This window comes from Eulemur rufifrons, chromosome 4, assembly GCF_041146395.1.
Source record: "Eulemur rufifrons isolate Redbay chromosome 4, OSU_ERuf_1, whole genome shotgun sequence".
In the NCBI taxonomy this organism is placed as follows: domain Eukaryota; kingdom Metazoa; phylum Chordata; class Mammalia; order Primates; family Lemuridae; genus Eulemur; species Eulemur rufifrons.
Genome location: NC_090986.1, coordinates 67841154 through 67985332, shown reverse-complemented (window position 1 = coordinate 67985332; position 144179 = coordinate 67841154). Strand labels below are relative to the sequence as shown.

At 42.5% G+C, this 144179-nt stretch overlaps 1 protein-coding gene across 1 annotated transcript; it reads right to left on the bottom strand.

Annotated features, from left to right (window-relative positions):
• Nucleotides 1–31961: 31961 nt before the first annotated feature.
• On the bottom strand, nt 31962–128087 carry FOXO1 (forkhead box O1). Its single transcript, XM_069467721.1, has 3 exons — nt 127002–128087; nt 34339–35690; nt 31962–33865 (listed from the first exon to the last, which is right to left on the bottom strand). The coding sequence occupies exons 1-2, from the start codon at nt 127644–127646 to the stop codon at nt 34353–34355; spliced, it is 1983 nt and encodes a 660-aa protein (XP_069323822.1). The 5' UTR covers nt 127647–128087; the 3' UTR covers nt 31962–33865; nt 34339–34352.
• Between the last annotated feature and the right edge of the window lie 16092 nt (nt 128088–144179).

The following is a 144179-nucleotide window of genomic DNA, read 5'->3' as shown; positions in this document are numbered from 1 at the left end:
GACTCTTATAGTGAGCAACCCTAGAGTCAAGGAGCCCTGGCAAAATCATAGCAACTTATTTGTGGAAATTACAAATGAGTAGACTAAAAAAATATCCAAAAAGAGGAGCTGCACTTGAAAACTGAAAACGGTGGCAACAATGTTTTGAAGAGTGTAGTGTGGTGGTTAAAAGTCAAAGACTCTGGGTTCAAATCCTGTCTCTGCCACTTACTGGTTGGGCTGTGATTTAAACTCTCTGCATCTTGGTTTATCCATCTGTATGTGGACATAAGAGTAGCACACACCCCTCATATGGCTATCGTAGGGATGAAATGAATTAGTAATATGCTCAGAATAGTGGCTGACACATAGTTAGCCGCTGTTGTTATTTCCAGCAGGAGCCAAAAATTGTTAATACCAGTGCTGGAGTCAGCTGGGCCTGGATTCAAAGTCCAGACCACTGGTTATTAGCAGTTAACCTTTGTGCAAGCTTCTTAACCTCTCTAAGTATCAGTTTCTTCATCCCCCATAAGATGGGAATAATCATAGTCTACCATATAGAGTTGCAAGGATTGAGTGAGATAATACTTGCATATACACAGCACAATATCATGCATCATTACTGTCCAGGATTCATCAAGAAATCTCTCTGCAATTTCTTTAGTTTCTCATTGCTTTTTCCATGCCATAAAAAATAACAATGAATGGTTAAAATGGTAATTCTTATGTTATTTATGTGTATTTTATCACAATAAAAAATGGGAACAAAAATAATATTGGCTGCCAAGACTTTTCAATGAGGAAAGAATAGTTCTTTCAACAAATGTTTCTGGGAAAACCGGATATCCACATGCGAAAGAATGAAATTTCCTCATACCATATACAAAGATCACCTCAAAATGGGTCAAAGACCTAAATGAAAGAGCTAAACAATTCAACTCTTAGAAGAAACATAGGCATAAGTCTTTGTGGCCGCAGATTAGGCAATGGTTTCTTAGCTATGATACCAAAAGCGCAACAACCCCCCAAAAATAGATAAATTGGACACCATCAAAATTAACAACTTTTGTACCGTAAAGAACACTATCAATAAGGTGAGAAAACAACCCACAAAAATAGGATAAAATATTTGCAATCATATATCTGATAAGGGACTTGTATCTAGCATATATAAAGAACTTTTACAAGTCAATAATAAAAACACAATTTACCCAATTAATAAATGGGCAAAGGACCTGGGTAGACATTTCTCCAAAGAAGATTTGCAAGTGGTCAATAAGCACATGAAATATTCTGAACATCATTAGCCATCAGGGAAGGGCAAATCAGAACCACACTGAATCACTTCATACCCACCAGGATGAACGTAATAACAAAGACAGAAATAACAAATGTTGGTGAGGACATGGAGAAACTGGAATCCTCATTTCCACCACTAGTGCAGACATAAAATGGTGCAGCCATCTGTTTGGAAAACAGCCTGACAGTTCCTCAAAAGGTATAACATAGAGTTACCATTTGATCTGGCAATTCAACCCCTAGGCACATACCCAAGAGAAATAAAAACAAATCCACATAGAAACTCGCACACAAATGCTCACAGCAGCATTATTCATAATAGTCAAAAAGTGGAAACAACTAAGATGTCCATCAACTGATGTATAGATAAATGTGTTATATACATAAAATGGAACAGTATCCAATAATAAAAAGGAATGAAGTACTTGATAAATGCTACAGTATGGATGAAACTTGAAAACCTTGAAAAAAGCCAGTCACAAAAGAACACGTATTGTATGGTTCCATGAAATCATACGCTACCGTATGAAAAAGCAAATCCAGAATAGGCAATTCCATCAGCAATAGAAAGTAGGCCAGTGGTTTCCTAGAGGTGAAGGTGTAGGGGAGAGTGGCTGAGGGAAATGGGGAGTGTCTGCTGACGGGTACAGGGTTTCCTTCTGGAATGATCTAAATGTTCTAAAATTGATCGGAGCGATGGATGCACAACTGTGAATATACCAAAAGCCACTGACTAGTACACTTTAAATGAATGAATTGGGGCAGGGTGCAATAGCTCACATCTCTAATCCTAGCACTTTGAGAGCTGAGGCGGGAGGACTGGTTGAGGTCAGGAGTTTGAGACTAGCCTGAGCAAGTGCGAAATCCCGGCTCTACAAAAAATAGAAAAATTAGCCAGGCATGGTGGCACGTGCCTGTAGTCCCAGCTACTCGGGAGGCTGAGGCAGGAGGATCCCTTCAGTCCAGGAGTTTGAGGGAGTCTGAAGTATAGTGAGCTATGATCACGCCCCTGCACTGTAGCTGGGGTGACAGAGCAAGACCCTGTCTCAAATAAATAAATAAATAAGTGAATTGTATGGAATGTGAATTATATCCCAATAAGTAACATTAGATATTATATTATTTAAAAAAATGGATATATCAGAAGCCTCCTCAGCTCAGGGGACCAATTCTGCAGACCTTCAGATGGGCGCCAGACTGACCTTCCAGCAGAAGCAGTAGGGGCTGGCGGTGGAACTGCCTGGAAGGCCCCTGAGCTAGAGAGAGAGAGCTGGATGCACATGAGCTCCCAGCACCCCTTCCCTTCTTCAGTTTCACAGCTGAAAGTTCTGTGGAGCTGCAGATAAACTGAGCATCCAGCCTCTCCCCCATGACACAGGACGAGGCCATCTTCCGGGCAGGAGTCACCTTCCTTGCTCGAGCCCCACCACGGGAGTCCCGTCTGTCTGTGAGAACCCACAGGAGAGGCCACAGCTAGGCTGGGTGCTGGAGGTTGGCGTCCCAAGGGGTTGAACACGAGGAAATGAAACAATGAGCCACTGGTCCACAGTGTGCAAACTGTGAAGCTCTCTAGTAGGGATCTGAAGCTTACCTCCAAAAGGAGTCTTGAAGTTTGAGTGTTTAGATAAAAAAAAAAAAAAAAAAAAAAAAAAAACAAACCATTGTCTACACAGAGGATTATTGCAAATTTCTCCTAAGAACCTCCTAAGTTAAAAGTTTGTGTGTGAGGTTGTGGGGAAAGAGCTCAAAAATTATATTAGAGCAGAAAAGTTAGAGACTCAGACAGAAATGGGAAAAATTTTTTTAAACCTTCTTTCCATCTTTTTCATTCTCCCTTCTTTCTTCGGGCTTATTTCTTTTTCCTTCCTTTGCCTCTCTGTCCCTTTTCTTGTCTCCCATCACCTTGCTCTCCCACGACTGGTCACAATTGTCGGTAAGCAGCTTGTGAGCATCTCAGGACATGCATGTCATGCTGTCTTTGTACTCCGATAGCTACCGCGTGAAAGGGGAGCTCAAAACTCATGTTGTTGTTTGAATTTAACACTGCTGCCCAGTGGTTGTCAGTTGCACAAGTCAAGCCCAGTTTCTGTGGGCTGATGCCATTTCCTTGGTTTCTGAAGCAGAAGTCCTACGAGGGAGGCATCTTAGACCCCAGACCCCTGATGTCTGACTGCTTACTGTCTAGGCCGTTACTCCTGCAAATGCATATTCCTGTGAAATCACATCCAGGCCTTTCATTCCTCCAAGTCAGAGTCTGTGACAGACAATTTTCCAAGGACAGCAATATATGTCCCATCCTTAGAGAGTGATAGTGACACTTCTCCATCAAGAGGTGGGTCTATGTTCCCTCCCCTTGAACCTGTGTGCACCTTTGCAACTCTTCTACCAATAAAGTATGGCTATGTGACCTCTGAGGCCAGGACATAAAAGGCAATACAGCTTCCATCTGGATCTCCTCCTCTTAGGACATATACATTGGTATCCATAAGCCACCAGCTAAGAACGCCGGCCCTCAGAGCTGCTAGGATGGAGAGACGATGTACAAAGACCATGGGGAGAAGGAGCTGCCTAGGGAGCCCCAGCCGTCCCAGCCCTCAGCTGTCTGAGTCTTCCCAGCCCAGGCCCTGGACGAGTGAAACAAGTGACCCTCAGATGATCCCAGCCCCAGCCCTCAAGCCACCCCATTCAACGCTAAGTGGAACAGGCACAAGTTATCCTTGCCCGGACTGAGTATTTGTGAGCAAAATAAATGATGTTTTTAAGCCACCAAGTTTTGGGGTGAATATTACAGAGTCATAGGACTGGAAGAGTGTTCTCCGCCCGTGACCAGGAGGAAGTGAGCTATTCTCTGAAGTATACACCTTCAGCTCCTCCTTCGTCACTCCTTAACAAGTGTCTAATCTGCGAGCTGCCCTCCTCTTGACAGAGCCTCCTGGCACAGAATGTGTTGCTATGGTGCCTGACCCTCTGTCACCGTTAGGCAGGAGCTGCTCTTCAGGGCAGAGCTGGAACAGAGAGAAGGTTAAGTTAGCTCCTCTGAAGTGCCTCCCAGGTGCCACCCACCAGGCGAGATGTCTCCCTCCCTAGCTGCCTCCAGCCCAAGGTGCCACCCACTCCTGAAGCAGCAGAAAGGTCCAAGATGGCACTTGTCATCTCTCCCATCTCTCTTAAAGGCAAAACCACCCACCATGGATGCATTTTAGAAACACAGTGTTGGATAAAAAATACATGGAGAGAGGAAAAGTATTATATACAGTGTGATACCATTTTTATAAAGCTCAAAACCAACAAAACACAATAACATCTTAGGGATACAGACATACATGGTAAAATTATGAGAAAAAAGCTAGAAAATAATCAATACAAAATTCAGTTTAGGACAGCGGATGAGGCCAGGCACCCAGGCGATAATTGCTAAGTTTAAGGGTGCCTGTTTGACTCTATGCTTCGTAACTTACATATACATTACCTATATTCCTTTGTGTGTATAAAATATTGCATAACAGAAAACATGACTAAAAATAAATCTTAGGTTCATAAACATTTCCAATTTAAAAACAAAAATCAAAGCCACTTGGCCTCATCCAGCGATTTGCCCAGTGCTGCCCTGATGCGTCCTCTGTCGTGTGCTTATTTATCCATTCTCACCCCATTCACAGGGTTCTGTCCAGTTTCCAGTATCTGGTCCCCTCTTGCGGTGACCTAACTGGCTCCCTGTCCATTTCTTCCTGCCCTCATACCCTCTGCAGTCCAGTTAGCTTTCTTAAAGCACCACTCTAATCCTGCCTTTCATAGCTCAGTACCTTCCTGTGACGCCTCATGGCCCCAGCATTAAAATCTAGAGCCCGACTTGGTTGGCCCGGCAGCCGGGGCCCCCCACGGTCAGACACTTAAGGCTCACGCTGCTCCAGCCAACCCACGCCATGTCCCATTCCAGCCACATCGTCTCCCACCTTGGTGTCTTTGTTCTGCAGTCCCCCTGCCCCTCTTCTCCCTTCTCTACATTTCTATCACATCCATCCTTGAAAACCTAGTACCAATATCTCCACTTGCAAGAGGGCTTTCCTCTTTCCTGACCCATCTCTGGGGTAGATGTAAGCTCAGGGTTCCTACCGCTCAACGCCGGGAGTGGGGACATTCATCCCTTTCTGCCCCACATACGGGTATGCTGTGCCGGTTCATTTCCCCTGTGAGACCACAGGTTCCTTTAGGGCAGGGGCCTTATCTGATTCTTTTTTTTTTTTTTTTTTTTTTTTTGCCCTCTCCATTCCTTGCACATATCAAGCATTCAATATTATTAGGATGAATGAATGAATCCCACATCAAGGTTTATACTAGGAAAGCTATAAGAGGAAGAAAGATTTCTCTCCGGTGTCTCCAGCAGACCTAGTCGGTTGCCCTCCCCTGCTGGGAGTATGTCTCCTCCTCACCCAGCTCCCCAGGAACCTCACACCTACTTTCTCAAACAGAACCTGCCTTTGGAAAAAGACCTGATAAGCTCATTCACACTACTACAAAAACTACTGAGAAGGCATTGGATGTTACTGCTCTTTCTCCTAAGAAGCACTTACTTTGTTAGCAGAAGACAAGGTCGAAGACTGTGTCAGTACTGGGTTGAAGAGTATCCTCCCAAAATTCATGTACCCCAGAACCTCAGAGTGTGACCTTATTTGGAAATAGGGTCTTTGTAGATGTAATTAGTTAAGGTCAGACTGTCTTGGGGGGGGCCTAAATCCAATGACTTGTGTCCTTATAAGAAGGCCATGAGCGACACAGAGACAGAGGAAAGCCAGCTGCATGAGGAGGCAGAAGTAAGTGATACAGCGAAGGAATGCCAAGGGTTGTCAGCTAGCAAGGGGCGAGGATGGATTCTTCCCTAGAGCCTTTGGACACCTGGATTTCAGACTTCTGGCCCCAGAATTGTGAGAGGACACATTTCTGCTGTTTTAAGCCACCCAGTTTGTGGCACTTTGTTACAGCAGCCCAGGAAACTGATGCAATGTCTGTCAATCTGAAATGCCAGCTTATCAGGCCCCGCTGAATACACGCGAGAGGTGTATTAGGACAAGGTTCTTGGTGTCCCAGAAGGACACCTGTTCTGCATACCCAATCATGGGGCTTTGCCGGGAAGGGGGAGGGACAAGACTGACACATGGAGGGACCCTCAACCATCACCACTGACAACGTGCAAAAATGTGGGACCAATGAACACCCCCCTCTTTTTGCACTGGGATTGTTCGGCTGCCTGCTGAGTGGGCTGAGAACAAAGTCGAGTGCAGGGCTATGAACACACGGGCCAATGTGGTGGTTATTAACCTTTCGGTGTCATTGGTCCCCAAAGAACATGGTGTGATCTAGGGACTTTCACCCCAGAAATACATGCACATACCCACTAAAATTTGCATACAGTTTCAAAAATTTCACAGCTCCCTGAAACCTCTCCATAGAAGTAAGAACTTTGATTTTCTCATGCAACAATGCATCCAAATTTAGATTTACAGAAGACGTACACTTCCAACAATGGTGAGCAGCTTTGTTTCTGCATATGAGCATTAAGTAGCACTAAGTGAGAGTAGACACTCACCGAGGCCAATCCCAGCTCTCCCCTTCACTAAGAAATTTACTTAAATTCTCTCAGCCTCAGTTGTCTTGTCTGAAAAATAAGGGAGAGTGATACCTACTTCCCAGAGCTTACTGCCAGGACAGAATCAAGTAATGTCAGCTATAGACTCCCAAAGCACCCCGGGCTTCTCTTCCCAGTGCTTTGTCCCTCTTAATTGCTCAACTAAGCTCTTGTTCCGTGGCTGTCACCTCCGTGAATTATAAGCGTCAGGAAAGCTTTATTCACACTGTATTCCCAGGGGCTCTATTATTGTTGGCAGACTGACTGCCTTGCTCAGCACGGTGCCTGGCACACGGTGTATGCTCGTAAGTGGTAGCTCCCGTCTACATCCAGCTGCAACCCCAGAGACAAGGAAGCACTGCCAGTTGATGGAAGGCTCTCTGCTGAAAGCTTTGACTTCGGAACCTATGGAGAGAACCTATTGGCTGCACGGAAGAGGAACGAGTGTGCTCTCTGTTGCTCTCCCCAAGCAAAGGAGTAGGGGACTCCTCGAAACTCCAAGTCCGTCACTCCCACGGAGCAGCAGGGATCTGTGAGTCTGAATGGACAAGACTGCAGCTGCTGAGTGGGAGGCAGTATCATCTATGGCGAGAGGCCCGAGCCCTTTCCCAAGAAGGTGTTACTTTTGATTTCCTTCAAGTGTGATCAAGGTGGGTGAAGGGTGGCTGTTGGAAGGCTGGGCGAGGTGTGGGCTGTCTGAGTCAGTGCTGGCCGGGTTCCCCTTGGGAAATTCCCATGGCGAGGGAGCAGGTGGCAGTTGTCAGCTGGGAAATTAACCAGGCGTGACTTAAAGACCAATGGGTGGATTATAATCTGCCCACGGAAAAGCCTGGGTCTAATTAATGGATGGAACCCAAGGTGGAAGTGAGATCCTGTGTTTGGAATGAAGTCCTTCGCCTTGGCCTTCTCTGTCGCCAAGTGATACCCTTCCCACCTGTCCAGCTGACAGGCATGTTGTCAGGATACACCAGGGAAATGATGAGTCTATGCATTTTAAAACTGAAAAAGTACTTATGGAGCAAACTAATGAAATAGTATATAAAAGAATTGGGTAGATTTTCATGTTGTGTTACTTTTACAAGGAAGAAGAGTTATTAAAAATACTATTACTATTTAAAAATATTAATGCATGAAATTATTATTATTGTTATTATTATTTGTCTCCACTTTGCACCTAGGAGGAGATTCCCTCATTTTAGGGGATGGAGCCCTGGCGGAGAGATCAGGATCCTCAGTGATGCCTATTTGGTTAGCCCTGTGGCCTCCGGGCAGCAACTCCCAAAGGAAGAAAAAAACACCATCTCGCCATCCAACAAAAAAAGATATCTTAGAGACATTTTAAGCTTCTTCCCAAATCTTCACGTTTAATTTTCATGTTTAAACAAACATGTATTTCAAATTCTTAACCCAAGTCCTAAAGACAGAGTAATAAATAAACTTGCATAAAAGGATTAAAAGGCAGAAGTTGTTCAGGGTGACATGGGACCCCATGGATGAAATCCAGAGACAGGGACTCATTCCTCCCAGACCAAGATGGCCTCCCAGGAAAAACTTCCCCCATCACATGGAGACAAAGCAGGAATATTTCCCAGGACAGAAGAACAAACAGCTCTTTATCAATAATGATTAGCATTGTATTGGACATCAACTATACACTAATTACTTTCTATGCATTATTCTTAGCCCTCAAACCAGTCCCAGCTGATAAATGAGACTGAGAGAGCATGAGCAACAGGTAAGATCACAAAAGCTAATGAAAGGTGTGCCCCAGGTGTGCACCCAGGCCTGCCTGTTCTGTCAGCTCACCCTTCCTCAGCCATGGCTCAGCCTGAGCCCCACAGCGGGTGGCACTGCCCAGCTGGGAGGCAGAGCACAGTTGCACATGGGCCAGCCGAGGAGTTGTACAGGCTGGGCTAGGCCTCGTCCCCAGACTGGGACAGTTACACTGCCAGAAGTTCAGCAGTGAGCTACACAACCCATTCTTCTAGCTTCTATCCAGCAAAATGAAACATTTTAAACCAGACATGGAAAAAAATATGTTTTTTAAACTTTTTATTATGGAAATTTTCAAATACACACCAAAGTCAAGAAAACGGTAAAAATTAACACCCCTGTACCCACGACCCAGCTTCAACATTTTGCCATTCTTGTTTTATCTATTCCCCCTATTTTCTGGAATATTTTAAGGCATCACAGACCTCAAATCATTTCACCTGTAAATATTTCATATTGATCCTAATATATAATGACTGAGATTTAACATGACCACAAGTCCATTATCATTCCTAAGAAAAGTAACACATTACGTTAATGTATTTGATTTTTTCCCCAATTGTCTCTAAAATGTCTTCTCATAATTGGTTTGAATCTGGTCCACACATTACAAAATCTGGTTGTTTCAGTTCCAAGCAATTTCATTTCTGGAAAAAATATTTTATAAATAAGGGAACATTACTGCTGGGTGGTCAAAGACGCTTCTTTCACAATGAACTCAGGAAGACAGAACCACCCAAGCAAAGCAAACTACATTATCTCAGCAGTGTACTTCATTCTGGTTGAAATTATTTCAGTGTTATGAATTCAGTCCTCTCATTGCCATAGGCACAGAGCAGATTTTCATGGTAATGAATAATGTGTGAACCAATGAGGGAAACAGAATGTGCACGGAATGGGTGAGAAGTGAATTTGGTCATTGCCTTAACAGTCCATGCAGTTATCGGGAAGTAAAACAACTATTTCAAAGCAATAAAAATAGGCCAGGTACAGTGGCTCATGCCTATAATTCTACTAATAACACTTTGGGAGGCTGAGGCAGGAGGATTGCTTTGAGGCCAGGAGTTTGAGACCAGCCTGAGCAAGAGCGAGGACACCCTCCCTACCCATCTCTACAAAAATACAAAAATTAGCCAGGTGTGGTGCCGAGCAACTGTAGTCCCAGCTACTCGGGAGGCTGAGGCAGGAGGATCGCTTGAGCCCAGGAGTTTGAGGTTGCTGTGAGCTAGGCTGACGCCATGGCACTCTAGCCTGGGCAACAGAGTGAGACTCTGTCTCAAAAAAAAAAAAAATCACACACATACACAATGTGCAGCACAAACAATAATGGTGAATTATTGTTGAAATATGCAAAGACTTTTTAAAATTAAGAAAAGGTTTTACACTCTCCCTCTCTTAGAAAATAAGGCATAAGTGTTAAAGTCATTTTTGCGTTTTGTAATTAACAGGTGAGAAGGCGAGTAACAGAGAATATCGTATACTCTCTGGGCCTCGGTTTCGTTAGCTTCAAAATGGTGGTGTCTGGTGTTCCGCGAGGTGTTGGTGAAGACCTTTAAAGGGCTCTTCTAGACAATCGTCTGTGTGGATCCTGTGGTGTGCCCCCCGGACACTCCCTTCAAGACAGAGACATGCATCTCCAGATTGCCTGGAGTCTTGGCAGCTGAGGGCTCACAGCTAGGTCCCTATGTCCCAGGAACGACTCTTGGCCCAAGCACATCTCTTTCCCAGGGGCCACCGCAACCGGTTGATGCGGAAGGCACTGAGGCCTGGGCCGCACACTGCAATTGAGAAAACTCTAAAGGGATACTCTCCTTTAGGACGGTCAAGGCTGTGCTGCAACGGCCTTGGAGTCCAGCATCCCCCTCTGCCCACTCCCACTTCTTTTGCTCCTTACACGTAATGTTCGAAAGAACGCTTCCCAATAAGCCTCCCACACACAGATCGGAGATGCAGTTTGCTTCCTCGGAACTGACCTGCGACAGCTTCTGTCTTTCCTTCCGTGATCTGCCTCTGCAGGTCGTCAGCTGGGCCCTGCCTCATTACCTGACTCCCAAACCCCTGCGTTTATGGCTCAAGTGCAGCGGGCAGGCAGCCAGGAAGGAGGTGGCTCCCTTTCAAATACAAGAGTTCTGAGGCCTATAAAGCAGAGAGAACCACACCCAGGCCAAACTGGCAGCCCCAAATTCCTCAAGGGTCGGATTATGTTCATAATCCTGCACAGCTAAAACTGCCATCCACAGCTGTGAACCCAGAAAAAGCGTTAGCAAAATTCCCCAAAAATGATAAATGCAAGAATATTTCCACGTGATAATTAACACAGCTGCCGGAGTGAACCTTTCAAAATAGAAGTCAGGTCATGTCACCCCCAAACTCAGAATCCTCCAACGGAAAGTCACCTTTCTCATCTCGCAACACAACCCCAAATTTCCACCTCGGACTATGAGACCTAATATGCCACTCATTGCCTCTCCAACCTCTTACCCTACCACGCTCTCCCTTATTCACTCTGCTGCAACTAACATGGGCCTCCTTGCAATGCTAGAACATTCTAAGCTCTCTCCGGCCTCAGGGCCTTTGCCCTTGGGGTTCCTTCGGCCTGGAGTGCTCTTCCCCCAGATAGCTACCGTCCTTCAGGTTTCTTATCAAATGTCATTAACACATTGACTTCCACACTAGAAAAAAAATGTTTTCCTTAGGGCCACAGTGTTTTATTACGAAATAGAATAAAAACTTTGAAAACAAAACAAGCCTTTCTAATTTAATGAAAAATTTGTTATTCTTTATTGTTTTCTGTGCGGGAGTTATATGCAACTTGAAAAATAGTTCTCACACCTCCCAAGGCGAAGAGACATGTGAGTTACATATGCTTCATGAGGCCCTGGGCTCAAAACTAGCATGAGTTAAATACAACTCACACAGCAGTTAATGTTTAAGGATGCCTTCCTGCCTTTTCCATAGCGGGTCTTCAAAATAGGGTACCTACTCCTAGGTACACAAAATGCTTCCAAGGAATGCCTAGATAGTTAAAAGGAAATAATTTTCAGAGCATCAGGCTATAGCTGCACTCAGTCCTAAACTCAGCATAACTGGGGCCAAGTATCATACAAGTTCCCATATCTCACCTCCCCTTTCAGAATAGACCCTTTCCCCATTTTATAAAATAAATTTACCTCTCCCTCATCTGAAATCTTATAATGATGCATTGTCCATGCAAAACTTGCAGGGTGCCGGGCAAAGGTTTATTTGAAATGTTGAGGTTAATTTTGAGAAAGAGCAATGACTCTACTGATTAATAAAATATCTTCTCACAGTTCAAGTAGTTTCTAATTCATTGCTTTCAACAAAATGGATGAAGTCTCTAATAGAGTTATTCACTACAGATATCTAAAAATAATTTTTGATGAAAGATCACCCAGTGATTTCTGGCATTTAACTCAGAAGGAATTCGGAGAATTGAGTGACATTTCTCTAACAGAAACTTTCCACTCCTATCTCCTTAGGTATGCAGACAAGATTTCTTAGCACTTACATCTATGAAAGTCAAAATAGTAACAGAATTGATGTTGAACCTTGTGCCATTCAAGCAATAAGTCATATTCAGCCATGGGTATTTGAACTAGTTGTGATTTTAAAAGGGAGACCTAATCTATTCATAACAAGATGCATTTCCAATAAAATGTTGCTTTTTATGTTGTAAGAAAGTGTTAAGGTTTTAGAGCATAAAAATAAGTTATATTAAGATAAAATTCTGGGGGAGGAACGAAATGGAACTACAAGTTCAAGGAGAAAATGGAATAATGTTAAGTGTTTTCACCACTAAAAATGATAAGTACATGTCTTAGTCCATTTGCGTTGCTATAAGGAATAGCTGAAGCTGGGCAATTTATAAAGAAAAGAGGTTTATTTGGCTCGTGGTTCTGCAGGCTGCACAAGAAGCATGGCACCAGCATCTGCTTCTGGTGAGGGACTTGGGAAGCTTCCACCATGGTGGAAGGTGAAGGGGAGCTGGGCATGTGCAGATCGCATGTGAGGGAGGAGGAGGAGAGAGAGAAAGAGAGAAAGAGAGAGAGAGAGAGAGAGAGACAGAGGAGGAGATGCCAGACTCTTTTCAACAACCAGTTCTCACTCACTCCCACAAGAATGACATAAAGCAATTCATGAAGGATCCACTCCCTAGACCCAAACACCTCCCACCAGACCCTACCTCCAACACTGGGGAAGAAATTTCAACATGAGACTTGGTGAGGCCAAACTAACCATATCCAAACCATAGCAGTAGGTGGAGTAATGCATATGTTAATTAGCTCAATCGAGCCATTCCATACTGTATATAGATGATGATAAATATCAAATTAATATGGCATTTAGATTTCATAAGAAACATTTTTAAAAGTAATATAATCATTTAATTTTCCAAAAAAAGCAATACATTTTACAATATGCAAGAAGTTATAGTCTTTTTTTTCTTTTCCTTTGGAGACAGGGTCTCAGTTTGTCACCCAGGGTAGAGTGCAGTGGCATTATCATAGCTCACTGCAACCTCAAACTCCAGGGCTAAAGCCATCCTCCTGCCTAAACCTTCCAAAGTGCTGGGATTACAGGCATGAGCCACCACACCTGGTAGGAAATTACAGTCTTTAGAACTGCTTATGATAAAATTTAGAAGTCCATTTTAAAATGTCATGAACTGCCACCACTGACCCCACTGACATTAAAAGGATAATAAAGGAATATTATGAAATATTCTATATCCATAAATTTGATACTTAGATATTATGAACCAATTGCTTGAAAGACACAAACTACTATAACTCAGAAAGGAGAAATAGATCATCTGAATTGGCTTATATCTATCAAAGAAATTGAATAAATAATAAATAACCTTTTTAAAAAGAAAGCCCTAGGCCCATATAGTTTCACTGGTGAATTCTACGAAACATTTAAGGAAGAGACAATATCAATTCTCCACAATCTCTTCCAGAAAATAGAAGCAGAAGGAACACTTCCTAATTCATTCTATGAGGTCAGCATCGCCTTAATACCAAAATGAGATAAACGCATTACAAGAAAGGAAAACTATAGACCAATACCTCTAATGAACATAGATGCAAAAATCTTCAAAAAAAAAACCTAGCAAATTGAAAGCAACAACATATAAAAAGAATTATAAATGATGACCAAGCCCACTTCTTCCAGATATGCAAGGATGGTTCAACACTGAAAAATAATCCAATGTAACCCCCAACATCACAGGCTAAAGAAGAAAAATCACATAATTTTATTAAACGTTGGCAAAAAAGCATTTGACAAGATCCAGCACTCACTCGTGACAAACTCTTGGCAAACCAAGAATAGAGAGAAACTTCCTCAACTTGATAAAGAACATCTACAAAAATCCTGCAGCTATTATATTTAATAGTGAGAAACTAGACACTTTCCCCTAGTGCCTCAGGAGAAAGGTAAGTGTGTTCTTTTTCACCAGTCATAACCAGCATTGTACTAGAAGTCTTAACTAATGCAGTAAGACAGGAAAAGCAAATAAAATGCATAAAGATTGTGATGGAAGAAATAAAACTGTCTTTGCAGATGACATACATGATTGTCTGGGTAGAAAATCTCCAAGAATCACCAAAAATCTCTTAGAACCAATAAACAAATACAGTAAATGTGCACACTGACTATAGAAAAGTCAATTGCTTTCCTTTACTAGCAATTAGCAATTGGAATTTGAAGTTTAAAACAACAGACCAGGCACAGTGGCTGACACTTGTAATCCCAGCACTTTGAGAGGCCAAGGCAGGAGGATCACTTGAGTTTAGGAGCTCAAGACCAGCCCAGGCAACACAGCAAAAAAAAAAAAAAAAACAAAAAACAAATTTAAATTAGTCAGGCATTGTGGCTAGTGCCTGTAGTCCTAGCTACTAGGGAGGCTGAGGAGTCAAGGCTATAGTACTTAGGAATAAAATTAACCAAAAACAATTTCAAGATGTGTACACTTAAAAACTATGAGATATTGCTGAGAGAAATTAAAGAAGGTCTAAAAAAATGGAGAGGCATTATATGTTCATGGATTGAAAGACTCAATATTGTTAAGATGACAACACTACCCAAATTCATCTTAGATTCAATGCAAACCCTGGCATAAATTCCAGCAGGCATTTTTTGCAGAAATCATCAAGCTGATTCTAAAATTTATATGGAAATGCAAAGGATCTAGAGTAGCCAAAACAATATTGAAAAAGGAACAAAGTTGAAGATTTACATCTCCTGATTTCAAAACCTACTATAAAACTATCGTAACCAAGACAGGTACACAGATGGATGAAGGAGAATTAAGAATCAAGAAATCCTTATGCTTATGGTCAATTGATTTTCAATAAAAATGCCAAGGCAATTCAAGGAGGAAAAGATAATCTTTTCAACAAATGGTGCTGGATGCTTTTTGGGGTGATGGAAATTGTTCAAAATTAGATTCTGGTGAAAGTTGTACAACTCTATGAAGTTACTAAAGAATTTAATTGTACACTTAAAATGAGTGAATTTATGATATGTAAATTATTTCTCAATAAAGCTATTGAACAAAAAAGGCACTTCAAAAAAAGTGAAAGTGAAATGAAGCAAACAAACTCAAACTTTTATCCTTTACTGGAATAACCACCCAGAGAGATTATCTCCAAGTGACTTTAAAACTCAGTAATGTTGTCTGCCTGATGTGGTGGCAGACGCCTATAGTCCCAGCTATTTGGGAGGCTGAGGTGGGTAGATCATTTGAGCCCAGGAGTTCAAGTCCAGCCTGGGCAACATAGTGATACTCTCATCTCTAAATTTTAAAAACAAACAAACTCAGTGATGTTATTGTATTAATATATTCCTTAGTGGAAGATCCTAGAAAAGGGGGGAAAAACAACTTTTAAGAGTTTAGCCGGGTGCGGTGGCTCACGCCTGTAATCCTAGCACTCTGGGAGGCTGAGGCAGGTGGATTGCTCGAGGTCAGGAGTTCGAGACCAGCCTGAGCAAAAGCGAGACCCCGTCTCTACTAAAAAATAGAAAGAAATTATCTGGCCAACTAAAATATATATAGAAAAATAAATTAGCCGGGCACGGTGGCGCATGCCTGTGGATCCAGCTACTCGGGAGGCTGAGTCAGGGGAATTGCTTGAGTCCAGGAGTTTGAGGTTGCTGTGAGCTAGGCTGACGCCACGGCACTCACTCTAGCCCAGGCAACAAAGTGAGACTCTGTCTCAAAAAAAAAAAAGAGTTTAAACTGTTTTCAGTAAGCATATTGTTTGTAGCAGTGCTGGTATAGTTATTCTAAGGCTGCTATGCGTGCTGATAAAGGAAGTAAGTGATTTATGCCGGTGTGGTTGAAAATGAGAATGTTCAGAGTGGAGGAAGGAGATACAAACGTAAGGCCATTGGACTACATAAAATCCTATGGTACTGAATTTGAATTGGAAAGAACAGTATGAACTAATGATGTATTTTATCTTAAACATTCTAGCTTTATCCACTAGAAATCCTATTGAAAAATGACCTATCCTGTCCTAATGAGCCCCTAGCACCCAAACTGGGATTTCTAACACAATTTTCCACTGAAAGGAACCAGTGCTTCTTGAGAAAGTCACTGATTCTGGATCTCTGGTACAAAATGTACCAGATAATCCTGCAAATTTTTGTCATACCACAAAGAAAAGAAGCTACCAAAAACTACTAGGGTCACGTCCAAAAGAACTGATGTGCCGCCAACTTGACTAGATTCTTACTGGCCAAAGATGGAACAATTGAGCATCAGAGAGGATAATAACCACAACAGATTGAAATACTTCAGAATGTTTCAACCTCACACTTTATAATGACACTAAAAAACAAAGCAAAACTCACCAGTGGCCTTTGGAGGATACTGGGAATAAACTCATTATTTTGAAAAATGGTAAATAAAGCAAAAGAATTAAGCATTTATCTTGCCTTGTATATTTGAATTAAACTTTAGAATTACCAAATAGTTTAAGAGGAGAAGTTTATCTTTAGGGAAATATTCCAGGTAATAAAGGAAGAACGAAAGCTGAAATTAGAAAAAGCATCATTTTGCAATCCTGATGGAATAATGGATTTAGGCAACACCACCAAAGGTTGCTAACATCACAAAGAGAGAAATAATCACCCACCCCGGCATCCTATGGAAATACACTACACCTTCTGTGATGTGTGTAACTGCGCTAAAAACAAAACAAAACAAATTTAACCTGAATCTGATATTAACCAGAATCTGATGGAGCTTCTAAACTCAATTTGCAGGAAATACAGGGGAAGAGGGACATGTTAAATAACACTACAGTGATGCGGTTGACAAAATCTAGACTTAGAAATTCTAAAGACAAAGACTCATTTCTTCACTAAAAAGAAAAAAGAAGGCAAGGAAGAAAGAGAGGGCAAACCCATAGATTAAAAGAAACTCAAAAGACAGCCAGTCACAGCATATGGGCCTTAATAAAACCCCAATGCAAACCAACCATTTAAAATATAGATGTGTTCTAAAACTGGATTGTGGTGATGTTTGCACAACTGTACAAATTTACTAAAAATCAAACTGTACATCTACAACGGGCGAAGTTTATAGTTTATAAATTATGCCTCAATAAAACTAAAAAAAGTGTCAGACTATCAGAGAAATATGAACACTAAGGAACAATAAGGAATTATTGCTGATTTTTAAGGCATGGTTATCATACTGTGGTTTTTTTTAAAAAAAATAGTTCTTATCTTTCAAGATAAATCCTGAAGTATTTACAAATATTTACAGATAATTCAAAGCATTTTGCTTCAAAATACTCTGGTGTAGGGAGATTGGGGACAACAGGTAATGAGCACATAGGGATCATTATGTTATTCTAGATTTGTGCATGTTAGAAATTCTGTATAATAAAGAGTAGAGGAATAAAAAGATGACTTGAAAAAACGAAAAAAGAAACAGTAGTGAAGAGAAAGTCTTTTAATGAATCACTTTGCTCTCCCTTAATTATTTAGTTGTTAACTTTTCACCTTTGATATTAATGCAAATGATTTATGAGAATAGAATACACATAGATAACACCACCATAACTCATGTCCCACAGGTTGGAAACTACACAGAGTGTGGAACTGCTGTCTCCCATCTCTGGGATGTTGCAATGAAAATGAAAACTAACCACCAATACATGAACATGGCCCCACAAATGGGAGCTGAATTGCTAAGCCGCGATCTGGGTGTGCTTCAGTCACCGTGCATGTCGTGGTACCGCACGCAGGCTGTGCCTCGGCGTTCTGTCATTATTAATACTATAGTCGAGCCGGTGAAGTTACAGCCCCAGACCATTAAATGGCTTCTTTTGTTGCACAATTTAAAGTCGTTAAAGCTCTGCACAAAAGTCAGAGCTTACACATTTATGAGTAACGTTGGAACAGGAAGATTCTGAGAAGTGAGCTTTCCCTGCAAAAGTTGGTGTAACAGCCCCGCAAAGTCTTAAAGGTTACACCACAGTTCTGGGTCACAGTTGCTTATTGGTTTATACAGTGGGTTTCCTTCCAACACCCCTTTTTTTTCTTGAACCCTGGATTATTTGCTCCAGAATCATCAGTTCCAAAAAAAGAGTTTGGGAGATGCCTTTCAATCCATAATGGTATGGACAGATAGGCTCCGTTCAACAAGATAGGGTAAATTCTCAACCTTTCCAATCCCAGACTCCGCTTCAGAATAATAGGAATAAAATCGCCTTCCTTCCGGGGTCCAGACAGGCATTAAATGAGGTATCGCAGGTAAAGCTTTTACTTCCACGCCTGGCACCTAAGACATTCTAACCAAAACCAGTTGCAAGGATTACTCCTAACACCAAGGCTTGCAGGAAATTGAACCAGAGCTGGACCTTGTGGCCTGTTTTATTGGCAAAAAAAAAAAAAAAAAAATAGAGCATTGGGCTGCCGGATGACCTGGCAGGGCGCATGTCTAATGAACAGAATTTTCCAGTGATGATTCTGAAATGGTGAAGAAGTTTAAAAGAGCTTCAAAAGGCTGCGGCCGTCTCTCGGAGCCCACACAGGCTGGCGGGCCCTGTCACCTCCGGAGCAGGCCTGGCGTCATGGAAAGAGCAGCTGGGCAGGCCTCGCGCCCGTGCCCGCGCCACCACTGACCGCCCGCGCCCTGGGCCAGCTGCTTGGCCTCCACCTCCTCTCTTGAAAATGAAGATTTTAAGATCTCATTTGGAGGAAACCAAGAGAGCCCCGGCAGCAGAGTGGCAGGTGCTAACACTGAGGGACAAGGGGCCTCCATGCCCAGCACCGAGCTGGAGGCTGACAGTCACTGCGCCGGGTCTTCCTCCCAGCTAGCCGGAAAGCAAGGTCTTCTCATCCTATTTCAGCAACGAGAAAAGCAAGGCTCAGCTCGGGGAAGGCATTTGCCCAAGGTTACATAACTGGTAGGTGGACAAGCCAGGCTTTGACCTTGAGTCTGCGTCCAGATTCCAGCCTTGTTAACCACTCCTTCCTCCTGCCTCCCACTCAGCTCCCGCCTGGGACACAGAGAGGCCCAGAGCCTGCATTTGTGGCAGGACACGATTCTCCAGGTACTAATAATCCCTTTCATCAATCCCTGTCACAGCTGCAAAGAGGAAGGGGTAGCTAAGGCCAGGCTAAGCGCCCTCCCTAGCGTGACTTGCAACTTTCCAGGAAGGACTTAGCTCAATTGTATCCAATGCGACCAAGTAAAAACACTGGGCTCCCAGAAGATCAAGGAGATATTTATTGGGCATCTAGGGGTCAACTCCTGGAAGAAGAAATATGGCAATACATCTAAAGTCCACTTCCTCAGAAAGCTAGTGTGATTGGAAAGGCTTCTCTTAGCAGCGTCTCCAGAGTGAATAAGAACTGAATACGCAGAGAGCTTGAGGGCTCCCGTTTCTAAGTGTTTCATTGCTTACATTCTTTAAAGCTGAAGTTCCAGTCTCAAGACCCCAGGGTTAACCTAAGTCCAAAAGTCCTCCAGTACCTGATACACCTCACAGCTGCGAGGCTTGAGAGCTGTTGTCAGACTGCTGAAACACAAACAGAGCCAAACATCCTCCCGGCCAGCGCTGACCTGCTCCCAAGAATCATGTGCTGTGGTTTCCATCACACTCAGCCATAAAGTCCTGTCTGAGCTTGTCATCCCTGCGAGCCATGTGACTGCTGGCACCTACCTGGGTCACATTTGCCTCTTCCCTTGGGACACAGTTTTTTGCAAAAAGGCCACAGTCACTCACTGAGATGAGTCAGAAGTTCCTCAAATCTCCCAACACAACTTGGGAGCGAAGAGCAAGGGAGAGCAAACAGGCCCGGCGGGCGCTGTCTAGCCACGACGTGAGAAGCCGGCACATGCGTCCCCAAACCCAAACCTGCCTCACGAACACCTGCGGCAGCCCCAGAGACAGCATTTCCACGGGAGCGACCAAGGGCCGCTTAGTGACTTAGTGGGCCAAACACCACACACCCCCAGGGCGCTCCAGACCACCCACAGAAGCTTCCTTGACCACCCGTGGGCCCAGTGATGCTGTTGGGCCAATAAGCTGGTTCCCAGAAAGTGAGAGTCCGACAAGGAGATTATTTTCCCTCTGAGCAGGTGTGGTTCCTTGCCGAGACAGGAATCTTCCTCGCACCACAGTGAGACATGGAGCAGGTAGCAGCCAAGGCCGGGGAACCAAGGCCGGACCTGCTTCCCAGGTGACCCCAGTGTCCACAAAACAAACGCCCCTGGGGGATGGGGGCCTTCTACCTGCCTTTCTGCACACACACGTCTCCTCACCCTCCACAGGCCCTTGCAAATAAGCCCGTTGTTCCATACACCGTCAGCTGCTCCTGAGCCAGTGGGAACAGGCTCAGCCTCTGTGTCCCTGACTCTGGCACTTGCTGAGGCCTGGCCTTCCAGCTCCCCACAGTCCTGCCACACAGAGGAGCCTGGCCCCCTCCAGCCCTGCCACAGGCCACTGACCTCCAACCAGACTGACCCACCCACCCTTTTCCTGTACTTTCCGGCCCTCGCGCTTTGGTCCATCCACCGTAAGAGCCCCACTCCCCCAGCCTAAACCTGCACATCGAAATCCTCCCTGGCTTTGTGGCCCAGCCAAACCCTCCGTTACCGCAGAAGGTGTCCCTGTTTCCCGAGCCTGTTCCAGACCCACGCAGCATATCCCGGGGACAGTGCATTCCAGCTCACCAGCCCAGGGAGAATGAACCGCGAATTAACTTCACTTTCAAACCTCTTGTGGCACTTACTTTTCACTTTTATCTATTGGGCATATATATATATATATATATAGACACACACAATGAGGGACTACATATACGGCGGTGGGCCTGTAAGATTGCAATGGAGCTGAAAGTCCCTGTCACCTAGCGAGCAATGCCATAGAGCAACGCATGACTCCCATGTCAGTGGTAATGCCAGTGTGAACAAACCCGCTGCGCTGCCAGGCGTATAAAAGTCTCGCACGATTATGTGCAGTGCGTAATACTTGATAATAAACGACTATGTTACTGGTTTATGTGTTTACTGTGCTATACTTTTTATCATTATTTTAGAGTGTTTTCCTCCTACTTGTATAAAAAGCTACCTGTAAAATAGCCTCAGGCAGGTCCTTCAGGAGTACCCAGAAGGCACTGTGATCACAGATGACAGCTCCAGGCCTGTTACAGCCCCTGACAACCTTCCAGTGGGCCACGGTGTGCAGGTGGGAGACAACAATGCTGATAATACTAACTAGGCTAACGTGTGTTTGTGCCTTAGTTTTTAACAAAAACGTTTAAAACATTAAAAAATAAATAAAAAATAAAAAGCTTTAAAACTAGAAAAAGCTTATAGAATTATAAGCTGTACAATGTGCTTGTGTTTTAACCTAAATCATTACAAAAGAGTCAAAAAAATTTTTTTTAAGTTTCTAAAGTAAAAAAGTTACAGTAAGCTAAGGTTAATTTATTCTTGAAGAAAGAAAAATATATTTTAATCGATTTACGGTAGCCTAAGTGCACACTGTTTATAAAGTCTACAGAGTGTTCTGGAATGTCCTAGGCCTTCACATTCACTCACCACTCACTCACTGACTCACCCAGAGCAACTTCCAGTCCTGCAAACTCCACTCATGGTAAGTGTCCTGTACACGCCTGCCATTTTTAGCCTTTTATACCGTATTTTTACTGGACCTTTTTATGCTTATACACATCTAGCTACACAAATACTCACCATTGCGTTACAATTGCCTGCAGGATTCAGTGCGGTAGCATGCTGTGCAGGTGTGTGGCCTAGGTGTGCAGGATGCCGTACCGTCTAGATCTGCGTAAGTAACTCTGTGATGTTCACACAATGACAAAATCTCCTAACCACGATTTCTCAGAACATGTCCCCGTCATTAAGTCATGCATAACTGTGTATGAAGCAAGTTTGGCCATGAGTTGATAATTATTCAACCTGAGTAATGAGTACACATGGAGGTTCATTATACTTTTAATTCTCTCTACCTTTTTGTTTGAAAATTTTCATAATAAGAAAGAGTGAGAGGCAGAGAGAGAAGGAAGAGAGCAAGGAAGGGAGGGAGGGAAAGAGAGAGGAAGACAAGGGAGCGGGGAGGAAGGACAGAGTCCAGCATCAGGATCTGCCTCAAGAGTGCTGAGAACATCTCTGGACACCAACTCTGCCCAAATCACACATGTTCCTAATGATGACCCTGAGTCACCGGAAAAGGTTAGGTTGTATTGGCTATGATGCTTTTTGCAACAGAGATTGATTTATGTCCTACTTTTGGGGACACTTTTCAAAAAAAAAAAATTCAGGCAGCCACACGGGCAGTGACTTCAAGTGATCCTTGGAACAGAGCTCACCCTGAGGACCCCACCCAAATGAAGTGCCGATGTGTTATCATCATGGAGTGTCTGGCCCTGGCCCAGGGCGGCTCCTATCTGACTGCTGCTCCTTCCTCACCAGCTTGGAAGCGAGGCCTTCCTCCCTGGAGCTGCCGCAGGCCGGCCCAGGGCGAGGCGTGTCCGCCCAGCCCAGGCCACAGTGCTCCGGGTGGCAAGCTCATCTCGGCGCCAACAGCTGGGCCAGTCCAAGTTCCCTCAAAGATCTTGCCCCTACTAAATAAGAAGAAAAGGAAAGAAAATGAAAGAAAGGCCTCCTTTCCAATGGGAAACAGACCTTTCTGAGACCGGGCCTGGAGGCAGTTAGCTCAGGCACAAGGTTCCCCTGGATCAAATCCGCCGTGTCTCCAACTCTGCCTCTTGTCTCCAACTGCCTTCACGCCGTTCCACGGTGCTCTCCAGGGGTGGGTCCCCATGCTGGGTGCTCTCCAGGGGTGGGTCCCCATGCTGGGTGCTCTCCAGGGGTGGGTCCCCAGGCTGGGTGCTCTCCAGGGGTGGGTCCCCATGCTGGGAAGACCAGATGAGAAGCCAAACAAGGCCCAGATCTGTAAGCACCTAGGGAGGAGGCGGCCAGGCCGTCCACCTCGTTTATGCAGCACCCACAGCCAGCCGGGCAGGGAAAGTCCTCTGATGAATGACGGAAATTTTAGAGTTTCAAGGCCTGGTATCAGCCCAGTATTTATTTGCTCCAAGTCGCCTATTTTTAAAGGATACTTCATGACTCCTTTCTGCTAACCCTCACGGCACAGCTGGAGGGAAGCGAAGGCTGCCAGCCTCCCGAGGAAGGGGGACGGGTCTGTCCTGTTCACCACATACGCAGTCCCTAGACCTGCACAGGGTCTGCTACCCAGCAGGTGCTCAGCGAAGAAATGGAACTGCTGAATGAATGGATGAACGAACAGCAGAGCACGTGACAGCATTTCCACAGACTAGGGGCAGGTCTCAAACTTCAGCGTTCATAAAAATCACCCGGGACAGTTAAAACGCAGATTTCTCCACCATCACACCCCCATCCAGACTCTATGATACCACGGGTCTAGGAGACCCCAGAGTTTGCATTTTTGCAAATCTTCCCAAGTAATCCTGTTGCTCACAGCTAGTAGCTCACACTTTGAGAAAGACCATGTCTCCTTTCTGAAGCTCCTTCACAACAGGCTCCCTCAGGGTCTTTGGTAACTAAGCTCCCCTCCCTCTCCCAGGACACTTTTCATTAGTCTGTGGCCCGTGGGTTTGCCCTACTCTTTTTAATTCGAAGGGAGGCTGAGGAATTCGCATTGGCAGAAGTGGTTGGTATCCTCTCATGGAAGGTATTACAAATGCAAAGTGCTATTAAAATCACAAAACTTTTTAAATAAAAAGTCTTTCCCAATAATCCATCCACTTTTCTTAATTGTAGTTTTTCTTCCACAAGTCTTAAAACTGCCCTGGAAAAAAAAAAAAAATCAGCTTATTTTGCAGAGAAACACCCAATCCCAACACTTGCTTTGTTCTGGTCAATGCCCAGCCTTGCTGCTCTCACACATTTCCTATTAGGGGCCTTTATTCTCCGGAATCCACAAGTGGCAGGAGCCTCCCTGCAGGGGTAAGCCTGCAGCTCTCTTCCTGGATGGGACACTTGAGGCAAAGGCAGCTTGATTTTGGAACAGCACCTTTGGGATGCAAAGCTGATTCAAACTTCTTGCTGCCAATTAAGAAATTCTAATCCCAGAGGGGGCATTATTGTCCATAAAAAAGATTGAATTTTCATTCATTCAATTCCTATCAGTTTCCCCAACACTCAGATCCAGCAGGGGGAAAAACGGCTGGGTTTGGAGCCAACTCTCTGAGCAATGTAAGGTAACTCCAACTCCAAAAGTATTACATAACAGAATGCCCAAGCCTGGAAACATTCCGACGCCTTTTTTAGTTACCCAGAAATGACAAAGGAAATTATTTACTCCAGAAAGGTTTGCAGATTGGTGTGGCTGAGGCATCCAAGAAAGCATTTTTCGTATGTCTTCCTCCCTCTCTTCCTACTCCTGCCAGTAACCAAGGGACAACAGAATTATTGCTAGTCATCTATTTTTTTTTAAGCATGTGATTTTTCTTACAAAAGACAAGGACAATTGCTCAGATTGTTGTTTCCAAAAAAAGGCACATGATGGTTACATGAGATTCCATACAGCTGTTAAATGCTTCCAGCCAGCCCCATCCAGGGTTTTGAAAATTATATCCATGCTTTTAATGGAATACCAATTACTGAAGACTGAAAAAAGTAGTCAGAAGGGAACTAGAAACTTAAAGATAAATGTATAAAATATAGCTAATAGGGCTCTAAGAACTTCTGAAGTCTCGGAGGATGTGTTTACAAGAATAAATGAAATTTACTAATCAGGGTCTGTTTTTATCACAACGTCACAAATTATTTCTAAACACAACTGCCTGACTTCAGGTCGTGCCTCCTTTTTACCAAGCCATTGTTTGGGTAGGAAGAAGTTTTATCTTGTAAAGGACGACAATCAATTACCTTCCTTTCAAAATAATATTTCATTTCAAAATATTTCAAAAAAAATTTGAATATTTCAAATGTTTCAAAATAATATTTTAAAAAATCAGAACATGAACTCCATGTATTTCATCCAATCCCATTGGGCTGGGGAGAAGTGGAAAGAGCCCAATGACACAACACTAAGGCAAATCCACAAATGACAGTGCTTATGTCCTTCTCAGGTGAGGGGATGTGAAAACAAATCAACTATCTGTTTAATTAAGGGCGGCCAGCTGTTTTTTTTGTTGTTTTGTTTTTTTTAACTCAGAGGCTATAATTGTCCCAGGATTAGCACAACACACAACATAGCTGTTTCTATAGACATGCAACCCTTTCAGGGGGAAGGCAGACAAACTGGCATTTAGTGTTATCAATGGCAATTCTGGAGGTGAGAGTTAAGTGAAAGGCTGGCTCCGTCCCTGGAGTCCAAAGAAAAGCTGTATGGAAACGGAGGACTCTGCAGCCGTGGAGAGGGCTGGCTGGAAGGCAGGCCAGTGATCCTTTTTAGATATTTTATCATTGTTCATCCCATCCCTCATCTTTGTACTTGCCTCGGTTGAAGAAAGTGAATAGCAGCTCCAGACTTGTTAAAATACTTGGGGCTTCTTGGTCTGCTTTTAATTTGTTGGAATGTTGGCAGCCGTGGACTGGCTCACCAAAGAGGAATGCCTTTGGCTGTGTCCGGTGGTCAAGTGCACTAGCCAGTTGCTTTAGACTCACTGGGAGCTCGGCGATGGCCCACAGGCAGGCAGGCCCAGCTCTGAACTTCTTGGTGGGATGGCTGTAGGGCTGCCTCAGCAGGATTATTGAGGATTACTGTTATTTAGCCACAGCTAAACACAATCACATGCGTGTATTTGGAAAAGGAGTCCTGAATTCATCGGGTTCACCTGTGTCATAACTCTGATACGGGGGCTTGGGGTGGGCTTGAAGGGTAGGGCAAGGCTTTGAGCTGGACCTTGAATGACAAGGAAGGGAGGTGAGAGGCATTCTGGATAAACAGACCTTCCAACCTGCAAAAAGGGAATGAAGTGTGACTGGTCCACAGGGTAGAGACGAAAATGCAAAGGAAGGTTGGGAAGGACCTTGTGTGCTGTCTTAGTCCATTCAGGCTGCTACAACAAAACACCATCCGCAGGCTGGCTTATACAAAACAGGATTATTTCTCAGGTTTGGAAGCTGCGAAGTTCAAGATCCAGGCCCATTTCCTGGTTCACAGATGGTGCTTTCTCACTTGTGTCCTCACCTGGGGCCAGGTAGCTCTTTTTGGTCTCTTCTGTGAGGGCACTAATGCCATTCATAAGGGCTCCACCCACATGGCCTGATCACCTCCCAACACCCTCCACAACTGATTTCAACATCTGAATTGGGGGGAGGGAACCATAGCATGCCATAGATTAAATTTTAATCTATGCTACTCAGACACGAGGCTAGCATTCTTTCAGAAGGCTAACCCTCCAGCCCACAACAGATCCTTCCCCGGGGCTCCCCGGGTCCTCTCACCCACTGGGGGCTCTTGGTATATCCACTGTGAGGTGAGGGTTCTGGAAATTAATTAGAGAGCAGCTATTTGATGACAGGGTGAATGTACAATCACCCAAACCTGAACATGTTGAGAGTGATGAGAGATGCTTTTAATAATCATTCTGGGACGACAGCCTGTTCTAAGGAAACCAGAATCTTTGGTCACCCCTATTTTGTGAGCCCTGTTTATGTGCTGGGCACTCGGACAGGGGGTTAGCTCAGGTCATTTAGTTTCCACAGTAACTTCAGTAAGCAGGTGTAATTCCTCCCATGACACACGATGAGTCTCCAAAGCAGAGCTGGCATCCTGTTGCATTCCTTTTCCAACTCCAGAACCTTCCACTTCCACCCTCATGTTAAAGGTCCTGTGTCAATGCTCACAGCATCCAGCTACCCCACTGTGTACCCTTCCCGGTCACTGATGTCCACCTGCTACTGCCTCCTGTCTTCTTCCCCAGATCAAGAGCTTTGGCACCTGCATGTGACTCTCTCTCCACCCCAAGTCCCACTGTCCCCCTGGTTAGCTCTGAGGTGTATCACGTGCCCCACCCAACCTTGAGGACTCATCAGCCCCTACGGGGGGGGGGGGGGGGGGGGGGGGAACATGCAGCCTCAAGGTCACACGAGGCACTCCCGATCCCCAAGGGCAGCCCCTAGAGTGAATGCAAACATCCCTTTCCCATCACCTGCCACCATGACCACACCCTGGGCCCTTCCTCAGCCTCCTTCTTTTTCCTTATTCCTAGTCTGCCTGTTCCTCGAGGTCGTCAAAATCACTGGTCCTTTAAAGCCTTCATACAAAAGTCAGTGATGTGCCAGGAAACGTTTTAACCACTTGCTCTGCGGGAAACAATTATAACAATGTCTGCATATACATACATAAATTTATTAGGAATTTGCTGATATGAGTAGCAATTTACAAATAATAAAATATACAATACTCTTTACTGTACATTCTACCGGTCAATTGATTCTTACAGAAGGCTTTCATTGATTTGCTGAACTCTTTTAGTCAAAATATGGGGTAGCCAACATACGGTGGCATGTATCTGTTGCCAACATATGGTGGCAATTTGACCAGGAGTTGACAAAGGGACTTGCACCCCAATCTACTTTTTTCCCCAATAGATTTCTCAATACACTTAGCTGATGTGATTTAACTGTGAAACTATTTTTCACCCTCATGCAAATTGTATTCTTGAAGCTGAAACTCTGTTCAGCGTCAGCGGGGCAGTAGCGCACCATTAGAGAGTGTCCCCATCATACTGACACAGCCGCCCTCGTAACCTCAGCAGCAGATGAGTGTAATATAGTAATTAGACAGTGATGATTTTGAGGATTTACTTTGTTTTAAATGTAACAGTAAGTTTATCTAATTTAATTAATAATCGAGGTATTTAAAATCGGCTCATAGAATTCCTGTAAGTTTAACCATCTGTTCTTGTGAACTAGGTGACCAGCCTCATTCTGTCCCCTCTCCTCCCTCCCTGTCTTCCAGATGGATGGGCAAGAATGGGCACATGGAGGTGGAGTCCTATAGAGTCTACTCTGTAGACTGGGTGAGGTCAAGATCCAGTAAGGTAACACGTCTCTGTATTTCCTTAGTACAGGTCCACAGTAGGGAACTTCTTGGGAAACAATAGCTCGACTAGTTTGCACCGGGCAAGCCCTTTTTTAAGCAGCTGTCTCATCCAAGATCATTGACTTGGGCGGCAGTTTTAGTAATGTTACAACCCAGGTAATGTTTGCAGTAACTCCAGTAACTCCAAGAACCCAGCATGGTCCCTATGCTGCCATCTGCAATGTTTAACTTTGGTAGAAATTCTGTAAAAATTGCTTGTCTGGGGATTGGAGCTCATGGAAGTAATACATACAGAATGATGTAAATCCCTACTTTCCACGAACGGCTGCCAAGCAAACAAGACTTTCACTCTGGGGAAATGTGAACGTGAAAAAGGTACTAATGGCAAGAACTTCCTTCAGCCTAGGAGTTTATGGAAAATACCGCGGGATGAGGTGGGGTGGGAAGTGTCCCGCTCCCAGTTAAGCTAAGAAAATTTGGCCTCAGTCTTTTCCCCCGTCTTCCTGTAACAGGTGGGTATCTTCTCAGAATACAGCTTCCCCCTGTAACAGTTATATTACCAAAGCTACACACTTGCACAAAAACCCTCCTCTCCCAGTTGACCTCAAAAACTAAAGCTCTCTCTTAACTTCTACATGCCCAAAACCACTGTGTAGCTTCTTCCAAGGCCTACGGCTCCACTTCACGTCTGGGTTCCTGACATATCGTCCACCGCCTCCCAGGACTACCTGCTTGTCTCTTTCCTCCATCCCAACACACAGCTACCTCCCTTCCCCTGTCATCAGAAATTCCATTTTATTTCCAGTTACTTAAACTCAAAAAATCCCATAGTCCATGTATGTAAGTTATCAAGAGAGCAATTTTTACACCCAAATAATAAATTACAATAAAGAAACCTACCATGAATATACTTCAATTTTAGAGGCCACAGCCCAACTGCAGGCTCAGTGAACACTATCAAATGGTACCAGGTCCAATGCGCATGCGAGGGTGTCTACTTCAGAGACTGCCACTTAGCATGACACATCCCCTGGAACAGCACTCCACCTTCCTAACTTCACCACGCCAACAGTGTAAGTTTAACTAGTACCATCTTTGTTATAGGCCACCTCAAACATGGAGAAACAATAGCCAAGGCAAAGTCCTCCAGTGTGGCTGGTTCACAGGTCAAGAAACAATCCTAAGTACACATCCGGATTCTACTGTCATCTCTGGTCACAGCAGGGGCCTAGATACTGTCCTAGGAAGTTGAGTCTCTCCAGGCTTAACCAGTGAAGCACTGAGCTCCTCCCAGGGAAACCTTCCTGCTGTGTTGCTCCCTCTTAGGAATTAAAATTTGGACACTGCTCTCAAGCAATGGCATTAGATGCATGATTTTGTGTACATGCAAAGAGGGCTATGGAAGGCCAGCTGATGTGTGTGCTGGTGGTATGTATGATCAAGGCGGTTTTCTGCACTTGGACTAGATGAGCAGTTTTCAAACTGATTTCTGCATGAGCTCCAGGATCTGGGAGTAGATGCTTTTATCTCTTCTACACACTGGTCTTCCAACTACCGTGTATTTTAAAGCAAAGGGTTCCACGGCTGGAAGGGCGTTAAAAACAAACAAAAAAAAAACTCAAAATGATACAACTGTGAAAGGTGAAGTGACCTTCTGGTGTCTAAACCAGTAAACATTAGAATAACCTACTTCCTTGCTACTCCAATTCATTCATTCACTTGCCTGGTCAGAAGTAAGAAGACTGGACTTCATACTGATTTATTAGTAAAAATGCACTTTAACCACATTCATCTTATCCCAGCGTATTCCTCAGGCATTTTTAAATGCAAACATAAAAATTTCCGATCTGCAGCCACTTAAAGGAGGGTTGGTCCTCCTCCTTCAGCAAACGGGCAGTAGGGGCTGGAGCACATGTGCTCCTGGAAAGCCACACCATCCAGTGTCTGCCCTGTGACCTGCTAGTCAGACCCTAACTTGCCCTCAAGTGTTTTCACCTTTAGCACGGTCTGTTCTGACATGCAATTTCACATGCCTAGTAATTACTGGCCCAGATGCAGTTTCACACATTCCAAAGATGAAATACTTCAGGGTTGTTTGTTACCAGGGATTGTGCTTGTTCTTTATCTTGGGGGGCTACAGATTGGTCCCAGAGGGACTGTTCCCCCTTCCTCCAAAGGAAATACCAGCTTTGAATAAACCATGACACTGTGGCTGACGAGATTTAACTCAAGTACTTGATAGCTACACACACACACAATTCCTAATAAAGAGCTTGTTCTACACAATTAGAAAAGAAAGACACCAAACCATTTAAACATAATTTATGTACATTTATGGCTTTATACAATTATAGCAAAGATTGTTCTTGTGTCTGTAAGTACATCAGCATCATCAGGCACTTCTCAGAGAGTATCGGGACAGGAACATGGAATCTGCACTGTGATTAAACTCGGGTAGTGAAACGTGGGCGGGTGCGCGACTGCGTCCTGACGGGACTTACGTGGCCATCCCTGGCCACACTGCCAGCTGTGCCCTACACCTCAAGGAGGGGCCACGTACAATGCCAGGCTGTTTTGTTTGTATAAACCACCTCGAATTTTTTACTGATTACTCCCAAACTAAAAAAAACTTCTCATTTAAAATCACTTATAAATTAAAAACTCTTAGGAGCTGGATGTGAGAATATTAAGGTGGAGGAGGGGGTTATTGGCAGTATATATCTAGCAGTTGAACAAGTCCAAATAGTTTATCTTCGGAGAACTGTTTCCATTCTAAGTGTCCTTATCCTCTTCTTGGGATGTTCCACTGATTTACTGCTCACTGGGATACAACAACTGTTCATTAATTTAGACTTTGTCAGTTTGTCAAAGCAGAACTTTCCAAGTAATGCATCTATTACCTAAATATATTCCATACATCTATATTACGGAAACAATACATCTTTATATTTAAAATATCTGAATAGCTCTATAATACAATATGCTTTTAATAACAGTACAAACCAGAAGGAAAAAAATCAAACAAGGCTGCATAGGTGATATCATTTGCACATTTCACAAAGCAATCATGTACAATAACTGATATACTCATTACTCCAGAAAGTCAGTATTCTTACAGAAAAAGAACCACCAGAGGCCAAATAATGTTTGCTTTCCAGACAGACAAGATGTTTTTCTCTGGAATTCAGTGTACCAGGAGAGCTACCTAGGATTCCTGTTGAGATTTCAAAACAAAAAAAAAAAATGGCAGTGGGGGCCAGGGATATTTACACAGGCTCAGGAGGAAGAAACATCTCTCTAAACAGCACTCTATGAGGTGGTAAGACTTTAACGGTGACTTTAGCTGTAGTTGCCTCTTTAATGACCGAACGGGGGGCTCTGAGGCTCCTGTGTAACGGTGCAGTAACCTTATGGGAGGAAAGTGACAGTCCACAGTGACAGAAGTGAGAACATGAGTACTTTGGCAACAAAAAGTTCAATTACACGCACAGGGAACACTGCTTAGAGGGACTAAGGTTTCTAAACCCAGCCGTATCTTGGAGTGCCCAACAATGAAGATGGTTAGAATGGTAGCTGCACAATGAATTTTCAAAAAAATAAAAGTCACACTGGGAAGTTTACAATAGCGCTTGCCTCCTGTAGGAAATCTATCAGGAGCACTTGTGTTCTTGTTAAACATGTAGGGAAAACCAAGCCAATGGAGATGCAATCAACACACAAGACAAAAGCAAGTGTGATTTGGGCTATGTACACAGAAATCAGAGCCTTCTCAAGAAGGCACGAAGAACATTGTTGTGCACCTGTTCCCTTTATTGTGATGACTTTGGGCTTCCACATGACTTGAAAATACTGATGGATTGAATAGGACACAAAGCCAATTAACTTGGTCTGTCAGTTACAGGTAATTGCAAAGTATTAAAACATAATGATTGGAATTACATTCTAGGTTGCTAAAGGCTGAAGAAAATTTCAAATTCTTAACTTAAGCCAAGGCTTTTAAAATAAATTCAAATGCACAACTCACAGTTGGTTTGCTGGTTTTCAAATTAATTGCCCCAATTTTTAAACAAGCTTTATTCCATTTGGTAGCCATCTGTACTTAGGAACACAAAGCATTCTACAAATCACTCAAGTCCCAATTGTAAATTCCCTGCTTCAACTTAAACGTCCACAGTATGCTGAGTAACCCACAGGGCAGAGGGGAGACGGGGATGAAGAGAGTGCTGACATCATTCCTCAGGGCGCAGCTACAAAACCTACGTCCCCCTGGCCCAAAACAAGAGCACATGATTGGGAGGGGAAACTTGCGCTGAAGCTAAACTCAAACAGGTGAGGTTGATCAGAACCCACAGTTTGAAAAGAAGCATCGTTTTAGCTGTGGCTCTCCCTTTCTGATCTGCAAACATGATGAGGCCCCCCAGGAATCACTGTGACAATGCAACACACGGGCACCTATCAGAACACCTGACACGGTGTGGTGCGCACAGTTCAATAGAAGCGGATGAAATTTGTTTAAAATACACACATAAAAACACATTAAGTTCTCCTAAATATGAAACGCAAAGTGTCCATAACTATACATCACTTTTCTGCCCAAATAGGGCCCGAAACGTTGAAAATGCAAGTACTAATTACAATGATTTAAGATTAGTCAGAAACATCACCAATTAGCATCCCAAAGTGTACAAACCAGTTAAGCACGTATAAAATTAGTACTAATCCAGTTAGAAATACAAAATGAAAATTATGAATGCTGCCCCAAATACCTGTGATTCCACAAATTTACAAGTGGACTATGTAACAAAGTAGACTCTAGTTTTAAGAAAAAAACATTACAGTTCAATATCTATTCCAAAAATGATCTCAAGTCCCAACAATAACATCAAAAATCATTTATCTGGAAATTAGAACCATTCAAATGTTTGTACAAATTTGCAAATAACAAAATAAACAAACAAACAAAAAAAAAATAGAAAAGACCTGTACAAGGCTGGCATTAATCTCTTTTGTTTTTCAAAAGTTTGACAAGTCCATTAATTCAGCAGATTGATAACAGGCTACTTGGTTCTCACGTGAGTTCTGTGGCAACGTGAACAGGTCGAAGCTGTTCGGTGGAGGTGCAGAACGGAGACCTCCGTTCTTGGTGATCTGTCAGTTCAGCAGAACACAGGTAGTACAAACAGAAACTTAACTTATCAAGACATGAGACCATCACAGTATTACAAAAGGAGTATAAACTTTCCTTGGACCAAATGGATATTTTAAAAAAAACAAAAACACACACAAATACAATTCTGTATCTACTGCTTATATATACAAAACTTGAAAGCACACCAGGATCCGAAAGTCTTTTCTGCAATTATATGGTGTAGTGAGTTTGGCACTTCATTGTAACGAAATTTCCAATGGCACAGTCCTTATCTACAGCAGCACATAACCTGCAAACATTGGGCAAACATCCTGTACAGGAAAAATGTCTTCGCTGCCAAGTCTGACGAAAGGAAAAAAAGGAAGGTTTTTTTCTTGCCTTTTTTTTTTTTTTTTTAAATGAAGAAAACTAAAAGGGGGAGGTGAAGGACATCTTTGGACTGCTTCTCTCAGTTCCTGCTGTCAGACAATCTGAAGTACTTTTAGGTGTAGCCTAGGGGAAAAAAACACACACACACAACACACAGACACAATGAAAATATAGCCAAATTAAAATCAATTCAACTTAACATACTAGAGTAACAGACATACTTAGTGGCAAAAAGCCAGAGCTTTCTCAAAACAGCTCTAAAATCATTCAATGGGGAAAAGTTCCACTTTACAAAAACCCTTCAGCATTTGATTTGTTTCAAATATATTCATTTATTGAAAAGCCACTAAAAAGACACAGCCATCTAACTGTCAAAAGAAAGTCTTTAAACCAGTTAAAGGAAGCTTTCTTTTAAGCTCAAAAGGCAAAGTGATGAGCTGCAAAAAGGCTAGAGAATGCATAAAAGCTGCCTCTCTGCAAGGGGCAGTTAGTTGGTATCAAAGAAGTCCTAACCATGCAAGATACATGGCAAGTTACTGTGTTCCTCTTTTAAGCTCTATTTTTCAAAAGGTCTTTTGACATTGGGGTGAACTTACCTGCTCACTAACTCTTAGCCTGACACCCAGCTATGTGTCGTCGTCTTGACGCTATGTGGGAAGCTTTGGTTGGGCAACACATTGTCAAAGTTAAAATCCAATGTATCTCCATCCATGAGGTCATTCCGAATGATGGACTCCATGTCACAGTCCAAGCGCTCGATGAACATGCCGTCCAAGTCACTTGGGAGCTTCTCCTGGTGGAGAAGGCCCATCCTGCCGTAGCCGTTGCAGCTGCTCACTGCAGAGTAGCCCCCCAGGGCGTTCATCTGCATGGGATGGGGCAGAGGCACTTGTAAAGATGTCTTCACTGGGGTCAGGCGGTTCAGGCCCGAGGTGTGAGGCATGGTGCTCACCGCATGAGGCAGGGCACGCCCGTTAACCGCAGACGGTTGCTGAGCGTGTCCGGGGTGGGTATGCGAGCTGGGAGTCATCATTTTGTTATGAGATGCCTGGCTGCCATAGGTTGACATGACAGAATTAGTGCCCATCATCACATTCTGGCCCAGAACCCGGCTGCTGGGTTGGGCTACCCCAGCATCGACTGAAGTCATAATGTCATTATGGGGAGGAGAATCAGAAGTAAGCAACTCCTTCAAGAGTCCTGGTGCACAGTTATACTGATTCATACCTCCATAACTTGATTTGTTGTCCTGAAGTGTTTGCATAGGCATCTGGGGCATAGGGCTCATGCTGGACTGGCCGTATGTATATTTTTGGTAGTTGGGGCTGGGCGAATTCAGACTGGTGTTTGGCGGTGCAAACGAGTAGCATGGCGTCTGCTGCATCATGGTGCCAGGTGAAGACTGGGTCGAAACAGTTAATGATGTTGGTGATGAGAGAAGGTTGAGATTATCCAAAAGGTTCTCCATGTTTTCAGGGTTGCTTATCTCAGACAGACTGGGTAGAGTAGAGGCCATCTTTGAGGCAGAGGGTGGGTACACCATAGAATGCACATCCCCATCGCCAAGATCGTCCTGTTCGGTCATGATGGGGGAAAGTCTCCCGCTAATAGTACTAGCATTTGAGCTAGTTCGAGGGCGAAACGTACTCCAGTTATCAAAGTCATCATTGCTGTGAGAGCCGGGGCTCGCAGGCCACTTGGAAAACTGAGATCCAGGGCTGTCCCCAGCACCCTCCTGGCCAGACTGGAGAGATGCTTTTTTCTTGGCAGCCCGGCTTCGGCTCTTGGCAAATTTGCTGTTGTTGTCCATAGATGCAGCTCTTCTCCTGGGGGACTTCCCACTCTTGCCACCCTCTGGATTGAGCATCCACCAAGAACTTTTTCCAGTTCCTTCATTCTGCACGCGAATGAACTTGCTGTGCAGGGACAGATTATGACGAATTGAATTCTGTAAAGCAAAACATCATGTTAGAAGTACAATACTCCACTTGGAAAACTTACTATTCAACATGTATTACATGAAAGACGCATAAAATTTTAAGAGTTTACAGTACAGATTTCAATCTGAACAGTCATAATGGCTCTTAACCCATTAAAAGAGACCTCAAACGGCACAGAAAAAAAACAGTATCTTATCTTAAAGAGTATCTGTATCTTAATTTAATGAGGGGACAAAATTAAATAAGCATTACTATAAACACTTTTTTTAATACAACTGTAGTATTTTATGGGGGAAATTACAGGAACTGGCTTTAAAACCACTTAGATTCTGCTTAGCTACAATGCTACACAGATAGTACTCCATATCAAAGTGCTATCAAAAACTCTTTCCATTCTCCTGCCCCTAAAACTATAGCCCATTCTCTTCAGATTGAACATGCCGTTTATACAAAGTGAGAGGTTTTATATTACTGGGCCCACATGATTATAGAAAAGAAAAAGATGAAGCAGGATATATTCCTAGTCAAGAATTAAAAGCTGCAAAACGAGTTAAGACCTAGATTCATTTTCACTTTTTAAAGCCCATTAAGCAAACATAAGCAAATATAAGAAAAACAGAATCACTGGTTTTATCTGAGAAAGCTGACCTCCCCGCCTCAAAACTTAAATTCAGGTAGTGTCCCCCACTTCCACCCTCCCCCCAACGGCCAGCCCCATGGCATCGCATCAGGGGGCACACTCTGTCGGAGAAGACAACGTGGGAGGGAGGAAACGGTAGAGAATGCAAAGAGCTCCAGAATTCAAGTACGTACAACTTCACGGCTCATTGTGCCAGGTATATCCCTAGGCCAATTAGTAAAGAAAACCAACCCCTGGCCTTTTTTTTTTGAGCACTTTAAGTGGCTCTGCTACTTACTACCTACGTGGCCTTGGGAAGCTGCTTACCCCATGCGCCCCTATGTCCCTCATTTGTAAAACAGGGATAAATAACAGCACCTTACAGTGTTGTTACATGGATTAAATGAGATACACAAACATGCTCAGCAGTGCCTGGCGTATCACAAGCAGTCACCAGGAAAAAGTTACTAGACCCCAACTTTGGGGACACAGGATGCCACCATTCTAAGTCCTGTGTCCCTATTCACTGTGGTGTGGGTAAGCGCTCAGAGGTACTCACACCCAAACCCGCAACGGCAAATGTAAGGTAAGGAGACAGAGACGGTCGTACCAGCTTCGGCACAAACACCAGAGCCAGGATGCAGATGCAACAGCCCGAGTTTGACTCACCGACTCGCTCAGGAGGGCCTGCGGGACACATGTGGGCAAGGAAAAGGGGGGCGCTGCGAGCTCCTCAGAAGGAGGGGCCTTGTTGTGGAGCTCTGTGCCCCCCGCACGGTACAGGCACACAGTGACCGCACTCTGTTCATTCGGCAGCCTATCCTCAGAGGCCTGGTCCCAGGAGTGGGACTGTGGGTGCCCTGGACCCCTGGAAGCAGGGCTGGTGCACAGCATCCCCCACCCCACTTCCTTGGCCTCCTCTGCTAACTGGGTGCCAGGCTCCGCTGACCGAGCACCCTGCCTCCCCGCGGCCCCTCTCCTCAACCACAAAAAGGCTCTGGCTGGATTTGTGGTCACCCAGAGATGCAGCCACAGTGCCCACATCCTCATGCCATCGACATGGGACACAGAGGCCCGAGTGCCAATCCCTGCGCCAGAGCAGAGCCTCTGCACGGCAGGATGAGGCCTGGCTCTAACACGAAGCAGAGCAAAGTCTCTTCTCACTAAAAGGAGGGAGAAAACACAACGGGGGGTGGGAGGGGAATCCCACTTTCTAAAAGCAGACAAAAAAGTCAGAGTAAGGCCCAACAGTCAGAGACTCAGAAATCCACATTTCAAATGGCCCTCTGACCCTCTGTGCTACATTCCGCCCAAGGATTGCAACACAGCAGCTGCGTGACAAGCCCTTCTTCCAGGGCACACAGCGAATGTGGGTCAGACACGGTGAACCCCAGCTGGACACTGGGCAGGTGTGTGGGCTTGTGGCAGTGACCACCTCCTGGTCCCAAGACTCTCCCTCCCTCTCCTCCTCTCCATCTGTGATCAATCCCCAACTCAAGACATGCTGTGAGGAAGACTCGGGGGCTTGAACTCCATACAGGAATCACTAAAGAGCCTGAGGACCACATTTCTCTCCCACGTTTTCACTCCTCAAGATTCCCAAGATCTCATGGGAAGGCCCTAAGCGCGCGCACGCACGCACACACACACACACACACACACGCGCGCGCGCGCTCGCACGCGAGCTCACGGAGCCACAGCCTCGTCCCCTGTGCCCACAAACACCAGCACACGGAGCACCCGATTCCTCCTGAAAAGCAGCAGTCCTGCCCCGGGGGTAGGGCTAGACCGCGGCCCAGCACTCTGACCTGCACCGTTGTCCCCATGCTGGAAGTCTGGGCATTTGCACAATATTCCATCATGACAGTTTTGTTCCTTGAACACAATAGACACACAGATAAGCACTGACGAAATCTCTGGAGGAGAGGAAGCTTGACTCCTGTCCCTGTCACATTTAGTTAATGATAAAGGGGGAAGAAAGATCTTCCCGGCTGTCTGCATTGACTTGGGGGGAGAGGGGTGCGGTTCTACAACATCCATGATGACTCTGTTGGATCCCTGGCAGGTATAGCTGGGGGACATTCTTAATAAGACTGAAGAAGACATAATCATCAAATCTTTAAAAAGCTAAAGAAGCAAGCACTTACTAAGTCGGGTGGGACGTACACTCATTCACTACTTAGACTTAAAAAAAAAAAAGCCACAGCAATCCCTTACTTATCAAAACATCGTATCACATATTTTTCTAAGGGGACATTTCAGGTCGCTCTTTGAGTAACAGAGCTGTCTCCTAACGTTGCCAACAATTAAAAAAATTTTTTCCGAACAGGAAAAGGTTTGCTGTGCAGGGCTTGTTACATAAATTCCTGTTTTTCACACGGCCAGCAGGACATTAAGGAAGCTACGATCTCTCAGGGGCAGGACTTGAAGAGGAAAATCTTGTAAAAGTGTGTGCTGCTGTGGATGATGTTGTGTCTGCACTCCCCGGCTGGATGCCGCGGGGCTGGGTGGACGAGCAGCTTGCCCGGGGGACTCCGCAGCAGAGCCACACACCACTGTGGGGGCTCCGAGATGTGACCTTCTTGAACTCTCAGGGTGTGGGGACAGAGGCTCATGCACTAGCACTTGCCCAAATCCTGCATTTCTGCGTGACGCCATTACAGAAAAAGACAAGTCAGCCAATCTGGAGCCAATCTCTCCACTAGCTGTATTTCTCCGCAGCCCAGGCTTCCTGCTGCCGTGGAGATTCTCTGCAGCCCCACTCGAAAGCCTCTGTACACACCCCCTCTGCCATCTGCACGCCTGGCCGCCCCAGACAGTGCTGCTCGTTCTTCCTGGGGAGCCTGCCCGATGAGCTCAGACTGGGGAGGCAGGCAGCCCCACACGGTGTACTTGCTTGTTCAGCCTGCTCTGCTGGCTGTTCTTAGGCGTTCTATGTGCTCTATGGACCAGATTATGACTTAAAGGGCAAGGGAGCCAAGCTTGTTTTTAATTTCTAATCTCACAGCCACTAAGGGATGCTCTACACACAAGATATAGTCAACAAACATTTGTTGATTGACATCCAAAAACGTTACAGGGAAAATGTGAGGCCTTACACACTACATACCTTTTATCCATCCATTCATGTACCAATTCATGCCAACTAACATTTACTGAAGCCTATTTTGTGCAAAGGACGCAAGAAGGAATTAGACACAGAGCCTGCCCTCTGGAAGTTTGTGATCTACCTGGGGACAGAACAAGTCCACAAAAAGAGCTACTGAACATTCAGGACAGAAAATGACCCACACAGGACTGTCCAGGAGCACGGACCTTTTCCGTCCAAAGGTCACCACCATCCCCACAGCCTCAGTCTCAGTGCAACTGTCCACTCCAGGAGCATTTCTTGATAATCCCATCCCATCCCGTCCTGCAGCTCTAACGTGACCTGTTTACTCACTCCAGTTTATGATTCTGCTGTGTCAGGTCCCTGCGGGTGTGCCGGGCTCCTCACTACACAGCAAGCTGCCCGTGTGAGCGCAGGGACCTTGTCTGTCTTCTTGTACATTTTCCTCACAGCACCAACACCAGGAGGACACAAGTATCTGCTGAATGGATTAACACTTCCTACACTTACGGGGCTGCTGCGCAGATTAAATGAGATAATACATGTAAAATGCTCACCTCAATTATTATTAGTTGATGTACTGTTGTCACTACCGGGATAACACCATCTACACAACAGCCTGTGTTTTATAGACTTTTCCATATCATAAACATTTATCTCACTTCTTTATAATCACATCTTGTGCTATTCCTGCTAACATGAAGCTTTACACGTTAGTTACTGGGGAAACTGACTGGTTTGGGGGAAGGAGTCACGGCATTTTCTCTACACACTAGATTTGGCCTCAGAACTAGACTCAAATACTAAGGCCAGTCTGTCGGTGCACTTGCCAGTCAGCGTCACTAGAATCCTTGAGTATTGGCTGAGCTGTGTGTGGGTATCACACATGTGCTGCGAGGGGTGAGGGGTCTCAGGGCTCTGGGCACGGACAGTATAGAGAGACAGTGGCGCTTGCTTCTACGATATAGGTATTCGGGGAAAGAAAAAAAAAAAAAAAAAGCAGTGGCAGGGTCAGAGCAGGGCTACTTCAATGGGCCATGGTCTGGAGTCTCCGTGGCAATCGAGCACCCCTGTTCTGCCACCTTCCCTGTTCCACTCTGTGGCTGGAAGAAGTCAGGCGCTAAGGCTGGCCCTGAGAGACCCCCTAGGGCAAGAGACAGGGTTCATTTGCTATGTCCCCTCCCCTTGGATGCACCTAGTTCCACTGTCTAAAGCAATCATCAGCCATTGAAGTGCAGGAGGAAATCTTTACAACTTTCATTTAAATTTTTTATCTCATTCTTTGAAAATTCACATTTGTGAATGTGTTATATAATGTACACAATAAATTTGAATTGTATAAACGAATACATGCACTATCAAAAAGGGTATTTGATTTTTAAAAATCCCATTTAGAGACCACTAGTCTATTGCAGACTTCCAAGAGCCTGGAGGCCCCAATAAAGACAATCTAGGGAACGGGAACTAGCCCTGAGTCAAGTCTAGAAAACTCTTTGTGCCTGGTCCTGGCCTCTGCCCTGCAGCTCCCTGCCTCCCAAGAGCCGAACCTCACTTCGTTCCTGGCCACTTCTCTTTGCCCTGGGCTTCCCTGGACACTCTCCTAAGTCCTGCCTTCTGACATGGGCTGCCGGTTCAGATGCCTCCGGCCCTCAGCCTGCGTGGAGACCACCAGCTGTCAGCAGGTTGTCCCAGCACTGTAGCAGTCCACGTTTCCTCCTGCTTGCCACTTCCAAGATTACCCAGCTCTTTGTGTTTAACCAGCAACTTAAGCGAATACGTGCTGCTCATGAAACCCTGGCCTCGGTACATTCCATGTGTGTTTCGTTTTATAGTTGACTGCTGTCAATACATCTCATTCCATCCTATAAAATAAATATTATCGACATCATTTTAGAAATGGGGAAACTGAGACTCAGAAAATGACGTGTCCAGTTGGAGCTCAAAGCAAGGCTTTGTGACGCTAGCTCAACACCACTGGCTGGCTGGAAAACCACCTCTGTGGCTTATCCACTGTTGGGAAGAATCAGAGGAAGACACTGAAGACTGAGGTCACATATGTACACCTTGAAGGAGCAGAGACAATTCTGTGTACTAGTTTACAAGACTCATTTTCTGCCTTAACAGGTGATAAACTTACATACCATGATTTGCTTTTATTCCAGTGGGTTCCTCTTTGTGGCAGGAAACCCTGGCAGCTGAGGTGCAAATTTCAGATGTGAGCATCGTCTGAGGAAAGCCTGTGGAAGAGGCTGTGGGGACTCGTAGGGAAAACGGAAAGGTCCCCAGAGACCCCCAACCCCCAGCTGCCTAGAACGGTCCACCGCCCTGTGTGCGGGTGTGAGCAAAAGCCACCAAATCCAACAAAAAGAGCTTCACACTAAGAAACTGGAACACATGACAAAATGAACTCGTTGTTCCAGAAATTCTAGAAATTCTTTCAAAATGCAAGACAAACTAGATTTTTCCAAAGCACTGTATCTAATTTCTGTGAACTTTCTCAAGGCGTGCAACAGTTGCACAGACTCCCAGTGTGGCCTTTGTTCCCTCCTCCTCCCTCCCTTTCACACCATCTCTTCCTGCACGTCCACAAGTGAAAACAAACTCAACAGAAAATAGGAAAATCTCTATTCAACACACAGTTCCCAGTAGAGTTGCTAATAAAACAACAACTTTTAAAAATAATCCATTTTGCTAGCAAACACAAGGAAAACATGTGACCTTTTGCCAGTCGTTCTTTTCGCAAGAGATGTCAATAGACACACGTTATCAAGAGACAGCACGGAAATCAACTTGAAAAGGTGTTGCAACACAAGGTCTGCTAAGAATAGCTCATCTATGTACCTAAGGCCCTTCCATAAGGCCGATTTCACTTCCCAGAACTGGCAGAACTGTTTCCTTCTCGCCTGAACATCCCAAAGAATACTCCACACACCCCCACCCCTGTCCTCAGTGTGCACTGGGGTCCCACTGCTTTTCCACGACCCCAGGACTGTGGACAGAGACTTGAAGCCTCCCAAAACTGGAAAGTACTGCAAGGGTCTTCTAGCCTAAAACCCCTGCTTTATGTTAGGGAAAACAGAGTTCAGAGAGATTAAAATGCAGATGTAAAGCTTATGGGTGTTCACTTATAGAAAGGAGAGCCACAGGGGGCTTTAGTCCGAAAGGAAATGTAAAACAAGTACCAAGAACATGCAAGGTTCTCCCCTCTCCCCACCCACCCTGGCCGATCCTTCGCTATAGTGTCTCAAACCACTGTACACACATATTTAGCCCCACACAACTTTATCTCTGAGGCAAACCATTCCAAAGTTAGGAAAATATGACCACATTAAAGCAGGCTCCACTGAGAAAAGAACATGGGAGATTATGCTCTCATGCAAAACTGTACCCGAAAAACAAATGTAAGAACTCAAAGGTGTCCTGAGACGCTTCGTGGATTTGGGAAGTGTGTAGTAAGGCAGAACCCAAGGTGCCCGCTCTGGAGGCAGAGTTACTGCCCGGCCAGTCTGAGCAAGTCCCTCTCACAAAGCCTCAGCTTTTTCTTCTGCAAACCAGGCGTGAGCATCACGGAGGACTGTGAGGGACTGGATGGTATAAGATGCAGGCAGGGTGCTTAGCGCATCCCCCAACACAAAGTTAAAGTAATGAACACTGGCCATTTTGTTATAGGAAGTAAATGAAAATATAAACAGGAATGCTGAAGCCATCATGAATGGTTACAGCTTGGTTAAAAGTCATTCATCACAATCCTCCTGTTTCATAGGCAGCCAGCCTTCCTCAGGCTTGTTTCCCTGCCCTCACAACTGAGCTGCAATCCTCCATTTACAGAAAATCTGCATTTTGTACCCCTTAAGATGATTAATTAGTGTATTCTGTCGACTTTTTTGGTGACGTGTGTCAGAGCATGTGTGGGTCCATGAGGCTGCTGAAGCTGGGGGGACGCAGCAGTGACTCAGGGCGGATTATATCCAGGATGGCGATTATCAGAATGATGCTCTCTCTCCTCTTCTCAAACACCAGGCACCCACAAGCACTGGCTTTATGGCGAGCAAATTCTGGAAGAGCCCCCAAGAGCTGAGGAGTTCAAGAACACACTGCAGACCAATGTTCAGTGAAGAGGGAGGTGCAGGTGAAGGGAACCCTGGTCCTGAGCAACGAAGAAGCCAGGCAGAGGCACCACGGGCCTACACGGCCAGGAGCAGGAAGCTCTGTGATGCAGAAATGGAGGACGCCGTGGTTTGCCTGCTCTTTATGAGCCAAAAGCCTAAATATTTCAGAGTAACGTTTCAGCCAATAACCTCGTAATGTGAGGATTTAAGAAAAAACCTTCATGGATAGAACAGAAAATGTACTTAAAGTACACCAAGCCTTTGCTTCTCAGAAGGTAGTGATTAAAAAAAGAAGATGCACAGCACTTCCCCACTTTACCATAAAATTTAACTGTGTCCCACCAGAAAACCCTGTTTCAAAGGAAGCTACAGTTTTGTGACAGGAAGGGCAAAGCCCTTAACTTTCAGAAAACGAAGATGGAAGTCCCCTATACCACTCAATGCCCTGTGTTTCCTGCACTATCAGAAACGAAGTCCTCTTGTATTTTCCTGGATAGAGTTGGAACCCATTCTACTAAGTGAAGTATCCCAAGAATGGAAAAATAAGCACCACATATACTCACCATCAAATTGGTTTCACTGATCATCCCCTAAGAGTACATTCAGCCATAACATTAATCGGGTGTCGGGCAGATGTGCGGGGGGAGGAGATGGGTGTATACATACATAATGAGTGCGATGCCCACCGTCTAGGGGATGGACACACTTGAAGCTCTGATTGGGGACAGTGGGGGGGGGGGACAAGGGCAATATATGTAACCTAAACTTTTGTACCCCCATAATATGCTAAAATTAAAAAAAAAAAAAAGAAAGAAAAAAAAAAAGAAAGAAAGAAACGAAGTATCCCGAAAGACAAAGCTATAAATGATGCAGGTGAGGCTGAAACAAGTCGTCCCCTTAGATGCAGGCATCTTCCCTTCTGCTCAGTATCGTGAGGCATGTACCTTAATCACTTTCCTTCTACAGCCTCCGTGTAAGGTGCTAAATGTAGACAGACCCATTTAAGCAAAGCCCGGAAAACAGAAACTACCTCCCCCTGTCATACACTTGGGCCTAACACTGCCACATAAGCAACAGGCCAACTCTCAAATGAATGTCATCAACCCTGGCTAATAAGGTCCCCGTGGTAGATATTCAGAGACTAAATTTCATTTAGCTAAAATTCTTTTAAATGCCTTTTTTTAAAGGGATCTGTGGGCTACCGAGTATTTCAAAGTGGAGCTCGCTTCCCCTGGGATCAATTATTTTCAGTGCAGCATGCAGGCATCCCTGGTGACCCTTTAACCCACTCACCGCCTCCTCCCCAGTGAGGCACGGAGACCAGGTACTGCCACATCCACAAGGGACATGTCGCCACAGCTCCTCTACCCTGCCTGCTCATGACCTCAAGGAACCTTTCTGAAACTTCAATTTAATTAACTTCCCAGAATACGAGCTCTTTTTGCTGTTCTTGCCTGATGACTGCCTGCGACACACAGGGCCCCACCACGGGAGAATATTAAGAGGAAACTCATTTGTTGCTAAAGTGATTCTGTTTCCTAATGAAAATCTGGGTCTATTTTATAGGCCACACAATTTTTCTAACCTGCAACGGTTCTATAAACACACAGCATTGCAATGCAATTAACTTACCTTATCTATTTGGCTACCAGAAGAATTAGGCAAAACAAAATAAAAACCAAAAACGAGGAATATATTAGGATCTTTTCTCCTCTGATGAAGAAATTAAATTAGGCACAAAATGAAGCATAACCATATCAATACTTGGATCAATTTTCAAGTTTTCTAAAATGTTAAAGGACTAAAGTGAATCTTAGATTATTCTGTCAGTTATAGTGATGATCTCATTAATCCTATTCGTGTTAGGTAAACGTATATGCAAGGTGTATGCCCAAATTGTTTATAAACCCAATGAAAAACTTTATGAATATAAATTCAGAGGCAAAAATGCTGAAACTTTGACAGATTAAAATCTCTAGAACAACTTTCTACCCATGTACTGTCCAAAATTGCTTTTATCCTAAATGTTTATTGTACAGAAAAAGCTAGAGAAGAATTAATCCACTGGATGTCTATTTACTAAGAACTGCTAACTCTTAGTAAACAGAATTAAAGTATTAATACAAAGTCTAGGTTTACGTGGGTTTCCCCCCCTATTTTGGGACCCAGATATGATAACCTTGATTATAAAAAGAGCAGCAAATTGCAATAAAGTATAACACTCTGAATTACACCTGATTTGCAATGTAGGGTTTTCCTGTAGGGTTTTATATAGAATCTTGAAGCTAACTTGCTCATTATTCTGGCCAGGAAGCCTAAAGCAACAATGACTTCTCACTGCTGAATATATATATTGTTTAGGGGCCACATCTCCAAACTTCTTAAGAGCTTGTCCCAAATCAAATAGCTATCAAAAGTGACTGGCTGACCCAATACTACCAAAACTATGTGGGCCCAGAATTATTTCCCCCAAAGTAAAATTTCCCCTACCATGGGAGACTGAGCCCAAGTCAAGGCTGTTCCTGAGCTTCCCACAGACAGATATCAGGAACCCGCATCAGCAAGGAGACCACAATTCCACTCAGACACAGCAGGTGTGCTGTTAATAGCCCTGCTCTCTACACCGTCCTTCAGAACAACACTGAACAAAGATGTACGGACACCTCACGAGTTGCTGCTCCCTCGGCACCACCAGAAGCCCAGGTGTGTTCAGATAAGCCAAAAGAACTCCAAATACATGTTTCAGTAATGCTGCTTTCATTACATTACCCAAAAGCCCAGATTCCATGACCCCTCAAGGCCCTCAATTTGTCCACCCTAAAGCCACGCTTCCCCATCAGCACAGACCTAACACGAGTGACGCTGCTTATTTGTAAGACCAAGGGAAGCACCCGAGGCTGTGAGCAGCATTTTCACCTCCTTTGAGAACCTGGCATCCACCAAACAGAAAAGCAGCCAGAGAAGTGGCCTCCGTCCCCCATGTAGTCACTGGCGCTCTGCCAGAAGGCAGCACATCTGTGTCAGTGATGCCCACAGGACTTGCAGCTGAGATCTGGTCTCAGGTCTAGGCAGGCCAGCCCAGGAAGAATTGCTTTCCCAAGATCATTCCGGGCCAAGGGGATTCTGCGAGTATGTCCTGGAACCACAAGTAGAAGACCCGGGGACATCCCACTATGAATTCTTGGGGTTCCAGAAAGAGAGAATGTCAGGTAGGACAAAAAGGAACCCTGAACCACCACCTGGATGGAGGTCCTCACTTGAATGACTAAGCAAACCTTACCATCTGGAGAGTTTTTCCTTATATTAAACTTTCCTTTGTACTTTAATGCTGCAGTTTGAACCCATGTCTTTTGGAAACATGGACAATATTATAGTCACAAATTAAGAATACAAGACTATCTTTATAAACCTTCAAAGACAAAAATCTCACAGCGGCCTTTGGAAGTTACAAATACCATTTTCAGGGAGGTGGTGATCTTTTAAAATGCACTGGCTCCACACAATACATATTTGTTGTTTGGGGTTGAAAAACACAGAGAATTCTGTTTGCTCTATCTTAAATACTAAGAGAGAAACTAGCAAAGGAAAAATGAATGGAGATCAAATGAACCATTTCTTAGGATAATTCAAACCAATGGTAAATTAGAACTTCTCTCATGAGCCAATAATTAGGGATAGTACACCTTATATTCCTCTTTGGAATTTTAGTTCCCATTGTTTTCAGTGTTAATTACTTTGAATTTCCTCCAAAAGGGAACTGAATAGCAATTATTGTGTCTGGAATCTTGCACACAAGTACAAATGGTTTTTATCTCTTCCAAGCTTTTATATCCAAGGATGCTCTGAACTGTGGCTATAGTTTTCCACCACAGCATATGCATTAGTGTACTCAGGGGTGCCTTTTCTCCATGTTTCTTAAATTTATATATTTGCCAACATGGTCAGTAGAAAGAATATCAGAGGGCAGGGTGTGTAGGTCCGTGTCCAACTTAGGCTATGAAATCCACATGAGAATCTGAGTTGCATGATGCCCTGGTGCCTCAGAACCACATAACCCAAAGGTGTGCTGTGAAGACTAAGTAAGAACATGTCTGGAAAACACAGATGTTTTATAAATATAAAGAATGCTGATGATTTCAAGCATACTAGAAAATTCTTCCAGAAATCTACGATATTCTAGAACAAAATGCAAAGTTTTCCTTAAGAGACTGTCAGCTCTACTGTCAGGCATACTTTACTATGAGACGAGCAGTAGGATCAGTCTAGCACATCACTTTGGCTCCTCTCAAAGATCGTTTCTGCCTGAACCAACACGTAGTCTTTGCAGTATTTCAATTTATTTTATTTTTATTACTGAAAAAAGTAATTTAGTCAAATTCTGACAACCCAATCATGATTCTAATGAATGATTTAGAACTGTTAGTGACTGAACAAAGTTTAAAAAAAATCGTTCTTCAGTGAGACTGACCACCCCCAAAAGAAGTTTCACATTTTAACTATTTTTAAAGTCTATCATACATTTCTATAAAATATAATAATTTATGAAGACAGACACCAATATATTGGATAACCATTTTAGTCTTCCAAGTAGCTATAAATTAACCTAGAAGTATGAAGCCAATTTTAGAATAAAATGTATTTTCCTTAAGAGAGTTTCCTAGGTTGGGTTATTTAGTTGTTATACATATACCTGACTATTCCAAAAGGACCAAAGAATCAGGAACGGAACAGAACACGTCTTGTTCTGCCCACGCCAGTGCCAGAACGCAGCTTTTGCAGTGGGGGGCACCAACGAGGAGGGACCTCATAGGACTCTGAGTCGGGTGTTTGTACTGGAATACAAACCAAAGATAAACTTTTACCTTCATTTTTATCACCAAAAATCCATCCAAAATTCATCAAGAAGCTGAGCAAAGCCTCGCTGAAGTGAGTCTAACGTAAACTATTTCAATCCACTGACAGTTTCAGACATTAATTTATCTCCATTCACATTTCAGGAACGTAAATCAGGATCTTTTAATTCAGCCAAATCCATACCGATCAATGTAATTTTCATTCAACAAGTATTTATGGAGCCCCTACTGTATACTAGGTACTCTGGAAACAACAAAGCAGCATGAAGTTCTTCCTGCCTCCAACAGGCCTGCAACGCACGTGCGGAAGGCTGGGACCAGAATCCCCGAGGGCGGCATGCTCAGAGTAAGACAGACCCGACCTGGAATGGGCGCGGGGAAAGGGCAGGACTTGGTTTGCTGGATAAAAGGGGAAGCAAATTCTTGATGTAAGGGCAGAACATGAACCAAAGGCGATGGGCGTGCCATGTGGTGGTGAGGAGCATGCGTTGTAGAACCAGGCAGGCCTGGATTCAAACTCGGTGACCACCTGAGTGGTCTTGGATAAGTGGTCTGCAATCTTTGGGCTTTGGTCCCCTTGTTTGTAAAAAGGAAATACTAACTATTAATATTTACTGAATTGCTGAGTATTAAATATTCCATCTATATTGTGCCCAAGAAAGGTTAGCTTTTAGTGTTTGTGAGGAAGATTTTTTAGGAAAACACTAGGCAAGGAGTGTCAGAGGAAGGGAGAAGGTCAGTGTGTCTGTATTTGAGTCTAGACACAGACACAGGGAGACAGAAAGAGATGGGGGGGGGCTGGGGGTTAAAACAGAAGCTAGGAGCATGGACTTTATCCTGCATGCAACACACAGGACAGCAAGCGCAAGATCAGAAGACAACAGAATAAAGTTACAACTGGGAACCCAGCGGAAAGCACCAAACCGATCTTCCCACCCAGATGGTAGGAGAGAAGGAGAGTTAGGACCCTGCTTGGAGAGCAGGAAGGTATTTCTGAATATTCAAAAATTTAAGTATGTGTGGGTGTCTGTATTTTTACGTGCATATAAATTTCTCTTGAGTAAAAGCATCTCAGGGAGCTGCTGTCTTTGGGTATGGTTCTTCTCCAGCCTGAAAGGCACCCGAGGTTCCCTCCCCACCTAACAGGATGCTGCTGCAGCTTGTGTGGAGAGGACGGCCTCCAGAAACAAGTGTCACCTTCAGTGCCACGTCTCTCCCTCTCTGTAAGTAGTGAGTTTTACATTCAAGCAGCTGTTGGGCTTTTTGTCTCATGACTTGAAGGATACTTGGTTGTTTTGAAACTCATGGTATAATCTCTCATTTTTTCATAGCTAGAGGAGGCCAGGATGCTGGGGCAGGGACCATTTGCTTTCAAAACAAGTTTTAAAGTCCCCCCCCCTCATGAAATCGACTGTGTTTTGATACAATATATCCATCGTTCACAACATTTGGCATACAAATTCAGCTCCTACATTTTGAAGGCTTATTTTTGTTTCTTGAGGTCATTGTCTAGGCTCTGACCACAACATCTTTCAGGTTGTTTTGAACAGCTAAAAGAAAATTAAAGGAAATAATGCCCTACAAGGTAACCATGGATTAGTCAACATAAACATGGATAAAGCTACAACAAATTATCCAAGAGTTAGTCAACACCCTAGTGGGTACCTAAGAGATCCAGGGCCGAGACCTTGGTTGGATCGAAGGGGTGTGAGGATAAACTGAGATGGTCCCTGACTTCTACCATAATTAATCCCCACCACCACCCACCATCATTGTGGAAGGCACCAAACTCCCCTGCTCTCCCACATACACACTAGAAAGCAAGAGATCTAAATCCTCTTTAATTTTTAAAGGGTTGATGACCACCTCCCCCATCAGAAGTAGGTTATAAAAGCACATGATTGTGATGTAAACCTTACCCTCTGCAGATCCTATCTCATTTTTCCACCGGCCAGATGCCCTGGCCTCTAACTGCTTCCTTGCTGTTGCAAAGCAAGCTGGTGCCATGCAACTTACAACTGTGTCTAAAAGTCACAAAGTTACTAGCAAACAAACAAACATCAGCATGTGCAAATATTTTGAGTATTTTCTTGAAGGATGGTCAGAGTCTAATACTATGTCTAATCATTTTATGGAAGACAGCTAAGGAATACTTGCTTAGAGAAATGCCACACCTCCGGTTGTTAACTTGGCCCATCTATTTCACAGCACTCCTTTTAGCCATTCCTCCTACTAGGATCCCTTTATTCTCTCCACGAAACCAAACTAGCAAACTAATCACCTCCATTAATTCAGAGTTTCTATCTTCTGGATTTTAAAATACCATAAGTGAACCCTTTTTGTGTGTGTGTGTGTGTGTGTGTGTGTGTGTGAGATAGAGTCTCACTGTTGCCCAGGCTAGAGTGCTGTAGCGTTAGCCTTGCTCACAGCAACCTCAAACTCCTGGGCTCAAGCGATCCTCCTGCCTCAGCCTCCTGAGTAGCTGGGACTACAGGCATGTGCCACCATGCCTGGCTAAGTTTTTCTATACATATTTTTAGTTGTCTATATAATTTCTTTCTATTTTTAGTAGAGACGGGGTCTCGCTCTTGCTCAGGCTGGTCTCGAACTCCTGAGCTCAAATGATCCACCCGCCTTGGCCTCCCATAGTGCTAGGATTACAGGCGTGAGCCACTGCGCCCGGCCTGTAAGTGAACTTTTGATCAACTCAATGCCTGGAACAAAACAGAACAAAGAAAAAAGATCCATCAGTTCTAAGAAGTTGGACTTGCTTCCTTGGCTTGAGATGTCAATGCAAAATAATCTATCATTGCTACCTGGTTGGCACAAAGCTGCTTCAAAATACAAGTTTTATCAAGAAGTTCTACTTCCACTAAAAGGAAGCAGCAGAGCTGATTAAGGAGATAGTGCAGAATCTGCCCTGGCACCTTTACCACCATCCCCTCCTCCCAACAACTGCCAATCTAACAAGAGCAACAATGCAAGCAAAGTTGATTAGTAAGTACTGAAGAAAAGGCAGTGGAGGGGGTTGGTGCAGATGGCCTCAGTATGAGTATGTGCCTCATCAAATGCCATGCCAAGATGCAGTGACATGCTGTTCTGAGTCCAAATTTCTTAAGTCCATCCTTGAGCTGCCGAACGCTCAGGATGGCACTCAGGCCGCAGTTCATGGATCCTTAGCTAACAAAGTTGACAACTGGTCTTAGAATGCTGATCCTGTAGATTGAGAACTTTTGTGTATTCTGGTTAAAATCCTAGTCAATATGAAATAAGTGCTGACAGCGACATAATGACATGGTTTTCCTGCAGCCAGCTTCCCATCCCTCGCCACCTCCAGGACAGTGTTTATTCCCAAAGCATCTCCAGCCACTGCCCGTGTAACAGCATCCCCTGGACTCTCCCCTGGCAGGTTCCCCAAAGAACAGATTTTCCTCTAACCACTGAGGTCTCCTGCAGCACCCCCAAAGTAATTCCAGGACAAAGCAGCACACTGTGGCCTAGAAAAGCATCCTTCAACATGTGCTCCATAAAACAGTGGTTCCTTTTTGGGTGAAAAGAATTCATTGAGAAATACCTTTGGACACTCTGGCCACAAAGAAGCAGGTTTCCTAACTGCAGGGTTTTTAGAACCTTTACTACACTAGCTTCACATTAAATACATGAAACAAAGCAAAACAAAGCAAAAACCTCCAGTAACTTAGACTTCTAGTTTTGTGAGTGGAATAACATGCACACACAAATACCCGCCCATCATGTTTCTTGGACCACACTTCTTGACTATACTATGAAATCCATGTTCAGGGGCACACACTTTGGAAAATGCTGATCTAATATAATAAGAAGGTGGTCACACGTATTACTGGACAGATTTTATATCTTGTATGTCTCAGCTTTCTTGTCTATAAAGTGGGAAAATAATGCATGTCCTAACTGCCTCAAACAGGAGTTGTAATGGATAAAACTGCTTCAAAAAGCATAAAGTACATAAAGCATTTGTGAGATTTTATAATTATGCCCAGGGTAGAAGAAGTAGCTCTAACTGAAAGTCCCAGAGCTGCCCACGCTTCCTACCAAAGAACGCACCTGTCCTAAAGGTATCTCACAAATTCCAGGTGTTCTGTGGGACTTGCTGCTGGAAATAACTGAACCATGCCTCTTACTCTTTGAAAATGAAGGAGACGCAGACTGTCCAACCCAGGTCAAGTTACTCAGTATGAAGCAGGCCCCACAGTAGACTTTTCTCTCCCAAACCTCCTATGCTAATAGTCAACATCTTTAAAAATGCACAAGGTAGAGTTACCAGGGGAGATGAGAGGACTAAATCTTTTCTACTTCCCTAAATGCTTCTGTATGAGGAAGGAAAGCAAACAGGGTAGAGGAAGGAACAAGAAGAGAAAGGGAGAGAAGACAGGACCAAAATGTTTTAGGATGATTTGTTGAGAAGACAAAAGAGTGAAAAAAATAACAGAATCTTGAAACTTCTCCCAGGCCAGGAAAGCTCTCCAGCTTTGGGTGCGATGCCACAACTCACACTGGAAAAACCATGATGTAAACAGGGTGACGGCTTCTAGGGTCACCAGAATAGAGTCTGGAGGATGAGGAACCTGTACCCAGGTTTTTCCCATCAGTGTAATAAGTAGAGGAACCAGCGTGGAACCCAAATGGGCAAAAACAGCATCTAGGATTGGAAAGTTTGTATATAACATCTGACAATGGACTGCAATCATGGCATCCTTGAAACCTCTAAGCACACTATTTGTAATAAAATAAAGGTGCTATTTATTGCCAAATATACAAGCTCTATGTGGTCAATTATTTCTTTTACAAGACAATCTTGATGAATGTAATGATGTTACCTCTGGCTGATTAATGTAATAGGGAATTTCACTTTCTAGTTTATCTTTGTATATTGTCTTTTCTGCTGTTGTTGTTAAAGAGCATGTATATCTTTAAAATCAGAATAAAGGTATATTGTGGCAAAAAAACAAAAAACCTATGCATTTTCCTATTTAACACATTCATTGAAAAAAATTAAAGAGTTCCTACCAAGTAGACTATATCCAAGTGAAACACGGATACACAGATATATATGGATGTGTATACACACACAGAGGTGTGTGTATGTATATTTATTTGCAAAACCAAACAATAAGTTGCACTTTGCAAACTATATCCTAAGACTTTTGTTTTTCTGGGAACCAGAAGATCTTTCCTTAAGCAAGAGGGCATGAATAGGACAACAGAAACTGGTAGAGTACAGTGCCAAGGAACATGGGCTTCTTGTCAGACAAACCCAGATCATAGACCCAGTCCTGGCACTTAGCAAATGCGTGACCACGACTGAGCCAATTTTACCTCTCCAGGTTTCCATCTCTTCACCTGCAAAATGGGGATAAGAACTGCCACCTCAAAGGATTTTTGTAAGGACTAAAAATGAGATAATCCTATAAAGCACTTATAAATATTAAACTCCAGGCAAGGCACACCTCATCTGACCTCATGTCACCTCCATGCAAAAATTCGAAGTGAACCAAGTGCTGGTGTGTTCTTTAGGCAAAACACACACAGGGCACTTGTTTTTAATGTTTGCGCAACCACTATTAGCAGTAGCAACAAAAGATGCTGTCATATGAAGGTGAAAGTCATCGAGGGCACAATCAAGCAAAATAAGTTCCAAAGTCCCTGACACTTCACGGCCAGAAGCTCAAAGACACTTCAGAACAAGGTGAGTCTCCAAGAAAGTTCCCACAGCACCTCTTGGCACTCATCTAACACACATGCATATACACCCAGCGCTTCCATTAGGTAGACACGGGCCTTTCTGGATTATGGCCAGGGCACCATTTTAAAACCCACCAGGAGAAGGGGTTGGGATAAGTAACAAAAAATATACAATAAAATAAAATGCTTGGGCACCTTCTTGGAGAATACAGAAAGGGCTTTTTGGGCTTCTCCAAAACAGGTACAGAGTAGCTGACGCACCACAGAAAATATTAGTTTTGTGATCCCTTTCCCCTTTCTCTTGGATAAACTCCCAAAGGACACTGCTTCAGGGCAAAAAAAAAGAGTGAACACAAATAGCACTGCAACAGCCTTCACACTTGTTGCTGAAACACATGCCTTCACCTTTGAAAGACACTCATGAGAACTTGCAGGGCTGTCCTCATACAACAGTACAAATTGTGTTTAAATTGGGAAACCAGCTGCTCCTTGATCAGTCATCCTTTTATCGTCAACAGAACTTTAATTAGCCCCCATCTGCTTCCTGTTTTATGCTACAAATCTTAACTTTCACCTGTTTGGACCAAACTGCAGTAACTACACCCACAGTAAATTAAAACAATTAACTTTTCATACGACGTGCAATTAATTCTCATTAAGCTGATATTAGGCTATTCAAAATAATGCTGAATTCAAATCAACTAGTTTCCCATAAATGACAATGTTCTATACAAAAATTCAACAGAAACTCTATCCCACCACCCACTTCTTCTTGCATTTTTTCCATTAAGAAGGTTTTCAAGCTGTCTGGCTTCAATTTCCTGATTTTACTGTTAAGTATGGGGCCATGTCAGGTCATGTAACAACAATGAATAAATACCAAAAACATAATGCTGATTTTTAAAAGAAAGCCAACTTACAGAATGATATTTACATTGAATGATAACATTTATGTAAAGCTTTTTAAAAAGGCAATTCTACACAGAGGTTTCTGGATCCCATCTATCAGATCAGCCAGGGGACAGGCTTCTGGTGGGAAGGATGCCCACCAACTCTGGGATTAGTGGCTACCCCTGGGGAGGTTAGAAAGCTATTTATAGCTAGATGGGTGCTGTTCATTAAAAGTGGGAGGTGGAACGTGAGTACTAATTACATTGGCCTCTGTGCCTTTCCGGATGTTTGGAATGCATGCAGGCAAACCTCGGAGATGCTGCAGGCTCCCTTCCAGACCACCGCAGTAAAGCAAACATTGCAATAAACCAAGTCACGTGATTATTTTTGTTTTCTAGTATGCATAAAACTGATATTTGTACTATACTGTAGTTTATTAAATGTATAATAGCATTAGGTGTAAAAAAACAATGTATGTACCTTGATTTAAAAATACTTTATTGGCCGGGCGCGGTGGCTCATGCCTGTAATCCTAGCACTCTGGGAGGCCGAGGTGGGAGGATTGTTTGAGCTCAGGAGTTCGAGACTAGCCTGAGTAAGCTCGAGACCCCCGTCTCTACTAAAAATAGAAATTATATGGATGGCTAAAAATATATATAGAAAAAATTATCTGGGCATGGTGGCGTAGGCCTGTAGTCCCAGCTACTCGGGAGGCTGAGGCAGGAAGATTGCTTGGGCCCAGGAGTTTGAGGTTGCTGTGAGTTAGACTGACATCACGGCACTCTACTCAGGGCAACAGAGTGAAACTCTGTCTCAAAAAAAAAAAAAAAAAAAAAAAATACTGCTAAAAAATGCTAACAATTATCTGTAACTTCAGTGAGTCATAATCTTCGCAGGCGGAGGGTCCTGCCTCAATGTTGATGACTGATCAGGCGGTGGCTTGCTGAAGGCTGGGTGGCTGTGCTAATTTCCTAAAGCAAGACAATAACGAACTTTGCCACATCGATTTGACTCTTTCTTTCACGAAAGATTTGTCTCTAACATATGACGCTGCTTGATAGCATTTTACCCACAGAATTTCTTTCAAAATTTCGGTCAATTCCCTCACACCCTGCTGCTGCTTTATCAACTAAGTTTATGTACTATTCTAAGTTCTTTGTTGTCATTTCAACAAAGTTCACAGCATCTTCACCAGGAATAGATTCCATCTCAAGAAACCACTTTCTTTCCTCATCCATAAGAAGCAACTCCTCATTCAAGTTGGATCATGAGATTGCAGCAATTCAGTCACATCTTCAGGTACCACTTCTAGTTCTCTTGCTATTTCCACCACATTTGGTGGCTTCCTCCGCTGAGTTCTTGAACACTGAGCAAAGTCATCCATGAGGGTCGGAATCACCTTCTTCCAAACTGCTGTTAATATTGATATTCTGATTTCCTCTCATGAATCACGAATTTTTTTTTTTTTTTTTTTTTTTTGTTGAGACAGAGTCTCACTTTGTTGCCCAGGCTAGAGTGAGTGCCGTGGCGTCAGCTTAGCTCACAGCAACCTCAAACTCCTGGGCTTAAGCGATCCTACTGCCTCAGCCTCCCGAGTAGCTGGGACTACAGGTATGTGCCACTATGCCCGGCTAATTTTTTCTGTATAGATTTTTAGTTGTCCATATAATGTCTTTCTATTTTTAGTAGAGACGGGGGTCTCGCTCTTGCTCAGGCTGGTCTCGAACTCCTGACCTCGAGCGATCCACCCGCCTCGGCCTCCCAGAGTGCTAGGATTACAGGCGTGAGCCACCGCGCCCGGCCACGAATGTTCTTAATGGCACTTAAAATGGGGAATCGTTTCCAGAAGGTTTTCAATTTACTTTGCCCAGATCCATCAGAGGAATCCCCACCTATGGCAGCTGTAGCCTTACAAAATGTATTTCTTAAGTAAGACTTAAAATTCAAAATTACTCCTTGATCCATGGGCTGCAGAATGGATGTCATGTTAGCAGGCATGAAAACAACATCATCAATCTCCTTGTACATCTCCACCAGAGCTCTTAGGTGACCGGGAACATGGACAATAAGCAGTAATATTTTGAAAGGAATCTTTTTTTTCTGAGCTTTAAGTCTCAACAGTAGGCTTAAAATAGTTAGTAAACCATGTGTTGTCTATAAACGGATGTGCTATCATCCAGGCTTTGTTTTTCCATTTAGAGAGCACAGACAGTGTAGATTTAGCATAATTCTTAAGGGCACTAGGATTTTCAGAATGGTCAATGGGCACTGGTTTTAACTTATAAGTCTCAGCTGCATTAGCCCCTAACAAGAGAGTCAGCTTGTCCTTTAAAGACAGGCATTGATTTTTCCTCTCTAGCTATGAAAGTCCTAGATGGCATCTTCTTCCAATAGAAGGTTATTTTGTCTACAGTGAAAATGTGTTGTTTAGTGTAGCTACCTTCATCAATTATCTTAGCTAGATCTTCTGGATAACTCACTGTAGCTTCTCCATCAGCATTTGCTGCTTCACCTTGCACTTTCATGTTACAGAAATGGTTTCTTTCCTTAAACCTCATGAAGCAACCTCTGCTACCTTTAAACTTTTCTTCTGCAGCTTCCTCACACCTCTCTCTGTCTTCATAGAGCTGAAGAATTAGGGCATTGCTCTGAATTAGGCTTTGGCTTAAGGGAATGTTGAGGCTGGTTTGATCTTCTACCCAGACCAATCAAACTTTCTCTGTATCAGCAGTAAGACTGTTTTGCTTTTGCGTTCTTGCGTTCACTGGAGTAGCACTTTTAGTTCCTTCAAAAAATGATCTTTTCCATTCACAACTTGGCTGTTTGGTTTAAGAAGTACAACTCCTGGCCTATCTCAGCTCTTGACATGCCTTTTCTCAATAAGCTGAATCATTTCTAGCTTTTGAGGAGAGAAGAGAAGGGAAGAGGGAGAGAGAAGGAGAGAGATGGGAACGGCTGGTTGTTGGAGGAGTCAGAAAATATAATATTGACTGATTAAGTTCTCTGTCTTACATGGTACAGTTCAGGGACCCCCAAAACAATTATTATAGTAACATAAACAATCACTTATTATAATAATAATAAAGTTTGATATACAGTGAGAATTGCCAAAATGTGACAGAGACATATGAAGTAAGCACATGCTGTTGGAAAAACGGTGCTGACAGGCTTGCTCAACATAGCAGTCACAAATCTTCAATTTATAAAAAGTGTAATATCTGTTTTATTGCACAAAACAAAGGGCAAAACGAGGTATACCTGTATTGCATACAGTTGTAAGAGAAGAACAAATGGCCAGCAACCAACAAGGGAAGAACTCAAGCTGGCTCCCTAAACTTTTTGATGCCACGATACAGGTACATGCCTATCTGATAGCTGGGGCAGAACTGTATATGGCTTGGAAAAAAGCTCCTCAAATAATTCCAGTGCCACCTCCAAAACTTGTCCTTTGCAAGAGGCTGAACAACAATCCACGCACCTGCGGGACATGGACCTGCTCACTCATCTCAAAACTGCTCCTGTTTGCTTACTTCATCAGTACCTGAGATGTAAATATTATTTGGACCCATCAATAGAAATCACAAGGGGATTTCTGGTTCTATTATTAATAACTAGCCCAATAACCAAGCATGTAAAGTCAATTTCCCTTTGCTGAACATAACTGAATAAATGAGTGGTTACCACTCCAGGCTACTGGTCAGAATCTTCTAGGAAGCTTCAGATATCAGGACTGAATCGGTATGGAGTAGGGCTGAGGAATCTGTAGGACAACAGTCATGATACTGCTGGCCACCAGGCTTGGGAACACCTGAACTAGTTATTCCATACAGATGCAGATTCAACAGGGAGGGCAAAGTCCCAGAATATTCCTAACAAATATCTCATATGATAGGCAAGTTTGAGAAACACTATGTTAGTGGGACTTCTAGTCATTAACACCAAGTAATACAACGTAATTCATTAGATAGATATTTAAGAAAATATGTCTAAAAAATATAAGGTTGTGGATAAAAGCCAGTTAGTTCTGGTATCAATTTTTGAGTCATCATTGTTTTTCAGAAGGAAAAACAAGCTGCAGTTAGTGAATGAGGAATTTCAACTTCACCTTTTAATTTCCTGGAATTTTCCTCCCCCGCTTTCCCTTTTAATACAGAGTATTTCTTTTGAACACATACACAGCCAACTTGACAATGGAGATTTGATAAGATTAGTGCTCCACACACCAACATGCAAGTCAGGAACTCAGCAGGAGGCACTAAGCCAGGGGACAGCCCTCTCCCAGCCAGAGCACACCAGCTTCCACCACTCCAGCTTTGCAGAGTAAATAGTTTCTTATCAAACACTGATAATGATGTAGAAATTCCTTTACATTTCTGACAATGCATCTGACTTCAGGGTGCAAGTGGAACTCATATTTACCCTGAAGAGATGAAAAGTAGAATGTATTTTCATGGGATCAAAGCTTCTGTAGACAGCTGAGTCAGGTGGCGCTGAGTCGGGTTCATCTTGAGGGAAAGGAGCATGAAACCTCATCCAGGACAGTGAGCCCAGCGGCTGTCCGTCTTCAAGGGCTGAATGAACACTCTAAATGGTGAGATGGCCAGATACAGGCAAAACCCTGTCCTGGCTCATCAATCACACCAGGACTAGAGAAAAACAAACTGTCTTTTGAGGCTGTTTAATTCAGTATATAATTTTAACTACTTCCACATGAGACTAACCCAGAGAGGAGCTACTTACCTACTTGTTCAGCCCAAATCATTCAGTGTGTGTTTGGGTGACCTGTGAACTCCCTCCTCCTCATTTCTGCCCTGTCGGCCACTCTTCCATATATGGATGCATCTCTCTCTCCCCCCTAACTTCAAGGCCGTTGCCATGACGTGAAGGTTTTGAAAGAATCTGGGTAAGCCCGCAGGCTAAAACTCTGGGTCGTGATCCATAAAGTAGCAAAATCAATTTAGAGGGTTGAGGCCAGCATATTTTTTTGATTAATAAAATAAAGCAAGCACATCTCACATAAATGGCTAAGTACAGTACTATTTTGTAAAGCTCATATCATGTGTGTGCACACGTGTGCTGAGTCATACTGTAAAATGGATTTCTCACTACGTATCAGGATGAGAAGAAAATGAGAAAGCACAGAAACAGAAGAAAACGTACTACTTCCTACAGGACATGCTCTCTCTCTCTAAGAAACACTTAGTCATGAAGGCCCAACAAAATGGTAGCACAGCCCCACCCCAGGGTTGCTGGAGAGACCCCAATACCTTCAGTGAGCACCTACTCTGCACAGGCAGCAGAGGCGCCCTCTGTGAAGCTGTTCAGCAACCTGCATAGAAGATGCGACTCTCACCGTCTGGGACAGGGAACGATACTGAATGGGAAACAGTTGTGTAGAATCATGTTTGATAATTTTTGTCAACCAGGTAACTTCGAGCAAGTGATTCATTTTCTTATCAACAGAATGAACATGGGATGCTAAACCTCCACAGGGTACAGTTTCAAAGAAATACTATTACTTAAACCTTTTACCTGGACAAAGGGTTCCCTCCATCTTTCCTTTCACCGGGTGCAGAAGTTACTGACATGCAGAATCAGCACAAGGGAACCATGGCTCAGGAAGTGAGGAAAAATGAATTTAGATTATGTTTACAGCCGAGGAAAGGAGACACGTTGAACAATCCACTACTGGAAACATTGCTAAAGTGTTTTTAAACTGAAGATTATACCACCACTTAAGATATTTTTTCTCTGCTATTTTGCCCAGCACATTACAAAACTGCATCTAGGACTGAAATAGCAGATTGCCTCAAGAGCAAATGACAATATTTGTACCAGAAATGTTGGCAACCAGTGGCACAGATGGGTTTCTGCACAGCAATCTTCAAACTGGGGCTCCAAGAATAACTCCACCTACTGCACCAATGCTAAATTGCTGAATCCAAAATCAGAAGGGCTCATTATTCCATATTTTTTCCACCACCTTCTTCCCGAAGGCACATGTACCTGCCTGACCTCCTCTGCCTGGGAAGGGCTCAGAACAAAGTAAAAAGGGGGAACAGAGGAGACCACAGTGAGAAGTAGGCGCTGACAGGTAGGGAAGGAACACAAAAATGCCTCCAAAGCCCAGATAAGCCAAACAGTTATCCACATGATCAGTTTTAAACTTCTCCTTCAAATACAAATAAAAATATGTATTTATTTGAATTTCATCTCTTCTCCAAGGCTGGGTACCCTTAGTTGAGGAGTCAAAGATATTTTTGCTAAAAGAAATAGCAATGGAGAATAGAGAGAGAAGCTGGTGTTGTATTAACTGTAATGATTACTAGGGTGGCCCCAAAGGCAGCCCTTAGAGCATGGCTCTCTAGACAAAAGCCAAATCTCCTTCAAGTGCCTGGGGAAAATCTCTACCTTTCAAGGAAGGAGTTAGCTGTGTACCTTGTGTGGTGCATCCCCATCTGCTCACAGCGTCTGCCAAGCGAGATGTGCTGTTCTCCCTCCAGTCCTTTGCAATTTCTACCAAATGGTCGGGAAAGGCGAATGCAACAGAAGTCTTCACTTAAGGAACCATTAATTATGAAACCCATCCAATTAAAGTGCTGTCTCTGGTGTTCACAGCATCCTTTCCTTACCTTTTAAAAGGGCCGGAGGGTTGGTGGTGGAAATGGGTTTCTGCCTCTGTGCCACCCTAGGTTGACTCCTTGGGGCAAACCATGGAGTCTTCCATGTGAAAGAGAATCAATGTACCAACTTGTTCAGGCTAGAATGGTGCTTTTCAAGTTATATTCAAACTACATAGAGTGCAAAAAGCTGTATTATTCTCCATATCCTCACATCTCCTATGGAGCAGGAGGAAGCCTGGGATATGAAGGATTGAATTTGATTAACAAAAGGTTAGGGGGTTCAGGCAAACAGAATCCTACATTTAAATCAATGCCCATTTAACCATACAAAAACTGAGTGGAGGAGGGTGTTAGGGGAGTTCTCGTCTCCCATCTTGCCTTTCCAAATGATCAGGGTGTTCCTCAGACAGGCTCTGGTTATAATTGCCTGAACCGTACGCTCAGGGATGTGGGGTGTATCTGCAGAACAGATCTCTCCACCTTCATTACCAGCCTCGATTCATCTGCATCTGGACAGGCCAAGTGACGTCACAAGTGGAACAAAATTCCCTGCCTACCTTCCTTTTCTTCTTCCACTGAGTGGGCTAAAAACCTTGTGAAAATGAGGGTGTCAAACCCTCCACAATCAGCACTAACAGAAGCAAACAAACGCTCACAGAATCCCAAAGTCCAGGAAAAAATATTTTTTAAGTTTTGGAACAAATATTCATCCTTATGTTGAGTGTATAAGATTTTGGGGGGGGGGGCTACTTCAAGACAAAAAGTTACCCTGGCAGGAAGCAATCTCATTATTTCCTTATTGTCCATCTAATCTCCTCAACTCTCACTGGCCAAGGCCCCACCTAATCAGAGAAATCCTCAACCAAATCTTCGCTAAGGAATTCGGAATGAGCAAATACGGAGCTAGCCTTCCTTGGCAGAATGAACAGCAGGGTCCGCCAACACAAAGTCACCATGAGTCAACAACACAAGAGATTTAAAAGTGCGGCTGATGCCAACTGTCTGTAAGACAGTCAAGGTAGATCATCAAGAAATGGCTGCAAGAATGTTTCATATCAAAAGAAATCTCAAAAATTCATATCTAGTCTCACAAACAGTTCAACACCTCAATCCAATTCTTGCCAATTTGAAACAAGAAGATATTGGCATAAAATTTACATTTTCTCCTCAATCAAGGCCTTCCTTATCAGCAATGATATGTAGTTAACAAAAAAAAAAAAACCCTCACCTAAGTATAATCTGTATTATTTTTAGAAACAACTTTCCATTTTAATTTACTTAAAATTCAAAACTTGCCAATAATAGCAACAGTATTTAAGTGTCACTAAAACCGGAAGTTGCTGCAAAATAGAATAGAATATTTCAAACTCAAAGATCTGTGTTGTAAAATATTTGGTCTTTGTTACTCTCTCAGCATTCAATTTGTAAAAAGGAACATGTTCTAGTTTGGTTAATTAACCACTAACATAAGTCAAGTAATGAATGCTGCTGCCTCCTAAATAAATCAGAATAGATTAGCAGAATCCTTTGAGTGTATTCTGTTTCAGAACAAATTTCAAAGCCACGACAGCAACTCTTTCTGGAAGTTAAGAAAGAGGAAATGTGCTTCTGCGCGTCAACAGTGGGACAGTTTTCAGGAGTCCCCCTGTTCCCGTGGGGGCTGCTCAGCTGTTCTGGACTGGCGCAAGTCGAGACAGGAAGAGCTGTCAGACTTCTGGGGCTGGTCACCCAAGCATGACTGGACAAGACCAGAAGCAGCAGGTGTTTACAGGGTGTCTGGAAACAGCCATGTGAAGAAGCGAATACTAGTATACTGGCTCTTTTGCCATTATTTGCAATCAAGAAACAAGATTTAACAAAAGTCTGCAAGTTTGTCCTGTAGCAGCCTCTCTCCCATCTCTCCCCACTGCTATGGCCCCTATCCAACTCCTCCCAGTAACAACACTATCATTTTAAAACCCCTAAAGCAAGTCTTAAAATGTTACAGATAGGTTAAAAAGCTATCATTTCTGTTCAAGAATGACTATTCCACTATAGTGACACAAAGAGAAGCACATTCAGATAAACAAAAAACTTATTTGTGTAAAACAGGGAATTGGATTAGACTAGTAACATCTAATAACATCTAAGCCAAATGATACAAACAAAACAACATGAGAGGAATATATGTCATGGCCTAAAGAGAAATTCTCTTTAGGCCTAAGAGAAATTCTCTCTCTCTCTAAAGAGGCCACAGAGAAATTCTCTCCTCCCTGAGGCTCTTGGGTCCCTTCTTACATGAAGACTCTAAGCAGTTAACTGTCTCCAAAATAGCTTTCTTTCGAAAATGACCATTAACCAAATGCCCCTCTTCCAGAGCTAAAGAAGTAGGGCATTGGTTAGGCGTAGTGGCTCATGCCTGTAATCCTAGCACTCTGGGAGGCCGAAGCAGGAGGACTGCTTAAGGCCAGGAGTTCAAGACCAGCCTGAACAAGAGTGAGACCCCATCTCTATAAAAAAATAGAAAAATTAGCTGGACATGGTGGTGCACATCTGCAGTCACAGCTACTCAGGAGGCCAAGGCAGGAGGATCACTTGAGCCCAGGAGTTTGAGGTTGCAGTGAGCTATGATCACACCACTGCACTCTAGCCCAGGCAACAGAGGAAGACCCTATCTCTAAAAAAAAAAAAAAAAGAAGAAGAAGAAGAAGTGGGGCATTATCTCTCAAGATTGAGAGAAGCATTCATCTGCCAAGGTTGCAATAAGGTTAAAAATAAAGAGAGATTGCCTTCAGTTTGCTTTTACTGTGACACCCCTGTGAGGAGACATCAGGTGTAGGAGAGGGCACCGAGCCAGCAGCCGGGAAGCCCTGCTCTACCTGCTGTGACTCATGAGCCTGGTGGCTACGACACAGCCTTCATCCTGCTACTCAATCTCCTCTGTTAATCTGATGGCCTCCAAAGACCCTTAGACTCCTCTGTGAGTCTAAGAAAATATGAGCCTTTCTCAGGATCTAACCGAATTTAAGGAAAGAGAGGAACCTAGGAATACTCCGCAGGGTAGATATAACACCAAGCGTTCCACCCAGTGGTAACCCAAGAGCTAAAACATGGCACCTCTAAATCAGAACTGCTGACATACCAAAGATGAACCAAAAACAGCACAAAGCCAGACACTTCAACAGAGATTTCCATCTCCATAGCATGGGTTATCCCAGCAGTCTCAAAAGCTCGAACCTGTTCCGTCGGCTCAGCTTTGCTGTCAATGGAAGCTGGGTGTGAATGTGGAGATGTGCAGAAATGCTGTTCCAATTTCAGTGTCATATCACACTGGACTAATGCCTTCTGTGCACTTTTTCTTTTTCAAGGAAATCAAAATGCTAGGGGGTTGGGCAAAATTAAACATTTCACCTGGCACAGTAGTATTAGGGCTTTCAAAAATACTGAATTGTTCAGATCACTATTTTTCCCCATTTATTTTTTATTTGTATATATTCACAGGGTACAAGTGCAGTTTTGCTACATTGATATAATGCACTGTGGTCAAGTCAGGGCCAGATCACAATTTTTCATTGAACATTCCACTTTCTGAGCTGGCTGTCAAAACCCTCTTCTACTTAGTGTGTATTCTCCTCTTCCTCTTATTCCCTTCAGGTGTTGAAAGTACCAGGTACCTAGTGCTCAGGTTCTGGAAGACCTCTAGGCAGTGGGCCCCGGTGATGGGTGGAGGACGTGTGCAGGTGAGAGGGCCACCAGTCTCAAGGAGAGAGGGAAGACCACTTGCGGCGCTCAACTGAGGTCCATCACTCTCATCTGCACATCAACTGAGAAACACAGAGGCCCTTTCTGTCAAAAAGCACAAAGCTGGAGTGGAGAATACTGAGAAACCCAGGAGGGACAAACACTTGGCAGAGGGCGAGTTGTAGCTTGCTGCTGCTGGAGGGTGGTGATGCAGACAGTTTCCCAGCTTGGTGGCTCCCCACTTCTGGACACTCGGCACCACGACTAAGTCCAGGCGGACAGGAGCTCAAGAGGAGAAGGCAAGGCTCACAAGAGGAAGGAACTGCCACCAGCAGCGGGGCAGCCACAGTGGGTGCAAACGCAGACAGGCAGAAGGAAGTGGAGGCCCAGAGGCCTCTAGGAGCAGAGACGATGCCTAAGAGGTCAGTGCAAGGCAGCCGGAGGCCAGAACAGGAATCCCGGGTGTAGGCAGAGCACCCAGGAGGGCTGGGAGGGCTGGATCGACAGCAGAGTGGAGGCTGGTGGAGGAAATACGCTGTGGGGCTATGAACTGAGAAGGCTTGAGACCATGAAGTACAGATGCTTTGTAATTTTACTACTGTTTTGTTATTTTTATAATCCCTGTTCCCTGCAATGGGTGTTATATTTGATTAAAGAACTAGAAAGAAAAGTCAGGAAATCGTTTCCTCCTCTTCTTCATCGGGGGCAGGAAGAGATGTAGTTTTTTCTGTCTCCAAGGTCTTAAGGCCAGCCTGACTGGCCAGGTTTTACAAGAGAATTACTGAGAGATCTCACATGGCAGACAGCACCTAAGATGTTCCATGACCTCCACCTCCCCTCAGGCCCTGGGTAATCTCCTCCCATCCGGGCACCCAACTAAGCTGGGCCCAAGGTTCCTGACCCACAGAACTGTGAAATAATCACTGCATGTTGTTGTAAGCTGCTAAGGTTTGGAGTACTTTGTTATTCAGCAATAGAATATATCATCCCATCTCTTCAAAGCCTTCAATATAAAAATTTAAGCAACTGAAACTAGCATTTCCTTCCATACAAAGCCTTCCAATTCCATATTCAGCCACCTTTCCCATCTTTGGGCTCCCACTATATGGGACAGAATGATACAGTATAGTCAGAAGAGTTTAAGCCACATGTTCTTTTCCTTAATATTTCTTTTTGATGAGGAAATATATGTACATTATATAAAATTAAAAAGATTACTTTGCAAGCGTTTGCTTAAATGTTACCCCAATGAAACCACCCCAGAACTCAGCATCCCCCCTTTCCTTATTAACTTTCTTCCAAAGCATCTGTCACCATGCCATACTTTATACTATTTAATTATTATTGATCTCTTCTGCTTGAACTGTAAACTCTACATGGGCAGGTCTGCAGCCCCAAGGATGGTCCTGGTAGGTATTAAATATTTAGTACATATTGAATAAAAAGGAGATATAGTAAAAAAAAAAAAAAAAAAAAAGTCTCTGTATATTCTTGACATAGCTGCTACCATGGGAGTGCATATAGGATACTCAATTTAAATACTTTTCATCCTAGATTTGTCAACTTTTTATCTGTGTTCCAAAAGAAACATTATTTTTCTACAAAAACATTCAATCTTGCTCTGGGTGCAATCTCAGAATGAAAACAGCTGATAATAAAGGCCTTTTTGTTCAGTGACTTTTGTGAAATGCCACTTTTGATAAGAAGTTTCAATGTATATTTTTTACCTTAAGTCAAAATCATAAGATATTTCAGGGTGTGACAACATCATCTTCCCAATCACTTTATTGTTTAACCAAGTCTTCTGTTGAAGAAACCAAATTTTCAATTAATGGGAGGCTGAGCACAAAATGGCGGCACAGGTTGGCATTGCTCAACTTCTAACTCTTAATCCTCCCACACCTTCACTATGAGCTGCTGGTTGTACATTATTTCCCAGGTATAGCACATAACTTAAAACTATGGCAAAGACTGTTAGAAATTTTTGGTAAATAAGTCAGACCTTTGCAAGCAGATTAAATAAATCTCTAGGCGTGCTGAATTCTCACTACCTATGGCACCTGCATCCTCAGCACCGTCAACACTGTGATACACAGTGGAAAGAGTGTCCACGTAACACTCTTTCAAACTGGGTAAACCAGAACGTGTGATCCCCATCTCATTTAATCCTCATGCTATTCCCATCTCCTCCTCCAATCTCCAGCTCTCAGATTACTAAATTCCAGACAAACTAATTTGAGGACCTGTGTCCTGCCTTCCATTTTAAAAAAACAACTTACCAAAACTCAGGACAGAGAAATTTGTCCTGTACCAACTTCTAGGCCTGCAATATCTTTGAAGGAGTTACCTAAAATTTGAAAAAGCAACAGACCAGTTTGTATTTCAAAGATCTAGGACACAGCTTTTCACTTTCCAAAAAGTAAAAGAAAGACTAAACAAGAAGGGTGCCCTGATCACTACATTCCTTCAGAACATTTTCTGACTATCTCCAATTCTCCTGTCCTGCCCCTTGGAAGAACACAACTGGAAATATATATAGTGTCAGGTGACCCACGCCTTGAATGTGAGCTCCTTAAGGTCAAAACTTTTGTCTACGCTTCATTTGTCTTTCTGAAGTACTTAGCAAAGTCAGGAAACTAGACTTTTAATAACTGAAAAAGAATCTAAGTTACTCCCTCCCCTTTTGTTTAAATTCAATAATCCCAATTCCTGTTTTCCAATCCCTTAAATTACTTTACTGCGTCACAGTGATGGCAGGCCCCTACTGTCTTCCCATGAAATATTAAAGGAGTATAAGAGGCATACCTGGGTCTCATATTACTAAATATAATTAAAAAGGCACATGGTTTATGATATTACCAAACCAATAAGCAATTATTTCACAGCCTACATAATAATTAGTTTATAAAACTTAACACTGCTAAAATATCAACTGTGACTCAAGACTAGAAGGTAGCATTCTGAATGAGCCTATTTAAAATCTAAGACTCAAGGGGGAGGGGGTACCAAACCTTTGGTTGCCGACATAATCCAGCAATTAAAAAACTGTTCACTTTCTGGAGTCTCAAGTACCAATTTACAATCATTCCAAAACGTTACTGTTTTCTATTTAGGCAATAAAAAACTGCAGCAAAGAAAAGTTCTTATCACTGTATAATGTGCTTTAAAAATATTTCAAGTTCAAACTTGAACCATGATAATACATAAGTTATACAAACTACTGGATATCCCAACCTATGAGCTGGTTATATCTATAACATCAGTAAAGAAAAAGGAAAATTTAGGTTTTTGTTGTTATTTTTTCAAACTGTATTAATTATATAAAGAATAGTCTGGCTTACAGTAATATCTACCCCAATATAATAAAACAAAAATTGAGGGCTCTGGATCCTTCTCCACTCCTTAATTAGATGTTTCATTGGCTTTCAAGTGAAACTCAACTTTTGGCTCTAAGATAATTTACATTTGGTTCCACATTTTAAGCCACTTTGTCGCCATTACAGAGAACCGCCTAATGAGGACCCCTTAGACAAGGTGTGATTTTACAACCACCCCACAATTTTAATATTAAATTTAATACTAAAATGATCCAAGATTTCCTAATGTCTCTGAATTTGAAAAGGATTTAGTGAGCCCCATCCCCTAAAATGGGGGGAAGGTAATATTTCATAAAGGGGTGTCGTCTTCTGTTTGAAGGGCCTCCAAGACAATTGTACAATTATCAAGTGAATGATAATGTAAATTCAAATAAATTCACAATTTTGTCTCTGCTTACATGAACACAGACTCTCCCTCCTTGAACAGTTAATGGGTAGTGAAAGACGCACACTGATCACTTCTATGCTCTTGGAGTTTAAGGGAGTCCACGGGGACAGAAGGCAGTGCAGGCAAGGTGGAGCAGGAAGAGAGGAAGAGCTGGTGGGGAGGGTGGAGTGCTGGAACCCAACTCTTTCATTTTGGAGATAAAGAAACTGAGAGTTATTTGCCCGAAGTCACAAGGCCAGGAAGTGACAGGAATCAGGCCCAGGTGCCTAAATCCAGCTGCTGAGAGAACAGAATCCATGGACAGTAAATGATAAAGTTCAACCTGACACAGTGGGAGCACCTTTCTGTGTATTCACCTCACACTTCTCTGCAAGAAAGAGCACTTAGATGGAGGCAGGAGAGAGCGTGCGTGGGAGGGGGGTTTGTCATCTGGAAATGGGCTTCTATCTTCAATAGTACCTACAAGAGCTATTACATATTTGGTGTTGATTTTTATACATTCATGAGGCCAAGATGAACCCCTCTTCCCACCCCCCAAAGGAACATCCTACTAGCTTTACATTGCAAATGGAGTACAATGCAACATAAGCAGAGAACACTGAGATGGAATGACTAATGACTAGCAGGTTTAATAAGTAAGTCAGACTTCACTGCCAGAAATGGCAAAACACCCCATGATACTAAACAGCTACACTTGAGACGGCTGTTCTCCAGGGCCTAGCTCTAAAACAGCTGGAAACAGGCTTTGTAAGGAAGAAAAAAGCCTCTATTCAATAAGCTTCACCAGTAACTAGGAGAGGGCTGAGTACCAAAAGAACCAGAGCTTCTCTCATACTTGAACATGCACAAGGATCACCCAGGATCTTGTTAAAATGCAGGTTATGATTCTGGGGTCAGGGCTGAGATTCCCTGGGGATGCTGATGCCAATGGTTCATGCTACACTTTTTTTTTAATGACACAAAATTGTACATATTTTGGGGGCATGGAGTGATATTTTGATACAATGTGAAATGATCAAATCAGAGTAATTAGTATACATATCACTTCAAACATTTATCATTTCTTTGTGTTGTAGGAATGCCATAAAATATAAGGGGTATAAAAGCCACATTTCATGGTATGTTTATTTTACAACTTAGATGGCAAGTTACAGTGACATGTGAATCTTTTTCCTTTTGGGTAGCACCAGGCCCTGTAGAACTGTCAGCATAATTTCTTTTTTAGGGGGAAGGGGCCCAAGTCCAGTAAGTATGAAAGTATTCAGTACATAGCATCATGGTTATTTAATACAACAGAATTTGCTCTGAGTTGGGGGATGGGGGATTCAGCCTAAGTGTGTGTCATACAACAAAAGGACAGTAAAGGCTGATAAGAGTTGTGGAACATGATTTAAATCTTCTATTGAGTGGCCAAATGGACCAAGAAGTACTTGTTTGAATGAAAGTTAATCTTTCCTTACATGAAAAGGAAATTAAACCCATTTGTTCTCCAATGAGCTGTTTTTTAGGCGTCCTGAGCCTTTTGTCCTGACAGCCCAGGGGAAACCCAGGGTCCTTGACCATGGAGCAGGGCACATCTCAAACAGGCACATCATTATTAACAGCAACACCTAACATCGTTTCTTTCTGCAATCTTGTGTGCCATAGTGAAAACGCAAGCTTTCTGAAGACTACCTTACATATAGCCTTTGTGTGCTATTCCATATTTAAGCAATAAAATTTTTAAAACTAGCTTTGGTAAGAGGTATAGCTTTGTTGTCTGAGATCTTGACTCAAATCCCTGCCAGTTACTAGTTATATGACCTTGGGCTTTCTGTTTCCCCAACTATAAAATAAGGACAATAGATAACCTAGTGAGGTTCTAGTGAGATCCTGTACTTGGAGAGCCCAGCAGCTTGGTGCCTGGCCCAGTGAGTGTTCGAGGGTAGGATCATCACTGTCACCATCAAGGCCACCCTTCTCCAACTGAGACAACCAATCCCAATTTGTGGTGTACTAAATATTCATGTCACTGAGCATGCTCTGTTCTCAACGAGCTTACGTTCCAAGCAAGCAACACCTACTCTTCAGACATTACTGGTAATTCTTGATTTCTATGTATCCTCATCTACGCATTGTAGTTTACAGAAAAGACTGTAAATCACACACATGCAACAGTTCTCTCCACTGTCCCCAATGCCAACTCCTCAATAATCCTCCCCTGCCTTCCCATCACCTCCTCTCATCCTCATTCTGTCAAAAGACAGCACAGCACCCCGAGGAGGAGGAAGAGAGCCTAAATCCGGGTACCATCTCCCTGCATCACAAAGAATGTGTCTTTCCTGAGCCAAAAGCAACTCATCTCCAAAAGCATGGTATAAGAAGAAAAGGACTGCCCTTTTTCTGCCAGGTTAGTATGGATCACACAGGGAAGGCTATTTACTTGACAGCAAAAACCTGGAAGACCCTAGTTTATAAATCATTGCATGTGATTGATGCTTTAATATCTACAGCCTTTCCTTATGTAGTCTCAATCAATCCCCAAAAGAACCCTGGACTGTATTTAGGGCTATTATTATTATCACCACATATACAGACAAAAAAAGGCTCATGGAGCCTGATGTAAGAGACGAGCCCCTGGTCACTGGACCTCAGAGCCTACTGTCTCATTCTCTAAGGCAGAGATCTCCCCAGTAAGAGGGTGGTGGGGAAATGGGAACACATCTTTGTCATCAGAACCACCGATGTAATTCAACCACATACATTTCGGATAGAGTGACCTCTGGGGCTCATTTTTATCAGTCTGAGCTGCACCCCTGTATGTGATCGGGACCTGTAAATGACAGCCCACCATCTGGAGCCCCTTAATCATAGCTTAAACAAGGTCTCCTGTGTCAAAATGTAAATGGCAATACTGAGTCAAGGTTGGAGCCGAAAGCCTACATTTTCCCCTCAGTGACGGGTCCTGCCCTATAAAAAACCTTCCCTTGAGCTTGCGCAAGTCTCGTCTGCCAGTTCAGGGCAGAAGGCAACAGCCAGCCTTGGAGTGCGAACTCGCATCCCGGGGAGCAGCTGAGGGGCCCTGTCCACCAGTGTGAAGGCTCCTCTTGCTGCCCACACACCCTTCTCCAGCTGAAAGGGCCTTGTCAGAGGATTTAGAGGTGTGCTAGAGCATCTTCATTAAGTAATTTAATAACGAGTGTGTCCGGTACTTCACTCCCCAAACAGAAAGGGATATGCCCGGAGCCGGCGGCAGGCAGAGCCACATTCTTCCTGTTAACCTGCCATGGTGGCGGGCGGTCTGCGGGGACCAGTCCCGAGTGCCGGCTTTCCCAGCTGCCACGGGTCGGGATTTCGTTTTCAATTTGTAACTTGGATTTTTCCCAGTTTGGAATCATAGGCTGACAAGGGCTGACGGGGATAAAAATCAAGACTGAGTCAAGACTATGACAGGCAGAAGGGGACAAGGGAATAAATGAGGCCCCAGTTCAGGAGGGGAATGGAAAGCTACTCGCATGTAAGTGGGAGGACAGAAAGCCGGTGAAATTGGCTCTTCAAGGGCATATGGCACAGTGGTGGCAATTCTGTCAAGTGTTGTGAAGGGAGTACAGTAACAAATGGGCAGGATGGTATTTTTTAATGTAGTTTTTTTGGTTTCTTATGAAGTGGCATTCACACAAATGGAGTTATTTCTAAATTTTTCCCTAAAATTCTGACTGAATTCACGACCGTTTCTAATACACTGTTTGCAAGAGGGAAAAAAACAAACTAATGAAATCAACCACTCTTTTCCACTAGCATGAAAACAACTGCACAACACGAAAACTCTAAAAGAGCTGATACTTTCTTGAATGGATTCTTTCAGGAATATTTACATAAATGTGGTTCACAAGGTCACTACCCACCCAAATTTGTGGAGTGGTTTCTATGAGCCAAGTTCTTGTTTTACCCTTCATAATGTCGTATCTCTAACCCTGAATGCACCCCTAACTCCGTACCACTCCAGTGTGGTTCCAGGGCCACTATACCCTTGGGTTTCAGCCCCGACCAACTCACTCAGAACCTACAAGATCCCCAAGTGATTCATACACACACGGAAGATCGCTAAACAGAATCTCACAAGACAGTTTAAGTTAAAATCATTTCAGCCCATTTTAAAGTCTAACACTAACCTGTACTATCCCCTTCTTTAAATCCCATTTTTGGATGCTTCCCAGGTAATTAGATGACTTGGGAAAATAAATCTTAAGTGCGTTGTATAAAATAATTTAAAGATAAATTCAACGTTCTTTTTTTGATGGGTGCAATGTTCTCGGGGAAAATTTATTTTAATCCACTATGAGCTTTCCACAACACGTCACACTGCCATTATTTCTATTAATGATTACAAATTTACACTATAACCAAAAATAAATAAGAAACATCCACATTTAATCAAGGATACCAACTGTGCAGAAACATGGCAATAAAAGTCAAGTGAAAAACACAACAAACACACAACAGTCTCCAAGGCCAAATTGTTTGCAAAGTTAGTCTTGTCAGGGAATAGATCTGCTACATAAATCAGAGTGAGGAAGACTACTTTTGTCCTATTATAAAAGAGATGTGATTTTCCCCCCACCTGCCAGTCGCTGTCACCCAGCATTTTATATACCACATGATATTATTTAAGCCTCACCACAGCCTTATAAGGTGGGCACTATTTTAGTTGTGTCTTACTGAGGTTTAACTTACCCGCAGCCAAGTGCTCAAATAGGCTGTGTAGAGCTGGATGAACTTTCACATCTGTGTACCCCAATGTAACAACCACCCAGATCATTCTCCCTACCCTAGAAAGAGTCTTAGGCCCCTTCCCCACAGGTAACCACTATTCTGACATCTCACACATAGTTTTGCTTGTTTATTTAAATTCATACAAATGGAATTGTGCAGAATGTGTCTTTTTGAACCTGGCTTCTTTCATTGAGCGGTTCTAGAAGGATCAGTGTAGACAGGGAAAGGGGGTGCCCTGCTGGGAGCAGAGAATGAATAAAATAACTAGGAGGGAGAAGGATGCCCCTGGGCATGGGAGAGGCTGATAGAGGAGTTTGTTAAGAAAGGAAGCTGCAGATGGTGAGTGGCCTTGAATGCCAGGAAAAAGGATTTAATCTTCAAGGTAGCAGATAGTGTCTAAGGATGTTTTAAGAATTGAATGATATAATTAAAGAGATAGTCATCTTGCCCACAGTACAGTGATGGAGGAAACTGGAGGCAGCAAGCCGATGAAAAGACCACTGCAGTGATCCAGGTGTGGAAGGATGCGACGATAAGAGCCAACAGAGAGAAGGGGAAAGAGGCCAAACCCCAAGAAGCCCAACTCCGCCGTGAGGCAGAGGGTTGAAATGGAGTCTTCCCACAGCTCCAGCACTGAAAGTCATTCTTACAGAAGAGTGGTGCTATGTGCTATTCCAGGCCTGATGAACTCAGGAGAAACCAGTTTCAGAGAGGGAGGCAAGTTTAAAGTAACAATAAGCTAGCCATTTCGTCCCCAATGACGGGACAAATTAGATCAAAGTTCAGGAGAAAAGATGTGGAGCTGTGGACATGGCAGGTGAAGAACGAGACCTCCAGAAGCCATGTGTGTGTCAAGGCAATGGGCTGAAGCCAGAGGAGAGGGCACTACCAAGAAACTGCACAGAAGACTGAAAAAGGAGTCTGAAATGTGACAGGACTAAGGAAACAGTGGGACAAAAACTGAAAGATCATGAATTTACCAACAATTCCTTTCAAACAGGCATTCGATTTTATTAAAGACTTTTTCTCAAATCCAACTATTGCAAATGCTGAGTCAGATTCTCCCAGAAAATATACAAGGTATTGAAGGTATTGCAGAAGCTTCATTAACTCTTTCCAGCATCTTCAAGGTATTACTTTGCAAATTACTGTGTGCATATGCTAAACTTAGTAAATTACTGTTTGGGTAGACTAAATAGTAGCCTAGTACTCTGAAAGAGTTAAAGGAGCTTCCAAACTATCTAATTTACTCCTAAGGTGCTTTAAATAGTCAAGACTCTAACTCAATTTGCGTATCACCAACGAGAATTTAAAGGCAATCCGCCAAATTAGGCATTCAAATTTCTGCTCAAATTGGGCCTAATAGATTTTATTTAGACTTCCAAATCATCACAAATCTTAGATGACTTACGACCAATCAACAGCAGTGCTTCCTCAAAAGATCCATTACAAATAAAAGCCTAAAAGATGGAAAATCAGAAAACCTGAGATCAACATTTGCTCAGTAATGGTGTATTTGGAAATATGAGCCTGTGTGTGTCCAGTCTGCATATAGAATTATCCCACAGCCACAGGTTATAGCTCAATACCCTCTGTCTTCCCTTCTTTGCATCCATGAAATTTTTCCCCTTCACCAGACTACAGTGACTTCTACCAGATGACAAATAATAAATGTGGTCATCAAAGCCTGGTCTTTGGAGGATATTAAATGAGAACCCGTAAGATGAGACGTGTATCCATTTTCTAAATGATAACAACAGATAATATAAAGAAGGAATTTATCTTTTGACTTGAAGGTAATTTCTATTTGCTCAAGTCACTTTCTAGTTATGCTGTCAATGATCATATTTTACATTATTCGCTGACTAAACTTTGTCGATCAAAAGATGGCAAGTTTTATACCTAGCATTAACTAGTGATTTTTAAAAGACAATGCACAGAAAAGAAAATGGAAGCATAGCTAAAACATTAACAGTAGTTGTAACTAATACGGCCAACCTTTCCCTATTTTTCAAATTTTTAAAATATTTTTAAATTATACATAAAAATCTAAACACTAATTTGTTCTCAAGTCCCCTAGCAAACCTGAATAAATCAATCTTTTGAACTACCCAAGATACTAAATATTGATTCTTCAACATAATACATTTTGAATTCCCCATTAAAATTCTCAGTGGCAGAATTTTTTTTTTGTCAGATTGGTACCTTTTTGGTCATATGTTTGTAAAAGATGTTCTTGCTTTGCAATTTTTTTAAAAAAAATACAGAGCAGGCCGGGCGCGGTGGCTCACGCCTGTAATCCTAGCACTCTGGGAGGCCGAGGTGGGCGGATCGTTTGAGCTCAGGAGTTCGAGACCAGCCTGAGCAAGAGCGAGACCCCATCTCTACTAAAATAGAAAGAAATTATATGGACAGCTAAAAATATATATAGAAAAAATTAGCCGGGCATGGTGGCGCATGCCTGTAGTCCCAGCTACTCGGGAGGCTGAGATAGGAGGATTGCTTGAGTTCAGGAGTTTGAGGTTGCTGTGAGCTAGGCTGACGCCACGGCACTCACTCTAGCCTGGGCAACAGAGTGAGACTCTGTCTCAAAAAAAATAAATAAATAAAAAAAATAAATATAAATAAATAAAAAAATACAGAGCAATAACTAAGCATCTTTGTACAAGCAGTTTTATCATTAACATCTTGATTTGATAAACACTTTGGAATGGAAATATCACCAAAGATCCTCAGTTCAGACCTATGGAGTAATTAAAAAAAAAAAACAGAATTATCTACATTTTTAAATATTAGTTTTAAAAACAAGGTAATTAGAACTTTCTAGAGAGGTACCTACGTTATCATTAATAATGAACTTGTATATACATAGCTTTCAGAACCAAAAGGTATTGGTTGAAATCACACTCAGAAAAATTCATGTGAGGCTTAGTCCCATCACTAGAGCAAGGACAAGCATTCTGGCTTTCTTTTTATTTTCAGTTGCATCATGGTAGGAACAAGTAAAATTTAAAAAAATTTTTTTTCCCACTAAGTACAAATAACTGGCCTATGCCTTAATTGTATGTAGGTTACGCTTCTCCTCCCTCACTTTCTGAAGGTGAATCTGAGCAAAAAGAACCGAGACATGAGCAGCCAAGGGACAGTGAATATGAGCATTTTCTGGCATTTAAATTAGCCCACTGCAAACAACTAAGCCTGGCATACATAGAGAAATTTTCAAAAGGAATAGGTATTGAGATAAATAAAAGCTTTCAAAGAAAATTTTAAAAGCATTTTCTCTTTTTCCCCAGTCTCACTTTTGAGAACAAGAAAATTTTTAAGTTCAAAGCATAAAACTCATTAATACAGATCCCCTAGGGATTAAATGTGGAAGGTGGAGGGAGATGCATAATCAATGAACTTGTTCTGCCTAAAAAGAAATTCACACAAGGAATGTAAAAGATAATTCAAAATGAACTGGGAGACATTTATCTTCAATTGCTAATACAGTTTTTTTAATGCTCATGTTTTTCTACACAAGATCATTTACATTAAAAAAAACTGTTGTGTTAACTTCATTCCAACACAATGCATTCTATCTAGCAAGCATGATTTACAAAGCCACCTTTGGCCACTAACTGTCAATCATTTAAGGCTTTTCCAGGATTTGTGTCCGAGGTTTAGGTGTAGGTCAAGAGCAAATCCTTCTTGGTTAACATATGTAAAGATGGCTCCACCAAATGCAAAAAAAAAAAAAAAAACAAAACAAAAGGTATTACCAAGCTCACCTATCTGATAATAAAGTCCTCTGCAAGTTACATTACCATAAAATTAGTAAAGTTCAAAGTCCCAATCCAGAGGCAACTTTGTGTGGGATGAGTGAGGGATGGATGTGAACCCCACACACCCTACATCCACTCCCGGCCTCACAGTCACTCCCTCAGCTGTGCCACTGCCATGCAGATCTCAACCCGGCAGGGCCACTTCCCCTGTTTTCATTCAGGGCATTGGCAATAGTTCTTGAGGTCTCTTCCAACTTCTTGTTTTGGCTGTGCATTTTAGGCTTCTCTCGGTACACGCTTAAGATAAAGCTATTACTTCACTGTGAAGTAATGAAGAGAAACAAGATGTACCCCAAACAGAGTAGGTTAGATTCGGCTTTTGGTAGTTGATGTTCTTCATGTCACTGACCCTAGGGCTGAAAGGTGTTTGTTATCCAATCCCAATCCAGCCCAAACCAGATCAAGACCCTAGCTGGCTGATGAATCAAAAACAAGATGAGATAAGATATTAAAGATTTAAAAATATATATACACCTTAAACATGCACCTTAAAAATATGCAGGTTAATGGGCTTGAGATAAGGCAACACCTTTGAATAAAGGTCCTCTGGCAGGGTCCTTACAAACCCACAGTGTATTGGCACCAAAGATTTACAATTTTGGTTTTTTTAAAGTGGAGAAAGAATCTATTCAACCTGAACCCTTGCATAGCAATCTGACTATAGAATTCTTCATGGTTTCCCCTTATCTCTTATAGAATCTGACCACACCTCATTTATCAGCAATGTATGCCTTCCGAAGGGTTTGACTTAGTTTTTCCTAAAGATAATTTTTTTCACATTCACTGTTTATTGGTTCATTTAGTATTTAACCTTTATTAATCAGAAAAACAATCACCACTGCACAAACATATCTGAAAAGGCACAACTGAGTTTCAAGGAAAACAGAACTCAACGACTGTCCTGGAGGGTAGGTGAGCAGGCGGAGTGCCACATCAACCAGCAGAGGTGTGCGTCAGGGGAATGAGAGCATGTGGGTTACTGTGATGTGCTGGGGAGGAGAGATCAGGTGAGAAAGCTACAAGTACCCTAAACATATGGCCAACAGGGGCAAAGACAGGGAAGACTACAGGATGGCTTTTTAAATGTGTGATTTATTTTCCAATGTGATAGAATTAACCTCAATTTTGCAACTTCCAAAAAAATAAATAAATAAATAAATAAAGACTTGCCACCCAGAAGCACCACTAATATTAACACTTTAAATGTGTAAGAGTTGAATGTTACTTGTTTCTACAAGTCCATCTTTTCGAAAATCTGAATGGTGATATTGTATGTGTACGTGCGTGTATATACATGTTATTTAATGTGCACACATGACTGAGTGTGCTCAACTATCTCATAATTAGCTTGATGCCAAATTATTTTTTTAATTCGTCTTGCCTTTGGAATACATGGTACGGTCTATGTGGTTCTCTTAACATATTTGTCTCCCCATGTGCTATTTACATTGACATTAGAATTGATTCAGATGCCTTCAGCCCAGTGTCACACTAGTGTCAGGCAAGAGCAACAAGGCACCAGCATCCATGAAAAGGCAGACGGACATGCATAATCTGCATGGCAGGTAACTGGAAGGCTGATACTGATACTGTCTTATCACCACAGGCCTTTCTCAGCTAGAAGCCTTCGTCTCTAAAAACGTCCTAACAGACAACAGGACTCTGAACCAGATAACTCCGTTATTTGCACGCATATTTGTAAATATTACTGTCATCCCTAAAAACAATCTTATGTATAAGAACAAACCACACACCACTAGGTTAAAATATTTTTCTTTCCAGACAGAAACCGTAAGTGTATTTAACATTATAGACAGCTAAACAACTGTATGTTAACTTGTTCCTAAAATCCAGTTGGTCTCTATTGGACACAAACTCCTTCCTCTGGTTCTTAAACTGCCTCAGAAATGCAGATTTTGCTAAGCATAATCATATTTGTTGAATCCATGGAAACCTGAAGTCTTTGTTTCCAGAATTTAAAAACTGCTATATATTTCTTGATTTACTAAAAATCAACCAAATAAGACTGGAGAGTGATATTCATCAGTTACTAGAGGGAGGGGGAAAAAAACCCTGATTTTACATTTTAAAAGATTTGAAATTTACACTCTGAGGTTGCAATACTAAGGGAATAGACATTCTCAGAAAAATTATGCTCAGTTATGTTAAAGTCCTTTAGGCAGACAGAACTGGTAACTCAAATATTCCAAAATGATTATTTATATTGATATATGTTTAAAATCATCAACTGTCATCCAGTCTTCATTTTTAGTCAGCAAAACCATACGTTATAGAAAAAGGTCGCTACTAGAACAGTTACTAGTAAATGTTTACGGGAATAACTGAATTAGAAAATAAAACTCTTAAAATTCACTGCTTGACCATATCATTTTATTTCCTAATCGAGGAGTAAGTGGGTGTTTCCAGGATATTTTGGGGATAATTTCAGAGTGTGCACAGATGCTGTTACAATTCTAAGCACTCCAGCGCTTCCTAGCTGGTACTTAAAACTTTATTTAACATGTTAGTATTATTGTCAGCAACACACACACACAAATTCCCTACTCAACAGCTCCCTACTCCAATAACCCAAATCCAACCATGCTATACTTTTCAATTCCTGCTCTTTGTTCAGGCTGCTCCTATCACCTTGAATCTCCTCTCGGTCTGGCCCAAATACAGCCTCAGCCTACTGAAATTCTACCTATAGCCCAGGGCTCATCTGAAGCATGGGCCAAATATTTCTCCCGGTGCGTCCAACCCAGCGGTGACCTTTCTAGCCCCTATACCCCCAATACTCCCCTTTCCACCTCTCTCTAGTCACTTGCTGGCAATATTTAAGTATCAGTGGCTAGATAAGCTCTGAGTAGTTAGCCCTTAAGGCAGAGGCTGTGTATCTACTGCATGAGGCAAAGGAACAGTATCACTGGTGATCAATGGAGATGCAGGGCTGGAAAAACCACCAGTGTGTGGAAGGAGGCCACAAATTATACCAATAATGCTGACACTAGTCACTAAGAGATGCCTCTTAATATTGGCTAAGTGTGTAAAGCTAGTATCACCCTAATAACCTAGAAGATGTACATGGATCAGGCAATAATAAATATCAACAAATCGGGGACAACAAAAAAAAATATTTTGACACAGAAAGCAGTGGCATGTTCTACTTAACCAAAATACTGTAAATACAATTTTCCCAGATGTCACCTAGTGACATTAAGCAAATGTAAAAATTGAAGATGAAAATAACATCCATTACTTTGGTGACCAAGATGGTTTCAAATGTACCGAGCTGATAATTTTCCAAACTGAGGTTAAATCATGCTTCAACACTGAGACTATCCCACACTTGTCCTGTCGCCTGCAGCTATCTAGCCCAAAACAGACTATTCTAATTGCCAGCAACATTTCAGAAGTAGTACACTAACTTCTGTCAGCTTATGAAAAGGAGTTTTAGGTGACGGCTCACCATGTTCTCTTCCATATAGGGGTGGGGAGAGAGGCAGGTGCCCACAGGCACTGAGGAAGGCTGTGACAGTGGATGTCCATGCTGGCCACTACTTGCCAGGTGACATCCCAGCTCATCCCCTGCCTACCCCTCCATCTTCCCTAAGTCATACTGCAGCCTGAGGGTCCCACATCCCTGCCCATCCAACTTCCGCACTGCCCTTCCTATCTGACCACATCCATGACCCTCCTTAAAACCCCTTGGGTACTTCCTTTTTCCGTCAGGTAAACAGCAAGTTCATGGAAGGCTCTCAGATCTAACCCTGCCCTCCTCTGCGGACTAGTCTCACCCTGCCTCTCCCTTCAGACTCATTCCTTGGGCCCTCAAAACATACTGTGCCACTTCATGCTTCCCAGAAGGCTCTCCATGAACTCCTAGATCTGATTAACTTCTTCCCACTCCTCAATGGAGACCAGATCCAAGTTTCTTCTAGTGAGGTTTCCTCATGCCTTCTGCATGCCACAACCCCGCCCGCCGCCTTGTTCAGGTCTCTCTGGTACACAGAAGGCAGCACGTGGCAACACAACTCTGTTTACACATCTGTCTTCCACACAGAAACCAGGGCAGCAATCATGTTTCTTCCCTGACCCTGAGTGCCCAGCAAAATCCTGGAGACACAGCACATATCAAATGTCTACATCAATGTTGCAATCCTGGGACTACCGTAACATTCCAAATCCCCAGAAGCAGAGAGCCATCCATCTTAGTCACTAAATAAGAACCAGAAAACCATCATTCTTCTTGGAGACACTTTTAGGCTAGGGAGCTATTCCCCCATTAATCTGGGGCTTGCGTCTTCCTTCATTTGTTCCAAGTGTGCTCTACTGTAAGTCAGGCACCGCACTAGGTACTATGAAATTACTAAATAAAGGGATGAGTAAGTAAATAAGGCTCCCAGGGAGCTTAGAACTTAGTGGGAGAAACACAGCATTCAACAGTCATAATTCCACACTATTTAGTATAGTACATGCAGGTAATACGCCTCTATATACTCCATGTTTTTGATTACTGTCCACTATTTAACCCTGTTTGGCTACTCAAGTCATTGCTATTGCCTTTGACCCTTTATCAAGTTCAATACCCTCCAACACATGGCAACTGAGGTGCCAATAAATGAAACCTATATTTACAGATTTCAATTCTAGTTGTTTGAAGAACTAAGGAGATGGACTAGCCCATGTTCATTTTACTGAACAAGAGGCCACATGCAGACGGGTTACACGAATTGCTTGGGGTCCCCAACAGGAGTGCAGCTGAACCTGATCTTTTAAGTCTTGGCTTAATTCACTTCCCGTCTTTCTTGTCCCTTACTGATTGACAGTAACACGTCTCCCACAGTTTATTATTAATAAATTCAGTCTACATCCATATGAAAAATTGTGCTGGTGTTTGTTGGAGCAGAGGAAATGACAAAAACCAAAGGCAATATGGTAATACCATATAATCTCACAGCCAAATGGTTTCAGTTGCTAACATTTTTAGCGTTTGTGGTAGGATGAAATTATTGGTCCTGGAGGCTAGGGGGTGGCTCATGCCTGTAATCCTCTAACACTTTGGGAGGCCAGGGCAGGAGGGATTGCTTGAGGTCAGGAGTTTGAGACCAACCTGAGCAAGACCAAGACCCTTGTCTCAACCACAAAAAAAAAATTTCCATCTCAACTCTTCCCTCCATGGCCCCTTGTCGGGTGAAGTGTCCTTCCCTACTTCTTGGTTTCATGGTTAACTTTGGCCAATGGGATGCTAGCAAACCTGATGCTAGCAGAGGCCCGACACATACTTATGCAGTAAGGCTTGCCTTCTTGAACATCTGACACCACCATGTGCAAAGAACTTACCCCATATGGTCACTCACCTTCCAGCCAGGACTTCAAAGCGAGACAAATGTCATAGGCTGCCTCAGGCAACCTCATACATATGAGCAAGAAATAAATGCTTATGATTGTAGCCCACTGAGATTTTTTTGTGGTAGCTGTCTGTTATGCAGCAAAAGCTGACTGATACAATGTCTTATCTTTCAAGTCAAAAATGCATGTTTCTGGTTATCTATCACTGTTGTATCCCTTAAGAGTATCAACTCACTGCTAAACAAAGTAACAACAGCCTAATTCTTTTTAAATTCCATGTTACTAATTTCTCTAGGCCATCTTTTATTTGAATTCTTTTCAGAAAAGAAAATGTCTCCAAATCAAAGTGTCATTTTCAAGTGTTTCACTGCTTCTTAAGGTAGGTATTATGTAAGAGGATGGGAGAAAAAGTCATCCTTTCAGTTACCACCTCTCAAAATGCCTCCTTTTTCCTTCAAAGCAGTAAGATTTGTCACGATCAGTTAATTTATTAAAGATAATTTTCGGCTCATATGATGGATCCTACAGGTAGGTGGGAAGGGAGTACATGTATCTTTCACTGCAGGTACTAAAGATTTTTAAAAGGCTGTTGTAAAATCCTCAGCTGAAATAAATGTTAAAATACACCGCCTTCTGATATTTTTAAAGAACCTCCAAATCAGGGTAAGAGTAAACAATGACACCCAACGTAAATGTCCTTTAATTTTGCCAGTTTGATTCTAGCACACAGCTCAATATTAACACTACTCAAATTTGATTAATTATTGCTATCATTTGTAATTTTTGAAGCTCCATAGACTTGAAATAAAATTATTGTTTGGATGAAAAAAACAGTTAAGCAATAAAGTCATCCGGAGGGCAGAATATCAAACTGGGGACTTACTGCTTATTTTTCCTTCTGCTTGCCATGGACAAGGTTAATTTGTCTCCTTTCTTTATTCTTCTCTTCTGTCTTATAAAAGGAAAAAGATGTGCTTTCTTTGGAAAGGATGTAATTTCCAATTTATATAAATATTTTTTCCAGTACACGCAGTATTAATGTGCCCGGAGTGAGTATAGAATTATGCATGAGTACACATAAATTTAAGTCCCTTTAACACCTCACCACAGAAAATACAGGTTTGAGGGCATCTATTATTTGATGTCGACAGAGTTGGTGGTTTTCTTAGGAAAATGAAGGTTAATTTTTCCATTTTGGAAATGGAGATAATTTAAATTGACCAGGTAAACAGAGTTAAACATTCCTCCCTACTTTTGAACCAAGACTAGTAGAATGGCATTGTCCTCAAGGAAGACTTGATTTGTATATATTCCAACTGATGTCTATAGAGAAATTCTTCAGGGGGGGGAAAATCCCTCAAGGCCAAAGGTTTTTAACCTGGAGCCATTGGATAGAACTAAGGGGATTAGTGATCTTGGATAGGAAAAAACACATTTCTATTTTTATGAACCACCCATTAAAACTTAGCATTTCTCTGAATTACGAATATAGACAACATCTCACAGTATTGACAGTACCTGTGACTCTGACACCAAGAGAAGTCTGACACTTACACATTACACCTGCTATCAAAACTAAAATATTGTTTACTCATCACCACCTCAAAATCACAGTGACCCACCACTAAATCTTGTTATCTAATACACTGGTAAAGAAGCACACATCTATTACCATAAAACAATTTTGACAACTGTGTGCAATATAACTGGTTTTCTTTGCAATCACATGTAATTTTATATCATGCATCTTTCAATTCTGAGGACATGGTGCATCTACCTGGCACACCCTCACTCTTCAGCACCCTATTTTTATTAACTGAGGGCATCCAGTGGTCTCTCTTTGGGGAGGAAGATGAGCGCACCATACTGGGGAAGAGAGAGGAGATAACAACCTACATGTATGTCTATACCAGTGAAATTTACAAAATGGTTATCATGATGAGGCATCTGTCTATTTGGCACCATCTAAAACCGGCAAGCAATGATTGTACAACAAGGGGGTGTTTAGTGTATGAGGTTTAGGACATTGTGCCAGAAAACCTAAAGCATCCAAGTTGTAAAACATTGTAATAAGCAGGTAATCCTAGGCACAGCGTCCAAGTTTCTGCCCTAACCTGTTCCTTATGATTATGATTTTAAAACATCCCAGTGTCAGCAGGTTCACTGTGAGTCAGACCTGAAATAATAAATGGCTTATTTTCCATCCTCATGGAGGAAATACATCATGGCTCATTGTGGCTCACTTAACTGAGGCTGTTTTTACAGGAAAATATAAAAATAACTAAGTCATTCTGCCTTACCATTTTTATTTTAATTTTTTTTTATTAACAAAGCTCTACACTACAATCCATTTTAAAAAGAAAAAGCAAGGTTTCAATGCAGGCTATAAAAACAATGCCTCACAAACATCTAGAAGGAAAAGTAATATAAACCCCCAAAATTAAGCTTGTAACCAACAAATACCCTGGTTTGCCAAGACAACCAATTAAATGCATTCACTTCATCAAGATAAAGTGTTCCTTATTTAAATGGTCAACCACATGATAATGCTGTTAAAAGACAGCCAAAATCATTTACCACCTTTTGTAAAGGTTGCCAGGTTTTATAAAACTACATGTATTTATATATAAACATATACCTAAATTCTAGAACCCGAAGTATTATAGTTTTTTGCAACTTCTCAACTAGATGTTGGGGGAAAAGTTGTACCTTTATCAAAAATAAATACTTTTTCTCTAGGCATCAATACTGCATAGAAACTATAAAACTCATATCTGGGTGGATAAAATAATGAGTGAGCAATATATTCTCAGAACAGTTTAAGTTTTGTTCTGTCCTTTCATTTAAACATGTTCTACATGATCTCATGAGTTCCTGAGATCTCATGTTTATGATACTGTGTCAGAATGCAATCTTATTTGTTTCCCAAAATTGTGCTAGAGTGCTACTACCGTAGGTTCAGTGTTAAAAGAAAAAAAAACCTTCACTGTGGTCTATACTTGGTACATACAATGTGTATTTCACAATATTATCACACACTGAGAATTAAGCCATAATTCCATCCCGCCTCCTTGAAACAGACTTACCTACCCATTCCCTCCTCACCTGACTCTTCTTTCACCGCTAAACACGGATGACAAAATGGGGAAAGAGAAAGACAAACAGTAGAAGCTGTCTGTTGGGGTGGGGGTGGCAATGGTGCGGTTTTCAAGTAGGAGTGAGTTTTAAAAGGCAGACCTCTGCACCGGCTCACAAGCCCTGACAGCTCCCTCCTCCCACCATAGCTACCTATTATCAACAGCAAAAAAATAAAAACCCTAAGAACTAAAAGGGTAGGTTTTGCCTGCCTTTCTGCAGGCCTTGAAGACAGGGTAAGGGGTGGGAGACTCTTAAAGGCCTAGCAGAAAAGGTACAACTTGAGGGTCCAGTTACCCATCTTCCAGTTATTAGCTGTCACACCGTGGAGACTTTGGATCTCTCTGGTGAAATCTGGGCTTCCCCACCTCTCCCACAGGGTCCTTAAAGCTCAAAAGGGACAGAGCACAGCAGGCACGCAGCACAGCACAGACAGTCAAGTATGAAGGGACTATGCTGTTAATGGGGGCTGGGAGGGGGATTACAGAGTCTGCATGAAATTATCAGGATGACACAGACACCTCATGTGTTTGAGGTTAAGGAAGAAAACAGAAGAGATTCTTGGGGGGGTGTTACACATATGTGCACACACACATGCACGCATGCAAGCATACCTAGGCAGATTAGATTTCTTTCAGAAACAAAGCAGGCCCTACAGTATCTCCGGCCAAGAAATTTTAATACCCCAGGCACAGCATTTCCTGTTTGTTTGAAGTCAGTTCCACTACTGGTACAGTGGTCCCCTCCTTATCCATGTTTTCACTTTCCCTGGTGTGAAGTTACCGGAGGTACAACACAATAAGATATTTTGAGAGGGAGAAAAACCACATTCACATAACTTTTACTATAGTATATTGTTTAATCATTCTATTTTATTATTAGTTACTGTATTGTGCCCAATTTATAAGCTAAACTTTATCATAGGCATATTATGTACAGGAAACAACACCGTATATTTATTATAAATACACACACACACAGTTCAGTACTACCTGCAGTTTCAGGCATCCACTGGGGGTCTTGGAACATCTCTCTCTCATCTAAGGAGAGGCTACTATATCTAGAATTTAAAGGCAACTTTTAAAAGAATGACCCACAAACTCTGCTTTCCCTTTCCTCATATCCCTTTCCCCAGCAAGAACTAAACTTCATGAGCCACAATTTTATGAAGGCTTTAAGATGATCCTAAGTATTTCCACCTTGAAATCTGGGTAAAAAAGAACATCTGATACCTGTAAACCCTATTTCTCCATCAGGATTGTCACTTGGTCAACAAAACACAGCACAGTCAAATGTGTTCTCTTATTTTGGGTAGCGTGCATGCGGGATGGCAGGGTCTGTGTGAAGAATGGCCAGAAGTAGGAAGAGACATAGTAGAAAGGTCACTGGTCTGTCACCGCTCTCCTCCTTAGGCACATGACAATGTGACATGGTTGCATGTGGTTTGCAAGAGGCCTCCTCCTCCCTTCATGGTCTGTTCTCCAAACCATTCCCAATCTAAATCAATTTTTATTTTCAGTTTGGTGTTAAAAAAAAAAAAAAGTTACTACACACAGAGGGACCTTAAGTCTGTGACTTTAATCACATCAAAGTCTGGAACTTCAAAGTCATAGTTCCCACGGCAACAGCAACTGGGCTCCCATCTGCAATCTGAGTGTTACTGTAGATGGTAGTCTCTGCGATTTAAGACCGTGATGTGTGTGGGGGGAGTGTGGCCAAGTCAGAGGCACTATGAATTTGAATTTCCCGACTCTCACTTGGTTAGGTTTAGCGAGTGATTACGTGGTGTTAGCGTGTCCACTTAAAACAGGTCCCCCAAGAGAAAGCACATTCAGGTCACTTGAACAAACACGAGTGTGGGCCATACCGCAGCCATCTGCCTGCCTGCCTTTGCAGGTGCATCACCTTCCAACAGGACTCTGTGACCAGGAAGGCAGGGACAGCTCTCATGGGATTAAAGGTGGGCCCTCACGGCTAGTACCATTAAATAAATGGCTTGCTTTTCTAAGAGCCTGTGAAGAGCTCTAAATCAGGCCCCTCTTTAAAGAGAAAAAAATAAGAGAAAAAAAACTAGCATCCAACCCAGCGTTTGAACCACCAGCAGTTACCTTTTCTCTACCATGCAACATAGTGGTTTCCAAAGGTATTTTCCACAGCTCTAGTTCCTGATTTCTGTGGCCACTCTGTTTCAGGAATAAGGACAAAATTGAATACAGAGACGAAAGTTGGAAAAGTCCCACGGAACGAACCTGGTGCCAGTGGTGCTGTGCAAGTCCACCTGGCCGTGCCAGGGCGCGTCTAAAAGCCAAACTGCTGTATGCTGCATCCCTACTGTCCCTGCCTCCTCTGGTAGCTGGAAATTTTAAAACTAGATACATTTAACTACCAGGATATGTGCTGACCAGGAGCTAAGTCCACTTTAGAAAGGCAAGAACACTGCAAGGAACAGGATCCCCCCCCATTTCAAAGCTCGATCCTGCAACATGATGGCACCACATTTAATGCATCGGAACATGCTACCCAGAGAGAATAACCTACAGGTTCAAAGTCACTGGAGTTGCTAAAGACCTGAAAATACAGTCAGTGACCATCTCATTTTGTAAATAGGAAAACTAAAGAACAGAGGGGCAAGTCTTCATGTAGAAAGGTATTGTTACTGAGAATGATTCTAGAAACTTTTTGGTGCTGCAGTCAGTGGAAGACCTAGGTTCTGGGCCCTGAAGGGACTTGGTGGCCAGCCTTCCAACCACCTCAGCCACTCCAAAAACATTTAGACCATTTGAACGAACACAGACCAGAAAGTCAGGGCTGAAAGACAGCAAGGAAAGCAGAGTGCTAACTCACAGAACCACGTGGCACAGAGCCCCTAATCAGATCTTCATCCAGGGCCTGCTGGATTTAAACTGTGTACAAAATAAGGCCAATTATTTAACACACTTCATTATACAGCTTCTCCTGGGAAGCTCATCCCTTCCTGCTTGAAAACCACATTTAAGTACTTATGAGGCCAGCCGACACACACACAGTAGGAGGAGGTGTTTGCAAAGCTCCAGAAGACATTACAATACAGGTAAGTAAAAAAGGGCCAATGTTCCCAGTGACCAACCACCCCAGTCACCCAGTAAGATAGGAATTCACACAATGAATGCAGAGATAGCTGAAAAGTGCATTCATGTAACAAATAGTTGCCAAACACCTACTATATCCCAGGTTCAAAGGAATGAACAAAAAGAAGATGCTTGCCGTTGTGGAGCCTGTGTCCTACAGCAGGGAGATGGACCTGCAAAATACGCTGAAGGTACATGGCAACAAGTGCTATGAAAAATAACACAGAGGAAGGTGTCTGGTGCCTACAGAGGATGCAGGGAGGCTGTGATTATCCACAGAGAGGCCAAGGAAGGTTGCACTGAGTCAGCGAGGAAAGGCGAGGGAAGTTAGCCATACAGACACCTGGGGAAGAGTGTTCCAAACAGAGGCAAAGGACGGTGCCCAAGCCCTGAGGCAGGAGGATGCCTAGCCTGAAAGGAGGCCAGTGTGACCAGAGACATGAAGGAAATGAGGTCAGAGAAACAACAAGGGGACTGGGCCATGGAGAGCCTTGCAGGCCACTGAGGAAGCCAGGCAGCCAGAGGAAGCTTGGAGCACAGGCTCACTGTGGCCCCTGCAGGGAGACGAGGGCAGAAACAGGAAAACCAGTTAGGAGATACAACCATCAACCAGGAGAGAAATTATAGTGGCCGGGACCAGGCACAGCCACAGAAGGGATGAGAAGTGAAGGAATCTGGAGAAGATGACAGCATTTGCTGATAAAATGGATGTAAGGTAAGGAAGGAAAGGAAAAATGTCTTCTTCCTGAAATTTGACAGCACTTTAGTTAATGTGAATATTTATGCAAATGAAAAACAAGTATCTTTACTGAGACAAGAATGCTGCACTCCCTAGCACACAACACAAAATCAAGTCAGAGTGCTCTGAAGACCGGGTCATGTTTGAAGTATAGAGGAAAGAGATGGAAAAATTAATAAAAAGACAAGAACCAGAACAGTTCTAGAAAGTTCTGTGGAGGAGGAAAGGAGACTCAAGGAGAGACAATGCAGGAAGAAAGTGGGGAAAAGATTTCAGACACAGATGCAGCAGGGGACACAGTGTTCCTGGGAAGGACAGTCGGTCAGTCAGCCAACTCACAGGCAGGAGCAGTAGAAGGGGTGGCATGGAAAGGCTATGACAAGCAATTTCATTTTTTGTGGAGGTGAGTATGAGAAGCTACCAAGCAGGCAGAACAAGACTGAAACACAGGAGGGAGACGAAGCTGTGTTTCTGTGCTTAGGACAGAGCTGATCAGTGAGGCTGGGCGCAAGGGGCTGTGGAGAAAAGACACAATAAAATCAAGATCTGCAGTAGAACCAAGGAATGAAAAGAACAAAGTGACACTACCTGGCAGTTTATATCCAGAGCCAGAGGGAAGGCGACAGAGAAAGGAGCAAGGAACCAGGTTAACAAGGCAATGCTGCAACTAACCTCCAGTGCAAACTGCAATTAATTGGTAGTGGTCAATTCTCACAGCAAACACTAGACATACACACACACCGAGTTTCCCAGGTGTTCTTTCAACCGAAATTCCGTCTGCTCTAGAATCCTTATCCAAACATGCAAATGCAGACATAACCTCCCCACACCCGCCCTGCTGGATCCAACTCACCTTAACACATTAACTGCCATGTGAGTTGTATTTAACTCACGTTAGTCTGGAGCCTGGGCATATGTAACTGCAATTGATTCGTGAAAATCTTACTTGTCGATGTTCTTATTGTTATAATTAATATTGACAATTTAACTGCATATAACTCATGCACAGAAGACAATAAAAAATAACAAATTTTTTATCAAATTAGAAAGGACTGTTTTGTTTTTGAAGTTTTTACTCCATTTTCATAATAAAACACCGTGGCTCCAAGGAAACAAAAATTTTTTTCTAGTGTGGCAGTCAACGTGTTAAATATAAATAACTAAACAGTTAGTTTTAAATATTATACAAAAGTACTAACTTCTGCATACATTTCAAATGGGGTGACAGGAAGAGAAATGACACTCTAGGGAACAATCTATCCCTGATGAATAAGAAAGGTGAAAGTTTACTACAATGTTTATCACTAACAAGAGAAAACGGCAAAAAATCACATCAGAGCTCAGATTCTTGTCCCAAAAAAAGATCAGGTAAGATGTCCCTAGTAGCCAAGAGCTAGAAAGGGAGACTCAGTCAGTCCCATCTAACAGAGACACAGAGCCACAGTGCACAGGCCTCAACAGGCCAGCACTCCTCTCCTAACTTACATTTGGGTGAAGGAACAGGAGGATAGAAAGACTACGAAATAGAGAAAAGAAAAAGAAGAGAGAGAAAGAAAACCAATCTTGTTGGGAAACAAAATCATGATCTGAAAATAAGAGAAAAGATTTTAACAATGTTGAACAAGTAACTAAGAAGAAAGCAAAAACTAACACGGCATTTCATTTTTCGTTTCAGAGATTCCTAACCAATTGAAGCACAGGTGATTCATACGTTGTTTGTAATACAACAGATGAGAGGTATTACATTCAAAATTCTCTGCAGAGAGGGAAAGGCTCCAGAGTACAAGCCTCAGATCATCAGGAACAGGAAATGGAAGAGCCCCCATCTCACACACTCTTCAGGCCTGATCCTTGCACTGGTAAAATAGAAATCAACATGTGGCCTGGCTTGGTGGCTCACGCCTGTAATCTTAACACTCTGGGAGCCTCAGGCGGGAGGATCGCTTGAGCTCAGGAGTTCCAGACCAGCCTGAGCAAGAGACCCCGTCTCCACTAAAAATAGAAACAATTAGCCGGGCATGGGGGCACACACCTGTAGTCCCCGCTACTCCAGAGGCTGAGGCAGGAGCCCAGGAGTTTGAGGTTGCTGTGAGCTAGGGTGACAACACAGCACTCTAGCACAGGTGGCAGAGGGAGACCCTGTCAAAGAAGGAAAGGAAAGAAAGAAAGAAATCAACATGTGACACGTCTGCCAAAATTGCATCATCTGCTGTTCTAGAGACTCCTTCCAGAGTACTTCAAGACTTGAGAACCTGAAATGCTTTCACACTGAAATATCCAGTTGTCTTTCTTCTTCCAAGCTCCCAAGAGCTGTGTTCCATGTTACAGGATGGTTTTGGTAGGTGATTTGGCTAAGCTGAGTGATGATGCTGGAAAGGACAGTAATTGCCATTTACTGAACAGCAGAATTGTGAAATAGAGAATAGTACAACAGTTAAAACCAAGAGACTTGGAGACAGATCTGAGTTTGATCCCAGGTTGTACCTTTTATTAACTGTGTGATCTATTAATACCTAAAATATCTAAGTCTTGATTTCTTCTTTACGAATGACAGCCTTATCTTACATTATATGGATGGAGTAAGAAGTCAGACATGCTCTTACCAAATGGCACATAATAAGTACTCAATAAAAGGTAGCTACCTCAGTAGCCAGCCTGTCTATAACATAAGCTCAGTTTTCATTTCCATGGCATTCAAGCAGCAGAAAGAAGTCCAAAAACAGGGCTCTTCCCACTCCTTAAAACCATAAAGCAACAAGTATCTTCTGAGTAGCTCCAAACATGCTCAAAAGATATTGGATTAGCATCATTCTTCAGCATTACATAATACTTGTATATAGTATTACGTAAGATTTATATAATTTCTCCTAATTAATGAGCTTGACATTCTCTCTTATGTAATATTAAACTATATACCATTAAACACTTAGCCTTCATCCTAAAATAAAAATCTCAAATTTCACAACTGTGGGAAGAGCTAGACTTCTAGAGGGGGTGTTTATTTAACCACCACCATCACCTTCAGTGAACTGGCTGAGCCTCCATACGACACTCCGAGACATCAACTCTGCAAGTGCTGGCTGTCGCAAGGAGTTTCTTTACTGACAAAAGGCAAATCTATCTTTCCCAAGTCGAAGATATCCGAACAAAAGTTGCCAAACCTTGTGCCAACTCTGCACAATTCCACTATTGCCTGAGCTTGTTTCCTCAACTATAAAATGGGGTTAATAAAGGAGAATTGCTCCAGGATTGTGATGATGAAAGGAGCGAATACATGTACAGTGCACAGCTCTATGCCTGGCAAAACATGATTTTTCTAAGTCAAACTATTTTTTATTATTATAACTGATAAATTCCAATCCCTTAAAAATTATTTTCCACGTTTTCCCCTATTTTGCCCATTCCCCAAGAATAACAAGAGCTGTAAGTAAGTGTGGAAGTTAGGAAGGGTGCTCTGCTCAGGAAGAAACAACTTCTCCAGACAGGAGATTCCCCAAGGCATTATCTGCTTCAGGGTAATTCAAAGGTTTAAGACCACGCCAATCATTTTATGACTTCAAGTCTACTATGGTAATGCATTTGCACAGCAAAATTCTGAGTTGAAAGAATCCCTTTTATCAAAACAAAATCACCTAATTTGCATTTATTCACCTTTCCTCTAAGTTCTCCAATGCGGGAAAGTTAAAAAAAAAAAAAAAAAGAAATATATATAGTTAAAGGGGAAGAGGAACAATGGAAACAGAAAACTAGCTTCTGAAAAATAACACAACCATTATACTGAGATGCATTTCTCCAACTATCAAAAATATGACCATAAAACATTTATCCATTGGTAGACCACAAGGTTTTTTTTTTTTTTTTAAGTGACACTGGGGACCATGTGGGGGCATTGGTTATTACTAACTGCTGACTATTATGAAAATAAACTTTTTTCTTCTGTATTTTATTCTCTTGTGTCGTGTATCACATGATAATCCAGAAGACAGACTAGCAAACTTGCAAATAACAAGAAATAAAAAGAGAAAAGCAATAAAATCAACAGAATTAATTTACACCAACAAGTTAGAATGCTGGGTTTAAAATCAACATAAAATTGAAGTTCAACGGTTAAAAAAAAAAAAAAAAAGGGAAATTAAGGGAAATGTGTTTGACGACAGAGAAATGTTTGCAGACTGTAAATTTTACATGAACCACCAGAGTGATAGAAATTCTGGAAAAGGTGTTGTGGCCTTAGGCTGCGGTAACCTATGTACAGTTTCCAGATCACAGGAAGTTAAAGTCTCATTGCACTCAGAACCTGCCGCACCAAATCTGGAGGACTGGCTGAGCTCTTCAGTATTTATTAGCTCACTTTAAGGACTCTGCTCAGTGAGAGTGCATCCCAGTAAGAGAATGGGGTCCAGTTCTGGGAACTGCGGTTAAAGTTCCCTGTCTCTGGAGATAAACAAGACCTGAGTGACCCTCTGCAGGAGGAGCTGCAAGGGGATATGTGGCCTATTCTCAAGTCTAAGACTCCACGCCCTTATGAACTGTCACCCTAGGGAAGCCTGATGGGAACATTAACAGAAAACAGGCCAAAACTGTGATTAAAGCTGTTAACTAATACTACCACAAAAATGTATCACTCAGGACGTTCCTAAGAACATAGAGATACTGTACTGTAGTAGCTTCACAAAAAGTTACCAGAACCTGCAGCAATGCTTTCCTTTATAACATCTAAATGTTGTGCCAAAGAATACCCAAATACTACTTACCAGGTATTGCCTACCCTACCCTACCACTTACAACATTCTGGTTCTGATTCATATCATATTGTGAGAATCCCAGGGCCAGAACACCCATCTCAAGTTCAACAGTAGCTAGCCAAGCAATTTGGCAGGTGGGGACACTGCATAGCAACTTAATACTTTCTAAAGTTTATCAAGTCCGCCTGAATTATTTTTTGGAAATTTTGAAAGCGTATGGAATTACCCACTCCCACAACCCAGTTATCTTTTCTTTGTAAGCATGGAACATACGATCACAGCTTTCAATGAAGTGTTTCAGTGATGGAAATAACTGTTCATTAAGATTTATGCACAGGGTTTAATATGTGTAACAAAGAATATTTCTGGCAATCCATTAGGTAGAAAATTTAACAATGTCCATTTCAGTATTAAGATCTGTGTTCTAAAGCTCTTTGCCAACCAATCATAAAACATGGTTTCAAATGCTAGTTGAAAGTAACCAGAAGTCTCGTAATATATGAAGTTTTGATTGGATAAATTTAAGTCAGTAGAAATCACAAGTACTTTTTATTGTGGTAAGAGTTAAGTGGATTATCAGTAGACAAAAATCCTTAAAGCTTTAATGCAATGGAATTACCACACTGAATTGAGAGGAAAACAAATTAATATATGATGTTAATCTGGGTTCAAAGTGGGGGAAAAAAGTGGGAAATAAAAGCATCACCATGACTACCATGAATTTGACATATTGATAAATTATTTATTATGACCTAGAACTAGTATGACATGCACAAATGTACTAATCATTAAGTACTAAATTCATCATTCAAAAGCTCTAACTCAAGGGGTCTCTTTGTCCACCTACATAAAACAAATATGTTATCAATAATTTATATCACTTGCAGTTTCCAATGCTAATGAATCACTTTTCAGCAAATCCTAAATGTTATAGATGCTGAAACAGAGACAAGAGAGTTTAAATAATGGACCTGGTCCCTGACCAGGGACCAGTGACAAGGGTGGAAAACCTTTTTCATCTTTACTATCTTCTATTTTAAAACCTAAGACTGTAGTCCCCAACCCTCCCCCCACCCCACCGCCTATTAGGGACCAGGCCTCAGAACTCTGCTGCCAGCTCTCCTCCCCCAGTCTTCTGTGAAACTTGCCCCAACCCCCACAGCAGCTCCTCTCCCCATCCCTTGCCATCACTGCCTGAGCTCTGCCTCCCTCCCATCCACCCTCACCCACCCATGGAAAAATTATCTTCCATGAAACTTGTCCCTGGTGCCAAAAAGGTTGGGGACCGCTGATAAGACTATTTTAGAAAATGCCTGCTATATGACATATTCTATTGAGATAGAATAATAGAAAAACAAATCCTAGCCAGCAGATATTTTGGTAATAGAATGTATTTTTAACTAATCCCACTTCTCAAAACATTGTAAAAACTTTTAAGGATGTAGTATTCACAAGTCTCCTGACAAAGGAACCAAGTAGGAGCCCTGGTCTCAGGCAGTTATGATGGTTTAATGTAAGCGATAAATGGTTTATGAAACTTAAAACCTTCTAAAGCTGTCCTATTGGTGGGAGAGCTCCTACCCCACACTCTGAGATGTTCTTTTCTAGTAAAAGAAAGTATGAATGCATTTATGCATCACAGGGATAATAAACAGAATCACACGTCACTAAAGATGCCTAAATTTTCTTTACTATATAAAAGATCTAGAGGTAACTCCTTGTATGTGGTAAACTGTTAAACACCCACAGAAGTGATCACTAAGCTACATAACAAAGTTGATAAGCTCCATCAAAACTACCCTTCAAAATCTGTCCTTAAGGCGAAGGTTTCCGCGTGCCCTCTCAGGAGAGGCTGTCTAGTTTCACTTGCACAGACACCAGCCCATGAACTTCCCTGACATCAGCCTTAATTCCTTAAAGCTAGAGAACAAACTTTCCTCCATCTAAAGCTATCAACACGTGCCCAAGGTTGAATTCAATGGCAACTGCCCTAACATGCGATGAAGATGAACTTCAACCTGGCCACAGGGTCCAAAACTCCTAAAATCTCACAACTTCTTTTCTAAATAGTTACCACCAGGGGTATAACAGTGTCCAATAAGAAGAAATGTATACATGCAACTCATGAAACAGCCCTTTCCCATTTTTATCTTTCTGCCTCTTCCCTCTTTGCTTCTTTAAGTTTCCAGATCATAAGCCTTAGAGCCCTGCCATCACCTCTGCTGCTTCTCCAGTTCTATCCACATCCAAGCAATTTTACCAATGCTCCCTGCTGTGGCTTCCACTGGCCTAGGCCTCTCAGAGTCAGAGCACAAGGCCACTTCCCCCAGCTCCCCTCCCCACCACATACACCCACCTCCCAACTGTTCATCTTCCTGCTCAAAATCCTTGGACAGTATATAGAATGGTTGGTCTGGTTTCTTCCAAGTTGTCAAAGACAGAAAGGCTAAAGAACTATTCAAAGGTGACTAAAGAAAGGTAATGTTTAAATGCACTGTGTAACCCTGCATTGGATTCTGTACCAAAAGAAAGTTGATATTAAGGACAACATTAGGAAGGTGACAAAACTGGAACATGGAATAAAAAATGGAATAAAAAATACTGTATTAATAAATTTCCTGAATGTGATGGCTGCACTATGAATCCATAAGAGGTTACTCTTGTTCTTTGGAAATACACACTAAAGCATTAAGGAAGACAACAGGATCACTTATATAAGCTACTCTTGAACAGGACAGGAGAAAAAGTATGTGTGTGTAAATGTATGTACATATACATAAAGAATGAAAGCTCATGTGCCAAAATGTCAAAAAAACAGTGAATCTGGGTAAAAGGTATATGAAAGTTCTTTTTTTTTTTTTTTTTTTTTGGAGACAGGGTCTTGCTCTGTCACTTGTGCTAGATAGAGTGCTGTGGTGTGATCATAGCTCACTTCAACCTTAAACTCCTAGGTTCGAGTGATCATTCTGCCTCGGGCCCCCTTGAGTAGATGGGACTACAAGATGCGTGCCACCATGTCTGGTTAATTTTAAGCTTACGTTCTAAAAAAATTTCAAAATGAAGTTTGTTTGTTTTTAAAAAAGCACCCTTTGAGGGGGCAGGAAGAAACTTTTCAGGGTGATGGATACATGTTCATCCTCTTGATTGTGGTGAGCTTTCACAAGTATATGCATATATGTCAAAACTTACCAAATTGCACTCTAAATATGTACATATTGTACGTGTCAGTTATTCCTCAACAAAGCTGGTTCTTAATACACACAAATCCCCTTGAGGGGTTAAGTCTTTCTGGACACTCTCACTCACAACTTGTCTCAACAGACCTTGTCCCTGGATGGCCCCCTTGACCCTTTTTTCATTTTTCACCTTTCTCTCCCTCAATCCTAAAGAGCTCATTGTGCTATCTGAACTTGTCTTCTTCTGGGTTTTTATCTGTTTTTTGTTTTTTAATGAGACACGGCCTCACTCCGTTGCCCAGGCTGGAGTGCAGTGGCACATCATAGCTCACCGCAACCTCCAACTCCTGGGCTCAAGCGATTCTCCCGCCTCAGCCTCCCAAGTAGCTGGGACTACAGGTGTGCACCACCCATGCCTGGCTAGTTTTACTTTTTGTAGAAATGAAGTCTCACTTTGTTGCTCAAGCAGGTCTCAAATTCCTGAATTCAAGCAATCAGCCTGCCTTAGCCTCCCAAAGTGCTGGGATTACAGGTGTGTGCCACCACACCCAGCTCCCTTCTGCTTTTTTTTTTTTTTTCCCCCATGCTATTACCACTTCCTGTAAAAGGTATAGTGGAATTTGGACTCACACAATCTAGACCCAAATCTCAATTGTGCTAATAAGTCTCATGCCTAGTTAGAAGCCCAGTTTCTTCATCTGTGAAATGGGGAGATGGCCACCTACCGACAAGATGCAGACAGGAACTGGTAGTGTGGTTGCAAAGATCAACTTAACAGTGTGTGGAAGTACTTCAAAATAATGCTGAGAGTCATTACGTCCACACATCTAAAGCCCCGCAGGCTCAACCTTCCTCCCCAAATTGTCCCCCAGCTACCCTCTCTGAAACAGGCTCATCTCCCATTGCCCTGAATTCACACAGTACCTATACTACTACAAACACTCTGTGAGGCCACCAGTGAATAAACATGGAGTATGTGGAAACCTTCACCTTCTTATGCTGAAGATACACTTGTGCAAACTCCTCAAAAGCAGATCCTGTGTGTGCTGCCTCTTTAAGTACCAGCCCAAAGCCTTGCTCATCATAAGAGCTCAATATTTGAATTCAACAATGCATTGAACTACAATGATTAGACCACAATGGCTGAAGAGGCCCACCAAACAAATGGCAAGGAGTAGTTAAAACAATGGTTTCAAGCTGCCTAAACGTCACAATGTGTAGACATATCTGAAGCACAGGCTGAGTATCCCCTTTAACTGAAATGCTTGGAACCAGAAGAGTTTCACATTTCAGATTTTTTTTTTAATATTTGTATTGTACCTACCAGTAACACATCCCTAATCGAAAATCCAAAATCCTCTAACGAGCATTTCCTTTGAGCGTTGTGTTGACACTCAAATGTTTTGGATTTGGGAGCATTTCTGATTTCAGGTTTTCGGATTAGAAATACATAACCTGCATACAGACATGGCCCACCCATGTGTGGCCTCCCTTCACATTCTTAGTTGTGAGCCGCGGCTAGAACCTGGGAGGGGACCACAGGGCCAAAGGTTCCCTGTGGGGCACTGGGTTCTGTAAGAGGAAGCTACAGATGAGCAGGTTCAGGGCAATTAAATACGTGCTAGTGGAACGAGAGTAAATCATTCTGAAACCAGAAGACCTAGAATGCAGATGGGAACTGGTGGTCAGGAAGGGTCTGTTAAGAATAAGTGGCTGGGTTTATGCTTTTCCTGTCCTCAGCACTCAAGCCCATAAACATAATGTGTGATAAGAACCTTTAATTATAATAACATACAGTATCTTTAAGTTATGAAATAATGCCCACCCACTTAAAAAAAAAGGATAGTATCATCTACCTTTCCACCTCCAAAAAATAAGATTTAAAATGTTAAGAAGCTAAACCAGGAACTCCAGTCCTGCCACAATGTTAGGCATTTTGTTCTAGGAATTCAAGTCCTGCTAATTTAAACAGCAACGGGAACTGAAACCTTGAGAATCTCTGATTCTACAGAAAATCTGGGTGCAGTTTATACACAAGCGAGCCAGGGGGAATCCTTCAAAACAGTCTGGGGCTGTTTGTTTTTGTTTTTGTTCCTACTGAAGAGCAAAAATTGTTTGTCAACAATGGAAAAACCAGGGAAAAGCTTGTCAATGATTGGTCTGGCAAACAGCAAAAGAGCCTATTTTTCCCTTGAAGTATTGCGAAGGCAACAAGCTTTGGCAACACCACTCTATCATTTTCTTTGTTTAAATCTTTTTAACTTCGTAAATGGGAGGGAAGTTGCCTTGAGGTACAATACAAAGATTCCCTCAGGACTACCACTGCTGGAATGTGGTTCAGAACCAGAACCAAAGGGGCAAAGTCTCCACACAGGTGTGACTTCCGCATTCCAAAGAGGCTGGGGAGGGAGGTTATGCTGTGGGGGAGATAAGGGAGAAAAAGAATGAAGCCATTATGATGAAGAAAAATGGATACAAAATCATTATTGCCGAAGTCTTTGCTCCAGAGTTCTCAATCAAGCAGGGCCAAAAGAGGCTGGGGGAGCAGCAGTGTTATGAAGAAGAGATTCCTGTCAAAAGAGTTTATGCTCCAACTTTGCAGCACAACCGAAGCAGACCTGACAACTGGAGCGTAAGTTCAGAGCCACCATTCCATAAACTATGACTGTGGTCTCACAGCATCCACCAAAACTAACTCAAAAGGATGAAAGACCTAAATGTAAGAACTAATACCATTAAACTCATAGAAGAAAACATAAGCATAAATCTTTGTGATCTTGGATGAGGCAATGACATGCCTTAGACCTGACACCAAAGGCACAAGCAACAAAAGAAAAAAATAGATAAATTGGACGTCATCAAAAGTAAAAACCTGTACTTCAAAGGACACCATCACCACACCCACGTTCATACCAGTATTATTCACAATAGCCAAAAGTAGGGAGCAACCCAAGTGTCCACCAAGGGATGCATGGATAAACAAAATGACATACACGCAGAATGGAATATGACATGCTACAATATGAATGAACCTTGAGGGTATTATACTAGGTGAAATAAGCCAGTCACAAAAGAACACCACTGTATATTCCACTCATATAAAGCACCTAAAGTAGTGGAATTCATGGAGACAGAAATGGTGGTTGCCAGGGGCTGGTGGGGAGAACGGAATGGAGAGTTATCACATAATGGGGGCACAGAGTTCCAGTTCTGCAAAATGAAAAGAGTTCTGGAGATGGACGGTGGTGATGGGTACATACAACAATGTGAAAGTACTTAACGCCATGGAACAATAAATTTAAAATGGTTATGACAGTACATTTTGTTAAGTATATTTTTTAAGAGATGGGGTCTCTCTATGTTGCCCATGCTGGTCTAAAACTTCTAGCTTCAAGCAGTCCTCCCACCTCAGCCTCCTGAGTAGTTGGAATTACAGGCATGAGCCACAACCCCCAGTTTATGTTATGTGTATTTTACCACAAACTTTAAACAAGGCGGGAGGTCGGGAGGACACCACCACCACCACCACTAAAAAAGTGAGAATACAACCCAAAGAATGGGAGAGATTATTTGCAAATCACAAGGCACTTGTACCCAGAATGCATAAAGAATTCTTAAAACTCACAGTAATGAAAGGACAGACATATAACACCATTTAAAAAAGGGGAAAGGATCTGAACAGATATTTCTCTAAACAAGATATACAAACAGCCAATAAGCACATGAAAAGGTAGTCAACACATCATTAACCACCAGAAAAATGGAAAATAACACCATTATGAGGTATCACTTTATACCCACTAGGATGGCTAAAATAAAAAAGTGTTGTCAATGATGTAGAGAAATCATTATAAAATTGTTATACCCTCCATGGTAGGAATGAAAAATGGTACAGCCACTTTTGAAAAGTTTGGCAGTTCCTCAAAAGGTTCAACATATAGTACCACACCATATGACCCACCAATTTCACTCCCAGGTATATACCTAAGCCAGGAGAAATGAAAACATACATACACACAAAAACTGTACATGAATAATCACAGCAACATTATTCATAATAGCAATAATTCAAAAAGTGGGGACAACTCAAATGTTTACCAACTGATAAATGGATAAATTAAATGCAGTATTTCCATGCAATGGAATATTTGGCAATAAATAGGAATGAAGTACTGATACATGCTACAACATGGAAGAACCTTGAAAATGTTATGCTAAGTGAATGAAGCCCATCAGAAAAGATCACACATGCATGATACCATTTATATGAAATGACTGGAATAGGCAAATCAATAAACACAGAAAGTAAAGCAGTAGTTGCCAAGGGGAGGTAGGATGGGGGCCGAGTGAGGGGTGATGGGTACAAGTTTCTTTGGGGATAATGAAAATGCTCGCAAATTGGTGATGGCTGCACTAACTCTGTGAATACACTAAAAACCACTGAACTGTACTCATTAAATGGGTGAAATGCATGGTATGTGAATTATATCTCAATAAAGCTGTTATTAAAAAAAAAACCAAACAAACGTGGATGTCTTTATCCATTCCGTATCTGAAAGATACCTAGTTACAATAACTTTCTAAATGGCAAAGGAAAGAATTTACAGGGCTCCTTATAATCAATTTTAGGAATGCAACTTCCCTTAGCACAAGCACACATCAATAGAAATGCATGCTGTTCATATTTGCGAAGTACCCAGGGTCATAAAAATAAAGTTACAAAGTACTGTACCAAGTAAAACACACACTATCAGGGTTGGAAACCTAATTATGAGAATTTTCACGCCTACTCTCTTAATGAGCTATTGTACAATCTCATACTTGACAACAGTTCTTCAATACCAACCTGTGAGCCCGCATCATACCTGTGATATGGTACCAAGACTTGATATTCTATAGCTCTGTGACTACACAGTGAAATTTAAAGAAGTTTCACTTTTCTAATAAAACTGCCCATGACAAAGTCCTTTTAGATCTTTCCCAATGACACCACAAAGCCTTGCTTTGTGTGTTAGGGTCAATCTGCAACAGAGGACTCAACAATTTAACTGTTTCATGTCAACGTGACTACATACAAGAATATATTATTACCATGCTGTATAGACAATAACAAATGTCACTTAGATATTAACAAATTAACAGTTCCACATTCAATAAACTGAACACAAACAAGAAGCTGCAGGAGAATACACACGATTTATAAGTCACTCTAAGTGTATTATCAAGAAAAGTGGCTTTGGTCTCAATTTCTCAACAACAAAAAAACCCTCTACAAATTCAACATCAACTTAGCATCATTCACTAAAATAAGCCTCTAAACTAACTTGCATCATTTATGATTCATAACCAATTAAATATATAAAACAGCTACCTGGTAGAGCATCTGGCATTGTTCAATATTATCTGAGAGGAAGTATTAGACATCAGAAATGCTTACAGAAGAGCATTTCAATAAAGAGACCGAAGCTTAATTCTGCATTAACTAACCAAAAAAGATTTAGAAAAATATTGGTTCCCATTCACTATTTCTTCAATTCCTCCTAGGAAGAAAGACAGGAGGAATGGATTTAAGATTATGAAATTTTTCTGCAGGCTACTAAATATCTATAGCTTTACAGAACCATTACATTATAGGTTTCTTTTAGTACTTAGAAAAATAATTTAAGTGTTTCTAATAAAGAACACTTTAACCCAAGAAGGGCAACTTTTAAAGACGGTATTTACAGTTTAATACCGCAATCCGTGAGGAACAGGAGGCGTTATTTACATTGATTGCTGAGGCAGTTTTTTGAAAATCATCATTCCAGTCAGTTTTGCTTTTACTCAGCTTCAATAATCTGCTTGCCAAACACTATTGAAACGAATACCTTGCTAAGACGACAAGGAAAATATTTTCACCACAATTCTGGCAAGAGTGTTTTTACAGATGAAAATTTAAAGGATGGCATATCTGGGCAATCCCTTAAATGAAATTTCTCACCTCTCATCACTGCCCTCTACACGTGGGAAGGGCTGGTCCCTTGTGCAGGAAGGGCCTCCGGCCGTCAGGGTGTCAAGCACACCCGCTGACCAGGGTGAGTCCTCTGCCCTGCCCATTCCTGGGGGCCTGACAGGGCTCCCAGTGATCAGGCTGTCCCTCCCCAGGCACCCAAATACATGTATGTCACAGGCCCACAGTAGCACATGTCTATAGAAAAAAGCAGTGAGGTCCATTTAAACCTTTGCCACAACAAGCTTTACAACCTTGGACAAGTGCCTCTACCCCTCTGGGTCTCCATTTCCTGACCTGTAAAATGGTGATGATAATACTTACCTTGAAAGATCGCTGTAAGAATGAAATAATGTCTACAACAAGCCTAGCACAATACCTGGCCCAAGTACAAGCTGAATAAATGACAGTAATTATAAACAATGACATTTCTTGAACATTGACTATGTGCCAGGCACTGTTCTTTAAGCATTTCACATGTATTAACTCATGTATAGCTCCTCACAACAACCCTCAATCATCATTAGCCCCACTTATAAATAAGGACACCGAGGCATAAAGATTAACTTGCCAAGTGGAAGAAGTCTGGATTCGAAATCAGACAGTAAGATCCCCAGCACAACACAGGTGGCAGCCCTTCTAGCAGCAGAGAGGCAGTAAGCAGTTGCTATTGATCCTGGTGTAAAAGCTTGTAATAGGTCCTCCTGAGATTTCAGCCTTAAGTCTTCCATCTATCAAATCTTAACCACCTCAAAAAATGGTAGCCTCCCATTTTCTGTGTTCTATATATACTGTGTACTATGCTAAAGTAATAACAGCTATCATTTATAAAATACTTCCTACATGCCAAACACTGCTCTAGAACACATTACACATTTTGCTCAATTCCTACAACTTGTAAGAGTTAGTATTTACATTTTTCAGGTGAGAAAAGTACAGCACAGTGAGGTCAACTGCCCACGTGACAAACTTGGTTAAGGGAGGTAGTATTCTCCTCCCAGGCAGTGTGACTGGCAAAACCCAAGCTCTTAACCACTCTCGTATACTTCCTCAGTAACTTTATGGGACTAACTGGTTATTTAGACAACCAATACTACAGAATTTCAGAAAAGGCTTGTGTTCATCTATAAATTGCAGATTAATCACAGATGAAGACTAAAATCTTGGAAGCTTCACACTTAGGGTCATTTTGAAATTGCAGTACACATTTTACCACCTACAGTCCACTACTGAGTCAACAATGATGCGTCTGTCCACTTTAAACTTCTTGTATTTCAAAAAATTCTTGAAATTTGTTTTTCTGCCAGCAGAGTTCAGTGGCAGAGAAGACTGGAATATTGTGGAGTGTTCTTTCCCTTTCTAAATTTAGAAACAGCAAGGATTGGTATAGGGTCAGTTTAGTACAATGACAGCAGTGAACCAGATAATTTCATTTAAGGACCTAGTAATTTAAAAGGTTGCACTAGAAAAACATGTCAAGCCAGATGAGAACCTGTGGCATCATCATTGGCATGAGATAACTTATAGAGCAATATTAAAGTGATGTAAGGAAGATATAATACAAAAGAATAAATTATTTTTACTTCCCCATCAAAAATCTTTAGTTTTTAATTTTTTAAATCTCTGGGTCACGCCCATTATGTGGGAGGAACTATAACTCATGTTTCCAGGGACCAGTAGGGAGAAAAGAACACAATTCTGCCCTGAACAGCCTGCAGGCCAATGAGATACTGAGGCAAGAGACTCACCCACGAGAAGTTCCACGAGAGAGCACGCTTGTTTTAGGAAATCAAAGGAAGAGAGAAATCCCGTTCAACTGGGGAGAAAAATCAAGGCAAGCTTCCTGAAGGAGGTGCCAAAAGAGGCAGTCTGAGGAGGAGGAAGAAGGGCCTGAGGAAGAGCATCAGCTGTTCACTGGTTAAAGGTGTGAGGAGACAGGCCAGGCTGGGCGCTTTGCCAACATACACCCCAGAGACCTAGGAATTCAGGAGGCAGCCACAGCCCTAAGAAAACACACACTCAGTGAGCTATATGAGGCCACTACACTCCAGCCTGGGTGACAGGGAGACCCTGTCTCAGAAAAAGAAAAAGACAAAGACAAAGACAAAGACATGCCCTCTATGACAGTGATGAGACCATTTTGTCAGAAGGATGAATACTGTATTCACACTAGGCTGAGGGCACAGAGAGCGTAAGAAACTTCAAAACTTTGCTGGAAGTTCTGAAATGGAAGGAAGGTAGGAGGAGGGAGCGGACAGCTCACCACCTCAGTAACTTCAAACGGTAGCTGAGACAATTAAAAAAAGGAAGCAGGGATATGTAGAAGGCTCAAGAAACCTGTGGGGGGGGGGGCGCGGAGGCAACTGTGTCATCTCTTTGTGGAGGTCACAGGCCTCTGGCTGACAGTCCAACCCCACTCGGTTCCCCCAGAGAGAGTGGGGTGCCAGCAGCCCACAGTCCTGCATCATTCCTCTAGTTTTAGGTGCAGGTAAATAAAGGTAGCAGCAACTAAGTCAGGAATTCTCTCAGTTGTTTCTTCCAACTATTTGAGGAGGTCACTCAATAAACAACAAAATAAAGGTGTTTTTTGTTTGTTTGTTTGTTTTTTTGAGACAAAGTCTCACTGTGTCGCCCAGGCTGAAAGCCCAGGCTGAAGTACAGTCTCTAACTCCTGGGCTCAAGGGATCCTCCCGTCTCAGCCTCCTGCGTAGTTGGGACTACAGGAGAATGCCGCCGTGCCCAGCAAATAAAAGGGTTTTAGTGCAGAAAAAATATAGAGCAATTTTGTCTAGAGCAGGGTTTTGCAAGCTCAGCACTATTGGCATTTGGAGCTGGATAATTCCTAACTGTGCGAGGTCGATCCTGTGCATAGTAGGATGTTCAGCAGCATTCCTCATTTCTAATCACCAGATGCCAGTAGCAACCGCCCCACCCCACCAAGTTCTGACAACCAACGATGTTTCCTGAATTGCCGAACATTCCAGGGCAGGGGGAAAGCAAAAAATAAAAATAAAAAAAGAAAAAGAAAAAAACAGTTGAGAGCCAGTGGCCCAGTCCTCAGTACAGAAAGAAATGTAGAAATACTTAGAATCTCTGAAAACAAAATGCCCAAGGACAGGGGAAACAGCAAGCTTTGTCTTATATGGTAACCCTAATCTCTTAACCCTTACAACCACCCCAGGAAGTACTTTTCTCATTTCACAGATGAGAAAAATCTATACTTAGATGTTAACTTGTCCAAGGTTAAGTTTACCAAGCTTGAATAGATTTGGTGACAATACTCAAAGTTCCAAACACTACAGGACCTCTGCCCCAAGGAGCCCTTTTACTTAAGTGAACAGAAATTCCACTATTTTAAGCGAATATTATTAATAGACCTCTAGAAAATCCTATGCTAAAATCCTGTCCACCCAGGAGGAACCATTTGCACAAACAAAAGCTAATGGCCCACTATTTCATCCAAGCTACGTATGTAAAAGGAGTTCAAACAAAGAACTGCTGTAGGCTGATGTGATTTTTTAAAGGATATACGGGGAAAAGAGGGAGGATGAAGATTAGGGAAGAGGGCCCTAAGCCATGCAATGTCTGACTCTGAAGCCCAGGCTACCACTGCCTCTAAACCACACTATTTTCTCTTTTCCACGCATCTGCCAGAACTCCCCAAAAAGACTTTCTCAGTTAAGGGGACTCCAGGAGTTACACAGGCCAACTAATGATCTAGTAAGAAGGGCAGCTTTAGCATCCCCAAGCTCTGAGTCTCGGGGCCTGCAATTCCAAAAGGGTGGCCTGAAGCAGGTCACTTGGCCTCTTGTGGCCTAGTTTCCTGGGCGAGCAATGGAGGTAGTACCAATGGTGAGGAGGACTGACCGGCACTTAGCAAAATATGGATGGCAGCTTACGAATTTCACTTTGTCCTTGTCCATTAAATGAGGGCTCAGTAGCCTTCCTGAAGCTTAAGCTTACCCCAAGAACAAAGTCTTCTGTTCAGATGGGTCAGTGTTTGTTATTTCTATTTGCCAACCCCACAGCATCAATGGGGTAAGTCCATCCCCCTGTGACAGGAAGTACTTTTCCTTGGTCTTCTGAACGCTATGGGGGGGTGGGTGAAAGCTGACAGTGGTGCCAACTACACACAGCCTTCTCATCCATCTGGTGAGGAAATCAGGGGGCAGCTCTTCTTTGCCACACCCTCTGGGGCACTTCGCTAACCCCTCCCAACTGTTCATTCATCATTACCACAAATGCACCCAAATTTTTCTCCTCAGAGACAAGAAAATTCACTAATCTAAAGACTCATTATATCAAAGTACTTTTTCATCTTTAGGAGTCTAGTTAATCAGCTAGACAAGCCAGTAACTTCAACCTAGGATTATCAGTATGTGCATTAATTATTTAGATCCTAATAATTGATTATTTGTCTGTTAATTTTATTTTACCTTAGTATTTCCAATTTTAAATTTAAGACCTTTAAATTTAGTTTTTTTCTCCAAGATTCCAAAGGCAATCATTCTCTTTGACATAGCAAAATGAAGTGGTTAGGAGTCAGAGATCTAGATTAAACACCCAGTGGCACCTTGGTTCCATCACTTACTGTGTGATGTTGACAAATCACTTAACTTGGTGTCTCAGTTACATCATCTACAAATTGACCATAGTAATAGTATCTATATGTTTATGAGATTAATACATAAAAAGCATTTATAGCAGTACCTGGTATAGTAAGTACACAATAAATATTAGCTATTTTTTATAGCTACTCTAACTTCATTGTTTTGAAAAACAGTACAATCCTGTAAGTTTTTTGCGCATATTCCTAAGAATTACTGAGATATGTAGCAAGGGCAACCAAAACCCCATCTAGAGGTAGTCAGTGAATGCCCTCAAAATGAATTTATAGGGCACTGTGTACTTGCTCCAATCATGTCTGTAATCTTTACCTTTACACTAGAAACTACTCCAAAAAGGCATCTCTCATGCCTGTCACCACATATAAACTTGGCAAACTTATCCCTCGGAATCCTAATGTGATCAGCTCAGGCCTGTCTCACTGCCTGGCACATAAAAGACCCTTAAAAGTCTAATTCCAGGCCGGGCACGGTGGCTCACGCTTGTAATCCTAGCACTCTGGGAGGCCGAGGCCGGTGGATCGCTCAAGGTCAGGAGTTCGAGACCAGCCTGAGCAAGAGCGAGACCCCGTCTCTACTAAAAATAGAAAAAAATTATATGGACAGCTAAAAATATATGTAGAAAAAATTAGCCAGCCATGATGGTGCATGCCTGTAGTCCCAGCTACTCGGGAGGCTGAGGCAGGAGGATTGCTTGAGCCCAGGACTTTGAGGTTGCTCTGAGCTAGGCTGACACCACGGCACTCTAACCCAGGCAACAGAGTGAGACTGCCTCAAAAGAAAGAAAAAAGTGTTTGTTGCTTATAAACAAAAAAATAACTAGCTGGGCATGGTGGCTCATGCCTGTAATCCCAGCCCTTTGGGAGGTCGGAGGCAGGAGGATCACTTGAGGCCAGGAGTTTGAGAGGAGCCTGGGAAACTTAGCAAGATCCAGTCTCTATCCCCTTCCTCCTCCCCCCCCCAAAAACCCAAGTATGACAGAGCACGCTTACAGTCCCAGCTACTAAGGAGGCTGAGGCAGGAGGATCGCTTGGGCCCAAGAATTTGAGATTACAGTGAGTTATGATTATTACATCAAGGCACTCCAGCTTGTCTCTAGAAAAATAAATAAATAACTTACCCATATTTATACAAGCCAAATACAACCCACTGGAACTGCTAACATTTGGGTGTACTTCCTCCCAGGTATAGCTATGCAGAGTTAAAGATACTTCACATAATTGGAATCGGTTTACATATGATTTTCTATTCTGCTGCCAGGTATCTCCCCACCCCCTCAGAAGTTCTTCCAGAACACAAAAACAACACAGTGTCCCAGAGTGCCCTTATCAAACTTGCTACAATTACTAGAAAAGTTACGAAAGATACGTAGAGGTTTTGGTCCTTTCTTTGGTTCTGATTGGGGTTTTATCTAAAAATATTCCACATAATCCTGAAATCCATAAATAAAAAATGAAAGCCTCAAACTCTCAGGTCCTCTGAATTTTAAGTCCAAGTATTTTGGTTAGTGTTACTACGTGTAATATGGCATAATTACATAGCGCCTTGCTCTGAGTACCTCAACTTGTCCTATAAGCACTTCCCAGCAGTATCATTAACCCTATTTTACAGATGAAGCTAGTAAAGCAGTTATGCGACTTGCCTAAATACGAGTTATGTAGTTACCAATCTAGAAACAGAACTGAAGACTCCTAACACAAAATTACAGACCTGGGTTAGGCACATGATGGCATTTGTTAGCAAATGCCAGAGGAATGCTGATAGTTCTGAAGTGACCCCAACATCGGTTTTGGAACACCCTGGTGACTGAATGACATCCACCCAGGGTATGCTAAAAAATGTATCTAACCAGCACCTTTTGTCCCAAGATCTCCAAGCATGTGGCTGGCCAATCATCACTGTCCAAATTTACAGGAGAGAAAACTGAGACAGAAGGAAACTGAAACACACTATCCCCAACAAACTGTGATCAAGACAGAACTAGATGCTTCCTCCGCCACCTCATCCCACCCTAAGGGGAGCCAAGCAGGCAAAGCTTCCATGTGGACTGATATGACAAGGAGAGTGAGGACTTCTGTTGCCTCAAACAGAAAGGAAAAAGTTACTAGGAGGGGAAATTAGGGTGGGGGAATGAAACCACGGATTAGAAGCCAGAGATAGGGTGAAAGCCAAATCCAACTGCAGCCAGAGAAAAATTCATGATGTAAGACATGCAGATGAGTCCCATGGGACATTCCAGGTCACACACAGAGTGGTGGCTCAGGCACTTCTGAAGTGGTTTACAAGAGCTTAGAGCCCTTGGTGCTGGGAGATTCCAATTATACAAAGCCTGGCTTTTTACTGACTGGGTCAAACCTCTGTAGTCTCAACATATAAAATGCTTGTCTATGGAATTATTCACCCAAAACCCAGGGGGCAGCATTCTCTCCCATCTTCATTCAAGCACAAAAACCAAACCACTCTGAGAATTTTAACACCTTTTACTAACATTAAGATACTTCTCCAGTTCATGGTCTCATGTTCTCTAGGCCAGAAATTAAAATCAAGAACTTCAGAATGTAAAGGCAGCCACCACCATCATCATCTCAAAATTACTAATTTAGCATTCAACACAGATGAGGCAGGAGGTTGCTGAATTTGCTAAACCAGCCTACTGCTGCAGACAGAGTTCAAGATTCAACGATGAAAAGCACAAAAGCTTTTCAGTTCAACGGGAACAGGTGGTGACAACGCACACCTAGAATCATACTGAAACGGTTATGATTACTTAACTCACACCTTGGTATTTCTGCACAGGTTCGCTGTTCTCTCTTCCCAAAAGTCAAATATGGGTTAACTACATATCACAGAAAGGCATGGACTGAGAAATGCATATTCGGTGGAAGTTCACATCTATACATCCAGACTATCAGATAGATGCTGGTAAAGTGGTTTCCTGCCCTCCCCCTGCCCATTTCAAAGGTCCTTTACCAGAACAAACTGAAGTTAGAAAAAGATGGTAAGACAAACACATACTTACATATTTTCCATTTAGCTCACTCCCCTGTGGATTTCTTCCTACAGGCCTTGTTTAATGCAGCCTATAGCTTGTGCATGCCCAGTGTAAAGTGCATCACCGCCATCCTCCAAACACTGGGGAGAATAAACACAGGCCTCTACAGCAGTGTCCTTTCACCTCTCTTTTACGTCAAAGTGTACACGGCATCCAAAAGCCAACACAGGCTTTCTCAGGCCACCTTAACCAGAAGCCCTGGACAAGGGCACTACCAACCGCACTGTATACTTTTTTGGTCATTCCCCATCCAGAAGAGAAGACTGTTTGTGATCCTGCATTTGGTCAATGATACTCAAGTATAGAAATCTAAGTCCTCTGAGGAGCTTACTAAAGAGTTAGGGCTAGTTAGCTCAGAAAGACGACTTGTGGTGATTGGCTTCATGTATCTGAAGGGGAAATACTAGGGTTTTTTTGATGAACATTTGGTTTCGGACTGTTGTGTCAGCACTTCATCTTTATCCAACCACTGTACCGAATGCTTGTGATTGTCAAAAAGAATCCATTTTTCATCACACATAACAATATGGTGTAGAAATGGTTTGCCATGTGACAGCAGAGAAAGGCAAGCTTCAAGATGATTTCTTTTCTGATGCTCATTTGATTCATGCAGAACCCATCTATCCAGCTTCTTTACCTTGCTCATTTGATCCAAATGGTCCAATATTGTTGGGAAAGTAACGTCAAACCTTGCTGCTAATTCACATGTAGGTTGAGATGGATTCGCTTCCACTACAGCTTTCAGCTCATCATTCACCTTGGTCTCAGGTCACCCATGTGGCTCATTTTCAAGATTAAAATCACCAGAATGGAACTTCTCAAGCCATGGACGTACTATGTGTTCATTAGCCACACCCTTTCCAAACACTTCGTTGACATTTCGAACTGTCTGCACTGTATTGGTTCCATGATGGAACTCATATTCGAAAATAACACGAATTTTTGACTTATCCATAGGTTCACAAAAATTGCTGTAAAAAAAATTAGAAAGATAATCACAAGCCAAACCATATGCTTGAAAGAATGAGGATGTACCTTCACAATAAAAATAAAACAAGAAGTGTCAAAGTGAAATGCCACAGACAGCAACTGTCAAACATAGTAATTAAGGAAATCAGACATTTCATATTCAATAGCCTAATAAATTAAGCTAATTCAATGTAGGTCCCAATTCTAAAACCAGGAGTTGGAAAAGAGGGAATTTTAGGATGAATCATAGGCTCAATACAGAAATAAACTTTTTAGCAATGTGGAAGGTAGTGGATTCTCAAAACCTCCACATGGCAAAACAAAGATTCCTGCATCTGGTGATAGTTTTAAAATCTGTTCAAACTAAGACTCCATGACTTCATACCTTCTATCACGCAGTTCAATAAACGTGAAAGCCCTTGAACCAAAACCCAAGAAACAAACAGGAATACCAGCACTAGGAACTCCTACACATACAAATTGTCAGAATATTAAATCTCCTTGCTAACACTTCTAACTGGGATTAGTTCTATGAATAACTTAATGACCATTTCCAAAGACAGTAATAAATACAAAGGGATTGTTGTAGCGACTGTAAAAGTCACACCTGCAACCAGTACTGACCTTTAAAGAAACTTTTCACCTGTTTCACAATAAGGTTAAAGAAGTTTATTTAAATCAAGTATGTTAAGTGAAGGAGCTGAAAATGAGAAGGAAAGCAAAGTGGAGATGAAAAAGTAGGAAGGGAGAGTAGGAGGTGACCAAAAAGAAGTCTTCTAGGAATATAGGCCATTTAGATTTGCACCTTCAAAAGCCCCTGGCACTCCTCATTTAGTGCATATTTGAGAACAGAGTCTCTACAACGGACATTTTCAACTAGTCTACCCTTAGCCTAGTCTAACCTTTCGACTAGTCCAGCCTTAGATGGGAAATGAAAACAAATTAATGAACACAATGCAAGCTTTTTTGTTGTTATTAATAGGCTATTTAAGGGGAAGGGGGAGTCGTGGTTTTCTGTTTAAAGCAATTAAAGCAAAAGTTGACTTCTGTGACTTTTAAAAGGAAAATGTTATGAAACTGGCTTCAACAATTTCTTTCCATTTCATCAAATTTCAGATATTTGAATTCCCTGACAATTCAAAGGGGCTGTTGGGGCTCAGAACACATCACCCTGAAATATGACCAGACTATGCCACCCCAAAATATACCAGCTGGTTATTCTAAGAAACTGCAGGCACAGAAGGAGTACTCTAAAAAGCTATACTTTCGTAAAAGAAATTTACATTTGTATAAGAAATCTACATTAGTAAAGTACCAGTTAGGGGGAAGAGGGCTGTTCCAGACAATTGTTTATTACCTGAGACTTTATCTGCAATTTACAAGACAACCTTTATTCACCATACAATTCCTCCTCTCAACCTCCCACAACTTGTGTGACCACCCCCGACTCCCAAGCCCAAATCCCTATTCTTTTCTATAGCTCAGAATGGTATATAAGCTTCAATCATCTGACCCACCTCACATTTGTGGGACTCCCCTGTGTATGTAAGCAACGAAATGATTTTTGCCTCCTGTTAGATTCTGCTTCATGTCAATTTAATTCGTAGACCAGCCAAAGAACCTAGAAGGGTGGAGAGAAGACATTTTTCACTCCTCTACAGTTTCTGGTGCCCCATGTGAGGTGTCCTTCACTGGCTGAGACACTGCTGGCTCCAGGACTGCTGCAGCTGCAGGATCCTGGCACCCGTGACAAATGCTGGTTATAGGTAAGACTTCTTACCACATCAGGCTCCCAGATCTCTGCCAGCAGCATGTGGTCAAAGTGAGAGTGGTTAAAGAGTCCCTTTGTCTCTTTCCCTTTATCTGCATAATCCCATAACCTGTAGCTGAGGATGCTACATAATCTTCAATCATCTGACCCTTCTTCAGTCTCACATTTTGTGAGACTCCTGTGTGTATATAATTAAAGTGGTTTTTTGTTCTCCTGTTAATCTGCCTTATGTCAATTTAACTCAACAGCCCAGGCAAAAAAAAAAAAAAAAAATCTAGCAGGGGAGAGGAAAGCCATTTTGTACTCCCCTACCAGGGTGATTATTGATGGTGGTTCTGATTATATTCAGGAAACAGAATCACAGATGTCAACTTTTAGTTGGTAGTAGCAAAACACTCCCTTCCTCAGGGAGAAATACAAACAGACCTGCTTCCCCAGTTCCCTTTGGTAGCTCTTCTCAGCTGCTGATCCTTAGTACTGGTAATACTGGTAAAGGAATCACAAAAAGTCCTTTCTACTATGTGTACTTTAGTGCAAAACACTCCAAAAACTCTAAAATACCAAACTAGTCAAAAAATAAATCCAGATCAAAGAAAACAAAAACTAAATATGATTAGAGCATTTTCTTCATATTGTGCACTAATACTTTCCTAAATTCAGACTTCTATAAAAAGCATGCCTATTCATCCAAACCCAGCAGAAATAAAATCATTAACACCCTCTTTGTACATTCTAATTTTATTTTTTTCCTGTCTTCCTCCGCTGAAGAGCCAAAATGTGTATTTCCCCACACTATCACAGGAAACAAAACAAGGGCATTCCATCCAAATTGAAGGATGTCAAATTCCCAGGCATAGCCAAGCAGGATGTCAAAGGTCATGCCCCATATTTGGCCAGACCAAAATACTATTAATATTTTTATAGCCAGAATGGATAACTATAAACCCAAAAGCTTCAGCCTTATGAAAGATGGAGGGACATTAAAAATTAAGTTTTCTAAACCTACACGGGTATGCTGTCCTCATGAACTTTCAAATTCATTTGCACAATAAACACGGTCTAACAGGTCATTATACTCTGATCAGGGGGCCCAGGATGTGACATGACCTGCGGAGGTCTGCAGAAGATGGCTGCTAACTTGTTTCAGGCCTGAGTAACAAGATAACAACCTCAGGGAACAGTGACACCTCCCCTGTAGGTGAGCTTTCCTGCAAAAAGCCCATCACAAATTTTTATTTTTTCCATCACAAAATTGAAAGTTTAACAAAAGTCAATGTCATTATTTTAAATGAGTCCCAATAAGCCACACAGACATAAGCTTAACAGGGCACATGACTAAGGGGGGAGGGGTGTCTTCATTTCAAATCCCAGGGATATATTCACACAGTTAAGGATCACAAAGAATTTCGTCATGAATGAACCCTTCTGATGCATTACCTTATATTCTGAAGTGTTTTAAATTCTCATTTTATCCCTCTGACTTCCTTACTTCTTCCTCCAAGTACTCTTTAAAATGAGTTCTTTGAAACAAAAATGGGGGTGGGGAGTGTAAATGAGGCTTAATTGGAGGTCCCCAAGTTGTCAGTCATGACAGAATAGATGACTTCCGTGGTTGAAAGTGTTTTCCTTTTTCCCTTCTTGCCCTCTTTTATATAAACACAGGCAGAAATCATGGTTAGTCTAAGAACCATAAAACATCAACAGCTTGTCTTTGATTAAAATGTCTCCATACTCTCATCACAAAGGAAATTAAGTAGAGTCCTCCTATAAATATATTCAGCATTTGATGACCCAAGGTTATTTACACAGTTCAGTGGAATCACATGGCACAATTTTTTCTCAGAAATGTATAAGGCATGTAACCAAATGTAATGAATACAGAAATTGACTTCAAACATACACCCTCCAATAGTTTGTGTTGGGGGGGCATTCAACACAAATATGGTCTACATGTATATCAACTTAATATTCTTTCCACTTTATTCCACATCTCCCACATTCTCTACCTTTAGTTCAAAATAAAGCAATCATACTAAAGAATGCGATGGCACAAACTTAATTTAACTACTTATTAAAAGGCTTGAAACGAAACTAAGCTGAATAGATTATTTTCAGAATATTTATTTCTGGTTGGGCACCAAGGGAGAACTTCAGGCTAAAAAGATTGTGAAGAAGGGCAGCTTCTGACAGGGCTGTGGTAGACCCTGGGGGACCACAGGGCCGATTCCAAGGGACCACCTAAATGCTCAAGACCAGGCAGGATAATCCTTGGAGTTCATGACAATCGCGCTTTTTAAATTTTTATTTTAATAACCAGGATTCCACTTTCTTTCTTTCTTTCTTTTTTTTTTTTGAAACAACACTGTCTCTCTGTGTTGCCCAGGCTGGCCGGGAACTGCAGGGCTCAAGCGATCCTCCCACCTCAGCCTCTCAAAGTAGCTGGGACTACAGGCATGCTACCACACTGGCTGGGCTAGATAGTTCTTTCTTTTTATTTTTTAAGTATACTCTCAGCATAACTCAAATCATCAAAGGTGTCAAAATGGCATAGCAAGAAATAAATATAAAGCACCCGAAAGAAACATCCAGGATTACTAGAACACAATACAAGAGGACTACTATAGAACAGAGTGGTCACTGCTGGAAAGTGTCAAATTAGAAAACCATTAAAGAGGATAATATCAAAACACCCCTAATTACAACAATTTTTAACTCTGATAAATTTCCTTAGCATTAATTTTTTAGTTATACCAAATATTTCAAAAGAGAAAAAAAATGCAATAAAAACCACTTTCATGATCTCATCAAATGCTAAGTGTTTTAAAATTAGTGTTATAACTGGAAAGTCTTCCTGCTAATACAAATGCATGACAAATATAAATCTAGACTTTACATAATTCATTCTATCTCACAAATTTCACAAATTTGAAACTGCTGCAAGGTAACAGAAGAGAGGATACAGGAATCTTTCAAATTCAATGTATGTAAATATCATAATGGGCTGCTAAAGGGAAAATTAAATTCTAAAAGGTTAAGGAAAGACACCAATTCAGTCACACAGATTACAGAATTCTCTGGGCAGGATGGTCCACAGGAAGCTTTCCTATTCATCTCATGTAAATTTCACAATGGTCTGCATACCTTCCCATGCAGAGAGAAAATGTTTCTAATGCAACCAGCTTGGTACCAAGTACACAAACAACCATCCCCCTTTGATATTTACAAATTCTACAAGGTTCCCTCTCCTCCCTCCCCCTCCACCCCCTTTGGAGCTAGCCCTGCACAGAGGGAGCTCCTCTGACACGGAGGAGGTAACTGCATTAAGGCAGTCCTGTTTCTCCTGTACTCCAATCACAGCATGGCTGAAACCTGACACTAAACCCTCACTGGTATGAAAAACTGATGATTCTAAAAGTTAAGCCTCACAACTGATGAAAGTACATCATCTCTGATACAAAATTATGGTGACTGAACGCACCTATCTTGATGTTATTTATGCAACCCTATGCTTACAGTTATGTGAGAACTGAAAAAAACCTTCTTCATGTCAAAATAGAATAAAATCCGCATCTGACTGTCAGTGCCTCAAGAATCTGCCAAAATAAGAGCCTCTAGCTAAACCATATGCAAACCATTTCCTCTGACCTTGCTTCCAAGCAACCAAACTGTCTCAAATATTTGACATTTACTTGTATAGACCATTTTCAAATATTTATGTGGTTATCTTGTTTTCAAGCTTTGAAGGACACAATATTTACAAGCCTGGGAAGTAGGCGATTCCATCATTATGTCTTCCTCCAAGTTGGATTTGAAGTCTAAATACATTTCTTTTCAGATACAGAATAAGTAGGGTTCCTTTTCGCTCTCACCTTTGCCACCCTTCCCATTCTGTGTATGGGATTCCTCCAGACAACAGGAGGGGTCTTTCCTCAGCCACCTGCATGAGTCTTCCAGGGCATGGAACTAGTGGAGGGGAAACTCTAATGTCCTAGATTTTAAAAAGTTAAACCAGTAGGAAAGGAGAAAGGAGAAATGCTGAGGAAGGCAAGCCCAGTGCCTCCAGGCCTGGGCTAACTCTTCAGAATACCAAAGCACTGAAGACATCTTCTTTATCTTCCTACACAGTCCAAACCCCTTCCCTCTCCCCCTCCTTCCTTCCTCAGGCTTCCCTCTTGTCTAGGACCCAAATAAGACAGCGGGTTAATGATGTTCTTTGGTTTTTTTACCGCAGTTACAAAATGCAACCACTGAGGTTCTCTCCCTGATGCCAGGTTAATTTAGCTACTTTCAAAATTTTAACTGAGCAAATAGTGGAGGCCTCTCACCAGCAGAACCAAGGCAGTTCTGCAACAACTTCAAGATGGGGGAACCAGGGTTGTAAACAGAAAAACATGTTTTCTCCACTCAGTTGCTTATCAAATCTCTAACACAATAAAAGTAGAGATTACCAAAACTATGACCCATTTTCCAGATTTGTGAGGAATAGCAATAGAGAAAAACCTATTTATCCAAGAAATATCTTCAAGCAAACAAAAAAGAACAAACAGAAACAGGCAGTCATGGGGCAGGCATGTCATTAGGACCAGCTCTGTAACTCAAGCCACACAAAAAAACAACACTGTAATTAAGACAAATATCATCTAGGGGGAAAAATAAATCAAGGCAGAAAAAGATTTTCATTTTGATCTCCAAAATCTGTACAGAGATTCTGGAACCAAGTGACACTGAAAAAGGTAGCAGCCTCAAAATTTCCAAGTGTGGCAGGCCAGGGCTGTATAGAAGTTGGGCTTATTGTAGACAACAGTACTTCCCAGATCAGCATGCTGCAGTGTAGACCCATGGGCCACATTTTAGAGGTAGCACTCTCCTCTGACAAGTCAGAGGTCCCTAAGAATTAAAGGACTCACCTGACTTAATGTCAGCAGGGACAGGCTACCTTAGAAGAGATGATCTGTCTCCCCCACAGATCTACAAACTGACCTCTACCTCTCCTCCCTGAGGGAGATAAGACCCTACAGTCTTCCCTTCAAAATTAGACCCAAGATGCATTGAAGGACAAAGATGTTTTACATAACGTCTCTACTTACAAATAAAAAGAACACAGACGAGCTGTAATTTCGAATTTCACTGGATCTACAAACATTAATAGTGATTTAAAAAAAAAAAAAAAGACTTGGCCAATTTCAGGCTGTTTCTCCTATTTGGTTTTGACTAGTTTCACCTGGCCTCATTAACAATCATGCAAGCGTGAGATCCTGGTGTACTTCTAAAGCTATTTTCTCCATGTGAAAGGTAACTTACACATTTCATAAAACCTCACAGTAATGGGTTTTTCAGTCTATTCTTGTTTAACTGTCTCCTACCCTCAGCAGGGTACGTTTTAAATAAAACGTTTGCTGCCATGGGCACAAACATACTAGTAAAATGATTAAGTTTTAATAATCTGTCCTTTTCCATATGCCACAATGTCATTTTTATTGCATAAACCTTTCGGTTCATTGTCAACTGGTCAGAATGACTCCAAGTAATTAATCTGAATACATTCAGTCCTGTCGGCCTGCTTGGAGTCAATTTTGGGTTTTGTCTATCCAAATTTAATCTCCTTTGGCTCATCATAATCTTTCATTCTTATACTTGAGTCCTCATAATCGTTCTTGTATCTGGGTTAGTGGATAATGATATAGTGCAATGAGAAAGCTATCAGGATGTCTAATATTTAGTTAATGCAACATTAGAACTGACATTTAAATTCTGAAGCATTTTTTAAGCCAACCTAACTTTCCCTCACAATTTCCTTAAGTATATTTTGAAGTTGCTGACTTCAATTCAGAATGTCTCACTTTTCAAAAAAACAAGATTTATGTTTAACAGTAATCTTCCTTTTTTTTGAATCACTCTACCAAGACAATGTGCATGAAAATTAATTTTAAAGAACAGATCAAGCAAAGAGCTAAATATTTTGTAAATGCCAACTATTCACATTAAGTCAATTACATAATCTGTTCTGCACATTACCAAACCCTGTATGTCAGTTTTAAAATCAAATTTTCATAAGAAGTCCAAGTTTAATCTGACAATAGAGATCCTCCTACCTATACTTTAGGAACTTTGAATTTCACACATCTATCTTCTTGCCTTTATGAATGCCAATCCATCATCCCAAAAATAAATTTAAAAAATAAAATGGATGGATAGGAAGATACATGTGCATTTAGATAAAACAAGTGTAACAGAATGGTAGCAGCAGAAACTAGGTTATACGTATATGAGCATTCAGTGTAGAATTCAACATTGCTTAATGTTTGAAAAATTCCATAGTGAAATATTAAGGGAATACCTTCCCATTCTCAAGGCCCAGCTCAATGGCCAATACATAACTTCATATTTTTCTAAGGCACTTTACCCTTCTTACCACTATCATAGTTATATACATGTCACATCTGGTCTCCCCACTACATCTAAATTTGGAATTATTTCTATCATTCGAAAGCACATCTCGTACACAGCGATCATTCCACAAATAAATGGAAAAAAAAAATACTCTGACAAACTATTCAAAATACAATAATCACTGTTATATTACTACTTAAATTATTCTCACATGATGCAGACTGTGATGCTCCTAACACACAAGAATCTGAAATATAAAAGATTCATGTTTTGAGGATAAGTTTTTTTCCCAAACGATACATTTACAATATAACTGAGGAGCCAACACACGTAGACATTAAGTTAAATTATAATACACAGCAGCATAAATTAAGAGATTATCAGGAATTCGCTCAGAGAAGGCAAAAATTCCCCTGGGCAGGAACGAATGCTGGAAGTTGGTGAACTGACTTGAGCCCTGGGCACAGGATGGTCTACTAAGGGAATGGTTAGGGGCTGGAAACCAAAAGTCTCAGGAGACCCTGAGGAAGAAGAGTTAACAGACTTGGGGACAGTAAACACCATGAGATGACGGGGATGAAGAGGACATCCAGGTGTGAAAAGTAGTGAAAGGGCTAACTAGACCATTAACCCAACCGGGGACCTAAAGATGAGAACCTCATCCGAAAGTAGGGGAAAATATACTATGGTAGTATCTTTTGTTTTAGACACACTGAACTTAAGGTAAAAGGGGGACATTTATGGCCTTTAGGAAACTGGAAACAGTGCAATAGGAGAGTAAGTCATCTAGAAGACGACCAGGAAAAAAGTCCACAACTAGTACTTGATGTATACTTATGAGGACAAGAAGAGGAAAAATGAGTGAACCAACCCGAAAAGCCAGATGGGGGAAGGACCAGGATAGAGTCCAAGATAAGAAAAGATTTCTCAAAGCGAAGTTAAAAACAGGAAGATTTACACACATACCCCCAACCCACCCCAGCCTTAGTGACTGCTGCCCATAAAGAGTGTAGCTTCAGTAGGCATCAGAGCAAAAACCAGAAAATCAGGGGCTACAGAGGCTAATCACACTCAGCTCTCGCTTCAGTTTTTTTCCCTGTAATGTATAAGGCCTGAAACAAACAACATATACTGAATTTAGGCCCTTATTTAAGTAATGTGTTAACGTAAAAATTCACTAACTGATATGCTGACAAGGGGCTGCAGATTTAGCTTTTCAATTGTATTAGGTTTAATACCAAAACTAATGTGCTTTTCTCCTTTCCTTTTTTTTTTTTTTTTGCTTTTATCAAACCTGTAAGAGGATGGATGAAAGAGCAAAGGAGGAAGATGGCACAAATGCCTTCCAGGTGGCAAGAAAAAGTCAACCCAAGACTCAGTCAGTATCTGCAGTGCCCGACCCATAAACTGATAAACCAGAGGCAGACTGGGTGGGGCAAACTGGGATGCCAGCTGGGGTGGGGTGGGCAGGGGGGAGTGGTTTAAAGGATGAACCATATGAAAACACCAACGTACAAAAATTTACTTTCTTTCATGTTTCATATGTTCCTTAGATGACCACAAATAACAGGTAGTAATCTCTACAAAGAATTCTGTGCCTCTGACTTGATTTTTGTTAATCCTTATCAGCAATCAGGAAAGAGGAATAATTCTTCCACACTGAAGTGTACTTGTATGTAGCACACCCATTACAATACAAGCCTTCATCCCTTAGATACCAAAATAAACATTTTTTCAAGTTCATCTGGTCCTCTGTTTCACAACTCTAGACCACCACCACAAACTGCAGAATTTTGTATGCACAATGGTGGTTAAATGACCCAAGGGAAGTTGGGGGTTTGGGCAAGTCTCCTCAAGTTGTTGCAATAAAGGCCAGGACAAATTTGGAACTTCAGGGAAGCCAAGGACAAACTCACTCGGTCTTCCATACAATTGAATAGTTGCTTTCTCCAATCACTATGAGGTTTGTACTGCCTTTCCAAGAGGATCCCAGGAAGCCCCAAAGCTACAGCACACAGTAAATTCCCATGATGCCAGGGTACTAGGTAGTTTCCAAGAGCAGTGTTCCAGAAAAATGCAAATAGTTCAGGCTTCCCTCCAAAGAAATTCCAGACAAATACAGACAGCTGCTCTTAGAAAGTCGCGTACAAAACTGCAGTTTAGGAACTTGGATGAAGAGGTTAGAAGCACAAGGACAGGCAAAATGTTTACAGTCTACGAGAGATTCTATCTTACCCCAGAGTATTCCTTCCCCTCATCCCCATCTTATTAGGGCCCTGTGCAGAGCATGAAATACAGAGAGCGATATTTACATCTGTTGCCAACATGATACCTTTTTGGCAATTTAGGGGTCTCAAAGAACTTTAACTTTTGAAAAATTTACATGAGATTAAAATGCCTTCTTTTCAGGAGTCAAACTGTTTGTCACTTAAAAAGAAAGCTGAGTATCATTCAAAAACAAGGGACCAGCTTGGCAACATAATGAGACCCCATCTCTACAAAAAATTTTCTGTAATTAGCTGAGCGTGGTGGCACACACCTGTAGTCCTAGCTACTCAGGAGGCTGAGGCAGGAGGATCACTTGAGCCCAGCAGTTTGTGGCTACAATGAGCTAATATTATGCTACTGTATTCCATCCAGCCTGGGTGATAAGGATGACACCCTGTCTCTAAAATAAATAAGTAATATAAAACCAGGGTTTTTATATTGGGAGATGCCCACCATCTCCCAAACCAGGGATGTGCCACAAAACCATAGGCAAAAAGTAAAAATAAAGTTCTTATGAGTCTCAAATAAGGTATTCAGACTTGGCATTTATTTTGGAATTTCTTAACAAAATGTTTAGTCAGACGTGTTCAAGTAACTTACTGCCGTTAACAAAATATCACATTCAGCTGCATAACCCCCTCACCCATTTTTAATTCTCTTTCCTCATTCTCGCTTCCCCCAATACATGTATAGTACCCAAATTTTTACCTGACTATATAAAAATGGTTTTAAGGTAATTTCAGTATCAAACCAGACCTAGGAAAGATGCCTCAGGTCCTCTACTCAGTCCCACTGAATCCTCAGTCTCAGGATCAAATCAAATGTGCAGGAAGAAAGCAGCCATCTTTGTAATGAGATCTCTGCAGCTAGTTAAATTACTCATCTACAGATTAAAAGCCCAAATTGCAGAATATGAATTTAAAATATAAGAAAATCCACTGTCAGTTCATAGGCCAAATTAAAGAAACTTCATTCCAAATTAAATATCTGAGCTATCACATAATAAAACAATCTAAAAATGTCTTTAATAAGTGTTAAAGTCAAAGTCATTCTTTTAACCTAAAGTGTTCCAAATAACATCAAAACAAAAAAACAAGAGTCAACTCAAAACTGCCATTTGAAAAAAAAAAAAAAGTCAAAGTTCACAATACTACTTCCCAAGCATAGAAGGCTTTCTAAGTGAGAAAATAGGTCATGGAAATGAAGTTTCACTATTTATAAACACTGCACTAGGTTTAAAAGATCCTGGATTTTCCAAAAGTCCTAGGTTCCACTTTGTATGTGACCTTCTGACAGTTCTAGCCAAGATTAAAACAAGTGTAAGACAGATTTAACCTACCACCCTAACACGACATGCACATCCCTCATATATAATCAGTGCTTAATTGCCTAAGGAACCAATATTAAAAGTTTTTGAACTTTTTAACAGCTTTCCAACTAGTTTGTCCTATGCAAATAGCTTTCAAATTTTCAGGCAGGCCTCAGGAAGTAGACAGAGCATAAGAAATTACATTTAATTAAAGATTCAGTCTAATTCCCAGTAGTAAATCACAGGAAATATTATTTTGTTCCAAAGCAACGTCTCCTCAATACTAAAACAGTTAAGTTTTGGTTGATCTGCATTTAAGAACTACTATTTTTTTTTTTTAAGTTAAAAGTCATAGTAAAATTTCTCTTTTATGAATCTTTAGAACAAGAGAGACTTTCAGATCTGAGAGTGAAACTTGGTTTTAACAAGTATCTTATTTTTATGAAAGCTCTAACCAGAAGACTAGTTATGAGTTAAAACAGTTCAGGTTGTTTCTTTTCTTCTTAAAATACCCTTTTACTCAAACTGAAAATGCACTTGCTGTAATCTGACTTGCACCAACTGCCTCTCATTACACCTGAAACATTTACTCATTTGAGAAAGGCAGCCAGCTCCTTCCACAGCCCCACTAGGTTCCCACCAGGACCTGCCACTGGCCTCCAGTTCCAGATAGTCCATACTTAACATTTAATAGGTCTCCTAGCTCTGCTAAATAGAACTTTAAAAAAAAAAAAAAACTAAAGTATACTTACATTTTTAAAAACTTAGAAAAAGTATGAACCTAGTAAAATGGTTGAGAAGGTGATTTGATATTATATTCCTAGTTTAAGAATACTACCCTAACAATACCATTTGAGAGGCAAAACTAAAAATATCCCAAAACATTGCCTTTCTCTATCTTTAAAGAAAGATACTCCAAGTTGAAGTATGTTGTATCTACTTCCAAGGACATAAAAGAATGGTGTAAGTACACACTGTACTTTGAATGCCAAAAAAAATTTTTTTTACAGTGAATGCTTTATAATAGCTGAAGTAGGATTGATAGATGAGCAAAGCAGTCAAGTACTTAAATTCAAATGTTAAGTAAAATAAGATTTGGCAGACAATGCCGATTTTCTGACTTAAAAGAACAGATGCCAGCTTATCTCTGCCTTAAGGGGGCACTTCACCTTTTTGAAACACTTGGTAAAATTCCCTGTAATGCCTAGTAATGAGGTTAGAAGTGATACCTTTACTCTAAAACCCACTTTGGAAAACATAAAATGAATCCTAGCTCCTTCTCCAGGAACTTCAATATGATGTGAGTAACCTGACCGTTTTGACACACATTAACCACAGGGATGACAGTGTGCATAAAATAACCTGGTGCAACAACTGCGCAGGCAAAGACCAATCTTTATTAAGCTGCACAGTGAAGATGAGGGGCGAGGAAAGGTGAGAAAGGTGTTTAGTTCATACAGAGAGCCTTTACAGCAATCCTCTCCGCCCGTTGAGTAGTAAGAAACAGCGTGGGGAGGCCGCAGAGTGACTAGACCCCGCCCGCATAAGCCTCCCCAGAGCGCGTCCTCCTGAGGGCCACGGGGCCCTCTCCTCGAGGTCGAGATGTGCCTGCCCTCACCGAGTCTCTCCTAGCCTCGTCGTCGGGAAAGGAGGCCTCATCCACAATTCTCTCTCGAGGCAGGAAGTCCCCGACCGTTCCTCCGACACGCACCTCCCCTTCGACGCCCTCAAGACAGTCCCAAAGCCCCCACTCTTGCCCCTTATCTGTACTCCGTGCTCGGTAACACTTTATTATAGGCAAGAGAAAAGACACACATCCTCAGCCCGGTCACCTAGGACAGCCTCCGAGTCTCTAATTAAAAACTGCGTACCCCGGGCAAGACCAAGTTCGGGGGCGCTTCCCCGCGTGGAAAAGTCCTGGCCTCGCCGCGCACGGCCCGGACGCGCTGGCCCTTTAAAGGCACTCGCTTCCTGCGCCCGCGGCCCCTCCCTCGCCGCCAGCTCCCGCCCCCGCCGAGGGTCACACTTGAACTTTAGCTCGCCCCGCGCTGCCGGGCGCCGGCGCTCCGCAGGCGGTGGCCGCCCCTTCGCACGTGTCGGAGGCGCTACCTCGGGCTGAGGACACGCAGGATAAAACCAAAACAAAGCAAAATGTGCACTGACCTCCAGAAACTGGGCGACCGGCCCTGCACCGTGCCCGGCCTGCCCCTCCACCTGTAGCCGGTCCAGGGCAGTGGGGGCTCGGGGGCCCCTAGCCTTGCCCTCCTACGCCGGCCGCGGCGGAAACGGCTCCACGGCGCAAGGCCCCGGGGACGCGCGCCGCGGGGGCGGAAAGGAGCTGCCTCTCCCGTGGAGATACGGGACGAAAAGAGGCAGGCGCGGGAGCCGCTCCGAGTGAACCCCTTTTTCCTTTCACTGACAAACTTTTCGGCCCGCTCTGACGTCCACTTCTCGGCGTACTTTCTTGTTTCCCAAACCAGCCCTTTTCCCCGTCCCAGTCGAACTCTCGCGCGCGCGCGCACATCTACCGCCGCCCCCCGACTGCTCCCGGGCAGCCCACCACCGCGGCTGCCCCTTCCCGCTCGCTCTTGCCCGCAGGCGCCGCCCTCGTGCCCTGCACTTTCGGGCGGACAAACCTGCACAGCCGCCCCCTCACCTGCCCCAGCGCGCCCCCAAGCTTTGGCCGCACGCCCCTAGGCAGCTCACCTTCCAGCCCGCCGAGCTGTTGCTGTCGCCCTTATCCTTGAAGTAGGGCACGCTCTTGACCATCCACTCGTAGATCTGCGACAGCGTGAGCCGCTTTTCCGCCGAACTCTCGATGGCCTTGGTGATGAGGTCGGCATAGGACAGGTTGCCCCACGCGTTGCGGCGGGACGAGCTGCTCTTGCGCGGCTGTCCCGCAAGCGGCCCGGCGGCGGCGGCGGCGGCGGCGGGGGGCACCGGCGGGTGTTGCGGCAGCGGCCCGGGCGGCGGGGGCTGAGGCGGCGCCGGGTGCAAGCAGCCCGCCTCCGGGCTCTGGAAGTCCCCACACAGCCCCCCGGTGGCGGCGGCCGCGGCCGCGGCCGCCGCCACCGCCGCCGCCACGGAGCCGGCCGCCTGCGGGAAGTCCTCGCTCTCCTCCAGCAAGCTCAGGTTGCTCATGAAGTCGGCGCTGACAGCAGCGGCTGAGGCCGAGGGCAGGCCGGCTGCGGCTTCGGGGTTCGCGGCCGCGCCGCCCGACGGCGCCGGGCTGGAGGTGGCCGAGTTGGACTGGCTAAACTCCGGCCTGGGCAGCGGCCAGGTGCACGAGCGCGGCCGGGGCAGCGGCTCGAAGTCCGGGTCGATCTCCACCACCTGGGGCGCTTCGGCCATGGTGACCCCCGCCCCTCCCCCAGCCGCGGGAGAGCCAAAAAGGGGGAGAACGCTGCACTGGGGGCGAAGGGGGAGGGGGCGCGAAGAGCCGGTCCGAGATTTGGGCGCGGGGGGGGGGGAGGCGAGGTCGGCGCGGAGAGCGGACGGAAACTGGAAGGAAGGCGCGGCGGAGTGGAAGCGCGAGCCCAGAACTTAACTTCGTGGGTCCATCCACATCGAGGCTCCTCCGGATCCGCTGCACGGAGTGGACGGCGGACCAGAGCCGCCCGGCCGGGCAGAGCCGGCGCCGCGCTCCTGCTGACAGGGCTGCGGACTGAAGGACCGACGGACGCCGCGGGCCGCTCGCTCTCCCGGCGGCGCGCCCGCTGCGCTGCTGCCTGTTGAATGTGGCGGCGCCGCCAGCGGCTGCAGAGACTACGCGGCCGCCCGACTTACGGGATCTGCTGCCGTCCCCCGCCCGCGGCGGCGCGCGCGCCGACCCGCCCCCAACTGACAGCTGGCGCGGCCAATGGGAGCGCGGCACCGCCGCCCAGGCAGCCAGTGGGCGCCGGCCTGGGCGGGGGCCGCTTTTCCAAGGGGAGGTGGCAGTGGGTTGGTGGGGGGTAGAGGGGTGTTTTTCTCTTTCACACACACTTTTTTTTTTTTTTTTTTTGGATCTCTGTTATTATTTTCTGGTAATTCTCGAGTGTTTCTGTGAGTCTCTCGCCCTCTCAGTGTTTTGATTGCTAGGAGGCAAACCAGCGTGGAGGCGGCGGCGACACTTTGTTTACTACGAAGGAGCGAAGCCGAGTACTCGGGAAGCCCGGGCGGAACGCGGCGCTCGCTTCGCCCCGACCCCCACGCGGAGCCCGAGGCCGGGGGCCGGGACCGGGGGCCGCTCCGCGCTCCGAGGCGCGGGGTGGCGGGCGTAGGCGGCCTCGCGGAATTCTACTCAGTCGCTCCCTCCCGGCTCCACCCACGATGTCTTTGCGGAGCGACGTGGGGAATCGGTGGGTTTTGTTTTTGTTTAATGTTTTCTTTCGCTGCTACCTGTCAAGTCCTCCGGCCCCGCGCGGGCGGCACACGCCCCACCCCCCGCTGCCGCGGCCCGGCGGTCGAGTCCGCGCGGAGGGAGCCTCCCCGCCGCCCCCGCGGCCGGCACCCACCTGTGCGCGCCCTGAGTTGAGCCACTGCCTTTCGGGGTACCCGGGGGCCGGCCTGCCAGCCCCGCAGCCGCCAGCAGGATTCACTCCATTCTTGACCTAAGAGGCTAGAAATGAGGAAGAGGGGTTCGGCGCGGGGAGGAGATACTCCTATTTCACTGCACACGCAGATCCAAAGGCACCCTAGACCTCATGCCCTCTGTGGGAACCTCTTACTCTGGGCGGGAACCTCATACCCTGTCCACTGAGTCCAGGGCTCAGAGCATTTAACGAGAACCTTATCACTTTATTACTCCTAATTAAGTTTAACTGTTTGCCTGTTATTTCCTTTTTATTTCGAATGGAAGTGATGAGATGTTGAGTAAAAACTCAAAAGGGGATAAGACCAAAACCTTGGGGCGCAAGTTCCTTCAGGCTACCTGCTGCAAGCGTCAGTCAGCCCCCCACCCCCACCCCCACCCCACCTTTTCTCATCTGGGCTGCAGGTCCAGGACGTCCTGTCGTTCTGTCCAGGATCACTGGGGCCAAAGGTAGGAAGACAATGGCCCTTGTGTCTCAGGGAGCAGAAGAAACGATTTTCAAGTTTTGTTTTGTTTTGCTTTTTTAGGAAGAATATGGAAGGCATTTCCTTTTTAGAGGGATGGGATCACTTAGGATGGAATATGCACAGTATGGTTTGAAATATCTTGTCCAAAAGGACAGCTCCCAATTATAAAAAATTCCCTTTCTTTCTTAAAAGTAATTCTTCAATTGAAAAAGTGGCATCTAAAGAAAATTGGGCCTCTTTGACAAAAGTTAAAAAGATTTAGAGAGATTTATTTCTTCCTTTGCATTCTCACTGTCATCTGCCTAGTCCAGGCCCCTATCTCTTCATAATCCATTTATAACAGCTTCCTACTGATATAGAGGATGGGCGGGGTGGGGTTGGTGAGCCAGATGGATTGGGGATAGGGTTGGTTCCCACCTTCCTCCTCTGGTGGTCTCTTCACATTTACTATTTGGAAATTTGGAAAGTTTGGGCCTCCTCTGCCAGCCGCTAGGGGACCTCAGTAACCCAGACGATGAGCTTAAAGGAAGGCCCCAATGCACAGCTGTTGCTACCCCCAACCTTTCCAATTACACTCCACAGCAGCCCCCATTCAAACAGCCGCACCCTAAAAATAGGCGGTGCCCTAATGGATCATTCTTGGCAAAGGAAGCCAGCTGCAAATTTGGCCTTGCCTTCTTTTCTATTCCGGTTTTTCAGGGCCTCAATCACAGAAGAGTATTTATTTGGTAAGGGAGTTTTCCTACAGACTTCCCCAAATCCTTGAAATCTTTGAGGCTATCCTGCCCGATTGTTTCTTTAAATGTCATAGGTTGCTTTTGTTTGCTCATTTTAAAAGCTTTGACTTGAAGCAGGCACAGAGAACCTATACCACCAATGTCTCTGACGCATAAGTCCAAAAAATTAAAAATATATGTTAAAAGGTTTTTATAGCTAACTATCCTACCATTGTATCGAAATACTTATTGAACCATAGGGTATTGCTGAATATTTGGATTGGTTCCAGTTTTTAGCTATCACGACTATTCTTTAAGGAATAACCTTGTATAACTATCACTTTACATCTGTACAAATATATCTATCTGTAGGAAGAATTTCCAGAAATGGGAGTCACTGGGTCAGCTGGTATATGGATTTGTAATTTTGAAAGACACAGCCAAATTGCCTTCCATCAGGGTTATATCAAGCTAAGCTGTCTTTTCAGGTAGACCCAGAGCATGTTAAAGTTGAAACTAAACTTAGAAATCGCCTTGGTGGTCCCCTTTAACTTATAGATAGACAAACAAAGGTGCACAAGGGTAACTGATTTGCCCAAGGTCACTAATAGTGGTAATGCCAGGGCTAGAGCTCCAGTTTCTTGCTTTCACATCAATAACCTCAATACACAGACGGAAAAGTATAAATATCCTATAATCCTAATAAAGCGATAACCACTGAAACTTTGTGGTGTATTTTCTTACAATCAACCTACAGATTTTAATAATTTTAGTTAGATGAACTCCACTGAGCTGAATGAAGGTTTGATTTAAAAGATTAAGAAAGCAAACACAAAAAGATGATAGTAAGATAATGAAAGAAAAAAAGATCACAAAAGAAGTGGTTTTGCTTTTTTTGTGAAAAATGTAAAGGTTTTCTCCCTCTGAAGGGTGCCAAAGTAATTAGGTCAGCACTGGTTTTGCTTAAGAGGAAAAAGTTCTCTTCTCCTTCAGTGTGTTTTGTGGTTGCTGCTTGCTTTGAAGGCTTTTTTCTAATGATTATCACTTGTTAGTTGCTGCATGTGGCCAAACTGGGAAGAAAAGAAAACAGGGAAGAAAAATGTTTTATGTCAGGTAAGGACAATAAAAATGAAAAAGGAAATTTATCCTTACAAAGCCCATCTCACAAACCAGTGTGATGTTCTTTTCTGTGAGGTTTTCAGGGTAACTATTGCCTCTTCCTTCACAGGAAGACTGAGGGATGGTTCCCTTTGATCAATTCCCAGGCAGAAACTTCTAATAATACATTTACCCCTCACCAGCACTTGATGGATCTCTAGTTTAAATTCTTCCTTGTCAAAACAGGTAATATAAGTTCAATTTAATGAGTACATGAAAAACTTAGATGCTTATTTTTTCAGTCGTGGCACTTCACTTCATACTTCATGTTCCTTTTCCCCAACAGTTGTCCATTTCCAATATTTCATCTGAATTATTAGGAGGTTCTGCTATCAGCCTGAAATAGCCTTGCTTCAGTTTGCCTATAGAAAGTAAAAATCTGAAAACACACAGCCTTGGGTCTTCAAACCAATGTCCTGAAAGCTGGCATATTAACTGGTAGCTGTAGTAAGATCAAAAGTAATCACTCATTTCTCTTAAGGGATCACTTCCTGTGGGTTTTGTCACTCATTCCACAAATATTTACAGAGTGCCTACTGCACACATGCTAGGCGCTATGCATCTTAGAGTCCATTGTTTTGATGGTAAATTCCTTGAAATCAAAAATGATTTATTTTCCTTGATATGATATTTGATAACAGAGTTAAGAATGTCACTCTTTAATAACTAGTGATGCATATTGATAATATTTATCTGGAGAAATTGCACAATAATATTTGATAGATATAAGGAATGCTAAGGCCGGAAAAAATTGAAATATTATCACAGTCACCATTTTGGAGGGAAATAATGAGATGAAGTGGGAAAGCTTAATAAATGCACCATCCGCAGGCATTGGGAGTATGAGTTCTGGCCACTAGTCCTCAGGGCTGGAATGATTTTACTCCAAATGGACAAAAGACAGAGGCAACCTCCAATCACTTATGTATCACAAATAAAGACGATGCCTACTAACCTATAACAGAAGGAAAGCATTGGGCAACGAACCAGCGATTCATTTTCAACTCTGTTGTAAAAGGCCAGGGTTTGTCAGCTTCAATAAACTATTCCTTCACTTTACGTGTTAGTGAGCAACTACCTTTGGGTCTCTGCAGGAATACTAACCCATATTTGTAGATCATCTAAATGACCAACACTAGAGAATGGTTAAATAAATAACGGCATATCTGTAAGGTAGACTCTTAATGCAGGCATTTAAATCTTAGACAAAGAGTTTGCAATGACATTCCCACAATGCTGGTGATTCAATGTTTGAAAGGTTGGAGGATGCTTCTGTCAGCTAAAAATATTAGCCATGGTTGTATCCAGGTGATAGATTTATAGGTGATTGGTATTGGTCTATCACAACCCCTGCATTGTACAGGCAAGAAAACAGAGACACTGAGAATTTAAGTGGTTTGCCCAACATTGTACGGTTAGTGAAGTGCTGGGACCAGAATTCAGATTTCCTAAATGTTCACACCAAAACTCTTTGCATTCTATTGCATTGCTGTCCATGACATTACCTTTTCTAAGTGGAAGTTTTCAGACTATTTGATGAAATTCAACCTATTTTAAACACTAGGTCCTTACCTGTCTTTGAGACAATAAAATGACTCTCCGAAGCCCCAAACTGCACACACGTTAGAATTAAAACTTTTTCTAACATTGAGGATTCATAAGAATTGCCATCAAATTAATGGATGGCACATGAAATTCCAAATTCTCTGAATGTCACAAATGTGAGTCTTGCATTCGTGTTTGAAACACAATGTGTTTTCACTATTTTATTTCTGTTTCTTGTCATATTAAAGCTCTTAACATGCTTCCAAAAAAGGGGGCACATATGTATTGAATAAGAAAATGCTGCCATGTAGAACACAGATGGTAGTACATTTCTGGCAGAAAGGAAGTTTAACAAGGCATTTTACTTATTTACTTGGAAAACTAATATGCATGAATGTTCAAGTTAAGCACTAAGAAATTAATTGCTGTTTTACAATAATCAATTAGTTTTTTCAAATCTAATCACCCTATTTCCATAACATTATAGTAGGGAAAGCTAGTCAAGTGTGATTGCAAACAAACTGACTAAGAGAGTCTAGGACAGGAACAAAAGAAGTAAGGAAGAAGAAACTGTTAGCATTTTTATGTAACTAGCCTTGTTGCTTGTCATTCGTTGATAAAAATCAGTAACAAGAGGTAATGACTGTGTAGTTAGAGTACATGTGTTTTTAATATGATACATGTAGTCACTGACTGTGTCAGTTAGGGTGTAAAAACAGGAGGTAAGAGCTTATCAAGTTTCAGATTTGGCTGGCTCACAGGGCCCACCCATATGCAAAGTCTGCTATGCCAGAGAGTCAGCATAGAGGGATAGTGAGTATTTCTCTAGGATATCAGGTTTCTATTTTGTGGTAAATACAGCCTTTAAAACACTCCGGAATATTCTATATTTTAAAGTTTAACATTTAAAAACAGAATTTCTAATTAACTGATTGCTGATACAGTGCTGGAGGAAAACTTGATTTGTCTAATATGATGACATGTGTACTTTAAATAATTTTGTGTTTCAACAACAAACTGAAAACAGAACATATGATGGCTATGTTGCATGGTTGAGCTCTGGAAGATTTCAACCTGGAAAACTCTTTCCACAACCCAAGACTAGGCTCTGTGAGATCTCTTCCTCTTGTTTTGCAGATCATCTGACACAAGATATTTATAAATCAATAAATGTACATGTAAGTATGAAATATTTTCAGTTCTAAACTCTGAATCATTTTGTATCCAGAATCAGAATATATACCTAACAGTTTCCGCAATAACTATGGACCAAGCACCCAAGCACTTTACAACTATTATCTGAATCAATCTTCCAAACCACCCAATAATATATGAGTTATTATAATTCACATTTTACAGAAATTGAAACTGAGGTACAAAGAACTAAGAAACTTACCTAAGGGCTTATCTTAGAAGTTTATGTAATTATAATTAGATTTTAACCTGCCATTATCCAAATCCAGAGCTCATCTCCTTTTTAACACTATACTTTCTGCCTTCATAAAATTGGGGATTTTTCTAGGGGACTAGAAATTAACCAGAGTTTAATTTGATGTTTCAATTTTTTTTTAGGAAATTGACATCTGGACTTTTTTGGGAGGCGGTGACGGGCTGGTGATCGGGCTGTTGATCGCTGTCAGTAATCAACTCTGTCTGAAACCAATTCAGTTTATGTTAATGAAAGAAGCCCAGAGACGGGAACAAATAATAATAATAATGCTGATGTTTGCATGTGTATGACACAAGCCTTGTAGGGGATTTCAAGCCATTAGCACTTGCTTATTTAAACGGACAAGTCTCAGACCATATGCAATGAGGGCAGCCAGCCCTTCCGGAATAGTTAGTTTATCTGAAACTCTTTCCAAAATTCTCCCTATCCTGAATAAAGGCACATCAAACCAAGTTCAACAGCCACATTGAGCTGTAGCCCCACCAAACAAAGTGATTAGCATTGGATTCTTATCAAAAAGCCTTTTTTCAGCTGAGTTTCAGAACTTGCAGTTAGATTAGAACAAATGAACATATATTTTACAACTAAAATCATAGGCTTTATTCCAATATTTAATGTCTCTCTTGTTGGACCTACTGGGGGATTAGTCAGAGCCCCAAGATTTACTTTCATGAGGCAATAAACAAAATTTAATGCAAAACAAACAAACCCTTGTGTCGTCGTATTTGGAAGTTGGCCTAAAAGTGAATTAGAGAATGTCCCTTTCTCCCACCAAGTAAGCATAAAGTATCAAAAATATTTTTAAAACACCTTTAGAGAAACTTACTGCATCAGGCACAGTGGTGCTCACCTGTAGTCCCAGCTCCTGTAGAGGGTGAGGCGGGAGGGTCACTTGAGCCCAGGAGTTTGAGTCCAGCTTGGACAAAATAGCTAGACTCTTGGCTCCAAAAAAAGAAAAGAGACCAGACCCAGTGGCTCACACTGTAATCCCAGACAGGAGGCTGAGGCAGGAGCATTGCTTGAGGCCAGGTGTTTAAGAGGCTGTGGTGGCTCACGCTTGTAGTCCCAGCTACTCAGGAGACTGAGGCAGGAGGATCCCTGGAGCCCAGGAATTTGAGGTTACAGTGAGCTATGATTGCATCACCTCACTCCAGCCTGGGTGACAGAGGAAGACCCTGTCTCAAAAAAAAAAAAGACCAGGAAAAAAGGAAAGGAAAAACTTCCTGCCCTAATGGGGCGGGATCAGGTGTCAATGACCCCAGTTTTCATTAAAACATCCTTCAACTAAGGGTTGAGGCACTGTTCTCTTTTCTTCAGTCTCACATCACAGAGAAGGATAGGCCGCCTCTACCAACCACAGACCAGAGGCCTAGTCAGAAGAGCTTATCCGTGGCTACCGTCTTTTCAGCTGGTAACAGTTTAAATTGCCAATAAATCACAAAAGGGAAATCACTCCTGGGTGTTTTCCCATCTCCAGGAGATGGGCTAGTTTTAATTGCCCATTGGACATTGGCCAAGGGCATCCAGCTGATGTTAGACATCAGCAGATGCTGAAGATTAATGCCAACTTTTGTATGATAACCAAGTAAAACAAAATTAGTCATCCAAATATATTACCTCTTTTTAATAGCTATATACTTAATACTTCATTCGGTTTTTCATCGTAGACACAGCCATATTAGCCGCCAGACAAAGGCTGGGGAAGCGAGGTGGGGGAGGAAGGGAGTGCCTCCACCTCACTGCTGGGCTCTGGATGTGACAGCCCACCCTGTGGGCTGTGGGGGCCCTCGGCCATCTCCAGCCACAGCTGGTGTGGGTAGAAAGCGGTGGGAACACAGAGGCTCTTTGCAGATAAGTGTGCCTTGATGCTAGTCCTATATGTAAAACATGATAAAGTGAAATCACAAATGGATCTCTGAAGAAAAGCAGAAAATCAACAACACGTGATCAACTAGAAGCTCTTTTATTCCCCAAGTAGCGTTCCATTTATTCTGCATTGTGAATTTTTGTCTTGGTATGACCTGCCACCTACATGCCTCGAAGAGGTGTTGTAAGGATTAAAATAATGCCTTAAAGCACTTTGAAACAGGGATGAAATGTTTGTTCTCTGACATTGGTACAACCTCGTGGGTAGGTTTTTGTTACTATACAAATTACTTTAACTCAGGTAAATACATGATTTCTAAATCACTGATATTTGCTTTAAATTGTACTACAGCTCCTTCGTGTTCACGTGTTATGCACACTGGTTGCAAAATCCAAGTGGTCCTTTGTGAATTTGGGGATAATGTGTATAATTATGGAACATCATAGCAAAAGTTTAGGAAGGACTCCCATCTCACGGATTCTTTTTTTTTCCTTTTGAGGCCGAGTCCCACTCTGTCACCCTGGGCTAGAGTGCCAGGGCATCAGCCTGGCTCACAGCAACCTCAAACTCCTGGGCTCAAGCAATCCTTCTGCCTCAGCCTCCCAAGTAGCTGGGACTACAGGCACGCGCCACCATGCCTGGATAATCTTTTTTATATATACTTTTAGTTGTCCAGCTAATTTCTTTCTATTTTTTTAGCAGAGACGGGGTCTTGCTCTTGCTCAGGCTGGTTTCAAACTCCTGAGTTCAAACAATCCACCCGCCTTGGCCTCCCAGAGTGCTAGGATCACAAGCGTGAGCCACCGCGCCCGGCCTCAGGGATTCTTACTACCTATTTATGCCCTATAGCTATGAGTTTTAAAAGAAAAAATATATGGAAGTAAGTTGAAAATTCTGAATCTTTAATCCACCTTTTTATATGATCTGATATACCAAAACTTTTCTATAAAAGCTTTAAAAATCCTCATATTATTCTTGATAGTCTCAGCAGGCAATTAAAAAGCAGTTAAAAATAAAGTTAGCTGACTCATTTCAGGAGTTTAGCTGATGATGGTACTGGCAGCTTTCACTTAACAGATAACATTATCATAGAAAACAGCACAACAATTTTAACAATCCTGCAAATTTCTCGAAAATAATTGCAAAAGAGAGTTAATACAATGTGTTATTTGGTTTTCTGCAGCTCTTTTTTGGATAAAATTCTTAAAAACTAAACCCACTCAGACACCCCAACGTATTTTGTACCAGTTAGATGTTGCCTCTAAGAACACAAAAATTGGAGAAAAGTGACTGTCTCCTGAAGAGAAAACAAAAGTCTTATAAAATTAGCTCTCTCAAAAGAGAAAAGTAAACCATACAGAGCAACAGTAACAGCAAGTATACTACTTAAATGGAATTGGAACATAATGGCTTCTAAGTTCTGGATCTTTTTTTGTGGATTTGATTTCTTTTTTTAAGACTAGTTAATTACTTATTTAGAAAGAAAGCAGTAGCTTAATTTTAATGTTCATTTTTAAAATTAAAAGAGATTCTTGTCTCTTCATGTAGACAAATTATTCTAACAAGGCACACCACCTGTATTATCAGATTCTGCAGTTATTCCTAGAGTAGTTATTCTTGGCAGTTGTACTGTAAAGACACATGTCACTTGTGTGTGTGTGTGTGTGTGTGTATACACACATCACGATTCTATTAAAAGATAGTGTAAATGCCACCTTATTTTCACAGCATAATTAAAATATACAACAAATTCAGTCACTAATAAACAAAAACTGATGAGAACCATGGAAACGTCTTAAATTAGATACCAGGAGGACGTGAAATTAAAAAACAAAAGAAGTTGCTCAAAGTACACAGACAAGGGAAGAATTTGTATAATAAATGTTACCAAAATCATTTAAAGGTGTGAAAATTTTTTTTTGTTAGCAAGGACCTTCTTGGTTCTACCTTTGCTGATCAATTCCTAAACAGGTCTCAATGGAAAAATTATTTTTAAATGGGTCTTGATGGAGAAATTGTTAAAGTGGTTGTAACGGATAAAGTACTCTTTTGTTTCCCAGAGAGACTCATGGCTGTTCTTGAGTTGGACCAGGGTGGACACTCCCCTTCCACTGCCCCCATTCCACTTTCTCTCTTAGCCAGCTGAGAAAAAAAAAAACAGGAGAAGCTAGGGAAGTTTTTAAATCACGGTTTCCTACTTGATTTAAAACCCTGAGAGTACTATACTACCCATATGCGTTCATTATCATGAGCTCGGATATCTACCAGTGACCAGACTGCTCCCAAGCACTCAACTTCTTCCCTTCCCTGGTACCTGTCACTATTTGACTGATGCTAGCTAGCACATTTAATTTTTTTTTTTTTTTTTTTTTTTTTCCTTGAGGAACCTGACTGATTCGGGCTAAATTATTTGCCCTTACCCAAACTCATATGTTGAAGTTCCAACCCCCGGTAGCTCAGAACAGTCTTGGAGATAGAGCCTTTCAAAAGTGACTAAACTAAAATAAGACCGTTAGGCTGGGCCCTAACTCAGTGTGCCTGGTGTCCTTATAAGAAGAGGAAATTTGGATACACAGACACCAGCGATGTGTGCAGGGAGCAACGGCCATGTGAGAACACAGGAAGGAGGCGGCCATCTGCGAGCCAAGGAGAGAGGCCTCCCGAGAAACCAAACCGGCTGCTGCCTTGGTCTTGGATTCCAGACTGTGAGATAATAAATTCCTGTTGTTTGTGCCACCCAGTCCGTGGTACTTTGTTAGGGCAGCCATGGCAAACCACTAGGCTGAGCAAATGATCAAGTATGTTCTCCCAAAGGTTAGGTTAGATGTTTAACCTTCAATGGAGGAACTAAAGGACCCTAATCCAGAAAGGCAACTAAAGCCCTAATTTGAGAGCTAAAGTCTCAACCAAACCCACCCTGCTAATGCATGGTTTCTTAACAGGCATCGTGGTCAGCAGCAGAGAGGAAAACATGTATCTCGGACTTACTATATGCCAGAGATTGTTCTAAGCACTTTAGGGTATAAACTCAGTCTTCACAAAACCCTACTGGGCAGGTATTATTGTACAGAAGAGGACACTGAGGCACAGGGAGGTTGAGTGTCCCGAGGCTTTGTGTCTAATCAGTAAACCATACTGCTTGTTTAGTTAATAGATCTAATGCTGTAACCCCTCCCTCACCAGCCAAACACTCCTCTGGGCAAAGTGGTGAGAAAGGCAATAGACCTGGAGTTTAAAGACCTAAATTCACATTCAAGGCTACTCCTTATTCCTCCAGGCAGTTTCCTTGTGTGAATACTTGGCATGATAATATGTCCCTGCTCTGGGGGCCTACAGAGATAATGATACTTGCAGGTGGGATCTGCTCCAGGCAGGGCAGGCCAGTTTGCAAGCCCTCTTTATCTCAAGTCTGAAGTTCCCTTTTGTGCTATTCAGAGCGAATCCATGAGGGTCACAATCCCATCAAGGGCTCAAACCGCTTCCAGTTTGTCTTGTATCTGCAACACGTGATGGTTCAGCCACGCCCATCTGCTCTGGCCGGTTACCGCTTGCCCTCGGTAGACCACACTGAGGATAAGTACAAATGGGAGGAAAAAGAGGTCATAACTCACCCTTCCCTGACCCCTGTAGCTCTTCCCTGGGCTTCTGGAGAGCACTTAGAAACATCACGGTTAAGAAGAGCAGAGCCTTCGGATGGAAAGCCTTAGTGAGGAAGGTGCATTGAGAGGAAAGGCCAGCCTATTAGATTTAAGAGAAGCATAGCATAGATCCTCTGGCTGTCCCCTGGGAGGGCGGGTGGGCACTGCAGAACCATAAGACCTTCCTTCCCACACCCATAATCCAAAGTCCAATTCAAGCTCCCCTGCCAGCCATGGTCCACTGCTAGGCACCCTAATGCCTGACCAGCCTTCCCTGGAGCTGGCTTCAGCTGGACCTAGTCCACCCGGATTGAAAGCACTGGGCCTCCAGATAACCTCTGTGGCTTCCTCCAGGCCTCCCACAGTTGGGGCCTCTTGGAATCACAGTTGATAATATGAGTTGTCAATCACCCCAATCTCAGAGATTCATCTCCGTCTTGTCTATGCCTTTGTCATCCACCCATGCAGGCTAATGATGACATCTAAGGAATCTCCTTGATAACAGCACAGGTCTCTCTCTATGGGGAGAGAAACACCCTTTGGGGAAACTGCTTTGGAAATTGGCTCTCCCCACATCCAACCGCATTCCTTTCAGCTCACATTGCTGCAGCTGCCTTAATGTCTGGATCTAAACCATCTCATCTTGTGTCTGGTGCAGTGGAATCACCTTGTGGAGAGAGCTTTCAACATCTTGGCAGCGACAGACGGCCAAGCCTACCCCACTGGAGACTGGCTGGGCTGGGTCCTGTGTTTGATATAAATCTTAACATATTCAGAGCCATAACATTTTTTTTTAATTATTTATTTATTTTTTACTGTGCTGATGGTTTCTTTCCATACTACTCAAATTTGCAAAACAAAATGCCACAGGCCAGGCTAAATTCAGTGCACATTCTTTAGCTTCCAGGCATGGCCAAAGGGAAATGCATGGAAATAAACAACCCAAGAAACAGAGCATTCACTTTTTCGGAACCAGATTTACTTAGGGTGTTCATTGTCCCTGCCAGTAAATGAGCATGGCCTCCAGGAATTCGGCCTGCCCAGGTAAATATGGCACCCCAACCCTGGAGAATGTCATCTGGCCATTCCTCACCCTATGCTCGTGCCATACCACAAATGGATGGCTCAACAGTTAATGCCCAAACTGTGATCTCTCTGGACACTATTATGATCTAAGTTTTTTAAGTTACATATTCTAGACCATCAAAATGTATAGCCTATTATGTGCAATTGAGTCTTGCCATTTGTTTCAGCGCACAGGATTTCTGTACATAACTTCCTGCCGTCTTTATGGGGTGTCAGAGAGTGAGCATGAAGTTTTGTCTCCCTGAGACATTCACCAGTACCAAACACAGCTGTCACTCTGGTTTTTACACAAAAGATGATTCTCTTCTTTGCAAACTTAGGTCATGGTAACTCATTTGTTAGTTTTGATCTTCTAATGGAACTGTTTCTCTTCCTTGCCAGTGTCCCTGATCATTTTCTTTTGTGAAGGGGCAAAAGAGTAATTACCCAGAACTCCTTTTTCACGTTGATAAAAGTATTTTTTAAATAATATTTAAAAGCAATGTTTTTGCACCCCCTAGTGGTATGTGACATTAGTAGCCATTTGCAAAAAGGGTTCATAACTTTTAGAGAAAAGAAAAAACTCACAGAAAAGTCACAGAAAAAAGAGGGTCTTTTATGTACTTTTAAAAACTGTTTCATTTTTATAATATCTTGAGAGTAACATAAATACTTTACCATTTTCATTTTGTTCATTATATAGGCATATTTTAACCTTAGACATCTGACTTGTCTACATCTTTTATTTTAATATTTATTATAACTTCACTGAAAAAAATTTTCACCAGTTGCATTTGGGGAAATTTTCTAAAGACACTTATTAAGAGAAAATTTCCCTTAGGTTTTCACATCCTCTTTGAAGCATCTTTCTTATTAATCTAAAATTAGAATCTTCATTTCACTTGAGGTAAATAAAGGGAGGAAGTAGGCATTGGGAATGGATCAATCTTTAAGGGAAAATTATGCCTAGGATTTTCATGCACAATTATAACAATTCTGAAAGTCAATTGGTGAATAGCCATTATGATAAAACCCAAAATTCCTAACAGGATGTTAGACAAACATATCACGCCACATGAGATCAGTGAATAGAAGGAAACTAAAGCCAACAGGCCAGTGGTGGGAGGATTGTTGAGAGTTGGAAGTACAATAATTATGGATTAAATGTGGGGCATATTTTGTCCCTAATAAAGCAAGGCTTGCTTTCCACAGTAAAATAATTTCGCAACGTCAATTTATACATGGAAACTATTTTTATTTTTCGTTATATTTGGGTAGACTACACAGTCAACCAGGGAAAAGGGGATCCTGTATGGCGTAGAGCTCTCTCTCTGCCCTTAGCCAGAGCAAGGGGAGAAAAGGTAAGTAACCCTCCATGAGGCGCTCCACAGCCAACAGGAGCCTGCCTGCAGGGTGAGGGCCCAGGGGCCCAGGGGGAGAGGACGCCCCAAGCCCAGTGATTCAGTGGTTTCCAATTCAGCCAGTGACGGGTGGGCAGGCCTGTTTTTACAAAGCGAGAGGGAAACCAGAGTTACAGATTCATGTCACACATGAGCCAAGTGAAACCATTTCACTTATATTTCACTTATAATCTTGTGCCAGATTTGAAAGATTAGCACTGACAGTGAAAAGTACTCTCAACGTATTACAGCCTCAAAGCCAGCAAAGCTTCCCAGGAAATTTAAATTGCCGAAAATACTCTTCTGTTAGTTCCTTAAGGATTTTCAAAGCTGTTTTCAGTCTTTTAGACTTGATCTTCTACTCATCCTTTTTTTTTTTTTATCCTAATTTTACTTTGGAAATTCACTGGAGGAGAAGCCTTTGAAGTACATTTGTCATATAACTTTTATTTCTGCCATTTGTTTCCACCTCTTGCTTTTAAAATCTGTTAAGTGAGAAGTGAACATTTAATCAAGGCATATACTTAAAATGTCCAAAACCATGGAATGTCTCAGTGTGTTCTGCCAAAATCTTAATTCTAGGTATTTTAACTTCAATTTTAATAACTGCCATCATTAGTCATACTGTAGGAAAAAAGCTGCCTCGACTGACAGTTCTTCTAAAACCAAACCTACCCATTAAAACTTCACAGGAACTAGACAACTTGAAAACCGGTGCTCGTCTCCACGGTTTATTTCTCATAAGGTCAGAAGCACATTATAAATTTGACTCTAAAGCTCAGCTCCTGCTCTAGAGGAAGGGAAGGCACAGGAAGAATACTTTTTATAACCAGGCCTATTAAAATGCAAATCATTCTTACTGCATTCCAGAGTTTTACGAAAATACCTAGCTCAAAGAAAAAAGAAAAATAGACTGACACCTACAAAGGCATTGTGGCTTATGCAGTCTCATTGAATGGAAAGGTAGGTGCTCCTTGTGTTAGAAGCACACCTCCTACAGGTAGGAAAAGTTGGAAACTCTGATTTAAAAAGCAGTTGCAGCTCTGGGTTCTGGGAAGAAAAAAAAAACGAGTTGCCCTGGCTGGGCGCGGTGGCTCGGCCTGTAATCCTAGCACTCTGGGAGGTCGAGGTGGGAGGATTGCTTGAGCTCAGGAATTTGAGACCAGGCTGGTGGAGCCCAGGACCTGGAGATTGCAGTGAGCTATGATGACGCCACTACACCCTACCCAGGGTGACAGAGTGAGACTCTCTCTCAAAAATAAATAAATACATAAAATGCAGTTGCCCTGGTTTTCTTTTTGCTGAGTTCCACCACTAACTTACTTAGAGAGAAACTGTGATTACATAGTTATCCAACAAGAAATTCACGAAGCTTGCGTAAACACTATGTTAAAGGCTATGGTACGGATACGTGGATAGGGGCTACCATTTAGCACATGCTTACTACGAGCCAGGCACTGTTCTAAGCACTCCGTTCATGTTATCCAACACATCACTACTGTATAGGGTAGAAACAAGCTTTATAATCGATATCAAATGAATCAGCTAGGGTACAGAGGTGTTAAATAATTTACGCAGGGGTCAGGCTTACCATGTAGGTGATCTAACTCTAGGGCCCTGCGGCTGTTGCTATGACACACTGCCCGTGGGGACAAGAGGAACACCAGGGCCAGCTCTACCCTGAGAGCCTAGAAGGGAAGGAAGCCCAGAGCAGCTGGCTGCCAAACTGCATCTTAGGGAGATGGAAAGGAGTTTCCCAATTGGATAAGGGGAGGGTGGTACTCCAGCACATGGTACAAAGGTGTGAAGTTTGCCATTTAATCAATGAAGGGCTATCAAATCCTCCCCCACCTCCAGGCTTTTTAAATAGATAAATAGATGATTATTATAATCAACGCTTTGTTTTTTTTTTTAAAAAAGATAACTGTAGAGAAATGATGTGGTTTAATTTGGGCTCTTTTAGTTATGTACATGTCAGCAAGTTCATCCCCATTGTTCTTGGGGC

What these genes read in the sequence shown, in the direction of transcription:
- FOXO1 (XM_069467721.1), bottom strand. Translation starts at nt 127,646, where the DNA reads ATGGCCGAAGCGCCCCAGGTGGTGGAGATCGACCCGGACTTCGAGCCG. An exon ending in ACAGCTCGGCGGGCTGGAAG is followed by an intron (nt 35,691 to 127,001) that starts GTGAGCTGCCTA and finishes TTTGCTTTACAG; the next exon opens with AATTCAATTCGTCATAATCT.